The following is a 142,319-nucleotide window of genomic DNA, read 5'->3' as shown; positions in this document are numbered from 1 at the left end:
ATAAACTATTTTTTTAAAGTGCTTTAAAATAGATAAACCAAAGAACTTATATGCATATAAAATGGAAAAATATCCTCAGGTGAGAATTAAAAAAAAAAAAAAAGATACAGTTTTTTAAAAAGTTACATTCCCAAATAATACTTCATTAACAACCAAGGGCAAAAAACTCAAGCTACAGTGACTAAAAAAAGGTTAAAGTATATCCAGTGTGACTCCAGGTCGGTCTTAAGGTGTCTGGTGGGTATGTGACATGGACATCTCTTGACAAAGACAGAAAATGATGGAGGAGTTCACTGATTAGTAGGAACCACAAAGATTTTCTTTTTCCTTTTTCTACAATGTGCATTTATACATTGTTATTATAATGAGAGGGGGAAAATAACTCCATTAACATAAAGACTTCAATCTGTTTTAGAGAAACCAAAGCTCCAGGAATGAAGTCAGGTATTCTGATCCGACTTCCCACCCCACACAACCCTGGTGGTAAGACTGTTTGGGATGAAGAGTCAAACATCTTCATCTGTTTTTCCACAAGCTGATCAGCTACTAAATGGTCGGCTTTCTACAGATAAATATGCTCAGATAAAATCTGGTTTTCCCAGTAAAATCTCTTTATTCCCCTGGTGAATAAGCCTGTTAAGTGTCTCTCTGCCAGATACAGCAAATACCTGGCTCACTGTATCAATTCAAGGCACCTCTGGTCAAGACTAATCTGTATAAACATTCCAATGGCCACTGGAATAGGGCAGCCACTGCAGAGTTTGGATATCCAGAAGATCAAGTCTGCAGTTGAAAAACAAATGTACCTCCAAAACTGCCATTCTTCACCTAACAGACTAGCATTTGGCTTGCTGGGGTATTATGAAGATTACATGGAAATCTTTTGCACTCTGCAAACTAGAAAGAGCTCTGTGGAAGTGAGCCAAGATCTTCAGAAGTATGACCACTTCTGAGATCACAAGGCCACCCTGAGAACAAGCCAGGACCTAAAAAGAATGGGGCCAACAGGGAAAAGGAAGAGAGCACAAGAAGGGTGAGGAGTGGGACTGCCCAGATTCAAGGGAAAGGGGTACAATTCCACCTCTCAGTGGGAAGAGTGGCATAGAATTTGTGGCCATTTATAATCTAGATGCCCAGGGCTGTGGGTCAGAGAGGGCCAAGTTGCTAAGGACTGACAAAAGTCTGTGTGTGCTTTGACCAATGGAGTACAATGAAGTGTTGCTGTGCAAGTTTTCAAGCCCAGGCCTTAAGAGACTGGCACCTTCCCACTTCCTATTTCTTGAACTACCTAATCATGGAACCCAGCTACTGTGCTTTGAGGAAATCCAAGCAGCTCATGGAAAGGAACCAAGAACACTGACCAACAACCCCAGCTAAGCTCCCTGTCAATAGGCAGCACCAACTTGCCAGCCATGCATGAGCCATCATGGAAGTGAATCCTTCAGCCCCAGATGAGCTCTGAATTCCTGGCTACAAAATTGTGAGCAAAACAAATTGGTTGTTTTAAACCACTAAATTTTGGTGGTTTAAACACACCAATAGGTAGCCAGAACACTGTGTGTATGTAGAAGTCTAAACGCAATACAGATATAAAAACTACCATAACAGCCCGGCCAGTGAGGCTCAGTAATTGAGCATCGACCCATGCACCAAGAGGTCAGGGCTCATGCCCAGGTTGTGGGCCTGAACCCCAGTGTGGGGCATGCAGGAGGTGGCTAATCGATGTTCTCTCTCATCGATGTTTGCCCTGGCCGGTTTGGCTCGACGGTTAGAGCGTCGGCCTGCAGTCCAGAGACCCAGGTTCAGTTCCTGCTAAGGGCACGTACCTTGGTTGCACTTTGTCCCCAGCCCTGATTAGGCCGTGCGGGTACCGCTTGATGTGTCCCTTTCACGTCAATGTCTCTCTCCCTCCCACTCTACCTTCAAAGTATAGATCTTAAAATATTTTTAGTTCATTTTCAAGCCAAACATCTAAGGAAAGAATGCTATGGGTCAGGGGTCAGCAAACTATGGCCATGAGTCAAATCTAGCCTGCCGCCACCTATTTATGTATGGCCCATAACTAAAAATGGTTTTCTGCATTTTCAGGTGATTGAAAAAAATCAAAACAAGAATAGTATTTCTTGAGATATGAAAATTATATAAAATTCAAATTTCAGTTTCTATGTCCATAAATAAAGTTTTATTGGAACACAGCCATTCCCACTCATTTACAGATTGTCTATGGTTTACTTTAAAAAAAAATTTTTTTATTAATTGATTTTAGAAAGAGGGAAAGGGAGAAGGAGAAAGAGATAGAAACATCAATGAGAGAGAATATCAACTGGCCACCTCCTGCATGTCCCCCACTGGGGACTGGGCCCACAACCTGGGCATGTGCCCTGACCAGGAAACAAACCGGTGACCTCTTGGTGCATGGGTCAACACTCAACAACTGAGCCACACCGGCCGGGCTATGGTTACTTTTGCACCACAGTGGCAGAGTTGAGGAGTTGTAACAGTAATCAAATGGCCTGGGAATCCTAATATACTATCTGTCCCTTTAAAAAAAGCGTGCTGACCTCTGTTCTTAGAGATGTTCATAGTTTGAGAGGTATACCCTATGCACCCACAGGGCTACCATGCAAACTCACTCAGGATTTAGGGGAAATTATAAGGTCCCACAACCCCAAACGTTTGGTGCTTCTTCACACAGAAGATTCCTGTTTCACCTGATTTCCATCCTGGGTCTGCCAAGATACTCTTCCTATTACATGGGCCTCAGATCACTTAGTTCTCTGAATTGCTTCCCCAAAAGGATATGGAGCAAGGCTGAATTCTGGGTACTAATTTTGGTTCTTAAGTGACCAAATACATTAGTAAACAAAGAACACTAAATTAGAGCAGAACTCCTATATTACTTATACCTTATTTTTATTAATTTATTTTATGATTTTTTATTGATTTCGGAGAGGAGGAGGGAGAGAAATCGATGAGAAACATCGATCTGCTGCCTCCTGCATGCCCTGTATGGGGATTGAGCTTACAACCCACGCATGTGCCCTGACAGGGAATCAAACCAACAACCTTCTGGTGCATGGGTCACGTGGGACGATGCTCAACCAACTAAGCCACACCAGCCAGGCTGACACCTTATTTTTTAAAAACTGGTTTAAAGCTTTTAAAAGTTCTGTATTTCTTGGGTTTAATCCCATGGTTAATGAAAGACCTTTTCCTATACACAGGCCTTTTTCCATTAAATCCCTAACTTGATGACCAAGGGATCTTCAAGAGTACATATGTAAAGGCTTTTTAATGGTGACACCCTCAAAATGGCAGTAAGAATAAAGGTTTAGGATGCTATTCTGAGATATATGGGAACTCTCTTATGAACATCAATGGCCGTCTGCCTCTTAAGAAACACTTAGTAGGTTCTGGAAAAACTGCGCTCAGAAATGCTACAGCATAAAATTGAAAAACTAAAATGGAAGATGATTAATTCTTTCTTATTTTATCCAGTCTCACCTTGATGACTTCTCCATTGGAAGCAATTAAATCTGTTGGAATGGTCACTCGAAATGAGCGCCCGACGACAGCTGTGCCATCAGGAATGCCAACCACTGTGGGAACAGCCTCTGGGAGGTCTGAGAGCACCGAGTGCATGGACGCCTCAAGCTGGTTCTCCCAGTCCCTGATGGCCTCCGAAGGTTCACTCGGCCAGTGAGACTGAGTCACGGCCATGCAGAGCAGGAGAAGAAAGGTCCTCCCCCAGAGGGGGAGCAGCAGTGAAAGGCCCACAGACATCCTCATCCAGGATTGAGTCTGCTCAAACTGATAGTCTCACAATGAAAGGAAGTAAGCGACGTGTCCCCGAGCTGGGTCCTCACCCTCTGCACACCTGCTCCATCTCAGAGTGCTCAGAGCCTGAAAAATAAGAAGAATGGTCTCAGACTTCAGCAATCCCCACGATGTCAAAGTTGTACAGAGACGGTTACTACCCCATAAGTGTTCCTGCCAAAAATATCTATCCTGAGCTGGATCAAGTCTCATCCTGTGCCGTCTAGTATAGAGCCACCAGCTGCATGTGGCTACTAAGCACTGGGAATGGGGCTGGTCCAGTAAGTGTAAAGCACACATTAAATTTTAAAAACTTTGTATAAAAGAGGAATGTACAATATCACATTATCTTTTTATCCTCGCCCGAGGACACTTTTGCATTTACCTTTAGATAGAGTGGGAGGAAGAGAGGGAGAAAAAGAGACAGAGAGAAACATCGATTTGGAAGAGACACATCGACTGGTCACCACCCACATGACCCCAACCGGGGCCAGGGACAAAGTGCAACTGAGGTACATGCCCTTAGTGGGAACCGCACGGGCTGACGCTCTAACCGCTGAGCCAAACCGGCCAGGGCTCACATTAATAGTTTTTAAATATTCATTATATATTGAAATAATATTTTGGACATAAATATATTAAGTTATAAATATTAATGGTAAATAACAAAATGTATTAAATTAAATATATTATTAAAATCTATTCTACCTTATTTTTATTCATTTTTATGTGACATATATGGCTCACATTATATTTCTGTTGGGCAGTGCTGCTCTAGACCTAACTTCCACTTTATAGGAAACGCAGGCATCATGAAGACACAATCAGACAAATCTAGAACATGGGACCTTCTACAAGATAACTGGCTTGGTTTGTCCAAATGCTGACAACCCTAAACACCAGGGGTCTTCTACATTAAAAGACTGCAACCAGGTGCAGCATATGCACCTTGACTAGATCCTGGATTTACTTAAAAAAAAAAAAAAAAAAAGTCTAGCCCAAAGGGTAACTGGGGAAATTTTGCTTGTGGGCTGGAGATAAAATTTACTGTTAATTTTCCTGGGTGAGATGATGGTGGTGTGTCTCTGTAAGAGATTGTTCTAAATTTTAAAGTACTTAGGGATAAAATATCAAAAAATCTCTGCAAATCACTGTGAAATGATCCAATGGAAAAAAGTGTGTGTGTGTGTGTGTGTGTGTGTGTGTGTGTGTGTGTGTGTGAATGTGTACAGAGATAAAGCAATGTAGCAAATATAACAATTATTAAGTCTTTAAAAAATACTTTTAAAAAGACTAAAAAAAACAAGTATTTGCACAGAAACGCTCAGCAAATGCCCACTCCTCACACTCCAAGCACTAATCACAGGACTCATTCATTAAACATATATTTGCTAACTCAGTGCCAGTGAAAAATACTTATTTGGCCTCTCTTGTCCCCGACACCCAACAGCAGGACTAGAACCCTGCACATTGTTCCCTTTCCCCGACACCGGCTTCAGGTAGCTCATGACACCTACTCTAAGGCTGGCAGCCACAGATTCACTGTGGAACTTGCTGGGTGCCCACAGATGCCCACAGCCATTAGGAACGATTTCCCTTTCTAGAAAAAGATTAAGCCCTACCCTAATTCAAGTTATCAAGGGCCATGTGATATATTTTTTGACCTGGGTAATATAAAGTAAATAAAATTGCTAAAGAAAACAAGGCCACTGAAATGGGCAATAAGTATACTCTAAAGTCAATGCGAATACAAGCCAACTGCAGTAGGATTTTTTTTTTTTTGCTATGGAATTTGCTATTCTGGTTCTTATTTTGTTTTTGAGCTAAAATTCATGAGACAAAACTAAACCCCAAGAAAGTAAATCAATTCTGGAGGTTGGGCATCCTGTCATACCAAACAAAGACTTATCCTAAAGCTACTGTATTTAAGGCAGGGTCTCATGGAAAGAGTAGCCAGTTGACTGTAGAACCAGAGGGAGAGCCCAAAACCAGCTTTTGCAAAGGAACTGTTCAAAGGCACTGGACCAAGTCGGCTCCTCCCTCACTTTTCCAACACAAACAAGATAAATCCCAGGTGGATTAGATACACAAATGTAAAAAGCAGAATTTGAAAAAAAATTTAGAATATAGTTGAATGTCAGGATAAGGAAGAATTTCATTTTAAAAGACATTTAAAAAAATGAAAGAAAGAGACAACAAGACTTCCACTTCCAGGAAAATGGAATAGATTTATTATTCCCTGGTTTCTCACTAAATACAATGAAAACTCCTAGACATTATACGTAAAATAAACATGAGACTTTTAAAAAGTCAAGAGAAGAAGGCAGACCAGTTTGGGACCCCAAAACTCAGGAAAGATAGTGGTGAATTCCCTGGGTTTTCTTTTTGACTCATATATCCCAGAACTGGAGCTGAAAAAGCTGGTAACCCAGAAATGTTAACGGATGAGACAAAAAAGATTCCAACAAAAGTCTGCTCTCTTTAGCAAAAGGAGCAGGAAGGGGGTAGCCTAGAAAGACAGAAAACATTTAGACAATAACAGCTCTATTTTAGCTAAACACCACAGAAAAAGAACTGGGGCCTCTGTCCCACCCACATCAGCAAAGGCCAAGTGGGAAACCTAGACTTCCACCCTCATGCGGCTGTAACAAGGCACCCTAATATCCCCACTGAGTTAGAGAAGCCAAGCAGGGAGCTGGGACTTCCATCCCCACTGGCCATAATGATGCACTGCCCTCCTCCTCCTCCAGCCCCCCAGTGTCAATGGAAACCACATGGGAACCTAGATTTCTAGGCCCACCCAAGCAGTAACAATGAGCCTAGACTCTCCCTTTCCCCAGTAGGATGGTATCAGAGGAGGGTTAGTGGAGAGGAGACTTAGAACTTTTACCATTGCTCAGTGGTAGCGAGGCCTAGAGAACTAATATTTCCACTCCTGCCCAGCAGTAACAAGGACTTCACCCTCTTCAGGTGATAAGGAAGGCTGAGTGGGGAATCTGGACTTCTACCTCCACTTCCCAATAATCAGGCAGCACCTCCTCTACCCTTCCCCTGCCAGAGAAGTATCAGAAAAAGCCAGCCAAAACAGAATCTGGAGTTTCAGAACAAAATACAAAATTGTCCAGATTTCAATTTTAAAAAATCACTCATCACACCAAGAACCAAGAAGATCACAAGATGAATGAAAAAAAAAAAAAAAAAGCAATCAAGGGATGACAAAACCAAGATGACAAAGATAGATAGAAAGTAAGAGGATGGAGCCCTGGCCAGTTTGGCTCAGCAGTTAGAGCGTTGGCCTGTGGTCCAGAGAGACCCGGGTTTGGTTCCCGCTAAGGGCATGTACCTCGGTTGCAGTTTGTCCCCGGCCCTGGTTGGGTCGTGTGGGTGGCAGCCACTCGATGTGTCCCTTTCACGTCGATGTTTCTCTCTCTCTCTCCCCCTCCCACTCTATCTGAACAAAATATCAAAAAATGTCCTCAGGTGAGGATAAAAAAAAAAAGCAAGAGGATGGAAAAATATTATACAAATATTAATTAAAGAAAAGAGTGGCTATATTTTTTTATCCTCACCTGAGGACATTTTTCCATTTTTTGTTCAGATAGAGTGCAAGGGAGAGAGAGGAAGAGAGAGAGAGAAACACTGATGTGAAAGGGACATATCAAGTGGCTGCCACCCGCACGACCAACCAGGGCCGGGGACAAACCGCAACCAAGGTACACGCCCTTAGCGGGAACCAAACCCGGGTCTCTCTGGACCACAGGCTAACGCTCAAACCGCTGAGCCAAACCCGCCAGGGCAAGAGTGGCTATATTAATATAAGATAAAGTAGACTTCAGAGCAAAGAAAATTATTAGAGACAGAGGAAGGACATCATATAACAAAAGGGTCAATCCATCAAGAAGGATAATCCTAAATGTATATGAACCAAACAACAGAGCTATAAAACATGAAAGCAAAAACTGATAGAACTGAAAGAAAAATGTTTAAATTCATAATTCTAATTGGAAACTTCAATATCATTCTCTCGACAACTGACAGAACTAGAAAGAAAACCAGCAAGGATACAAAAGAACTAAAAACTACCATAGATCAACATCTACCAGACCTTTACAGAACACTCTATCTGACAATAGAACACACATTAATTTCAAATGTTCATGGAACATATACCCAGATAGACCATATTTAGAGTCATTAAATAAACCTCGATAATTTCAAGGAACTGAATTAGTACATAATGTGTTCTCCAACCACAATGAAATTAAATCAGAAATCACTAACTAAAGGAAAACCGGAAACTCTCCAAACACTTGAAAACTATACAATATACTTCTAAATAATCCCTGAATCAGAGAAGAAGTCTCAAGAAAAATAAAAAATTACACTGACCTGAATAGAGATAAAAATACATTTGTAGAACACAACTAAAGCAGTGCTTAGAGGTGAATTTATAGCACTGAATCCACTAGAAAAAAAAAGGAAAAGTCTCAAATCAATCATCTATGCTCCCACCTCAAGAATCTCAAAAAAAAAAAAAAAAAAAAAAAGCCCTGGCTGGTGTGGCTCAGTTGGCTGGAATGTTGTCCTGTGCATGCAAGGGTCCTGGGTTCCATCCCTGGTCAGGGCATGTACAGGACGCAACCAATTGATGTTTTTCTCTCACATCAACATCTCTCTCTCTCTCTCTCTCTCTCTCCTCTCCCTCTTTTTTAAGAGAGTGAGGAGAGAGAAAAACATGGAGAACAGAAAATATCAATGAGAGAGATAACATCAATTGGCTGCCTCCTGCACATCCCCTACTGGGGATCTAGCACTAAACCGGGGCATGTGCCCTGATCAGGAATCAAACGGGCGACCTCTCAGTGCATGGGACAACACTCAACCAACTGACCCATATTGGTCAGGGCTCTAAAATTAATTTTTTATTTTTAATTAAAATTTTTTTAAAAAGCAAAATAAATCCCAGAAGGAAGGAAATCATAAAGAGCTGAAATCAAGGCAATTGGAAACAAAAACAATACAGAAAAATAAATAAAATTTTTTAAAAAAACTGTTTCTTTGAAAAGACTAATAAAACTGACAAATCTCTAGTAAAACTGACAGAGAAGACACAAATTACCAATATCAGGAATAAAACGGGATATCCTTACAGATCCTGTAGACATCAAAAAGATAATAAGAAAACACTTCAAATAACTCAGATACATTTAACAAATCAAATGAAACAGACCAATTCCTTGAAAAATACAAACTACCACAGTTCACCTACTATGATACAGATAATTTCTACTAAGAAAACTGAATTTGTAATTTAAAAACTCCCACAAAAAGAGATCTCCAGGCCTAGATGGCTTCACTAGTAAGTTCTACCAAAAGTTTTTAAAAAATCAATTCTGTATTATCTTTTCCAGAAAGTATGAGGGAACACTTTCCTGTTCATTTTATGCAGCTGTTGTTATTACCATGATACCAAAAATCAGACAAAGACAATTCCAAAAAACGAAAGAAAAAAAAAAAAAAACCAGATCATTTTGGACAAAACATTATCAAATAAGATTTAGCAATATATAAAAAGAATTATACACCATAAACAAATAGTACTTATTATAGGGATACAAGACCAGTTCAATATTTGAAAATCAATCAATGTAATCCCCCATATTATTAGACTACAAAACAAAAATCACACAATCATATCAATTGATGCAGAAAAAGTACCTGACAAAATTCAGCACCCCTTCATGATAAACACTCTCAGAAAAACCGGAACAGAAGAGAACTTTCTCAACTTGATATAGAACATTTACAAAAACATACAGACTGAATACTTTATCCTTAAGATCAGTAACAAAGCAAGGATATTATCTGCTCTCGCCACCCTTATTTGACATAATGCTAGAAGTTCTAGACAGTGAAATAAGAAAAGGAAACAAAAAGCATATAGATTGAAAAGAAAAAAATAAAACTGTCATTACTTGCAGATGACATAATTTATATATAAAATCCCAAAGAATCTACAAAACAAATTCCCAGAACTAATAAGTGAGTTTAGCAAGGTCACAGGATACAAAAATCAATTTTATTTCTATATGCTAGAAATGAACATGTGGACAACAAGTTTAAAATATAATACCATTTAAATCACTCACATAATGAAATATCTAGAGGCAGCTATAACAACACATGCACTGTACAGGATTTGTATGCTGAAAACTATACAACACTGGTGAAAGATATCAAAGATCTAAACAGAGAGACATGTTGCATTCATAGATTGGAAGGTTCAGCATAGTAAAGATGTCAACTCTCCCCAAATTGGCATACAGGTTTGTAATAGGTTAAATAATGACAGCCCCAAAATATCATCAGGTCCTAATCCCTGAAATCTATAAAGGTGACTTTACAAGAAAAGGGTCTTTAAAGATGTGATCAGATCTGGCCGGTTTGGCTCAGCAGTTAGAGCGTCGGCCTGCGGTTCAGAGAGACCCGGGTTTGGTTCCCGCTAAGGGCATGTACCTTGGTTGCAGTTTGTCCCCAGCCCTGCTTGGGTCATGTGGGTGGCAACCACTTGATGTGTTCCTTTCACGTCGATGTTTCTCTCTCTTCTCTCCCTCCCACTCTATCTGAACAAAAAATGTCCTTGGGTGAGGATTAAAAAAAAAAGAATCTTGAAGTCGGGAAATTATCTGGGTAAAACTTATATTCAATCACAATTGTCATTATGAGAGAAGGGGAGATTAGCCCTGGCCGGTTTGGCTCAGCGGTGGTCCAGAGAGAGAGGGGGAGATTACATACACATAGATGGAGAAGGGGATGTGAAGGCTGAGGCAGAGACTACAGTGACGGGACCACAAGCCAAAGAATGCCAGCAGCCATCAGAAGCTAAAAGAGACAAGTAATAGATTCCTCCTCAGAGCCTACAGAGGGAACATAGCCTTTGCCAACACCTTGATTTCAGATTTCTGGTCTCTAAAACTGAGATAATATAAATGTCTGTATTATTCTAAGCCACTATGGTTGTGGTATTTTTTACAACTGCCCTAGAAAATGAATTCAAGGTTTCATACAATTCCTATCAAAATCCTTGTGAGAATTTTTGTAGAAATAGACACGACTATCCTACAATTTATATGGAAGGCAAAGGAACTAAAATAACTGTGATGAGAAAAGCAATTATTTTGAGTTGCTGCCAAAGCATTTTACAGTATGATAACCCTGCTCACACACATTTAGTAGGAGCTAAAGTTTAGGATTCCCACCATAAGTTCCCACTCTGCTTTTCAAGGCATCTTTTAAAAGAACCACTTAGGCCCTGGCCAGTTTGGCTCAGTGGTTAGAGTGTAGGCCCATGGACCAAAGAGTCTCAGGTTCGATCCTGGTCAAGGGCACATACCTCAGTTGCGGTTTGGTCCGGCCCTGGTTGCAGTTGTGCGGGAGGCAACCAATCAATGTGTCTCTCTCAAGTTGATGTTTCTCTTTCTCCCTCCCTCCCACTCTATCTAAAGAGAAATGAATAAATATCCTCAGGTAAGGATTAAAAATAAATAAAATAACCACTTAGAGTTGAACCCACATTAGTGACCTCCAACCCAACCACCTTAGAGTAATAGGTGGTTGCTACCCTGCTGTCTATCTCCTGCTCACTGGTGACCTGAAACAGAAAACTGCCCTCCCAGCTTACTCCCACACCTCCCTGCACCCTAACCCTGTTTCTGGGATCTGTAAGTAATTAATTTTGTGACTCTATTTCCTTTGTGTGGGTATATTAAAACTGTACCTTCAATCAAAACAACCCTGTGGTTTTGCAATTCCCCAAAGTGGGAGCTGGTATGCTGAGGGAGCAACCCACTGACCCCATGTGGGTAGCTTGTAGCCCCTCATTCAGCAGGTCATAATCTGCACACATTTTTTTTCAATTGCAGTTTATATTCAATATTATTTTGTTTTAGTTTCAGGTATACAGCACAGTGGTTAGACAATCATATACTTTACAAAGTGATCCCACCCAATATTTCAAGTACCCACCTGGTACCATACATAATTATAGCAGGATGGGGCAAAAGTATGTTTACAGTTTTGAGTACAGAAAACAGAATTTATTCTTCTTCTTTTTTTTTATCCTCACCCGAGGACATTTTTCCATTTTTTGTTCAGATAGAGCGGGAGGGAGAGAGAGAGAGAGAGAAACATCGATGTGAAGGGACACATCGAGTGGCCGCCACCCGCATGACCAACCAGGGCCGGGGACAAACTGCAACCGAGGTACATGCCCTTAGCGGGAACCGAACCCGGGTCTCTCTGTACCACAGGCCGACGCTCCAACCGCTGAGCCAAACCGGCCAGGGCCAGAATTTATTCTTGCATTATCCATACAAACAGTAAACCTACTTTTGCCCCACCCCGTATTATTGACTGTATTCCCTATTGCTGTACTTTATATCCCCACGACTTTGGAATATAAGGAAGCAAAAAACACCCAATCAGAACAGGACAGGAAAATGAAGATAGTGTAAGGAGCCTCTGGGACAACTTCAAGTGTGCCAACATTCACATCTTGGGGGTGCCAGAAGGAGAAAAGAGAGAAAACCTATTTGAAATCAAAACCCTATTTGAAACAATAATGGCAGAAAACTTCCCTAACTTGGTGAAGGAAACAGACATACAAGTTCAGGAAGCACAGAGAGTCCCAAACAAGATGAACCCCAAGAGGTCCACACCACAACACATCATTATCAAAATGCAAAAGTTTCAAGACAAAGAGAGAATCTTTTTTATTTTTATTTTTTTAATCCTCACCCGAGGATATTTTTCCATTTTTTGTACAGATAGAGTGGGAGGGAGAGAGAGAGAGAAACATTGACGTGAAGGGACACATTGAGTGGCTGCCACCTGCACGACCAACCAGGGCCGGGGACAAAGTGCAACTGAAGTACGTGCCCTTAGCGGGATCCGAACCCGGGTCTCTCCGGACCGCAGGCCGACGCTCTAACCGCTGAACCAAACCGGCCAGAGCCAAAGAGAGAATCTTAAAAGCAACAAGAGAAAAGCAGTTAGTTACTTACAAGAGAGTTCCCATAAGACTGTCAGCTGATTTCTCAAAAGAAACTACAGGCCAGAAGGGAGTGGCAAGAAATATTCAGAGTGATGAAAAGCAAGAACCTACAACCAAGATTACTCTATCCTGCAAAGCTGTCATTTAGAATCGATGGCCATATAAAGAATTTCCCAGACAAGAAAAAGCTAAAGAGTTCATCACCACCAAACCATTATTATATGAAATGTTGAAGGGTCTTCTTGAAGAAAAAGATAAAATATATGAACACACAAAATGGCAATGGATACATTTCTATCGACAATTGAGAGAAATAGAAACATGGATGTGAGAGAGATACATCAATTGGCTGCCTCCTGCATGCCCCCTACTGAAGATCAAGCCCACAACCCGGGCATGTGCCCTGACCAAGAATCGAACCAGGACCTCTAAGTCCATGGGATAACACTCAATCCACTGAGCCACATCAGCCAGGCACATTTAAAAAAAAAATTTTTTTCCTTATTAATTTTAGAGAGAGAGGAAGAGAAGGACAGAATATCAATGAGAGAGAACATTGATTGGCTGCCTTCTGCAGGCCCTCCACTGAGGATCAGGCCCACAACCTGGGCATATGCCCTGACCGGGAATCGAACTGGCGATCTCGTGGTACATGGGTCAATGCTCAACCACTGAGCCACACTGGCTGGGCGGCCAGGCACATTTTAATTGGATTTTGTGTTTTTGGTATTGAGTTATACGAGTTCCTTATAAATTCTGAATATTAACCACTTATCACATGTATGAATTAATTTGTAAATTTTAATTTTAATATATCACCTCTGGCTTCTCAACACAATAGCCAAAATCAATTTTGAAAAAGAAGAATAAAGAGGAATCACTCTACCTTATAACAAGACTTAGGTACAGTAATCAAGACAGTATTGGCGGGATAAACACAATAAAACAAAATAGAAAAACCAGATATAGTCCTATACAAGAATACCCAACTGATTTTTGGCAAAGGTACAAAAGCAATTCAATGGGTAGGACGGGGGTGGGTAGCATTTTAAAAATGGTACAACCCAGATGTCCTTTAATGGAAGAACAGTTGAACAAACTGTGTACATCCATACCATGGGATGCTAACTACTGAAACACTCAATAACTTAAATGAATTTCAAGGGAATTACGCTCAATGAAAAGTGTTAATCCCAAAAGTTTGCATTCTATACTATGATTTAATTTCTATAACATTATCTTTTTTTTAATTTTTTGTTTATAAGTTTTTTTCTTTATTGATTTTAGAGAGAGGGAGGGAGATAGAAACATCGATGGGAGAGAAACAATGATTGGATGCCTCTTGCATGCCCCCACTGGGGATCGGGCCCACAACCTGGGCATGTGCCCTGACTGGGAATCGAACCAGCAACCTCTCGGTGCATGGGTCAACGCTCAACCACTGAGCCACACCAGCTGGGCAATTTTTATAACATTCTTAAAGTGACAAAATTATAGAAATAGAGAACAAATTAGTCGTTGCCAGGGGTTAAAGAGGGGGTGGTCAGGGCAAAAGGGAAGTAGGTGAAGCTCTAACAGGGTGATGTGAGGGATCCTCATGGTGATGAAAATGTTCTGTATTTTGCCCTGGCTGGTTTGGCTCAGTAGCCCACAGACTAAAGAGTCACAGGTTCGATTCTGGTCAAGGGTATGTGCCTTGGCTGCAGTTCGGTCCCTGGCCCTGGTCGGGGTTGTGCCGGGGCGGCCAGTCGATGTGCCTCTCCGGCATTGATGTTTCCCCCCCCGACACACACACACCACTCTACCTGATGATAAATGGAGAAATATATCCTCGGGTGAGGATTAAAAAAATTAAAAAAGAAAGAAAATGTTCTGTATTTTGACTGTATCAATGTCACCCTGGTTGTGATACTATACTCTATAGTGTTTTTTGTTGTTTTAATTAATTACTTTATTTAGTTATTTTTGGTTACAAATGTCCCTCCTTTTCCCCCCATTGACACCGTCCTCCCAGCTCCTGTCCGCCCCCACACCTTCACCATATTGTTTTCTGTGTCCACTGGTTATGCATATACACATATCAGTTCTTTGGTTTATCCCTCCCACCCCCTCCTGAGGTTTGTCAATCTGTTCCTTACTTCCATGTCTCTGGGTCTATTTTGTTCATTATATTCCACAAATAAGTGAAATTGTGTGATATTTGTCTTTCTCTGATTGGCTTATTTTGCTTAGCATAATACTCTCCTGGTCTCTCCAGGTTGTCTCAAAGGGTAAGGGATCTTTCTTCCTTACAGCTGCGTAGTATTCCATTGTGTAAATGTACCACAGCTTTTCTGTTTGTTTGTTTTTTGTACCACAGCTTTTTTTATCCATTCATCTACTGATAAACACTTGCACTGTTTCCAGATCTTACCTATTGTAAATAGTGCTGCTATGAACATAGGGGTGCATATAATCTTTCTGATTGCTGTTTCAGGCTTCTTAGGGTATATTCCTAGAAGTGGAATCACTGGGTCAAATGGCAGTTTCATTTTTAATTTTTGGAAGAAACTCCGTATTATTTTCTATAGTGGCTACACTAGTCTGCATTCCCACCAGCAGTGTACTAAGAGTCCCCTTTTCTCCACATCTTCGCTGGCACTTTTTGTTTGATGATTTGATGGCAGCCATTCTGACAGGTGTGAGGTGATACCTCATAGTTTTAATTTGCATCTTCTGATGATGAGTGACGTTGAACATTTTTTCATAAGCCTCTTGGCCATTTGTATGTCCTGTTTGAAGAGGTGTCTATTCAGGTCCTCTGTCCATTTTTAATTGGATTGTCTTCCTTTTGTTGAGTTGTGTAAGTACTCTATATATTTTGGAAATTAACCCCTTAGCAGATGTATCATTGGCAATTATGTTCTCCCACACAGTGGATTCCCTTTTCATTTTGATGCTGTTTTATTTTGCTGTGCATAAGTTTTTTAGTTTGATGTAGTGCTATTTATTAATTATTTTTCCTTTGTTTCTCTTGCCATAGGTAACGTATCAGTGAAAATATGTACTATAGTTGTGTTGTTTTTGTTTTTATCCTCATCCGAGGATATTTTTGCATTTATCTTCAGAAAGAACGGGGGGGGGGGCATTGACATGAGAGAGACACATCAACTGGTTGCCACCCACACAACCCCAACCAGCGCTATGACAAACTGCAACCGAGGTATGTGCCCTCAGTGAGAACTGAACCTGGGTCTCTCTGGTCCGCAGGCTGACGCTCTAACCGCTGAGCCAAACTGGCTAGGGCTGTACTATAGTTTTTATAAGATGTTACCATGGGGGCAAACTGGGTAAAGGCTACACAAGATCTCTCTGTATTATTTTTAACAACTGCAAATGAGTCCACAATTATGTCAAATATTTTTTCTAAATCCTAAAAAAGATAAATTTGAATTAAAACTTTCAATATCGGGACTTTAAGGGACACCACAGAGAAAGTAAAAAGGACCAACCATAGCCTGGGACAGAGCTTTTTCAGTGCATATAATGGCTTAGGCTTTTCTTCTGTTTTCTGTTTCTTTTTGTATCTCCCAGTTTCTTAACTGTCTGTGCTTTTTTACCCCTTTTATAGTTTATTTTATTGTATAATTTTTAAATTTTTCTGGGTCTTCTATTTTATGCTATCTTAAATTGTAACTTTAGAGTTTTCTTTACTGTTGCATAGTGTTTCCTTTAATGGCCTTTTCCTTTCTCATACTTTATTGTTTTTGGGTTTTTTTTATCCTCACCGGGGACATTTTTTCATTTTTTGTTCAGCTAGAGTGGGAGGGAGAGCAAGGAAGAGAGAGAACGAGAAAAACATTGACGTGAAAGGGACACATCGAGTGGTTGCCACCCACACAATCCAACCAGGGCTGGGGACAAACTGCATCTGAGGTACGTGCCCTTAGCAGGAACCAACCCCGGGTCTTTCTGGACCGCAGGCCGACGCTCTAACCGCTGAGCCAAACCGGCCAGGGCTCCTTTCTCATACTTTAAACTCGCATTTAGAAAATGGCTCAGCCCAACCAACACCCCACAAGACTGGTTGGAAGGGTGGTAAACTGTGGAAGGGCAGGGACACATCTGTTGCAATCACTGATGTATGACAGTGCCAGACACACACCTAATGAATGCATGGGGAGGATACAGGACTTTTTTTAAGCTTCTTCCTATGTCTTTACTTCTTTAGTTTATTACTTTTCTACTTATTAGATCCAGTTAGTCTTTTACTTTTTTTTCCATTTTGTGTTTTTAATATTTTATCACTACCACCACTGCATCCTCAGCGAGCATGGCTGCTGCTCCTCCCTCCTCTTGGTCTTTTATTTTAACTGATTCTCCATTTTAAAATTCTCAGCTCATTTGAAAACAGCAACGGCATAAGACACACCCTGTCACCAAAACATAAGCTCAGCCTGCTATCTGCAGACACATGACGACACAGGGTATCTGTTTCATGACTAAGTGCTCTGCATTTAGCAAGCGGGCAATGTCCCGGGCACAACTCCAACTGCTATGTGTTGGTTTTCCATGCTCTGGGGAGAAAAGATCTTTATGCGACTTGGCAAAAAGCAGCCTTGTGTCTTTCTGATGTTGGCTTTCTATAAGCAAGGGTCATGTCTCTCTGTACTAGGAACTTGGCAGGCTGTACCCAAATACCCATATTAGGACGTTCCTCAGGAAGGGTTTTATACATGCTCATACACTTGGTCATTCAGAGAAGGAGGCACTGCAGAGATCCTCCTGCTCATTTTTCAGGGACCAAGGCCCAAAGAGAGATAACACTTAAACGTGGTCACAAAGAACCCGTGGGCAGAACATGGTGGGAGAAGGAGCTGAGGAACCAGAGAAAGACTATGGCCAGTATCAACCAGTCTTGCCCTGGACGGTTTGGCTCAGCGGTTAGAGCGCTGGCCTGCGGTCCGGAAAGACCGGGATCGGTTCCCACTAAGGGCAGTACCTCAGCTGCAGTTTGTCCCCGGCCCTGGTTGGTCGTGCAGGTGGCAGCCACTCGATGTGTTCCTTTCACATCGATGTTTCTCTCTCTCTTTCTTCCACTCTCTCCCTCCCACTCTACCTGAACAAAAAATGGAAAAAATGTCCTCGGGTGAGGATTAAAAAAAAAAAAAAGAAAAGAATCAACCAGTCTTTCTAACACAACCACTCATTTTTATCACTACATATGCATACTTACATTGTACCCTCTGCAACACAAGGAAGTGCTCAGGGTAGTGCAAGAATATGTCTCAGCCCTGGCTGGTTTGGCTCAGCGGTTAGAGCACTGGCCCGCGAACCAGAGAGTCCCGGGTTCGGTTTCCACTAAGGGCACATACTTTGGTTGCAGTTTGTCCCCGGCCCTGGTTAGGGTCGTGTGGGTGGTAACCACTCTATGTGTCTCTCTCACATCGATGTTTCTCTTTCTCTTCCCCCCTCTCTCCCTTCCACTCTATCTGAAGATAAATGCAAAAGTATCCTCGGGTGAGGATAAAAAAAATAAAAATTAAAAAAAAAAAAAAGAATATGTCTCAACTGAACTCACCACTATCTGGCTGATAGAGCTGCTGATGCTCTCCTACTGAGAAATGGGTGGTGAGAATGAGTAACTCATTTCTCTGTGCCAGTACCCAGCGAAGTGTCCACCACTAAGTCTGAGCTCAGCACTGCCCCAGATTCCAGTGAAATCCAACTCTATGAAGAGGGACCTTCCCAGAGCCTTGGTGAAGCCCCTGTCTCTCTATACATGTGCTCAATAGCCATGGCATAAGGTGTGAAAATGGGCACACATGCTAGGAAACAATTGCATCCCTTAGTCCCCGACAGACCACCCAAGGGGATAGAGAAACCTTAAAAGTGTTAGAGCTTGCAAAGCCTGGACACATCACAGCCGTTTGGGTCACTGCTGTCCTAGAGCAGACACTCAGGCTGCCCTTCTCCCTCTTCTCTTGGTAAAAACACTGCACTCCTGCCCCAAGAGCTATCAGCACCAGGAATGAGAGCCCACAGTTAACCTAGATATCCATCCCACCCCTCCCTGGGCCAGGCGTATATTCAGCACCTCACAGCACCAATGAGGCAGCACCCCCATAGAAAGATGGCCTGGGGTAGAGGAAGAATAGCTGAGCACCTCCTCCATGAGGCTTCTGGGGGACTTTTCAATGATGAAAGAACAGTATAGGTTCTGGGAGAAGCCCAGGGAGCCCAGACCCTGAGGCTCACTTCAGGGAAGTACCCTTGCCCAGAGAGAGGAACCAGAGCTAGTTGGGGGTGGAGCCAGCAATCCCTTGCATCTTCCAATGGCCACGCCCATGCTTCCTTTCTCCAGCACTGGGGACTCTCCAGTGATGGGCAAAAGTAAAAATATAACATTTGTCCTGGAGGCAAGTGTATTTATTTATTTATTTTTTTAATTTATTTATTTATTTTTTATTTTTTTTATCCTCACCCGAGGACATTTTTCGATATTTTGTTCAGATAGAATGAGAGGGAGAGAGAGAGAGAGAAACATCGACGTGAGAGCGACACATCGAGTGGTGAGGCAAGTGTATTTAATGTTTACTAGATCAGTCAGCAAGGACACAACTAGAGGATCAAAAGCTTTATACATTGACAGATGAGGACCCCAGGCATCCGAGGCAGACAGAGTTCAGCAGGACAGCATCCTTCTGTCACCAATACTAATCCCTCGCTATATGTGACTGGAGCATGTGCCTTGTATGAGGAGGGGCTGGATATATGCCCATGAGGCACAGTCCTTGTGACCCTACTCTGTCCAGACAGCCTTCAGTCCCTGGGGACTAGGAGAGTCCTCCGGCATCCCAGCCCCAGGAGAGAAGCAGCTCTGTTGTGGTCAGAGTGCCTCCCCAGAGCTAATGGGTACCCATGCACGAAGAAGGCTCAGTCCATTCATGCTTTTCCACACAACAAATTCAAGAACAAATGCATATGAGGCACCAACTCAATTCACAGTAAACATTGTTTCCTCATATGCAGAAAATCCACAGAGAATGAAACTTAAAGATAAAACCCTACAAGAATAACTCCCTACTAGTTTTTACTTTCTAAAAATGAAGGAAAAGTGAGATTCAACCCATTATTAACCACACAAAATGAGGCCGAGACAGCCACCTGCCATTCCCAGGAACCTCCACTCTTCAACGTGAAGCTGTTATCTAAAAATAGTACTTAAACTGTCAAACTGCTACCATTCACATAGTAATTAAAACATTTAAGGAAAATGGGATTTCCTTTTTAAAACCAAACTAAAATAATAAAATTCCACGTCCCTGTTTTAAATGGTTTTGGAAAAGTCCAAGGTAAAAACTTAACTGAAACAACCACTTGCGGTTCCATTGAGCAAAAAGGCTTTTGTCCAGACACTCATAAATTAAATGTTAAATGTCAGCCTAACATTAAGATAAAAACCTGGAGGGTTAACCATGTAAAACTGTTCAACTGGATGGCCAACAGGATGGACTCAACACAATGGAAAACAATAGTGTGAAATCATTATGTGTTTGGGATCCAAAAACTAAAAAGACAGGCAGATTCCTCTGCTTTGAGTTAAAGGCAGGCCTTTTATTGGTGACTTGGTAAGTCATTGGTGAAGATTTAAAGTGTCATTCTAAAGTTGTTCGCAGCTCAGGAGGGAGGAGAGGTTTCCCTGACATGAGGCAAGTTCCTGCCTGGCCTGTTTGCTGTGGGAATATCACCAGAGGTGTGGTGGCAGCCCCTTGAAGACACCATCAGGGAGCTGAGCAACCTATCAAAGGAGTCCAGGGTCATATAGATAACAAGAGATTCAAACGTCAAAATATGTGTGAGGAAAGAACTACCACCTCTGAGAAGCAAGCACTATACTGGAAAGCTACTTTGAACATTTCCTCACTTGGGAAATTCTTGCAAATTCTCACTTGTCACAGATACCAAAAGCAGAGGTCCAGGAAGGGCAGTGGTTTCTGCTGATGGTGGTTTGGTTTTCTTCAACAAAGGAAGGAAGGAAGCAAAGGTTTAATATCTGGGTACAAATTTACTCAGGTGCAACATGTTCAAGAGCAGCGGTTCTCAACCTGTTGGTCACGACCCCTTTGGGGGTCGAACGACCCTTTCACAGGGGTCACCTAAGACCATCGTCTTAGGAACCGAGACACGGCTCCTCTCTCCGTCTCCAGAAGGGTCCACCCACATGCAGAAACGCCCACATACAACATGAGGAACTGTGTTAAAGGGTCGCGGCATTAGGAAGGTTGAGAACCACTGTCCTAGAGGAAGGGAAGAAAGACAAGGCTCAAAACCCACGGCTGAATGACCATTTTCCACTGGACCGGAGGTTTTAACCTGAGTAGATTTTTAACGTCTTATGTGATAAAGCTGACTGAAAAATAGTTCCTTCTACACTTCACTGAACTCCATACAATGCTGTTAAACATTACTCCTACTGTACTGCACAGTTAAAATTAGTGAAGATGGGCCCTGGCCGGTTTGCTCAGCGGTTGCGGTCCAGAGAGACCCGGGTTCGGTTCCCGCTAAGGGCATGTACCTCGGTTGCAGTTTGTCCCCAGCTCTGGTTGGGTTGTGCAGGTGGCAGCCACTCGATGTGTCCCTTTCACATCAATGTTTCTCTCTCTCTCTCTCTCCCCCACTCTATCTGAACAAAAAATGGAAAAAAAAATGTCGTCGGGTAAGGATAAAAAAAAACAAAACTAGTGAAGATGGTAACTTTTATCACAATTTTAAAATTTTTTACAGTTAAGATAGTAAATTTTACATTACATTTTATCAAAAACAACATTACTTAGAGTCACACCAGTTAGAAAAACACCTGTAAGGCTTAGGTCCAGTCTTTTAATCATTGATGTCCAGGTAGGGCACTGAGGAGAGAAAAGGTCAAACTGAGACCAAAGACAAGGCCCAGGTCTAACTGTCCATTTGGCCACAGTAGCTGGCCTGAGAGGAGGGATGAAGGTGGAGGAAGGAATATGTGTAAGAGGTGGGCAGCCAGACTCAGCAGAATCCAAGTGAGAATGAATTACCACATCTGTGTACCCATGTGGCATCCAAGAACCCAATTAAAGCAAATTACAATTATCTCAAGGCAGCCCATAATAATTAACACTTCAGTGCATATTTATCAACACCCTAACCGGTACTAGGTGGGAAGCTTCATCTGTGATGCATGCAGTCATCCCAAATTTCATACAAAAATATTCAGTTAAGATTTCCATACATGACTAAATCATAAAATACAAGAGGTCATAAACTAAGCAATTATGTATTATAAACAGGCATTTTCCAAGTAGGTGCTTACAGAAAACTAAAAGTTGCCTTCTGCCCAGCCAGTGTGGCTCAATGGTTGAGCATCGACCCATGCACCAAGAGGTCATCGGTTCGATTCCTGGTCAGGGCACATGCTAGGCTGTGTGCCCGGTCCCTAGTGGAGGAGGTGGCTAATCAATGTTCTCTCTCATCAATGTTTCTATCTCTCTTTCCTTCTCCCTTCCTCTCTCTCTGTAATATCAATAAAGAAAAAATATATATATTTAAATAAATAAATAAAAGTTGCCTTCTGACTCCTCAAACTTCCCTGGCTATCCAGCCACCTCCCCGTGAGGGCAGAGTGGTTGATGTCTGTCCTGGTCAAGGCCAGATGCCAGGGGAGGGGAAAAAAGAGAGGGTAAGGGAGAGGACAGAAGGGGAGGGGACAGGGCCCACGCAGGGGTCTCAGACACTATCTGCTCTGCTGCTCTCTCCCCCCATAGATGCCTAGCACCAAGCAGGCACTCATTAACCATTAGAATACAGGGAAAGGGTTTCCACTAAATCCAATAAATGATTCACCAAGCACAAAAGCAATAATCACCTGATTTCACACTTTGAAATTAAAAGCTAAGCCCGATAGGTGTGACTCAGTGGTTGAGCATTGACCCATGCACCAAGAGGTTGCTGGTTCGATTCCAGGTCAGGGCACATGTCCAGATTGTGGGTCCGATCCCCAGTGAGGGGCATGAGGAGGCGGTTGATCAATGTTCTCTCTCATCAGTGCTTCTATCTCTCTCTCCCTCTCCCTTCCTCTCTCTATAAAATCAATAAAGAAAAAAAATTTTTTAAAGAAATTAAAAGCTAAGCTTTCTGATATATTTTCCATTATACTACAAAAGATTAAAAATAAGTGCTGTATGCCTCAGCCAGCGTGGCTCAATTGGTTGAGCGTTGTCCCGTGCACCAAAAGGTTACCATCTAGATTCCAGGTCAGGACACATGCGGGCTTGATCCCCAGGAGGCGTGCAGGAGGCAGTCGATTAATGTTTCACTATCTCCCTCTCCCTTCCTCTCTCTCTAAGAATCAATAAAAATATTTAAAAAGAGAAATAGCCCTGACCAGTTCGGCTCAGCGAATAGAGCGCTGGCCCCCGTGGACCAAAGAGTCGAGGGTTCGACTCCGGTCAAGGGCACGTACCTTGGTTGTAGTTAGGTCTCCGGCCCTGGCTGGGGTCATGTGGGAGGCAACCAGTTGATGTGTGTCTCTCTCACATCGATGTTTGTTTCTCTCTCCCTCTCCCCCCCTTCTTCCCTCCCTCCCACTCTATCTGAAGATAAATGGAAATATCCTCTGGTGAGGATTTTAAAAATGAAAAAGAAAAGTATTGTTACTCAACAAAAATATGTTAATCTGACTTCAATAAATTAAGTTTAGAAAAAGCGTGCTGACTGCTGGCCTTCCTGACCTAACTGGCTAATCAGACTCCAAAATAGGGGAGATGAAATGTCAGAGTGGCCCCAGCCACACCTGCTCCCTACTCAGGTCCCCCCTTAATGCAGCCCTTGGCCCACCCATGAGTCTCACAATATAGGCCTCAGGAGCCAAACAGGGGTACCTGGCCCCTGGTGACTGTGTTCTTGTAGCTTTACTGTAAAGTGCCATTGTAGTGAGTGTTTCTCTAGGCAAATATTTCAACTGTCAGTATTTAAAGTTGTGCCCAGATTTTGGCCACATTCTTGTTTGAGGTCACATTCTTCAGGTTCAACCATCAAGAACATTTCAACCATGCTAGAAATTTACAGATCAACAAACCTTGATTTAAAATGGACAAGAGAGCTCAAACAGTGTGGCTCAGTGGTTGAGCGTTGACCCATGTACCAGGAGGTCACCGGTTCGATTTCTGGTCAGGGCACAGGCCCAGGTTGTGGGCCAAATCCCCAGTGGGGATCAAGGCAACCAACTGATGTGTCTCTCTCACATGGATGCTTTTCTCTCTCTCCCTCTCTCCCTTCCACTCTATCTAAAAATAAATCAATGGAAAAGTATCTTCAAGTGAGGATTAACAAAATAAAACACACAAAAAAAGAATAGACCAAATCAAGAGTCAAGAACCTCCACTTTGCACTTGTCTCACATGGAGATAAAGGTGGCACTGTGAGGGATTTAAGGCAATGCAGTTCTCCTAACAAACTGGTCCCTCACAGCCAGGGGATAGCCACTGCCCGACCTCTCAGAACGTCCTGGGTCAGTCAGAGGAAAAGAACAGGAAGGCAGAGAAATCCAGGCAAAAAAGATAATACAAGTAAACTAGATAGAGCTGTGATTCAATCTTTTTAGGCTAAGCTGCCCTGTAGAACTTGACTGATAAAACAGGATTTGCGCCCGGTGTGGCTCAGTGGATTGAGCGTCATCCCATTGACTACCCAGGTTTCGGGCTTGGTCCCCAGTGGGGAGCATGCAGGAGGCAGTCAATTGGTGTTTCTCTTTCACATCAATGTTTCTATCTCTCTCCCTTCCTCTCTAAAAAAAAATCAATAACAACATACTTTAAAAAAAACAACAGGATTTTGTCTGTCTCTACACTTGAACCTCCACCTAGTTATCCCTTGATGAGATTTCTGTACAGGGAAGTGGGAGATGCAGAGGCAGTCAATCAGGGCTGGGGAGAGTGCCCCCCCACATCCTTACCAAGTTGTTCAGTCTATGACAATAAGACAGGCTGGGCTTGAAACATTTCCTACCTCGTTGAAAAATGGTCACAAAAGCAATAGTCCTCACTCTCTGTAGATCCCACTGTCGGATCCCCTTCCTAGATCTGGCTGCCTGTTACAATCCAAGTAGGTGTCCCACCCATCAACCTGCCTCAGAACTGGAGAGGGAGCAAAGAGGGAGCCATGGGCTCCTTGGAAGTGCTTCTCATCCCAAGGGAGGAAGAGCCTTCCAGTCCTCTGCCAGCCTAAGACCATTACAAGATATATTCAGCAAATGATTAGAGAAAAATGCAGACTTTTTCAGGACAAAGAACTAAAAATACAGCCAATTCACCAGTTGCCAGTAGCATTTATCTAGAGAGCTGGAGGTTTTTGTTTTTCTTAATCAAGCTCTCTTTAAAAACTCACAATCCACAGACACCTCAGCGTCACTCAAACTCTACTTGCAGAAGAGCTAAGAAGCAGGAAGTCACACAGCACAATCTTGATAGCAGAGTTTCCACCTCTCACACCACAAGGTTTAGTGCAGCTGCAAACTTGAGCAGCAGCTTCTGAGACGGTGGGCTCTGGAAACAATTCTAAGCTAATTTTAGAAGGTGAACTGAAAGTTTGCAAATCTATTTTTCAAAATACTTGCAATGCATCCAGAGATCTCAGCTATCTTCTGCTTTTACAGACTAACTAGTAAATATTAAATCTGACACTGACCATGGGACCAAGGAAGTAACAAGGCCTCAACAGGCATCTGAGACTCAGCAAGCACCTCACACAGGACTGGTATGCACCTCTCTGGTCCTGGGTACTTCCCCAAGGCTCATGTTCTGCTGGGTGACTCCGCAGCACCAATTAATTACAGCGCCTGGGCACCAAGGGTTAGTATGTGGCTCTTGTTATGGGCCTGGACACATCAGGCTTTAAAGAAGTCATTTCCAAAACATTCTGAAGGAGAATAAACATGTTCTAATTTCATCTACCCTTCAACAGGAAAGCAGTGGTCCTGACCAACAGAATCTCAGTTGTGACTGTCTTCTGGGTATGAGACAGGCAAGAGGTCATCGACTATCAGAGATCCCAGCACTCCAGAGACCAGAGCGACAGCAGCTGCAACAGAACAATGCAGGTTTTTGGCCAACAGGATTTTTTTTAATTCTTGATTTTTTTTTTGGGGGGGGGGGGTATTTATTTTCGGATAGAGCGGGAGGGAGAGAGGAGGGAAGAGAGAGAAACATCAATGTGAGAGAGACACATTGACTGGTTGCCACCCACACGGCCCCAACTGGGGCTGGGGAAAAACTACAACCAAGGTACGTGCCCTTAGCGGGAACCGAACCCGGGACTCTCTGGTCCGCGGGCCGATGCTCTAACTGCTGAGCTAAACTGGCCAGGGCTAATTCTTGATTTTTTTAAAAGAAATGTTTAAAAACCTATTTTACAAATCTAATCTGTTCTCAGAAACCTTGTTTTCTAGGCAAATATGGAATAAAGTAACACCAGCTACAACAGTGATCAGCAGCATGAACACATATAACTTGGGCAAATAGCAAATTAAATGATACTTGCTGTTTGTTTTGTTCTTTGGAAGAAAGACACTGGATATATATCACAGGAACACCTACTATTTGTTTCTGCAATATTTGCTTTTTTCTTTCCTCAGGGTCAGAGCAACTGCAGCAGTCTCTGGCTCCACTATGATTCTGTGGTATGAGCCCAAGCATTTGTCATTGGCCTCCAGGTGGTGCCTAAGCTTGTCTTCTCATCAGTGAAATGGGGTCCAGGCTGTCACTGATCTCACAGGTCCACTGTCCAGATGAACTGATGGTGACACATCCACCATTCAGCCCAATGCCTGCACCAACTAAGTGTTCTCTAGAGACTGCCTCTTTCAATGACTATGGTACCCTGCACTCAGCTGCCATATGAGGAATATCATGTTTCAGATGCTGCAATGCCTTAAAACTGGCACGTGACCCTGGATCACAGCAACCCTGCTGAACTGCTAATTTCTCTTATAACATGAAAAAACTGAGGTCCACACCAACTAAGAGGCAGGGCCAGGACTTGAAGCTGGTTCAACAGATTAATTTGCCCCAGCCACAACTGCCATCACATGGCTTTTGTGTGCCAGACAGCTCATAACAGCTACCCATAGATTAGGTTCACCCTCACTACCTCATAAGCACTTGATAAGTGGAGTTTTTTCTAACTACCTCTCACCCTCCAGTCCCCAGCCCCCTAAATGCTGCCCAAGTTGACCCTCCATTAGTTGATTAGCCCATTAGCCCTCCATTATACCTTTCCTTCTTTTTTTTTTATCCTCACCCAAGGACATTTTTTCCATTTTTTGTTCAGGTAAAGTGCGAGGGAGAGAAAAGAAGAGAGAGAGAAACATCAACGTGAAAGGGACACACCGAGTGGCCGCCACTCGCACGACCAACCAGGGCCGGGGGACAAACTGCAACCGAGGTACGTGCCCTTAGTGGAAACCGAACCCGGGTCTCTCTGGACCGCAGGCCAAGGTTCTAATAGCTAAGCCAAACCAGCCAGGGCATACCTTTCCTTTTTCATTAAAGTCTCAGAATAGTGAGAGCAGGGGCCAGATCTGATTTGTTCACAGTCTAATGATGGCACAGGGAGGACACAGGTTAGACTCATGTCTTCTATGACACTGCACCCACCTGGGGAGAAACTATGTCAAAGACCACTTGAAACACCAGGGCACATCTGCTCTATCGCCTCGAGGAACACTGCACCATTACTACAAAGCTCTGAAAACGGAGTCAGGGCACTGCCTCACGGAGCTGGGCATCACGCAGGTCACAGCCCAGAGCAAGGGGCCCTGGCATTGTATATCCTTCCACTTTAGAAATCAGCTCAATGGTTCTGATAATTTCCCTACCAATTAAAAAGAAATAAATTCTTTTTGAGCAAGCAGCCTTTTATTTTGTTGCTAAAGTCCATCTTACTCTGCTAAATCATGCGCCACTTGTTTCACTTATAACAAAAGTCAAGAACTGGACACTCATGAAAATCCTTTATTCAACTGCAACATGATTAAGTAACTGAATACAAAATTGTATTTATTTGAAAAAACTTTCAATAAATAAATATATGTGTCACGCATCCATATCTTGGTTTCTAAGTGCCACTTCAATTAAAAGAAATCAAGGCTCCTGTAAAAAGGGCTGATGCCAGGCTGGAGCAAGGTGCCTGCAATGTCTTGTCACACCAAAGTCAGGAAGTACTTAATGATGGGGACATGTCAAAAGAACACAGGAACCAGCTTGAAGGGGCTCACACTGGCCACATCCGAAACAATCTGGGCATCAAAATGAATAGTGACAAGAATGAGCTGTATCACACTGAGTAAGTTATCGATATGAACTAATATAAATAAACCAATGAATAAATAGAGGAATGAGGAAATTTGTCTTAAAGATGACAACTAATGCAGAAGTAATGACTGTCTGAGAAGCATCACTGGATGCTGAAAGGGTCAAAGTTTGAAGACCAGGACATTTACATAGCCTCAAAGTGTCCCCCCATACAAACAAAGGGAAAAACAGCAACCATACAGTAGAGAAAACTGCCAGGCACCCCTTAACCAGAGCTGAGCATCAGGACAAACCAGTATGTCATGCCTAACTCATATGGGGTTATCAAAGATGCTACTGGCAAGTGAGAAATCTGAATATGGACCATAGGTCAGATACTATACCAATATTAAATTTCCTCATATTGTTAGAGGGATGTACCATAGTTATGTAAGAGAATGTCCTTATTCTTAGGAAATACACAAGTATTTAGCAATAAAGGGACATAATATTTGCCAATTATTCATAAATGGTTCAGGGGGGAAATGTGCAGATAGAAAAGAGAATGACAAAGCAAGTTAGGCAAAATGTAATAAATGGTGACTAAAAGTAAAAAGTATTTAGGAGTTCCTTTTATCATTCTTGCAACTATTCTGTAAGTTTGAAGTTGTATCAAAATTTTAAAGTTACAAAAATACTTCACCTCTCAGGACCTCAGTTCTTCCCTACCAAAGCAGATATATCCATCAACAGTTGTAAAACAAAGTCAGCAGGTGAGCTCTGTAAACCGTGACAGCCTATGGAACCCTGATCCACCCTATCACTTACCTCACACCCCAGCACTTCATCCACTATCATTCTAGGTTCCAAGCACTAAACCTCCAGACTGCATGATTCAAAACACACGGCCCACCAAGACCCCAAGCCTTCAGGTTTAAAAGGGGAAATGAGGGTAATTTAAAAACATTTTCCTCCAGAAACACCACAAATACAAAATACACAAAAAAGGACTTTGTTTTTATTTATTATTATTTAAATATGTTTTTATTGATCTTTAGACAGAGAGTAAAGGAGAGGGAGAAAGAGAGAGAAACATCGATTGGTTTCCTCCTGCATGCCCCTCACTGGGAATCTAGCCTGAAACCTAGGCACGTGCCCTGACAGGGAATTGAACGAGCAACCTCTTGGTGCATGGGTCAACGGCTCAACCACTGAGCCACACCAGCCAGGCAAGGACTTTGTTTTTAAAAACGACCTCGGTTATAATGAAAGAAATGTCAAACACTGGAGCCTGAAATTACTACATTGGGCTATGTTTGCTTAAGATTAAAAATAGTTCCATCTTCCCTTCCCAGAAACCTTCCCTCTCAGAGGAAAAAAATAGCACCACGTTCAGAGTTCCCAGAGCTAAATGCAGATTTGGGCAGACTGAAGCCAGGGTTTCCCATTATCAGATTCATGGCCACCATTCAGAAGAAACAAAGGAAGCCTCACAATGATGCCATCCTTACCTTACCCACCCAAAGATATGAGTAACTTTTTTCTTACTTTCTCGAAAATTGAGTTACTGTCAAACCCCTTCATTAATCACAGGAGATGGAAGAGGAAGGAAGGTGAGACAGGCTGAAACAGCAGGAGGTAGCAGTTCATCCCTCTCTACTGCTTGATTAATGGGCTGGTGGGCAGCAGTGTCATAAATTCAAACTGGGAGTAATGGTATGTCACAGGAGGGTAAGAATATGGGAGGGTGAGCATCCAGACAACTCATGAATCAAAACACGGTGCTACGTTGTTCTACTCAAACTCAACTACCTCAGAGGAAAATTGCTATGGAGAATTTATAGACTAATTATTCCAAATAATAAGGTATCTGTGGGGCTCTCTGTTCCTGCTGTTGATTCCCTGAACCAGCCTTCTGGCCCCATCCTAGAACAACTCCAGGCTCAGGGCAGTGGGAAAACAGATAACGATGCTAAGCACAAGGGTGACAGGAGAAGGAAGCTAGAAAGTATTTGGGGGCTCCCAAATCTAATCTTCATACTGTAGTTTCACTGTTCTGCAAAAAACTTTAACCTTTCATAAATAATATTTACAAAGCCAAGTTTGATGCCCATTGTCCTTCAACTGAGAGGCAGAGTCTGGAAGGAATGCTGGACCCAGCTGTCTTGGAGGTGGCACCCTCGATTCTCAGGAGGACTAGGGAAAAAATTATCTATCACAGGCTAGAGTAATCATGGGCATAAGCACAGAAATACTGACCAATCCACTCTCATCTTTCTCTCAAGTCAGCCTAAATTGTACACATGAACAATTACCCAACAGAAAGTGGTGGCCACAACAGTGATTGACATTCCAAAGTCCTAAGATGACCTTCCCAAATCTATACCATGCTGGTTCCTGCTTCAAAGGCTGACCGGAAAAACCAGGTGACCTAGGCAACTGCACCAAGATAAGGAGTAACCTGAACTGGGAGCCATACCCACCATGAGGACCATGATACAAATCCCTAGAGAAGATTACTAGGACCTGAGAGAAAGAGCATGAAGCCCTTTAGTAGATGTTGTGGTTACATTATCTTCTAGAGATACACACTAAACTGATGGATGAAATGAGAGAATGTTTGTGATATGCTTCAAGATAATATGGGGTGGGGCAGTGGTTGGGAGTGTGAATAGGGCAGGAGTGGCCACTGGTTGATAGGTGTTGGGGCTGGTAATAGGTATACAAGATTCATTATAGTGGTTGAGTGTACTTGAAATTCTCCAAAATAAAAAGTTCAGAAATAAAATACAATAGGGATATAAACAAATTCCCAGTAATTAAAACATCAACTATATCCAGCTATTTACTCTTAGGTCTATACCCCAAAAATATGGACAAGAATGTTCATATCAGTATTAGTCATAATGATCAAAAACTGGAACAACTCAAATGTCCACCAAGAGGAAAAGCAGTAAACTGTGGCATATTTATATGTGAACAGAAAAGAACAAACTGCTGTACAGAATCACCCAGATGTCAGAGACCTAACAGTAAGCAAAAAAATAGAAGCACATGAGAATAAACAATATATAAGTAAAGGTATGTCAATCTGTACACTTATGACTTACATATTTTGTTACATGTAAATTATGGTACAATTTTTTTAAAGTGATGTCACCCCGAGTGGGGTGTGCAGTGGCTAGAGCATCATCCCATGCACCCAAGAATCTCGGGTTCAATTCCCGGTCAGGGCACATACCCAGGTTGCAGGTTCGATCCCCAGTCTGAATATGTATGGGAAGCAACTGATCGATATTTATTTTTCACGTTGATGTTTCTCTCTCTCTCTAGACTCAATGGAAAAAACATATCCTCAGGTGAGAATTTAAAAAAAAAATAGCAATGTCAAAAAAATCAAATACTACTAGTTACCAAGAAATTCAGTGAAACATCTTTACCTATAAAAGAGTAGATTTTTCAAAGCCTAAAGAATGAGAAAACTCAGCTCTGGCCTGGGATAATTTCGGTCAGGACTGGCTACCTACCTGCTCCCTGCCAACACCTGAGGAAAAAGCAGGGTACTCCCTCTAAGGACTTTTCCAGCTGGTTGATCTCAAACACCAAAGAACACCAGAAAAATGGCTTTCACTCCTGCTTCACTACCTAGGCAACAGCCATGGTTGTGGTTCTGACCTCCCCAAATTCTGAGGAATTCAGGTTTTCAGGTGTCTCATACAGGAAAGTCAGTGTTCCCCTCACCACCATGCCTGCTGCTGGCCTGCTGCCACCCACCCCTACAGGCAGCCTCTGAACAGGGCCTAGCAGCCTCTCCAGCCCTTCCTCCAGCACGCCCCACGCCTCCCTGACTCTGGAATGCCTTGCATTCTCCTCCTCAAAGGACTGCCCTCAGAAAACATGGATTCAAAATAAGACAAAAACCCCTGGTCTACTTCCTTAGACCTAAGCAACTTTGGTGAACATAAAAGAGCCAAAAATCTGAATTTACTTGACTTTGAAATTATTTAAGTATAAAATAAATAAAATTTTAAATGTGTAAAATAACAGCACAACAAAAAACAGCACAGGTACATGGTACAGCACATGACACCTCTTCTCAGGGGCAATTCCCACCTGAAGGGCAATGGGCTCAGTATAATACAAAGGGCTAGGCCATGCAGGAGGCAGCCAATCAGTGTTTCTCTCTCATTGTTGTTTCTGTTTATCTTTCCCTCTCCTTTCCTCTCCCTCTAAAAATCAATAAAATAAATAAATAAAAACAAAAGGCTAGGCCAGCCATGAGCACAGCCCTTTACCCTCAGATCCTCACAGCAACACTGGATCAGGCAGCGGCTCTGTCTCTGAGGTGAGCAGTCACCCTCATATCAGACATAGACTTGGGCTGCCCATCAAATTCTGGGGTAAACTGGGGTGGGCATGCACACAAGAAAGCTCTGACAAGCTGACGGTTCCTGACCTGGAGCCTGAGCCTACTCTCACACTGAAGCAACACTCTGGCCCTCCACATACCCACATCTTCAGCCACCTGTCACCAGCAGGCAGCAGCAATGGTAGCTGACACACCTCCCTATTCTGAAAGGCAAAGTCTCTGTACCCAGAGCAGTGAGGCTATGACCACAGCCTACAGAGCCTTCCACTCTTCACGTAACCCACATGGCCTGATGGCACAGATATGGGGAAAGACTAGATTCTGGCTAAGCCTTACCCATTTCTCCATGTCCTTATTACTAGAGCTGTGCCCTAAATGGAGAAGCAGGAAACTCCTCTAAAACAGCTTTCAAACACAGAGAAAATTTGTTAAACGCAACACCCACAGGATAGAGTTTGAGGCAACCATTTAAGTCATCAGGACCAACACCTTCATTTCATAGATGGGTAAACCAGGCTTCCACAGTCCCCCAAATAATGAGCAATCAAGCAGGATGAGAAACTCTTCTAAGCCTCAATCAACCTTTCTCCTAATAGAACAGCTAGTTGACTTGGCCCCACAGTAGCCTCTAGTCCCCACTCCTCACTACCCCCAAATATAACCCCTTGCCTCCTATCTCCTCCAGCTGATTTAGGGATTAACAGAGCAAACCCAGCAAATTTCCTCCGCTCAGTGAGTTCTTCTTCCGGCCTTCCCCTTTACAAGGTTCACCCTCAGAAAATCTGCACCCAAATGTCAGCTTGGCTTTGAAAACAATCTAGAACTGCCTGTTAGCTCTCCTAGGTCCTCTCCCTGATTCATCACATCACCCTCTAAGATAGGCCTAGCCCCCCCCCACCACCACCCCTTCTGATGAATTAGAGGCACAGTGACTGCCTGTGGTCACTTGCCAGGGAGTGGGTGTCAGTTGACAGTCCCCTCCATAGTCCATAAGCTAGCCTATCTCAGAAGGCTGCTTAATAATCAGCATTTAATCTTAAACACTTCCTAGGACAAATTCCTTTTTTCTAACTTTTCCAATTATAAACATAGATTCATTAGGTAAACTAATACATGTAAAGCACTTAAGACAAGGACTTGACACAGACACTTTAAAATACATACACAAACACAAAAATCGTAATCCAGCCACCTCTAATCTCTTATATGTAATGTATCTTTGCTTCAGACAACGTACATGAGCAGACTAGCTAAGAAGCGTGGACATCACTATGTATATCACTGTGTGTCCTGTTTTCTCTACCCCAGATCCAAATCTGAAATTAAACTGCCATGGTCAATAATCTCCCACAATGACAAGGAGTCTGGAGTGGCTGTAATAGAAATGGACTTGCTTTCACAGTGGGGTTTCTTCTGTTCTACTGTTCAGTGGCCTCCTCCAGACTTCCTGGCTGGGAGCAGCCCTATGGGCTCTGCTTCCCCTCTTTCCTATCAGAGGATTTGGAGTGAGCATTTAGAGCTTTATTTTAAGCTTCCCTCTGGTGGTTACATGTCATTTTCTTATCTAATAACAGCCAACAGCTCAGAGACCAAATGCCTTTCACTATCTGGAAATCACCTGAAGCTTTCTCCCCTGGGAACCCAGAGGCAGCTCCCCCTCAAAAGAGAATTAAAAAATGGAGTGTCTTCTTCATCACCTGGAGGCTGGAAAGCAATTTCTGTCTTTACGACAATTACTCTCTGCTTAGAATTTGGGCACTGGTGCCTATACCCTCATCTTCCTCACACCCCGGAGCTCTGTGTTCAATATGGCCCTCAAGGAATCAAGGGAGCTCCAAACTGTTCATGTTTCCAGGGAGGATGCTGACTTTACACGGTAAAGTTCAGACATTCCATATGAAGTTCACTCTATTAACAAAACAAAACAAAAAGCTTAAAATTCCTGCTCTAAAGAGTTCCAACCCTACAGCTCAGCTGAATTACAGGTTCCAGGAACAGACTACGCTACTGCCCAACATTTAACCAGGAACACTCTCTCTCCAGGTCTCATTTTTAATGCTGAAAAGTCAAAGTTACTATAAGTTACCCAGTCAGGAAATCGTATGAGGTATGTACTGCTGTTAGTAACTCAAACAGAAATAAACATTTTACAAAAAAAGAAAACAAAGCACATCTAGTCAGTCAACTTACACGGCAACCTTGCCAGTGGGTCTATGCTCCTCCTACTTCACTGGTGAGGTTCAAGTAAACAAACCTGGGCACACCAAAGAAACCTAAACCTAAACAATGTTTTCTAGTTCACAGAGACCTTCATCCTAAACTAGTTTAGTCCGCTCTGGCTGGTTTGGCCCAGCGGTTAGAGCGTCGGCCTGAGGACCAATGAGTCACAGGTTCAATTCCAGTCAAGGGCATGTACTGCAGTTGCAGTTCATCCCCAGCCCTGGTTGGGGTAGTGTGGGAGGTAGCCACTCGATGTGTCTCTCTCACATAGAGGTTTCTCTCTCTCTCCCTCCCACTCTGAAAATAAAGATGGAAAAATATCAAGTGAGGATTATAAAAATAAAATAAAATAAACTAGTTTAGTCCTTTTCTCATCTTGACAGAGGCCAGTGCCTCCAAGAACCACTTACCCCAGTAAGACACCATAGCACTCAAAGCTCCACAGGTGAGCAAGCAGTCAAGCTAGAGCTGATTTCTGGGAGGTACCAATGGGCCCATGTCTAGGTCTGTGGTTTTTTTAAAATAAAATACTTGGTACACATAAAATAATTTATCATATACACATACACACACACACACACACACACACACACACACACACACACATTTTTTAAATCCTCACCCGAGGAGAGTTTTCTATTTATCTCCAGATAGAGTGGGCAAGAGGGAGAGAGAGGGAGAGAGAAACAGCGACGTGAGAGGGACACATTAACTGGTTGCCTCCCGCATGACCCCAACCAGTGCCGGGAACAAACCACAACCGAAGTACATACCCTTGACCGGAATCAAACCCATGACTTATCAGTCCAAGGGCCAATGCTCTAACCACTGAGCAAAACCAGCCAGGGCCATATAAGTAATTATAAAGCACAATAAAAATACCCCTGAACCTGTCACTCAACCTAAGGGATACACCCAGCCTTTATTACATAGCATGCTCTTAGATTACAGCAGGAAGAAAAGGATAGCTGTAATAATAACAAGTAGCAGTCATGGAGAGGTGTGGGCACATTACTAAGGCAGCTTTGAGAAAGAGAGTCTGTCCCAAATTTACTGAGGCAGAGACCAAGGACTTTACTTAAGGCCGGTAAGGGTCCCAGGGGGCTCAGTACTTTGATAGTACTTCCCTCCTCAGACCCAAATTTCTACTGTTGAGAGTATTCGGTGCTTCTATTGTCCAACCTCATCACCCTTGGGCCAAAAATCTTGCCAGTCTTGCAAAAGAGCAAGGGTCCTCGGTGGGAAGACCTCACTTCTTGGGAAGCCATGACCAAAATACCAAAGCAGGCACCATCTGAAAGGAAGAGTTCTTCTTTAGAAACTCAACAGCATCTCTTACCAAGTGCTGACATTTGCAGTGTGAGCTCAGCATGGCACTATATGTATTCCTTTATTTGATGAAAACAAAATGCCACTCCCAATCCTAAAACAGAGGGGAAAGAAGTATCACTCTGCTCAGGAAGAAGAATAAAATAGTCTACACTTTTTTTCCATGTAATAAAAGAAGATAAAAGGTAGGAGGAAGGCAAACATCGAGGGTGGAGCCAGTGCCAGCTGTTCCTTTCACAAGACACTTCCACAAAAGACAAAGAAATCGTACATAACGAAGCATCATGGAAAGAATGGAATTTTTTTTACCTAGAAGATCACAATTCCAGGACAATTCCAAAGTCTGCCTATATGGGTCTTAGAAGAGCACATGTCTCAGCAGCCACCCATGCAATCACAGAGACCTCATATAGAAAAAGCCCTCACCAGCTCCAGGAGGGTCTAACCTGGCCCTCTCTATTCCCTTACCACCATCAGCAGACTAATCCCTCTTCACAGAACCTGCTAAACACAACAGCTGATCTCACATCTGGCTCCCTGTCTGAAGCCAACACCCCTGAAAAAGCAGCAGCTCGTGGTCTCTATATGTCCACACGGCAAAACCATATGTACCTCACACATTTTTCCCTGGGACACACTGGCCTGAGGTCAGAAGAACCACCTAATTGGTAAAGCAGTTTGATTATCAGGGAAGAGCACCCATATCCAGAACAAACCTGATTTTTAAAAAGCTGAATCCCTCTGGCATTTCACATTTTCAATGAGTTCTATAGTTGATTAAGGCCCAAATAATTCTTTCCCATCTTTATTGAGATATAGTTGAAAGCCAAAATGTTTTAAAAACAAGAATTTAAAGTTCAATTTCACACACGCGCGCGCGCGCGCATAACCCTATGCTTCCCAATGGATTCAGAACATAAGAAAAGCTTGGAGGGAGTACCCAGCCTCCTGTGACCAAGCACTCCTTAGCCATCCTTGATGGCAGCAGGCCTGCCTCTCCAAATATGGACTCAGATCTGCTGCAAAGGTGAGCTCAGGCCCACAAAGTGGTCCACAAGAATACTTATCAATACATGACAAAATCAGGGGCAACCAAAGCATGAGCCATCCCTCAGAACACTCCCGAACAGCAGGGCAGCATGTGAGGAAGTGACTACATTGGATTCGCAGCACCCAGTAACCACAGCCGACAGAGAGGCCATAGCAGGCCTGACACTAAAGCAGAGGGCTGTGCCACAATGGGCCCCATTCTCCCTGGAAGCTCATGGCAGGAGGAGAGAGGGGAGGCCAAGACATTCCTTCACCCCCTCACACAGAGGGAAAGGGCACAGGCAGCCTGGAGAATCAGAGGCCTGCATAAGCAGCAGCATAAGCAGCCATTTTCCTTTCCAACTGCGTGAATCCAAAAGGGACCCCTCCGGCCCTGGCAGTTTGACTCAGCAGTGAAAACTTCGGCCTGTGGACCGAAGGGTCTCGGGTTCAATTCCAGTCAAGTGCATGTGCCTGGGCTGCAGGTTTCCTCAGCCCTGACTGGGGCTGTGTGGAAGACAACCAATCGATGTGTCTCTCTCAACATCGATGTTTTTCTCTCTTCCCCTCCCTCCCTTCCACTCTATGTAAAAAAAAGTGAATGGAAAAATATCCTCCGGTGAGGATTAACAAAAAAAATAAAATAAAAAGGGACTCTTCCTAAAAAAAAAAAAAAAAAAAAAACCCAAATGGAGACCTGCCATCTGATTAAATCAGGTGGATTAAATGGCCTGCACAGGAGTCTCTTTGGTCAGTAATGCCCAACCAGAAGGAAAAAAAACCTCAGGACTTTGAGAGGATGGGGACACCATAGGTCCCTTCAGCTCAGGGCTGGCACTGTAAGCAGAACAACGAACTTTTCCTGCTAAGAATTTTTTTTCCCGGAGCCAAGGAATCCAGTCACTTTTTAAACTACTTATAAAACTGGAAAAAGCACATCTTCAGACTGGTAAACACAGTGTTCTAAGTCTACTGTTGACCTTTATGACAAAATATTGTGATCTTTTCCAGGTAAGCAGAAGCAAACAGCTGGTAGCAGAAATCCAGAGAAGGAAAGAACAAGACAGGACTCCTACTGTTATCTATTTGTGACTTTAATGAATTCTATTTTTAGATCTTTAATAAAGAGCTTCTCTTCTAGTCTCCTCCTACCAAATTTCTCTACTCAGGCAATTCAATCTTGGCAACACTGTTCAAAAGTCTAAAAATATAAGACACTTATTGCCCTGGCTGGTGTAGCTCAGCTGCTTGAGCATCGTTCCGAGTACTAAAGGATCAGCAGTTAGATTCCGGGTCAGGGCACATACCAGGGTTTTGAGTTCGATACCTGGTCAGGGTGTGTGCAGGAGGCAAATGATTCTCTCTCTCCTTTCCTCTCTCTCTAAAAGTCAATAAAAACATAAAAATATAAGACACTTATTGAGACATGCTTAACAAACAGGTAGGGCAAAATTCTCTACACTTCCTCATTTTCCACAAGAATCCACTTCTGCTCAACGACTACTCATAAGGCAGGTCTCCAGTATTAAAAAATGCAGTAAGCAAGGCTCTCTGAGGTCAGGGCAGATCCAATGCAAAGACAACCTACCAGCTAAGCAATATACACAGGCATTTACAGTGATGAGAGATGCATATTTTATGGAAGAATTCCATAGTAAAACAAGGGCCCAGAAAATGGATCATGTCCCAGGTTCCGAATAATAGCCAAATAAAAAGGAAATGCTATTTGGAATTCCATTATTGACTATATCATTTTTCTTGGGAAAAAATGGCTAGAGATCAACCCAGCCCTAGAGAACAAGTGAACTAATTAAGAGAAGAGTTTATCTCAACTAAGACAGGACTGATTCACTTCTGCCACAGACAGCCTTGGGAAGCTTAAGTAATCCCATATCAACCCCTAGAATGCCTGGGGGAAATGCTCTCAGCACAGTGCGAGTTAAAATAGAAATGATCACAACCTTGTAAAAACAAACACCTTTCAATTCCACTAATCTGTTTCAACACATATATACCAACTATTTAGAAAGGACTCTGTAAGAGGTGCTTCTTGTTTGTAGATTCCCATATTCCATATACAAAAACTCAACACCCACAGAAATGAAGAGCAAATGCCAAAACTGGGGACCGAGCTGGGCACTGGACACTATTTCCCTGAAAATGATACATCCTTCCAAGTGCTTTACTCATCCTCATCCTTGAGTTCCCTTCCCCTCAACTGGCACATTTGCCTATACCTAGGGTATCCAAGGGCTGTGACTGCCTCAGGTAGAATGAATCTGTAGGCACAAACACCCCCAATGGCAGAGAACATCAAGTCTGGGCTTCTATGCGGCTATAAAAATTGCACACCCATGCAAGCTGCACAAAAGGAACTAGAAAAACGTACACAGTGCTTAAAAATAAAAATCAATACAAACCTGCCTTGCTTGACATTACAGGCATGCTCCTATAAAACTAAGTAACATCTTGCTTTTTTAAAAGCTTTGTATTTAGCCCTGGCTGGTTTCGCTCAGCGGTTGGAGTATCAGCCTGCGGTCCAGAGAGACCGGGGTTCGGTTCCTGCTAAGGGCATGTACCTGAGTTGCAGTTTGTCCCCAGCCCTGGTTGGGTTGTGCAGGTGGCAACCACTCGATGTGTCCCTTTCAGGACGATGTTTCTCTCTCTCTCTATCTCTCTCCCCCTCCCACTCTATCTGAACAAAAACAAACAAAACAAAGCAAAATGTCCTCGGGTGAGAATAAAAGCTTTGTATTTAACATTATAATGGGGGAAAAAAGATTCTAAAATAACTTTATGTACAAAGATGTTAATTGTAGCATTACCTATTATAACCAAAGTTAGAAACAACTTATCCATCTAAAAACAGGGGACAGGTTAACCATAGAAATGTTATATTTAGCCCAGCCAGTGTGGCTCAGTGGTTGAGCATCAACCCATGCACCAAGAGGTTGCTGGTTCAATTCCCGGTCAGGGCACATGCCCAGGTTGTGAGCCAAATCCCCAGTGGGGGACATGCAGGAGGCGGCCAATCGATGTTTTCTCTCATCGATGTTTCTATCTCTCTCCCTCTCCCTTCCTTTCTCTCTAAAATCAATAAAAGAAAAATAATAAAATAAAAAAGAAATGTTATATTTATAGGGAAATGTTCATGCTATAATGCTAGGAGGGGAAAAGTAGAATAAAAATTAAATCTATACTCTAACCTAAACTTAAGTTCTGCCCAAGGTCCATCTCTAGAGGACACCTAGGAATCAGGGAATAACGAATATTCCTAGGGCAGAGAACAGAGGACTGAGGGAATGTCCGGAATCAAGATTTCTTTCCCTTGTATAATCCTCTGAACTTTTTCAGTTTGTACCATGTGCTGGCATTTCCTATTTAAAGAATAAAATTAGCCCTGGCCAGTTTGGCTCAGCGGTTAGAGCGTCGGCCTGCGGTCCAGAGACCCAGGTTCAGTTCCCGCTAAGGGCATGTACCTCGGTTGCAGTTTGTCCCCGGCCCTGGTTGGGTCGTGCAGGTGGCAGCCACTCGATGTGTCCCTTTCATGTTGATGTTTCTCTCTCTCTCTCTTCCTCTTTCTCCTTCCCGCTCTATCTGAATAAAAAATGAAAAAATGTCCTCAGGTGAGGATAAAAAAAGGAATAAAATTGGAGGAACAAGGGATTTTTCCTTTTCTTTCTACTTATCTTTCACATTTCTTATTTTAAATATATATGTTATTTGATACAGCTTTTTCTCTGCTATAGTTTTCAAATTCCGTGGTTGTGCTCAGCCGGTGTGGCTCAGTGGTTGAGCACTGTCCCATACACCAAGAGATCGCTGGTTAGTTGATTCCTGGTCAGGGCACATGCCCAAGTTTCAGGCTCCATCCCCAGTAGGGGGCGTGCAGGAGGCAGCCAATGGATGTTTCTCTCACATCCATGTTTCTATCTTTCTCCCTTCTTCTCTCTCTAAAAAAGAAATCAATAAAAACATATTTTAAAAAAAATTCCGTGGTTAATCATTTTGCCAAGCATGTGTTTATTATCCATCATTACTCTTCTGCAGAATCTCTTTGCAAGTACCTTACTTCACTTTCTAGTGCTAGGCTGCTTTACAAGCCTTTCTTCCTGGAGAGCAGAGGCCCTGCAGGAAAAGAAGGAACCAACACTGGTGAATGCCCACAACCAAAGTAGAATTACACCACAATGATCAACTCTAAAGAAGCAGGGAATGCCACTCAGTCTCCTGCCCATACCACCAATTAATTAGTCACTCTTCTTTGACAAAGAAAATGAATGTTTTCTATAGTCAATCCAGGGCCAAAAGTTATAAACAGTTTAAAAATATATATAATTAACTCCAGTACCTAAAAGCTAGACAGCAGTATTTAAAAAAACAATTAGCTCAAGAAGTTATAAATGTAAAGCAAAACCTCAAGGCTATTAAATGCATACATGATGTGTAGGATAAAAACATTCAGTCATAAAAGTTATTTTATTATTTTTTTGTTAATCCTCACCTAAGGATATTTTTCCATTGGTTTTTATTTTTTTTGTTTTATTTTTTTGTTTTTTTAGGTAGAGTGGAAGGGAGAGAGAGGAACAGAGAGAGAAACATCGATGTGAAAGGGACACATCGAGTGGCTGCCACCCGCACGACCGACCAGGGCCGGGGACAAACTGCAACCGAGGTACGTGCCCTTAGCGGGAACCAAACCCGGGTCTCTCAGGACCGCAGGCCGACGCTCTAACCGCTGAGCCAAACCGGCCAGGGCTCCATTGGTTTTTATATAGAGTGGAAGGGAGAGAGGGAAAGAGAGAGAAACTTCAATGTGAGAGAGACACATCAATTGGTTGCCTCCCACACAACCCTGACCAGGGCCAGGGATACAACCTGAAACCCAGGTACATGCCCTTGACAGGGAATCAAACCCACAACCCTTCAGTGTGCGGGTCAGTGCTCTAACTGCTGAGTCAAACAGGCCAGGACAAAAGTGATTTTTTTATATTCAGCTTATTAGTCCCACGAGAATTCTGCTTTTAAAATAGAAATAAATATGAATTAAGTCAACATACTGCTAAAGTTTCATTCAGATTTACTTCAGTCCTACAGAGAACAGTTTCACCAACTCCGACACCTTCAGTTTATGATATTGTACCACTGCATCCCATCCATCTTTCCACCCTGGACCGAGAGCAAGACTAAGAAAATGCTTAGCTATCAAACCTAAGAAACAGGAAAATAAGAACCCCTATTCATTAAGACTAAATTAAGCCCTCTGGCCAGTGTAATTTTGTAAACTACTCTAAAATCCTATTTATAGAAATTGCTATCTGAGCAGTATTACTAATGATCAGAGAGAAAAGGGACGGTCAAAAGGCAAGGAAGGTTATGTGACTTGCAGGAAAACTGCTTTAAATTAATACTGAAAGGGGTACGTGCTCCCTCTTGAGAGCACAACCATGCTTTTCCCTTTCCCCTCCTTCCCCACAGGCACGCATCTCCTAAACTCTAAGGCAGTGATCCTCAACCTTCCTAATGCCGCGACACTTTAATACAGCTCCTCAAGTTGTATGTGGCCATATCTGTATGTGGGCAGACCCGCCTGGAGACGGATAGAGGAGCGGTGTCTCAGTTCCTAAGACCATCCGAAATACATGTTTTCCAATGGTCTTAGGTGACCCCCGTGAAAGGGTCATTCGACTCCCAAAGGGGTCGCGACCCACAGGTTGAGAATGGCTGCTTTGAGGGATACCCCCCCCCCAGGAGACCTGCAACCAGAGAAGCAAAGGGCAGCAGCAGCTCATCTGGGCTAACCCCCTGAACCTGTCCCCAAGGCCCCTTTTCTCTAACTCTCCAGTGAGCTGACAGCAACGCCACCTTGGCTCACTTCTTTTCCATAACTTTCTAGAGAGCCAAAGCAGCCCTGCCTTGTCTCTTTCCTGTTGCTTCTTCTATCCTAAGCCCTTCCTTGTTTCACTGTCCCCAGCTTTAAGAAATGTACTCTTTTGCCCTGGCCAGTTTGGCTCAGCGGTTAGAGCGTCAGCCTGCAGTCCATAGAGACCCAGGTTCAGTTCCCACTAAGGGCATGTACCTCGGCTGCAGTCTGTCCCCGGCCCTGTTGGTCATGCAGGTGGCAGCCACTCAATGTGTCCCTTTCATGTCGCTGTTTCTCTCTCTCTCTCTCCCTCTCCCTCTCCCTCTCCCTCTCTCTCTCCCTCCCACTCTGTCCTTGAGTGAGGATGAAAAAAAAGAAATGTACTCTCAGGGGAAAAAAAAAATTAATACCCAAAAGCATGAACACATAAAGGTCTACTGGGAAACGACCAGATTACAGATTAATCACTTAGATATTCAAAACCTCCATCACCTTACTCCAGGCCTGGAGTGTCAACACCAGGAAAGCAGAGAAAGATGGGGGCTTCAGAAGCAAAAGCACAATAACACTAGTAAAGGCACAGAAAACACTCTTGAACATGGAAGAGGAAGAAAACTTACTCCAGCCTGGCCTAGTAGTAGCCAAGTTGGTTACAGTATTGTCCTGATACACCAAGGTTGTGGGTTCAATGACTGATCAGAGGACATACAAGAATCAACCAATGAATGCATAAATAAGTGGAACAACAAATCAATGTTTCTCTCTCTCCCTTCCTTTCTCTCTCTAAAATCAATAAATAAATGTTTTTAAAAAGAAATAAAAACTTACTCCAGAAATGGAGGAAGAAATTCTTGACCAACACACAGGACAAATTGAAGAACATAATGCCTGAATCTATTCTCACTTTGAGACCCATTAAGGTTCAATAATGGCTCTCTAGCCCTGGCCATTTTGGCTCAGCAGTTAGGGCATTGGCCTGCAGTCCAGAGAGACCCGGGTTCGGTTCCAGCTAAGGGCATGTACCTCGGTTGCAGTTTGTCCCAGGCCCTGGTTGGTCGTGCGGGTGGCAGCCACTCAATGTGTCCCTTTAATTCGATTTTTCTCTCTCCCTCCCTCCCTCCCACTCTATCTGAACAAAAAAAAATGGAAAAATAATGTCCTCGGGTGAGGAAAAAAATAAATAAAATAACGACTCTCTATAGTCCCAAGATGTTCATACCAGTATTTCTTACTTGATACTCTGGATGCCTCCAAGCAGTCACACTGTGCAGTGGCTCAAATTTATTTATTTTATCCTCACCCAAGGACATTTTTCGATATTTTGTTCAGATAGAGTGGGAGGGAGAGAGAGAGAGAGAAACATCGACGTGAAAGGGACACATCGAGTGGCTGCCACCCGCACAACCCAACCAGAGCCGGGGACAAACTGCAACCGAGGTATGCGCCCTTAGCGGGAACCGAACCCGGGTCTCTCCGGGTCGCAGGCCGACACTCTAACCGCTGAGCCAAACTGGCCAGGGCCACTGGCTGAAATTTAAACAGCATACCTGGGAACCTGGATATTGAACAGATATCTCATCACTGACTTTTTATATAGGTTAGGGAAAAAAATCATCCACAAAATGGGTCTATCACAACTTGCCACTCCACTAGACTAGTTGTGAGCCTCTTACCAAGAAGGTTATGACCAAAGTAAATCCAACTCCAAAAAGCAAGTGCAGCCTGGCCGGTGTAGTTCAGTAGTTGAGCATCGACCCACGCACCAAGAGGTTGCCAGGTTAGTTCCCGGTCAGGCACATGCCCAGGTTGTGGGCCCAATTCCTAGTGGGGGGCATGCAGGAGGCAGCTAATTGATGTTCTCTCTCATCAATGTTTCTCTCTCTCTCTCATTCTCTCCCCTTTACTCTCTCTAAAAATCAATAAAGAAAAAAATAAAAAAAATAAAAAAAAATAAACAGCCAGTGCAGGTAAAAGGGCTCTGACTTCACAACACCATGGGCCACCCTTAGTTTGCCCTGCATAGGTCAAGTCTTCTAGCCAATGGCAATTTTTTCAATGAATCCAGCATAAAGCCACATTACCAGTGCTATGATTCCGAGTTTACCAAACTGCAGACATTTTAAAACACAATGGTCCCCTACCCCACCAAGTGGGTCAACAAATCATGCATTCCCCTTCAGAAGTTCACCCCTTCCTTAACATTACTCTCTGCCACCCCAGTCTATCTCCTTCAACTGCACCCTGGTGATGCTCAAAACTGATACTCCTGACTTCTCACCCCTTCATATCAGGGACACAGGCACTATCCCAATCAGAACTTCTAGGGGCTCACCACTGGCCCAGCTCAGCCTTCAGGTCAACCTTTTACCCTCTTTTCCCCAGGAGACACTTCCTGTGGCTCCCAGCCTGTCCACTCCTTAGTCCTGAGACATGGCCTGTTCTTTTCCTCCTACACTCTGTTCTGCTCACCCAAGGACATCCCTTCATCTTGCCTGCCTGCCACAAAGACTCAAGCCTTCCCCACTTTCTGCAGTCTAGGGAGCTCTCTTTATTATGAGTCTCAAGTCCTCAGCAATGCTTGGCTAATACAGCCTTACATCTTCATCTTTTCACTGTCACCTCCTGCCCCTTCCACACAATGGTAGACCACTGATGACATCAGCACCATTCAGGTCCCTAAAGTCTGCTGAACTGCCTCATCCTAAACCTTCTTTCTCTCCGCTCCCCTACAGACCACTGTCTTTGTTCAGGTCAACTGTCTCCCCACTGGAGTACAGCAGTAACCAACTTGCCTCTAGTCCAGGCTCCACACTGAGGGTTCACTTCTTAAAACCAAGAGCTGATCCCACCAGAGCTATTCTCCAAGACCTTCAAGGTTCTCTGTTCTGCCCTGGCTGGGTAGCTCAGCTGGTTAGAGCATCATCCCTATATGCCAAGGTTGTGTGGGTTTGATGCCCAGTCAGGATACATAACTACAATCATTCAATGAATGCATAAATAAGTGGAACAAATCAATGTTTCTCTCTCTCCCTTCCTCTTTCTTTCTAAAATCAATAAATTATTTTTTGCTTGGCTGGTTTGGCTCAGCAGTAGAGCATCAGCCCGCAGACCAATGAGTCCCGGTTCAATTCCAGTCAAGGGAATGTACCTGGGTTGTGGTTCATCCCCAGCCCTGATCAGGGTCAGGCAGAAGGCAACCAGTCAATGTGTCTCTCTCACATCCATGTTTCTCTCTCTCTCTACCTGAAGATAAATTTAAAAAAAAAAAAAAAAAAAAAAAAAAAGCTCAGGTGAGGATTAAATAAATAAAGTATTTTTTTAAAAAAGGTTCTCTGCTCCTACATAACTACAAACTCTTCCATGTGGCATTCTGGCTCCACTCCAACCAGCCTTCCAGAACATACATTAAAAGTGCCCAGTAGTCTTGCCCTGGCCAGTTTGGCTTGGCGGTTGAGCGTTGGCCTACGGACCAGAGAGTCCTGGGTTTGGGTCCCGCTAGGGGCACGTACCACCAAAAAAAAAAATAGTGCCCAGTCTTGCCCAGCTAATGTGGCTCAGTGGTTGAGCATCAACCCATACATCAAGAGGCCGCTGGTTCGATTCCCAGTTAGAGCACATGCCCAGGTTATAAGCCCAATCCCCTGTGGGGGGACATGCAGGAGGTAGCCAATCGATGTTCTTTCTCATCAATGTCTCTAGCTCTCTCCCTCCCCTTTCCTCTCTATAATCAATAAAGAAAAAAATATATATTTTTTAAAGTGTCCAGTCTTCTCCCACCCACCCCTTGCCTCTGCTCACCTCTTTTCCTTCTAGAGTTGTGACCTTCTTGCCACCACTCCTTTACCAATCAAACCATTAACCCCTCTTGAAGGTCAAGCTCAAAAGTAGTGCTTCCCAAGAGTCTAACCTCCCCAGCCTAAAACCCCAGCTCCATGGCTTACTTCAGCATGGTGCCCAGAGCAACCAGCACAGGCCCCAAAAAGTCTCTGATAAGCCCTCATTTCTTTTTTTTTTCATTTATTTATTTATCCTCACTTGAGGACATTTTTTCATTTTTTTTATTAACTAATTTTTGTTACAGATGTTTCTCCTTTTCCCCCCACTGATTCCCCCTCCCCCTCCCTCCCTGCCCTTTCCCCAGTTTGTTGTCAATGTCCACTGTTCATGCATACATGCATATGTTTTGTGGTTTATCTCTCCCCCACCCCCACCCCCACCCCCTATTTAGGGGATTGTCAGTCTGTATCCCACGTTCATTATATTCCACAAATAAGTGAGATCATATGAAACTTGTCTTTCTCTGTTTGGCTTGTTTCACTTAGGATGATACTTGCCAGGTCCCTCCATGTAGTCTCAAAGGATAAGAGATCTTTCTTTCTTACAGCTGCATAGTACTCCATTGTGTATATGTACCACAATAAGCCCTCATTTCTAAGAATGGTCCCTTACAGCATGTTCCTAGAGTTCCATGTGGGTTCTTGACCATCTCGCCTATATCATCCTGGCATTCTGCCCACCAACAGAAACCTCGGTTTGGTGTTCACCAGAGAAGCACCCACCCAATCGAGGCCATTATCATCAGTTTGTTGCAACACAAACACAGATGAGTATAGCCAAATGTTTAACCTGAGTTCAAATCCTAACTCTGCCACGTGATGACAGTGGTATAATCTTGGGAACATTCCTTCATCTGTGACTCAGTTTCCTCAGCCAATATAAAAGATTCTCATAATTATCAGCAATGGTGCACGTTGAACAGAAACACTAGAGCCCGCCAATTGTGGCTGATGTTAAGTACATGGTATTACTGACCTAGACAGCAGGAAAAGCTGAAATACTGTGAGGTAAAGAATTGGACATGTTCTATCTGCCTCAGGATGAACACACACATCTACTCTCACAGGTCAATACACCAGTCCTGGCCAAGTTCAAGTGACAGAAAGTTTTTAATAATCAAACACCTGCCTCTCCTTTCCAAAACAACAATCGCAGTCAAAGTGGCCCCAGGGTCCCTCCAAACCCCACCATTCTCAATGTTTAACAGACACCAACAAACTTGCAGAGGTGATTAAAATTCTTGGTCATGCTTAGGCTTCTGACCCACACATTCCTGAATGCAGGCTCCTCCCCTGTCACAGCTTGGCATCCCCTCTGCTCAACCTTTTCAGTCTCTTCTCAGCTGGCTCCTCCCTCCCTTCTCATCTCTCCTCCATTGGCTGACCTTACAGCCTGACCCTCTCCCCTCCCTGCCACTACCTATGTGGCCACCAGCAACATCTTTCTAAACACAAGTTTGGACCATGCCACTTCACTGATTAAAAGCCTTCCTAGGCTCCTGCATCCTGAATGTAAAGCTTGAACTCCTCAGCACAAAATAGGCCCGGGGTTCCCAACTGTCAAGCTGGAGAACTCAGGTGCTATTTTAGGCGCTCATGTACATGTGGTTCCCTGTGTCCGACCTTACTGTCCCCCAGCTAATTCCTGCTGGCCCTGCAAGCCTCAGCTCAGGAATTCCCCCTATCCTCAGGCTCCCAAAACACCACGTGAGCACACTTAGTGGGCAGACACCTTCAATCAACAGGTTCCCTAATCCCCATAGCCCAAACTGAGTTCCTTAAGGGCAAAACTAGCCTCTTTTACATGAGTCCTCTGGACCTACCACAAAATTTGTCAGGTATTAAAGCCAACTATTTGTTAAACAAATGAATGTATATGCCAAATTAAAATTTCAGAACAGTGAAGAATTGCCCTCTGCCTTTTTCAACAGAAGCACATATCAACACAAGCTTTCATGTTCCAACCAGGTGTCTGTTGTCTATATGGTACCCCTTATAGCAGAGTCATACAGTATCCCACAGGCTTTGAAGAGGGTCACACACTATGCATCCAACTCCCTCCTCTAATGTGATTTCTGCAAGAAATGGTTCCTCAGCCTCCTTTAAGCATGCAGGCCATGGGCTCTTATTCCTTGGCTCCAAGGCAAACTAAGTTCAATTCAACTTCATATTTAATCCATAAATTTCTATGCCTCCAAGGTTGAATTTTTTTTTTAATTTTATTTCTTTATTGATTTTAGAGAGAGAAATGGAGAGGGAGAGAGACAGAAACATTGATGAAAGAGAACACTGACTGGCCACCTCCTGTATGGCCCCCACTGGGGATCTGGCCCACAACCTGGGCATGTGCCCCAACCGGAATTGAACAGGCGACCTCTTGGTACATGGGTCGACACTCAACCACTGAGCCACACCAGCCGGGCAAGGTGGAATTCCTTTTTCAATGTATTTTTGTTGGTTTTAGAGAGAGAGGAAAGCAGGGGGAGAGAGGGAGAGAGAGGAAGAAACATTGATGTGAGAGAGAAACATTGATTGGCCGTCTCCCACCTCCTGTACACACCCCCACCCGGGGTTCAAACAGAAACCTGGGCATGTGCCCCAACTGGGAATCCAACCCAGGACTCTTCCATGCATGGGAAGGAAGACATTCAACCATCTGAGCCACACTGGCCAGGGTGGTTGAATTTTTTTTTTTTAATCATTTTTTTTCTTTATTGATTTTAGAGAGAAAGGGAAAGGAAGAAAAGAAATATCGATGACAGAGAACATAGATTGGGCCCTGGCCAGTTTTGCTCAGTGGTTAGAGCATCAGCCTGTGGTCCAGAGAACATAGATTGGCCACCTCCCGCAAGCCCCCATAGGGGGATCAGGCCCACAACCTGGGCATGTGCCCTGACCAGGAATCCAACCAACGACCTCTTGGTGCATGGGTTAAACTCACCCACCAGGCATGAAATTTTTTTTTTTTAATAGAGACATTCCAAAAGTGTCAAATCTCTAAACACTAAGCATAGGACAACTTGATAACATTAGACTTCAAAACACCTGGTAGCATATCCAACTCTTTATCTAGACTTATGCCCTACAAACACCAGACTCACTGCACAGTCTCGTTCCATGCCAGCAATCATTCCTAATTGCTTATTTAGGGAAACACCAGGCAGGGCTCTTAAGTTAGAACTCTAGGCTATAAACGTGGTGTTCCAGTCTCTAGCTCCCACCAAGGCAAAACTTCATGGTCACTATTGAAACTAATTTTGAAGTCAGTTTACAAATCTAAGATCTTCTTAAATCATAGAGATTAAAATGTGCATTTTAAATTAGCAGCTGAGTTGGTATGAAATTAACTTGAAATTTATGGCAGAAGAATTTTAAGCGCAGAGACCATTTTCTCTGGGGACATTTTCCAAATACAGCCGCGGGTGAATCTGGTTTTCCAACCAAGTGAAAAGGTAGTAGGTTTCCTAAGAAGCTGTTCGGGGTGGGGGAGAGGTGACCCCCCAAGGCTCTGAGTAACTCAGGACCCAAAAGCCGCTGCGCCGTTTCCCGCCTCCTGCAGGGAAGGCTCGACGTCCCATCCTCCGGCTTCCGCCCAACTGGGCCGTGCGACCCTCTCTGGAAGCCCCAGAGGCGGCCCACAGACCGCAGACGCCCGCGGCCGACGCTCAGGCCCCGCGTTCCCGAGCGCGCGGGCCGGACTGAGGCCTTGCCCATTGCCGCGGCGCGCTGCCCGGGCCCAGCCACCGAATGCCCCGAGCCTTCGCCTGAGGGACCGAGAGCAGGGGGGCGGTTCTGCCCAGGCCGCGCCGCCGCCTCACCCGCAAGGACGTCCACGACTGTGTCCCCGCCCCAAACCAAACAGCGAGCAGCAGCAGGTGTTCCTCGGAAGGCTCGGCCGGCGACGGATATTGGGGCCCGGGTTGCCAGGCTCAGAGGCAGGGTCGGGCGGCGCACTCACCGAGCGCCGGCGGGCGGGCCGCGGCAGGTGCTCGCTCCTCCTGGCCGCAGGACGCCTCTGCCGCCGCTCCCTGGGGACTCGGCGCAAAGCCACCGCCAAGCCTGAAAAGCGCGAGCGCCGCACCGCAGCCTCCGCGCGAGCACGTACCGGGCGAAGTGAGGGCGCCGAGCGCGAGGGCGGGGCGCGCGGCCGGAGCCTAGCAACCGCCTGACACGCGAGTACCGCAGCCAATCCCGCGGCCAGCTCCGGGCGGCGCCGACCGGCAGCCCGCGCGACGCCCGCTTCTGCCTGCGTCCGCCGCCCCGCAGCGCGCCGCACCCGCGCACAGGCCCCACCCCGGTTCGCACCGCTCTGCTCATTGGTTCGCCACGCCCCCGTCCGAAAAGACACGCCCCGTATTGGAAGCCCCGCCCCTCTGCCAGCCAGGTCCGTCCTCCGGACACGCCCAGACCGAGTTGGTCTCTCCGAGCGCGCAGGACGGAGAGTGGGGGAGGGGCGCCTCGCCCCACCCCTGGCTTTTGGGCCTCTGAGACGTATCCGACCAACGCGGAGTGATAGGCTAGAGAACTGGCCCGGCCACAACTGGCCACCCATCAACTGAGTTCGGCCCTCCTGATTTCCCCCCGAAGGCAAATCAAGAGGTATTTTTCTAAGCCATGAAAACCATCAGGAAGTGTCCTCCAAACTGCCATGGATGATGGGCCTATTGCCCAGCACTTACATGGATGGGGAAACTGAGGCGAAGGCAAGAAGGGCGGGAAGCCGGCCCTTCTCCGAGGGTCTTACTTCCAGCAGGCTTGGAGGTCTGAGAAGCACCTCAGGCTTGACCCTCATCTCCTCCTCCTGCTTTGAATGCTGGAATCTGATGCCTCCTTGGGTGCCAGAAATAGCTCTGATCCCTGGTACGCAGGTCACTCCTTGTGGCCTGCATTCTTTCAGGGGTTGGGGGAGTAAGGGGCGAGGGGTTACTGCTGAGGTTTGTCTCCCTTCAGTGGGAGGGTCCTAAAAGTGCTCTTGCTCTCCCCAGGGCTTACCTACAGCCCCCTACCCCCAAAGACCCCAGACCTGACCGTAGCTGGACCTGATGGTTCTGGGGATGGGACTCATGGTAGGCCCTGCTCCCTTTCATTCCCCAAACCCTGCGCAGGATGTGTCCATTCTATTCCAGGCCCACACTCTTGTCAGCGAGCATTTTGAACACAGAACTGGATGCTGCCTGCCAGCGGTTTCTCCCTGAATCCACATAGCTCTTGGTCTCTCCTGCTTTCTCCCCCATCTTAGGAGCATCTGGGAGAAGCATATTTCAGAGAGAGCAGAAAGAAATGCCCCATCTCCCAAATACATACCCATTTGTGATTTTTTTTTTTTTTATCCTCACCCGAGGACATTTTTCCATTTTTTGTTCAGATAGAGTGGGAGGGAGGGAGCGGAAGAGAGAGAGAGAGGAGAGAGAAACATCGATGTGAAAGGGACACATCGAGTGGCTGCCACCCGCACGACCAACCACGGCTGGGGACAAATTGCAACCAAGGTACGTGCCCTTAGCAGGAACTGAACCTGGGTCTCTCTGGACCACAAGCTGATGCTCTAACCGCTGAGCCAAACTGGCCAGGGCCATTTGTGATTCTTTATACTTAACTGCACAGGCTCCAAACCCCACTCAAACAGACAAGAAAAGGAACTAAAAACCAGGAAAAGGCCCCAAAGCATCTCTCAGATATTTTTTTAACACTTTTTTTTTCTTTATCGATTTTAGATTGAGAGGAAGGGCAAGGGAAAGAGAGATAGAAACATCGATGAGAGAGAACATCAACTAGCTGCCTCTTGCATGCCCCCCACTGGGGATTTGGTCCACAACCTGGGCATGTGCCCTGACCAGGAATTGAACTGGCAATCTCTTGGTGCATGGGTTGATGCTTAACCCCTGGGCCACACCAGCTGGGCGCATCTCTCAGATATTAAAATTATAAATTAATGACCTCTAAAATTCTGGGGCTTTGAAAAGGCTAAGAATGCAGAAAGTTATTTGGGTTTCTAAACAAAATATATTCTCTCATTCACACCTTCAGTTTACAGTCTCCCCCTACCCACCAGCCCCCAAAAACATACCAGGCACAGCTTGGCAGCCCTAGATTCTGCTGGGGATTTTGGTGTCTGAATATGTGTATATACATATACATATATATGTTTTTCCAAAACAAAAGACAACATTGTGTACAGGCCTCATGAGACACCTCCCTTCTACCATCTGCACAGAAGCTAACCATCCATGGATGCCAGAGTAACTCTCCTTTTTTCTTTTTGGCACTGGTCTTGCTAGATGAAGCATCAGGACACATTCTGGCATCCAGAGCCCCAGCACCCCATGCCCAAGCACCCAAAAAGCTCTGGCCAAGGGAGAGTCTATACCTTATCTAGCTGGTACCAAAAGGTGAGAGGCCCTTCCTCATCCTGGGAGGAGTAACAACCAGAGTTTGCCTGAAGCCCTTACAGCTAAATCCTTTCAAGTCCCTGCCTCCTCAGGTTTGGGGCTCAGTTGCAGGTGCTGTGGCCCTAGGCTGGCCGTGATGCTCTCCCCATCCCATAGCCCTCCAACCTTGGCAGAACATTTCTGAGTTCTGGGCCTCATTGCTGGCTTTCTTTATTTTTTGTCCAGAGTTGGAGTTCACCCAACCTCCTGTTCCTTCAAGTTCTAGAAGTCAGGAAGGCTGACTGGCCATAGTCGGGCCAGCCTCTTGGGGCCTAACCAGCCTCCACTGGAGCCCAACCAGTCCCCATAGAGCCCATAGCAAAGTAAAGACGGAGATGGACAGCTATCTTCATGAGCCCTTTCATGGGTGCAGACTGTAAAGTCAAGGCCTTGTTACTCTGTAGTCATGAGAGCCAAAGCCTTTCCCTCCTAGGGAACTACACATCTCTTCCTAGGGCTCAGCACAATGTTTCCAGTGACTCTGGGGGCTATTCTGGAACCCCAACAGGGCCTAGGGTGCCCTAGGTCAGGCCTGGTGCTCACAGTCAGTTGGAGAGCAAAGCCAAGAGTGAGGCCCAGAGAACATCTAGGAGCAGCTGCCCAAAGTAGTATGGGCCTGGGGAGGACTGATCAAGAGACTGAGAATGGGGCTCTTCAGGACTAACAGTCACACTTCAACTCTCCTGGCCATTCAGCCTCCAGTGCTTTCTCCATTTAGACTCCCAGCCAGAGACTCCAGGAAGATTATCAGCTCAAGGTTTGTCCCCCCATTGGAGAAGGAGCCCTTGAGGCCACAGACCAATTTGCTTGGCCACTCATTGCATCCATCACCTAACAGCCTGCACATAGTACAGGCTCAGTTTCTGTTTGGGAAGGAAGAAATCGGGATGTTGCCAGCCTCACTTCCTGGTAGGCAGTCATCCCCACGGGTCCAAGTCCTGTGCAAGGCCCAAGGCAAATGTCCCAGTGTTTACTGGGGGCTGATTTAAGCCACTGCCTTGGTTCTTGCTCAGATAAAATCCAGCAGACACCTACATGGATCAGACTTTTCTTTGGTCTTAGGATTCCAAGGCTTTTTATTCTGGCATGTTTCCAAGGAATTAAGGGCCAAGAGCCAGTGCCCAGCCTCAGGCTCTTCCAGAGGGAGGAAGGCTCTTGCTGCTGATCCTCCCCCAGGCCCAATGGAGAGGCAGGGGCAGTGCTGGCTCTGGGTGAGGCTCCTGACCCAAATGCCAGGCCTGCAGGTCTGCCTGGAGCAGTAGGCTGGCAAGCAGGGCCAGCCAAATCAGAGCAAGGGAGGGGTCCCTTTGTCTGAATTTAACAGAAGGCAGATTGTCTGGCTGCTCTGGCAGAATGAAGGGGCTGATAAGTTCATCCGGGAGAAACTGCCAGTAGGCGTGTTTGTGGGTCACCACCAGCCTTCCCAGAAGCCAGTTCCTTTCTTCAAAGGGCCCTCCACTCCAGCACTTCCTCCAGACCCCTTCATACATGTCTAGCACAGTGTCTTCCTTCAGACAGGCAGCAGCTTCCACACCTGGCCCTCCAGGACAATACAGTCCTATGGGGACAGGAACCCGACAGCAAGGTTAAGTATAGGTTGAATGAAAAAAGTCACCTTTCCCCCGCCAGTATGGTTCAGTGGTTGAGCATCAACCCATGCACCAAGAGGTCACCAGTTCAATTCCTAGTCAGGACACATGCCCAGGTTGTGGGCCAAATCCCCAGCGGGGGGCATGCAGGAAGTGACCAATCGATGTTCTCTCTCATCTATGTTTCTATTTTTCTCTCCTTCTCCCTTTCTCTCTCTCTAAAACTAAATAAAGAAAAAAAAAATTTTTTAATCACCTCTCCCCCTGGGTAGACACACATGTCCACCCCCCCACCCTCTACTACTACATCCACATGCTACTCCCTGGGATAAGACAATCCCCCAAGGCCGACTATAGGTGACTGTTCCCAAAACACTGTGTTTATTGGCCTTGAGCACTGGACTAAACACCAGATAAGGTCTGGTCTGACCATACAGCCAGTGAAAGCAAGTGAAGCTGAGCAGCCTGTTGATTCTCTTTAGTCACTGACCAGCTAAACTCAGAGTCTTGGGGGAAGCCACCCACACTTATCTAGGTCAGCCAGATTGACAGTCCCTTCTCTTCTCTGTCATATGTCCATGTCTGGGTCAGGGCTGGGCCACGGGTTCCTCCAGAGCAGAAACACCTCTTTCCCTCAGAGTCAGCCTGAGATCTGGGCATGTCTGTCTCATCAACCTGGACTCCCCTCAGTGGCCCCTTAGTCAAGAGACATTGACCTGTTACACAACCACTGATTCTGACTCTGTCATCATGGGTGATGGGCATACCCTTGGAACACTGGAAAGTGTTGGACCAGAGTAGACAGATAGCCTTTACTCTAGGCTGAGTGCTGACAGAGACAGGCAGGGCCTGTGGGAGCCCCACCGGAGGTCTGGGGAATCTCCAACATTTCTGGGAGGAATGAGAGGGATTCCTGGAGTCTTCTTGAGGGGAGCTGGTAAAGCCTCCCACTGTGTCTGTGTGAGGAATAAACCCCTGCTGGGGCCAAGAGCTAAGGTCACTGTGTGATCTTATATAAGCTGCTAACCTTCTCTGAGCCTCTGTTGTCCGCATCACCAAGTAACCTAATATTTGGGCTTCAGACCTGCCTGCTCACTGAGAGTGACAGATGATCACTTTATGTGACTGATTCAGCACCATCGTGAAACATCCATCATGTGTTTTCAATCCACACATATTTACTGAGTCTATTGTATGTTGAGAACACAGTGAGGGATAAAAGGAACAAGCCCTGCTTTTGTGGAGCCCAAATTCTACTGTAACAAGATAGAGAGTAAATAAATACATAAAGCCCTGGCCGGTTTGGCTCAGTGGTTAGAGTGTTGGCCCGCAGACCAGAGAGTCCCAGGTTCGGTTCCCGCTAAGGGCACGTACCTCGGTTGCAGTTTGTCCCCAGCCCCAGTTGGGGTAGTGTGGGTGGCAGCCACTCAATGTGTCTCTCTCACATTGATGTTTCTCTCTCTCTCTTCCTCCCTGTTTCCCTCCGCTCTATCTGAAGATAAATGCAAAAGTGTCCTGGGGTGAGGATAAAAAAAAATTTTTTTTTAATAAATAAATACATAAAGATGATAATAAGTCAATAAAAATGGACTAACCAGGGCCCGGGAAGGCTGGGAGGGGCCAGCGCCTGCCGTGTAGTACAGTTCATCAGGGATGTCCTGCAGGAGGTGAAGGAGGAAGCCCTAGGTTTGCTGGGGAAGGAGAGGAACAAGCCTCGGAAATGGAGGAAGAAGTGGGCAGGCAGGTCTGAGGAAACGGAGGAGGCCATGGCCTGAGCGGTGACTGGAACAGTGAACAAAGTAGAAAGAGCAACTAGTGGGAGGGCAGGCGCTGGAGCTGGACTGAACCAGGCTGGGGATTGCCAGAGTGGAGCCCAAGAATGAGGGGCAGGTTAGCTGAAGGGTGGCAGCAAGGAGGAGGGGAGTGGAGCTGGTGCCCTCAGGCCTCCAGGAAGGAATGTGGTGGGGTGAGGAATGAGGGGCAGCAGTTTGGCCCCAGCCCTGGAGCCCCTCTTCCCCCAGGTAGGTGGGGAAAGAGAGACTGAGCACAGGGCAGATACTGGGGGTCTTTGGGAGGGAGGAGCACCAGCCCCCAGGGAAGTCAAGTCAGAACAAGCCTTTCAAGAGAAATTCTCACTTTCCCTGCCTCCACCTCCCCTGGAATGTAGAGAGAGAGACAGCATCCACCCACCCCTCCTTCCAGCCCCAGAGGAGGAAGGATGGGGAGGAGATGCCCCTGTGGTGGGAGGAATGGTTCCCTTGGGTGTGGGCAGCTCCTGGTATGTGCTGCAGGTAAGGGCAGACCCTGCAGAGCCCACGGGACAGGGCCTAGCACCAACTCTCTGGGAAAGGGAGTCTAGAGTCTGGGCCAAGGTGGAGGTGCGGAGAGAGTAGAGGAGGGGAAGAGCGGGGAGTGAGAGGTAAGGAGTAGGGGGCAAGGTCTCTCCCTAAGACAGGTTCCAGGGAAGTTATCCACCCACTCCCCTGGGGCTGCTGCCAAACACAGGATTGCAGGAGGCCCTCGGGAGAGGTGGGGTGTCGCCTGGAAAGCACTTGAGGCCTCAGCCCCTCAGCCGGCTGTCCCATCCATATCTTTCTGCTCACTGCTCAGGGCCAGTGACCTTCAAAGGTCCCTCCCTGCACCTGCCACTTACCCAAAGTGGACGGAGGTCCTGGCTGGGGTCACTTGTGAATGAGCAGGAGAGGATCTGTGTCCATCAGATGGGCTCAGTAGGCTGAACCTGACAGGGACCTTAAGGACCAAGAAGGCCTAGAGTGGGAAGGACTGGGGGCTGGGCCCAGGAATGGTCTCAGGCAAGTGACCCCAGCTTGAAGCCAGAGCTCTGGGCCTCTGGGTGTGGGCAAGTCTGCCTGCAAGCCTGGTGGAGGCTCTTTGCAGAGGCACTGACACGTCTCAGGGGCCTTACAAAGAGCCATTCATGACGCGTAGAGACTTTTTTCAGAAAAGGTGAAAAGCATTTCATGTCTGCCTCTCTCATCCCATCTCTGTGCCCATAAGGGAATGTGGCAGCTGGTACAATACAAAGGTGGGGACATGAGGGTGGAAGGAAGGCTGCTTCTGAAGGGGATATCCTGGGCCTCAGAGCCAGGGCCTAGCAGCTGCTCATCCCATTGCCGGGAGGGGTGGGGGAAGCAGGAAGGAAAGCTAGCCTCAGCTGACCCCCTACCCTCCCTCTGCCTGAAACTTCCTGGTACTCACCCTGCTGCCTGGGACTCTCAGCGATTGGTTCAATATCGCTGGCAAAGCCGAGGCCCTGGTGTTGAGGTGGGCAGAGAAGTGGGAGCTCACAGGCCTCCTTGCCGCACCTACCACCACTAGGACCAACCTTGCTCCCAGTAAGCCCCCTCTGCTGCAGGAGGCAGGGCCTGCAGGTGCCTGAGGCCTACTTGCTCTTATGGGTTAATACTAATGGGCAGCCCAGAGTTGAGGTCCCAAAAGCTGGGCCCTGAAACCTTGGGCAAACCCATTTCCTTCTCTGAACCTTGTGGGCCAAAGTTTTACAAAAGGCTGTTTACTTTCCTTCCTAGGAGAAGGACCTGGGCACAGGTGCAGATAAGGAGCTGAAGGGGGTGGGAAGGGAAAAAACTAACCCAGGGACAAGGGTTGGGGAGAGTCCCTGAGGGGTCCTGAAGGATGATCTTTGGGGAAGCCACTGGAAGTGGGAGGAGAACACTGGCTCCCTCTCTAGCCACTCAGCCCCACCCCAACCTGGGCTTCCCTGAGGAATTTCTGTTGCATCTGAAAGTCAGGCTGGCTGGTGCTTTCGCCACCGCTGCCGCCGCGCCCCCCCCCCCCCCCATCCCTACTGGCTTTGGACCTCAATTCCCAGGGCCCAACAGCCAGGGAGCTTCCTCACCTGTTGCTGCCTGGCTCCCTCCCTCTGGGCTGGCAGCTGTTCCCAGACAGCTGGATCTGAGTGGGACACCACCCCAGGCTGAACTGCCATGACCTCCTCCTCCCCTGCCTTGATGGCCCTGCAGGCCCACCCACAGCCCTGCGTTTCAGATGTCCCTGTCCTCAAGTCCTGGAGACCCACCACAGTTGTGGGCCGCCTGGACCCTTGCAAGGAGCAACAGCTGCCATTGCTCCCACGCTCCTCAAGGGCCAAGGTTTCCTCGCCTCCTGTCAACTCAAGGGTGGGGGCAGGCACCTCACCCTACACATCCCCTTTTCTTCTTGGGCCTTGGTCTTCAGATGTAGCCTTCAGGGAGGAGAAGGCTGTGGGGGCTCCGTCCTCTGCTGACCCAGGCCTTATGGGGCAGAAGCCAGAGTTCAGATCCAGACCCAAATCTACCTGTGATCCTGCCCTGCTTATTGCTCTGCCAGACTTCCTGCTGCTGGAGGGCAAGACTCTTCACTTCCTGCTCACCTGCCAGGCTTGGCCCCCTCCCTCCACTTTGCCCCACCCCCACCTTTCTGTCTTCCACTTCTACCCACAGCCTCTCTCAGTACCTACCCACACCTCCTTACCCCATTTTTTCATGGCCCCTGCCACATGGAGACTCTAAGTTCTCACAAATATGCCAGGCATCTGCCAGCTCCCCTCAAGTCTTCCCACTTTCGACATTCTACCCACAGCATTCTTTTTCCACTTGGACAACCTCATTCCTGTCTCAGTTTCCAGCCTGGGCATGTGTCCCTGCTCTGGATCCCTGCTTAGATCACCATGTTATTATGTTAGATTTTTGTTGTTGTTGTTGTTGTTCACCCTCACCTGAGGATATTTTTCCATTGATTTTTAGATAGAATGGAGGGAGGAAGGGAGAGAGAGAGAGAGAGAGAGAGAGAGAGAGAGAGAGAGAGAGAGAGAGACATCGATATGACACATCAACAGGCTGCCTCCCACATGACCCTAACCGGGGCCAGATATGGAACCTGCAACCCAGGTACTTGCCCTTGACTGGGAGTCAAACCTGCGACCCTTTGGTCCACAGGCCAATGCTCCAACCACTGAGCCAAACCAGCCAAGGCAATGTTAGATTTTTTTTGGTATGTGCCCTTAGCGGGAACCGAACCCAGGACTCTCTGGTCCGCAGGCCAATGCTCCAACCGCTGAGCCAAACCGGCCAGGGCGTAATGTTAGATTTAAAGTTGATCCCTAGGACAGACTGAAAGATCTGTGTCTGTCTATTGCCTCCCTCCATCCTGAGAACCTCTAGCACCTGAGAAAGGTCCTGGCACTTACAAGGTACCCAATAAAACTGGAATGAATTAATATTTTATTGAAAATGAGGCCTTTGCCTTAGCTGGGTAGTTCAGTTAGTTGGAGCATTGTCCTAATGTGCCAAGGTTGTGGGTTCGATCCCCGGTCAGGGTACATGGAGGAACCAGCCCATGAATGCATAAATAAGTAGAAAAACAAGTCGATGCCTCTCTTTCTCTCTTCTCTCTAATTAATTTTTTAAAAAATAAAATGAGGCCCTGGCCGGTTTGGCTTAGCGGTTAGAGCATCGGCCTGCGGTCCGGAGAGACCCGGGTTCGGTTCCCGCTAAGGGCATGTACCTCGGTTGCAGTTGTCCCCGGCCGTGGTTGGTCGTGCGGGTGGCAGCCACTCGATGTGTCCCTTTCACGTCGATGTTTCTCTCTCTCTCTCTCTCTCTCTTCCTCTCTCTCCCTCTCACTCTATCTGTGCAAAAAAATGGAAAAATGTCCTCGGGTGAGGATTAAAAATAATAATAATAATAAATAAATAAATAAAATGAGGCCTTGGCCGGTTTGGCTCAGTGGTTAGAGTGTTGGCCCGTGGACCAGAGAGTCCCGGGTTCAGTTCCCGCTAAGGGCACGTACCTCAGTTGCAGTTTGTCCCTGGCCCCGATTGGGGTTGTGTGGGTGGCAACCAGTTGGTGTGTCCCTCTCATGTCATTGTTTCTCTCTTTCTTCCCTCCTCTCTCTTTCTTGCTCATCTGATGATAAATGCAAAATGTCCTCGGGTGAGGATAAAAATTAAAAAAAAAAATTGAAAGGAAAATGAGGCCTTCTGGAACCTTAAGTCTGTGCTAGAGACATGTAGCCTTCTTTTTTTTTTTTTTTTTTTATCCTCACCTGAGGATATTTTTCCATTTTTTGTACAGATAGAATGGGAGGGAGAGAGAGTGAGAAACATCGACGTGAAGGGACACATCGAGTGGCTGCCACCCGCACGACCAACCAGGGCCAGGGACAAACTGCAACCGAAGCACATGCCCTTAGCGGGAACCGAACCCAGGTCTCTCCAGACCGCAGGCCGACGCTCTAACCGCTGAGCCAAACTGGCCAGGGCAAGACATGTAGCCTTCTGAAGAGACCTCCTAGAGAATCCAATTGGCACTTTGGAGCCTGATCCCAGTAAGCCAACATACCTTCAGGGACTTCCAGCCACCTGCAGAATAAATTTAAGCCCCACCCTATACCACCCTGGGTAATAGGAACCTGCCCAAAACAGGTCAAAACCCACCAGTCTCATCACTTCCCCTCAACTTTCTGCAGAGTATCACCTGTGTGGTCCCCTCTTCATCCACCTACTCAAGTCCTGTCTATCGTACTCAAGAACAACCCCCACAAGCCTTCCAAGCGTCAGACTCCTCATTGTCTCTAGGAGACCTCAAGTTCCTTGATGGCAGAGATTGCCCTTGATAACAACCGCTACTATCATTGAGTTCTGTCCTGCACCCTGCTCCCCGGACACACAGAATTTCAGTGTGCCTCCCAATAACTGTCTGTGGCAGTTACTGTTATTGGCTCATGTTACAGATGAGGAAACTGCAGCCCAAGGGTTAAGTCACTTATCAGAGGTCACACAGCCAGTAGTGACTAAGCTGTAGATCTGTGTTCATCTTCATAGCTTCACTGTACCTGGCCCAGAGCAAAGAACTCCACTGATGCTTGCTGAGTGAATAAATTGCATCAACATTTCAACTACCAGGACCCATCCGCCCCTGGAGCCTGGGACACAGAGGCTTGGGACTCATGAGAGGGGCTTCTGGACTTGGGAGAAACAGGGCTATGTCTGTCTCCCTCTCCACTTGTGCACCCTGGCTTTACCTTCCTGGGGTCTTGACATTGTTGAGTTGTGGAAATAAGGAGCAGAGAGGGAGGGAAGAGGCTGCAGGCTAATCTCAGTGAAGAAGAAAAGGCAGAGGCCTCCAGATCAGCTAGCCTCTTTCAAAGAGCAGCAAAAACGCCTGGGACCAGTGGTTGGACAGAGGTATTCTCAGGTTGATCTGATTATAGGGTCTTCTGTAGTTCTGGCATTTAATCTAAGTCCACATCAGTACTTAAATGTAAACAGGTAAGGAACTGGGTAGCGAGCCAGGAAGTAGCCCAATCAAATCACAAAGCCCTTTACTGAGCACCTATTCTGTTCCCAGACATGTAAGTCCAAAAGCAGAGAAACAGAAGTCACAGCCAGGACAACTGAGAAGCATGTGTTTCAGTTCTTCAGTAGGGAAAGCTCACACAGGAAATAAGGAGGTGTGTGGGAGTCAGGCAGCTGGCCTGGGCTGAGGTCATGTGGAGGAGGGGTCACTGCAGCTAGGTCTTTGGAGAGGAGAACTGCTGTTTCCTGCTGCCTTGGTGAATTCCCAGGAGAGGTTCAGCAGTAGCGGAGCCTGCCCAGGCCTGGCCAGATAGACTAGAATGGGGCAGAGGTGACTGCCTGAGCAGGATCTTATCAGACAACCTAGGCTTTGCTGGAACTTGCTAGCTCCGAGCAGAATGGTCTGGAGTGGGGGCCAATCAGGGGGAGCTCAGAAAAGAAGGTAAGGGAACTGAGGAGATAGCCAGCTGCTGATCCTGCATTGCCCAACACTAGAGTCATCTCGTTCCAGATTCCTTTCATAATAGGATAAAATGTACCAACAGTGAGGCCCAGAGTGGGGCCTGGTGGAGCCCAGTGACTTCAGCGGCAAGAAGTGGGTCCCAGGAAAGCCAGGGAAGCACAAGCATTCCTTGGCTTCCTGTCCCCAGCAGCTGCAGGAAACTGCTCCAAGCTCCCAGCTATGCCCAGCAGCCCCCAAGGAGAAATTCTTGTTTCCTGCCACCCTCCCCACCTCCATTAGACACACAGTGTCCTGGATAAGGCAGCTGAGTATTCCGTTGCAGGCACCAGGGAGATGGTAGGTGGGACTATCAGCCAATATTTAGGAAGGCAGTGTAGGGCCTGTCTGGAAACCAAACCTGAGGAGGGGGTACCACAGATTTCATTGCCTGTGGCAGGGTCTCCAGCCTTTCTACCTCCATAATCCAAAAAAATTAATTGATACCTCCCCAGATCAACACTCCTACACACAGAACCTTGCCTATAACTTACAAGGGTCCCTGAACGTCCCACAGTGCTTCAGGCACTCCAGGCTAGAAGCCCCTGCCCTGTGGTTAAGATTGGAGAAATTCTAGTCTGAGTCTGCCCCAACTGGCTGTGAGTCTCGGCCACAGCTCCTGGCCATCTTGACTCATGGGGCCCACCCGTTCTGCCACCTCCTTGGAATTACTTCAAATTATCCTACTGGGGACAGTCTAAAAGAAAGGGCAGCTTCAAGCCTTTAACAAAGTGAACTGGCTGAATCCTTGAAAGGGTATGTTGGATGTGTTTCTCGACCTTTTGTTCCAGAGCTTACCACTACTAGCCATAATATGTAAACTGATTTGTCTTATCTCCTCCACTAGAATGAAAATTCTTTGAGGGCAGGGACTGGTTCACTGCTATATGCCCATGTGAAAAAAATATTCAGTAAATATTTGTTAAATATAAAAATTCATAAAGTTGAGCCCTGGCCGGTTTGGCTCAGCGGTTAGAGCGTCGGCCTGCGGTCCTGAGAGACCCGGGTTCGGTTCCCGCTAAGGGCGCGTACCTCGGTTGCAGTTTGTCCCCGGCCCTTGTCGGTCGTGCGGGTGGCAGCCACTCGATGTGTTCCTTTCACATCGATGTTTCTCTCTCTCTCTCTGTTCCTCTCTCTCCCTCCCACTCTACCTGAACAAAAAATGGAAAAGTGTCCTCGGGTGAGGATAAAAAAAAAAAAAAAAAAAAAAAAAAATTCATAAAGTTGAGACCAGATTCTATATACAATGTGATATCCTTCTGCCAGAGTTGAACCTCGGTATGATCACTCATCAGCTGTATGGTCTTGGGCAGGTTATTGAACCTTTTCACTCAGCTTTTCTTACCTGTGATATGAGAATGATTGCGACTGATTTCTACCTGGAAGGGAAATGGGTTGAGTGAAGAATACAATGTAAAGAGAACAGTGAGTACCTGACACATAAAAAATGCTTAACAGGTGTTAGTGGTTAATCATTATTGTTACTATTATTATCCTGCTTTTTTCATTCAACATTGTTAGTAGCTTTCCCCACCTGAATCAGAAACCTGATTGCTATTGGAGACCCACTATGCCATTGGACCAATGTGCCATTCACTCAGTATAAGTTTATCTATATTAGCAAGAGCAGCGTGTGTGTGTGTGTGTGTGTGTGTGTGTGTGTGTGTGTGAAAGAGAGAGAGAAAGCAAGGAGAAAGAGAGAGTTGGAGGAGATTGACTTTCATTAGGTTCCAGAGGCCTAGACCCAATAGAATTTAAGAAGGTCTGGGCAAAGGGCTGGCTTGAAAGAGACTCTTCCAGAATCCAGATGGTAACCATGCGAAAGGGAGCCTGGCATGGTCTCCTTGTTTTAGATTTTTTTCTTTTTCTTTTTTTTATCCTCACCCGAGGACATTTTTGCATTTATCTGCAGATAGAGCAAGAGGAAGAGAGAGAGAGAGAGAGAGAGAAACATCACCTGAGAGACACATTGAGTGGTTGCCACCCATACGACCCCAACCAGGGCCAGGGACAAACTGCAACTGAGGTACATACCCCTAGTGGGAACCGAACCCTGGAATCTCTGGTCTGCGGGCCAATGCTCTAACCGCTGAGCCAAACCAGCCAGGGCTCTTTTTTCTTTTTTTTAAATCCTCACCTGAGGATATTTTTCTCTTTATCTTCAGATAGAGTGGGAGGGAGGGAAAGAGAGGAAGAGAGAGAAACGTTGATGTGAAAGGGACAATTCGACTGGTTGCCTCCTGCACAATCCTGACTAGGGCTGGGGGGAACCACAGTGGAGGTACATGCCCTTGACCGGAATTGAACCCAAGACTCATTGGTCTACAGGCCGATGCTCTAACCACTGAACAACACCAGCCAGGGCTAGATTTTTTAAAATTGATTTTAGTGACTGGCTGGTGTGGCTCAGTGGGTGAGCGTCAACCCATGCACCAAGAGGTCGCCCGTTTGATTCCCGTTCAGGGCCCATGCCCAGGTTGTGGGCCTGATCACCAGTTGGGGGCATGCAGGAGGCGGCCAGTTGATGTTCTCTCTCATCAATGGTTTTATCTCTTTCCCTCTCCCTTCTCTCTCTTAAAAAAAAAAAAATAATAATAATAATAATAATAATCAGCGCTGGCCGGTTAGGCTCAGCAGTTAGAGCACCAGCCAGCGGACCAGAGAGTCACAGGTTTGGTTCCCACTAAGGGCATGTACCTCAGTTGCAGTTTGTCCCCGGCCGGGTTGGGCTGTGTGAGTGGCAACCACTCGATGTGTCTCTCTCACGGTCGATGTTTTTCTCTCTCTCTCTGTTCTTCCTTTCCTCCCTCCTATTCTAGCTGGAAAAAAAAAATCAATAAAAAAAAATGATTTTAGCCCTGGCCAGTTTTGCTCAATGGTTAGAGCTTCAGCCTGCGGTCCACAGAGACCCGGGTTCGATTCCCGCTAAGGGCATGTACCTCCACTGCGGTTCGCCCCAGCCCTAGTCAGGATTGTGCAGGAGGTAACCAGTCGAATTGTCCCTCTCACACCAACGTTTCTCTCTCTTCCTCTCCTTCCCGTTCTATCTGAATAAAAAATGGAAAAATGTCCTCAGGTGAGGATTAAAAAAAAAAGATTTTAGAGGGAAGAAGGGAGAGAGAGAAACATCAATGTGATAGAGACATCAACCAGTTACCTCCTGTACATGCCCCAACCAGGGATTGACCCTGCAACCTAGGTATGTGCCCTGACCAGGAATCTAACCCTCGACCTTCTAGTGCCTGGGATGACAATCCAACCAACTGAGCCACACTGGCCAGGACTTGTTTTTTATTATTGATGAGATTTTTTTTTTTTTATCCTCACCCGAGAACATTTTTCCATTTTTTTGTTCAGACAGAGTGGAAGGGAGAGAGAGGAAGAGAGAGAGAAACATCGACGTGAAAGGTACACATCCAGTGACTGCCACCCACACGACCCAATCAGGGCCGCGGACAAACTGCAACTGATGTCCCTGCCCTTAGCGGGAATCAAACCTGGGTCTCTCTGGACCACAGGCTGACTCTAACCGCTGAGCCAAACCGGCCAGGGCTTGATGGGATTTTTTATACAGTCATTGCCTTGGTACTACCAGGAGATAAGGTCTGGGAAAGACCTTTGGCAAGTTGAAGGTCCAAGAGTCAGATAAGGAATATTATTCCAGGCATCCAGAGCCCATCTTCCTCCTTGCCAGTCCCACCAGTCTTTGAGTCCTGGAGCCTATTCTTATGAGTGGGTAACTCTCTGCTTCCCAGCAGGTGGCGCTACTGTCCTGACGATGCTGAAGGTTGCCAGCTAGGAAACTTGTTCTCAAAGAGCTGGAACCTGAACCAGTCCCTGGCAGGGATAGGATAGTGCAGTAAGTGCAAAGCTCTTTTGTTCATTCACGAATTCAACAAACACTAAACACCTACTATCTGCCAGGAACTGTTCCAGGTGCTGGGGATTTAGCCACAATAAGACAGACCAAATCCTGCTTTTACAGGATTTATATTTTAAAGTCATGCTGTCAAATATGGTAGCCACTAGGCGCACATGACTATTGAGCACTTGAAATGTAGTTATTCTGAATTGAGAAGTGCCGTAAGAATAAAATACACTACTGATGTTAAAGATTTGGTTAAAAATAATTTAAAATATCTAATTAATTTTATGTTGAAATGATCATATTTGGGGTTAAATAAAATATCTTATTAAAAAGAATTAAACCTTTTACCCTTTGAGATGACATGGAGGGAACTGGAAAGTATTATGCTAAGCTAAATAAGCCAGTCAGAGAAAGACAAGTACCATATGATCTCATTTATTTATGGAATATAATGAACAAAATAAGCTGACGATCAAAATAGATCCAGAGACATGGAAGTAGGGAACAGATTGACAAACCTCAGAGGGAAGTGGGGGGTGGGGTGGGAAGAGATAAACCGAAGAACTTATATGAATATGTGCACAACCAATGGACCCAGATAATAGTGTGTGGAAGACAGGAAGGGGGTGGGAGCAGGGAGGAGGGAGTCAATGGGGAAAAAAATGGGGCATCTGTAATACTTTCAACAATAAAGATTTTTAAAAAAGAATTAAGCCCTGGCTGGTTTGGCTCAGCGGTTAGAGCGTCGGCCTGCGGTCCAGAGAGACCCGGGTTCGGTTCCCGCTAAGGGCACGTACCTTGGTTGCAGATTGTCCCCAGCCCTGGTTGGGTTGTGTGGGTGGCAACCACTCAATGTGTCTCTCTCACATTGATGTTTCTCTCTCTCCCTCCCTCCCACTCTATCTGAACAAAAAATGGAAAAATGTCCTCGGGTGAGGATAAAAAAAAAAAATATATATATATATATATGAAAGGAAAAATCAATTAAAGCATTGTTAAAAGAAAGAAAGAAAGAATTAAACCTATTTATTTGTCTTTTATTTTTTTAACATGACCACTAAGAATTTAAAAATTTCATGTGGGACTCACATTTGTTGCTTGCATTATATTTCTACTGGACAGGATTGTAGAGGGTGAATCAGACAACATATAAATGTGCAATGTGATGTCAGGTGGGGAGATACTGGGGCTGAGAAGTGACGGGTGGAAATAAACCTGTGAGCATGGGGACAACATGGAGGCCAGTATGGCCAGAGCAGGGGAATAAGGCATGTAGGAGATGAATTAGGAAAGGACAGTCAGAGGTGCAGTTAAAAAGATTGTTGCATAAAAATAAAAAAATAAAAAGCCCAGCCAATGTGGCTCAGTGGTTGAGCATTGACCCATGGACCAAGAGGTCACTGGTTCGATTTCTGGTCAGGGCACATGCCCAGGTTGTGGGCTCGATCCCCAATAGGCCAGGCTCTCCTGTTGTTTCTTCTATGCCCTTCTTTGTTTTACTGTCCTAAGTGTGTTTTTGCTGCAGCCAACAAGTTCTTGCTTGCTTTGCTGCACTTTATCTCTTTTTTTTCCACTTTATCTTTTGATTGAAATTTTTCCTTTAAGACAAGAACTGCCCTGGCCGGTTTGGCTCGGCGGTTAGAGCCTGCGGTCCAGAGAGACCCGGGTATGGTTCCCGCTAAGGGCATGTACCCCGGTTGCAGTTTGTCCCTGGCCCTGGTTGGGTCGTGCGGGTGGCAGCCACTAGATGTGTCTCTTTCACGTCCATGTTTCTCTCTCTCCCTCCCACTCTATCTGAACAAAAAATGGAAAAAATGTCCTCAGGTGAGGATAAAAAAGAAGACAAGAACCGAGGTCTTGCTGGTAACATATTTACCACAGTTAGTTTATCTGTTTATCTATTGCACATTTGGATTCCTTCCCATTTTTGGCTATTATGAACAAAGTCCTTGGGTGGACATATGCTTCCATTATTTTTTGGGCAAATACTTAGAAGTGCAATGGCTGGACCATCTTGTAGGTGTAAATTTATAAATATGCAGATATAAATTTTTAAAGAAACGCCAAACTATTTTTCAAAGTGGCCAAAAATTATCAATAAATGAGGATTCCAGACACTCTACATCCTTGCCAATGTTTAAAGTGAGCCTGTTTTTTGTTGTTGTTGTTGTTTTTTAAGTGGCTGTGGGGGAGTTCTGATTTGTCTTTTCCTGATAATCACGCGAAGCATCTCCTCAAAGGCTTATTGGCTATTTATCTTTTGTAAATTTTCTGTTCAAATTCTTTGCCCATTAAAAAAAGAGGAGGGGTAACATATATTTCTTTTTGCAATTAATGTCAGCTAGGCACTTATGATCATTCGTGCTCATGGCTTTACAATTTAACTGACGGCGCCCCCTGCACTGAAGCCGTAACTAAGAGGCGTGGGGCACCGGGAGGGCTCAGAACGGCTTAGCTACAGAACCGTTGGGCCGTTATTTGTTTTGTTTTAGAGTGGGAGAGAAAGAGACAAACAGACACAGAGATAAAAACATTGATGTGAGAGAGACACATCGATTGGTCGCCTCCCGCACGACCCGTCCAGGGCCAGAGACGGAACCGCACCGGAGGTACATGCCCTCGACTGGGATCGAAGACGCCACTCTTTGGTCCGCGGGTCAACGATCTAACCGGGGGGCCAAACCGGCAGGGCCGCTGGGCCATTTTCTACGCAGGGTCCCGGGTGATTCCCGAGGGCTGGAGCAGTGCTTGGCCGACGGAGCACTTCCGCAGGCACTTCCGACTCCCGGCCCGCCCTGAGCAGCGGTGATTGGCGGGCTGGCCGAGCGCGAGTCCTCTCGGGAGTCGTAGTTCTTGGGGCTGGGCTGGGGACGCCGGGAAGCACCAGCGGTCCGAGGCTAGGATCGGCGGTTGTGCTTGCTCTCCACCGCTGGCATCATGTCCCGCGTGTCGGTGCCCTGCCATGTGAAAGGCACCGTGGCGCTGCAAATGGGCGATGTGCGGACCTCCCAAGGCCGGCCTGGCGTGCTGGTCATCGATGTTACCTTCCCCAGCATCGCACCCTTCGAGGTGAGCAAGCCCTGTAGGCGCGACCCGGGCTCCTGGGCGGGGCTGACCTGGGAACCCAGGCATGACTCAGGCATTGAATATTTTACACAAAGCCGAGGTGCTGGCCGCGCCCTTGAGAATCAGTTAACCATTTATTTATTCCTTTAGTTAGCACATATTTACTAGAAGGTTCTGTTGTTGGCATCACCTCTCCTCCATGTACAGGACAGCGCTGGCAGGAAAGTGCCAAGATAGTAGGCTAGGTGTTGAACCAAATATAGGTGAGGTCATTTTGTCCTGGGGATCATTAGACAGTGAGTTACCCCAAAACCTGCCTGCTGCCCATTCCTATAGTCTCTGCTGGAGGTCAGGTTCAACCATCCTTCATCAGAATCTTCCCAATGGCTCCAGTGGTTCAGTCTCCAGTTGCACTTCCACATCAGTTGGCAGAGTGACTGGACACTGCAGGACTTAAAATAGAAGATCAAGTCTGTTTTCTGATGGCCTGGCATTCAGGGCCACTTTGTGTCTATGCCTTGCCTACCTCTCAACCCCATGCACTCTGTCCAATAGAGTGCGGTTCTCCTGGAAGCTGTTCCTTAAGTATGAGCTGGGAAATCCTGATTCAGTAGGTCTGGGGTGGAGCTGGTACACCTATATACATATTTTTTTTAACTTTCTTGGGTGATTCTGATGAATGTCCAGTGATCAGAACTGCTATAACCAGACTATGCTCTTTTTTACATTTTCTACCTTTCTTGGTTCACTTAGTGAATTCTTCCTCCTTCAGACCTCATCTGTACATTTTCTGCCTCCTCCAGAGTTAGGGCTCTGAACTCTGGCAGCATCTTGGGCATGTGGCAAGATCTGCAATTGTTGTTTATATGACCTGTTTATTTAGACTATGAGCTCCTTTAGAAAAGTGAAATTGTCTTTGAGCCCCAAAGGATGCTTATTAAATTGGTAGAAGAGGACATTCCTAAGGGGAGGAGGACATGGTGCCTTTGAGCCTCTCAGGCCCTGGGTCTGGTTTGTCATGGTGGTTTGTATGTGCTCTAGTTGCAGGAGATTACATTTAAGAATTACTATACAGCCTTTCTGAGTATCCGTGTTCGCCAGCACACCTCAATGCACACACAAGCCAAGTGGGTGACCTGTCTGCGGGACTACTGCCTGATGCCTGACCCACACAGTGAGGAGGGAGCCCAGGCGTATGTATCGCTGTTCAAGCACCAGGTCAGCTGGGACTGAGCACGGCCAGGGCAGCCCAGATGAGGGCTCACAGGGGGCCTGAGAATTGGGCCAGGATATCAGGAGGGATGAGGGGGGCAAGGCTATCCTGGGCTGTGGCTTTTTTGGAAATGCCTTGGAGGGACTACTGTTCTTTCCTTCCCAAAGGCCTGGGGAGGCAGCAGCTTGGCTCATTGCTCATTGGGAGGCTCCTGGGCAGTGAGCTGGGGCCTCGCTGGGTCCTTGAATGTGTATGTCAGATGCTGTGTGACATGGCTAGAGTACTGGAGCTGCGCCTGATTCTGCGACAGCCATCGCCACTGTGGCTGTCTTTCACAGTAGAGGAGCTGCAGATCTACCAGCAGGGACCAAAGGTAAGTGACTAGCTCAGAGCTGTTGGCCAGCCCTTTCCCCAGGAAGCTCCTAGCTATGGCTGGCAGAGCAGGGGGTGGGAGTAGGTGTGGATAGGTAAAGATGACACTCAGGAGAAGGCCTTCATGGAAGTTGACGAGGTGGGAATGTTGGAAGCTCATTATGAGAGGTAAGGCTATGTCTCCATATCCCCTGACCTTTGGGGCCATCCATCTCTTTCAGAGCTGGAGCCTTCAGGTGCTGGGAGGTACTTCTATTCTCTGTGTTTCTGGGCCTCCTTCTGCATAGCAGAAGAGCTTTGGTCGTCTGATTGCCCTTTGGGCCTATGTGGACCCCTGAATAGGGTTTCACAGTATTCAAGGTCCCAGGGTCCTTCTCTCTGCTCCCAGGACCTTGGAAACAGGTCTCAGGACTCTCCCCCTCTTCCTCCCTCAGGGCAATATGTCTTTGCTTTGCAGAGTCCCTCCATGACCTTTCCTAAGTGGCTCTCCCACCCAGTGCCTTGTGAGCAGCCTGCTCCCCTCCTTGAGGTAAGCTCTCACCCTGGGTAAGAACCATGTGTGAATAGCTCTCATGTCCAGGTGGGCCCCTATCTACAGGAATCTGGGCTGAACCTAGGGCCCTTGGTTCATTCTGTGCTATCTTCCTCCTGGGTGTTCCATGGGAGTTGAGGTATCTCTGTGTGGGGCTGGGCCACCTACTGCACATCAGGCCCCAACCTCATATTTCACGTCATCTGGGAATGTTACTGGTCTCAGCTGGAGGGCCCCATAGCCCAACTTGGCCTCTCTCAAGCTCTAAGGGCACTATTGGGGAGAGACTCATGGCCACTGACCCCTCCTTCTGGAGCAGGGTCTCCCAGACCCCAGCAGGGTATCTTCTGAGGTGCAGCAGATGTGGGCGCTGACGGAGATGATCCGGGCCAGTCACACCTCCACAAGGATCGGCCGCTTTGATGTGAGTGATCGCTTCCCTCTGCTTGGCTCCCATTGCTCTGAATGGGTCAGATCTGATGGTCTTTTGTGTTGCAGGTGGATGGCTGTTATGACCTGAACTTGCTCTCCTACACTTGAGCCCTGGCTCTTAACCAAGACATTGACCTTCTGTGCCCACCCAGGCCTGGTTTGGGCCATCAGAGCCCGAAGTGCTTTCCCTGTGCATTCCGATTGTTGCCTGCATGCCCACTGTGTCTGGGCCACATTCACAGAGTCAAGATTCTTCGGGGCTCACTGTGCTGCTTCAGCACGAGCACCTGGTGTGGGGTGGGGTACACTGTGCTCACCTGATTGCAACCCCAAACTTTTTCCTACCCTAAAAACACCCCAGTTCGACTTACTAAGAATCCCTGCGTGCCCTGTGCCCCTCCTGCCTACATACATACACCTGTCTTCTGCCTGCTCCCTCACCTGAGTGCAGTGTATTGGGGTGACCTACTAGAACCTGCTCTATCTAGCCTTGGAAGGCGGCTGCAACCATGGCATTCTTTTTTTTTTTTTTTTTTTAAGAGAATGTTTTAGTTTTTTTGAGTCAAACTGACCGCACGCCAGGAAGCAAGATCTCAAATGCTCTACCCGGGCACTCTTAGTTTGGAAGCTTGAGAGAAACAGGAGCCCCATTTCTTCCTTCTGCGCCCCCTAGTGGTCTTTCCCTGTGTGTCATGCCCACAAAAGGAAATTTCCTGTCTCAATTCCTGCTGCCTGCCTAGGGAGTAAAGCTGGTGATGTGGGCTATAGGAGTCCCTTGGTTTGAGTTGGCACTTGGATGTGTGTGTCCCCTACCTAGCCTAGGCAGGAGACTGGCAAGGCCAGGACCTGAGAATGAGTCCTAGGACCTGTCTGCCATCAAACACAGCCCAAAGTACATCCTTGTCCCTTCTCCCAGCTGCCTCCTTCCAAAAGTCATGCTCAATGTGATGAGGGATCATGGTGGGAGGTGGGCCTAAGTGAGGGTTCTCGTTGAGGCTAAGGCCCTCTACAATCCCAGGACAGCCACTGAATAAGGCAGGCTGCTCTTCCTAATGAGAAAACTCCTGCTTCTCTCATTTCCCCCCCGGCTTTGCCTCTGGCAGCTCTATGAGGCAATACTGCAAGTGTTGGACCTGGAAAATTAGATATTTGTATGGCTCAACAACTTTCTGGGGGAAGATCAGCCACCTTTTGGTGGCCACCTCTTTCACCTGTCAGAGTTCTTGCAGATGGTACCTTTCCCTGCAGGGTCATTTACCTAGCTCCATTCAGCTTTTGCTAAGAGGGTAATGACCGAAGTTCTTTGCTCAGGGAGTATTGGCCCTGTGTGTGTGTGTGTGTGTGGTGATCCCTGTGGTGGCAGAACTGTGCTTCATTCACAGCTGTGTTCCCAGCACCTAGCACAGGGCCTAGTGTGCAGCAAGATGAATAAATAGTTGTGGAATGCATGACTGCTGGCTGCCTGTGTCTGCCCAGTTGGAGATCTGGAGACCCTCACATGTGACCAGGCTCCTGCGGTGCTCAGCCTGCCAGGCCGGCAGCCTCTGGCTCCCCTTCCTGTGTCCTCTCCATTTTTCCCCCTCTCATTTGACCTTACTCTCCTGATGATCTGATTTTGCGATTCAAGCCTCTCAGCCCTTTGCCTGAACTTTGACTCTTGGAGGCAGGGCAGTGAGCAGGGGGAGGTCTAGCCCCTGGCTCTGATTCTAAGCAGCATAACTGGCTAGGACCTTCCCACCTGCAAGTGGAAGCGCCTGGGGCTGTTTTCCTGCTGCAGGAACTCACTGCACTCTGTGAGCTAAAGCCCCGCCTGCCTGCCCTCGGGGCTGCCCGCCCCTCTTCTGATCCCCTTTGTGGGAGAGAGACTTGTCCGACCAGGGCCCAGACTACATCTCCCAGCGTGCCTGACAGAGTGGTGGCCTCTGTGCGTCGGCTGTACCGGTCGGAGGCCACAATGCAGCGGGCAGTGAGCGTGGTAGCCCGTCTGGGCTTGCGTGGGCAGGTGCTCCCCTCGGTCCTGGGCCGTCCGCTCAGTGGTGCACAGGTGGGCTAGAGGGTGCTGGGGCATGGTGCTAATCTTGGAGGGTGGGGGATGGAGGGGGTTGGGGACTGGGGCCCTGGAGGTTCTGAGTCCGGCCGCCCGCAGGACGTGCTCCGCAGGACACCACTCTATGACTTCCACCTGGCCCATGGCGGGAAGATGGTAGCCTTCGCAGGCTGGAGTCTGCCTGTGCAGTACCGAGACAGCCACGTTGACTCACACCTACACACACGCCAGCACTGCTCGCTCTTTGATGTGTCCCACATGCTACAGGTGAGCCGGGGAGCATTCCTGCCTCCAGGGCTTCCTCCCTGTCCACAGTGGTACCACTCTCAGCTTTTGTTTACTGGGAGCTGGATTCCAAGGGCCGCCCTCTCAGAAGAGTTGGAGGTGTCACAGACTATGGCCCGCAGGAAAGGAACTTCCAGGGTCTCCTGATCAGCTCCTCTAATCTCTCCAGTCTACTCTCATTTAGTGGTATACCTTAATGTCCTGGGTTTTCCAGGGCTGGCACCCATTTTTATCCACTGTCCTGAGTATTGGTTTGGAAAGGGGGTATTTCAGGAAGGTGCTGGGTCCCTTCAAATTCCCTAACCTTCTCCCCATGGCACCCCCTCCTATATTGGCAGATGTGGGGGTATCAGAAGGTGGGGACTACAGAACCAAAAGCTGGTGACTTCAGCTGGGTTGGACAGTGCTATGGATGGCAGGGAGGACACTTCCTTGACCAGTGGGCTTCCAGATTGGAGCTATTGCAGTGTCCTGAGGCTTTTGATCTTTTTCTCAGACCAAGATATATGGTTGTGACCGGGTGAAGCTGATGGAGAGTCTAGTGGTTGGAGATATTGCAGAGCTAAGGCCAAACCAGGTGGGCCCCTCTTATTTCTGCTCAATGGTTGTTAGTCATGAGCCAACAAATGAGTCTCTACTTTGGCTTGGGGCCACACTGATGGATCAGACACAGCTTTGTAGTCTTGGAACATAGAATCCCTGAGTCATGTCCAGACACCCAACCATCTGCAGGGATGGGCCATCCTCACCACATCAGGCTGGGAGGCCAGAAACTCAGGTTCATGTCCTGTTCTGTGACCTTCCATGCTGCCCAACCCCTCGCAATTCAAAGTGTGGTCCCTAAACCAGCAGCCTCATCATCACCTAGGAGCTTGTTAGGAATATACTCTCAGGCCCTCTTCCAGACCTTCTGAATCAGAACCTGCGTTTGAACAAATCCCCAGGTGATTCACATGCCCTCTCAGCCTTAGGCTCTTCCTCCATCTAGTGGGGCAGCCGTGGCCGCCCTCACAGTATTTTGGAGCATTGCTGCTGTGGAGCTCTTAGGATCAAGATGGACTTTGAAGCTTTCTATCCTGGGGTTTGGAGCATGGACTGAGTTGTCCCAGGTTTGGGTGGGATAAAGCAGCAAGTCCTAGGTATCATGGATTAAGTACGAGATGGGGCTCTCAGGTCTGAGTGGGGAGGGGTGCAGTGGCCCTACCAATTCAGAAAGGTCCCCCAAGGCGGGGATGGGATGAAAATGTTCTCAGTGCATGAGGATCAAATACCCTGAGCTTGGGCAGGGGTCTGGGGTGACCCAGCCTTGCTCCTTGCACTCCCAGCCCTATGCATGAGGGTTCTTGGGTTTGGGTGTGTCTGACTCACATTTGACATTGACCTTCTGGACATGGATGCAAAATTGCTCCATTTTGGTGCTAGGGGACACTGTCGCTGTTTACCAATGAAGTTGGGGGCATCTTAGATGACTTGATTGTGACCAACACCTCTGAGGGGCACCTGTATGTGGTGTCCAATGCTGGCTGCTGGGACAAGGACTTGGCTCTCATGCAGGTACAGCCCCCCTCTGTATTCTAGGTACCCTATCTTCCTTACTCACAGAGCAGCATCCTTGCTGTTTAGGGCAAACCTGGCAGGGACAAGGGGCTCAGACAACAGCTCTTTTAGTGAATGAACAGCATGCCAGAGTAGGCCCTCCCTGGAGCATGCCAGGTTTCACTAGGGGAGGTGAGGAGGTGGAGAGGTGAAGCTGACTCTGGCCCCTAGGTGAGCATCCTCTGGTGAGGGTGGAGGGCTGGAGCCTGGTGTTAGAGCTGGCAGACCTGGGCTTGGGTCATCCCTACCACTTACACGACCTTGTAAGATGAGAACCAGCCTATTCTGCTGAGTTTTGTAGCACCTGGAAATGGTCCTAGAAGCCGATGTGGTGTTTCTGTCTTCCCATTTAGGACAAGGTCAGGGAGCTTCAGAACATGGGCAGTGATGTAGGCCTGGAGGTGGTGGATAATGCCCTGCTAGCCCTGCAAGGTGAGCTGCTAGGATGGGGTTGGGGTTGGAGCTGACCTTTGCCTTCCTGGCTTCTTTAACTACTTAGCAGAGGCCGTAGCAGGAAGAAGGTGTGGATGGTGTGAGATTTGTTTGCCATATTCTAAGCTGGGCTTCTAAGCTGCCATATTGCTCCACTGGCCCCAAGGCTCCATGGGCTATGGGGCAAGAGCATCTTCTTCCACATGCAGTGGAGCACTTGCTCAGGGCTTCTTCTGGTCCCTGAGTAAGGGCTGCAGTCCGGCTTTGAGGGGTGCTGGGCCTGGACACTTGGTCACTGGCTCCCTGGGCCCAGGTCCCACTGCGGCCCAGGTGCTACAGCTCGGCGTGGCAGATGACCTGAAGAAGCTGCCCTTCATGACCAGTGCTGTGATGGAGGTGTTTGGCGTGCCCAGCTGCCGCGTGACCCGCTGTGGCTACACAGGAGAGGATGGTGTCGAGGTGTGTCAAGGACTGGGGCAAGGCAGTAGTGCAGGGCAAGGACTCGGGTCAGCAGCCCACCTACTCCCTGTCCCATGCAGATCTCAGTGCCAGTAGCGGGGGCAGTCCACCTGGCAACAGCTCTGCTGGAAAACCCAGAGGTGAAGCTGGCAGGGCTGGCGGCCCGAGACAGCCTGCGTCTGGAGGCAGGCCTCTGCCTGTATGGGAATGACATCGATGAACACACCACACCTGTGGAAGGCAGCCTCAGTTGGACTTTGGGTGAGTTAGGCTCGAACTTGCGGATGGGATCCCGAAGGCTAGAGTGGCCCTTAATGAGACCAGCCAGCCAGTGACTCAGCCTCCCTGAGTCTCCATTACCTGAAGGTGCCACTGTGGCTTTACCCATTAGATGGTGAGGACCCTCAGCAGGCTGAGGGGCAGCACAGCCTCTAAGACCAGGGGGCAAGTAGATGGGTGGCTGACTGACTACATGGCAGGGGAGGAATAGGGCCTATGGAAGTCTAGGCGAAGGGGCCTTGATGCTGACGGATGTCACTTGAGGCCCTCGTGGCTAGGACCTCCTGTGGCCAGGGGTGCTTTGGACTGTGGCTTAAGTCTGGTATGTCACGCTCCAGGGAAGCGCCGCAGAGCTGCCATGGACTTTCCTGGAGCAGCAGTCATCGCTCCCCAGCTGCAGGGCAAGGTGCAGCGGAGGCGTGTGGGCTTAATGTGTGAGGGGGCTCCTATGCGGGCACACAGCCCCATCCTGAGTATGGAGGGCACTGTGATTGGTAGGTGGATCAGGGAGGTTGGAGAGCTCTTGTCCCTTCCCCAGGAGAGTGGGGGCACTCGCTTGTCAGGGTGGTGCTGACACATGGTCTTTGCCCGGACAGGTACTGTGACCAGTGGCTGTCCCTCGCCCTGCCTGAAGAAGAATGTGGCAATGGGCTATGTGCCCTCTGAGTATAGTCAGCCAGGTACCCCGCTACTGGTAGAAGTTCGGCGGAAGCAGCAGATGGCTGTGGTCAGCAAGATGCCCTTTGTGCCCACAAACTATTATACCCTCAAGTGAGGATAGCTTGGGGCTGGGCCCTCCGCTGGAGGGCATTCTGCAAGGGGTTTTTCAGGAAGCTGAGGCAGAACACATTGGGGGTAGGCGGCTAGGGTGCAGGCTGGTTCTGGCTGTCCGGTTGAGAGTGGGGACACACTACCTATACCCCCTCATCCTGTGCCACTTCAATTTCAAGACCAATTTCTCAGTGACAGACCAGCTAGCTCACCCAATGTCTTATTTCAGCCCATGCTCCCACAGGCCCCTCTTGCCTGCCGGAGGCTGAGAATCATCAGTCCTGGCATTTCCACTCTGCCAGGTGCGGGCTGTGCCTCGAAGGCGCACCTTTAGGAGGATAAAGCCTGCCAGACCTACCTCACCACGGTTTCTCACTACCGTGGGCAGTGCCAGCCGCCTCCTCCAGTTTACTTTCCATGAATGCAAACTTCTGCCTCTCCCTGGGCAGGAATGATTCCTGACTCTCAGAGCCTTGGCCCAGTAGGGCTGCTGTGTCTGTGTAAACTTGGGTATGGTTGAGGGGGCATGGATTTAATCTTCCACATTCCCAAGTTGGTCCAGCCTGCTGCCCAATAGCAAACCGTACCACGCTCACCACCTGTTTTGAGGCCCAAGGCTGTTGTAGGGCAGGCTGGGCCTCCTGGAGTTGCCTTACCCAGGGTTGACCTTCACCCCTGGGCCCATTACTGGCCTCTACTGACTCCTGAAAAAACATTAAACGAGTTTTCTTCCTTCTTGCTTGCCAGAGTCTAACTTCATTGTCCTTTGCCCACAGGGTTCCTAGGGTGCCAGCCCAATGCTTGCCTTCCTGGCCTCTCACACAGGTTTATAGTGGGTTCCCTTAGAGAAGGGCAGGTGTACAGGAACTAACAGGATAAGTGCCCGTGTTGGGCACCCAGCATTGCTCCATTAGGGAGCTGGCATCAACCCCCAACTTCTCAAGTCATTAAATTCTGAGTGCTGAGGGGTAATCGCCTTGGGGCATTCTTTCTCCAGTTTCCCCTGTGCGTGCACACCCTTGTCCTGTCTGAATAACCACACAACTGATACACTTCCATGTTTAATAAGCCACATCCTCAGTTGAGCCTGGGGTGGAATGTGAGACCCTATGTGGTGGTTGTCAGTGGGTAAATCATCATCCTGCCAGCCAGAAGGCAGCTCTGCAGTAAGTACCTGTGCAAGAACTCAGTGTAGTCCTACTTCTGGTGCACCTGCGTGCAAAGATCTAGGCAAAGGCTGCCAGATAGAAATGTGACATCTAACAGAGGGAGCAGGCAGAAGTACAGGGAAGGAGACAGGTCTAGGACCACACTAACTTTAGGAGCGGGTGTTTGCCACCCATACCTTTGGAAGTTCTCCTGGCTTATTTTGGACGGGGCTGGCCTGCCTAGCCTGTGGCTCTGCCCTCTTAAGTTGTTGGGAGCTGAGATGGTGATAGTGGGGAGGAGCTGAACATGTGGGCTCTCATCACGAAGCTCCTGTGGTTCCAGGTCAAGATGGGAAGTGTTGAGGCTGTAGGGCAGGGTAGGGCTGTTCTGCACTGACTGCTTAGAATCCTATGGGCACTTAAGTGGTGGGGGTGGGAAGTCACCCTGGGGCTCAGTCTGTTTCAGGTACCCAGCTTCCCTTCAAGAAGGATTGAGAAGAATATGAGTACTATACTTAGGTAAGATAGTTTCCATAGCTTGGCTCACACCTGGAGAGCTCTGGATGGGACAGGAAGGTGGGTGTTTGGTGCCTCCATGTCTGGATATTGCCAGCTGCCCCCTGCCTTATACATGAATGGCCAGCTAAGTAACCATAGAGTATAAGACTATGTCCAGGGCAAGATACCTGGCTCCCTGACAACACAGCAAAACCAAATTCAGTAAACCTAGGGCTTAGGGGAAAACAGACTTTCCCTACAAATCCCAGAGCTAGTCAACCTCAGGCGTGCTCTCAGAGGGACAGATCTCTAGGGGTCACATCCCAGGGGGATGGGAAGAGTGACAGGAAAAAGCCAAGAGGAAATGGACTGCTGGGCTTCCTAACCCAGAGGATTCTCCTAAACTGACCCCCGAGAGGAGGAGAATGCCTTCTCTAAGGCACCCAGATCAGGGTAGAGGCAAACTTGACTGGCTCAATGCTTGGGGCTGCTTGAGGAAATGCCAAGGGCAGTGGAGGCCCAACTCCACAAGCACTGGGGTACTCCCTACTCCCCAACCCTGATGCCCCTTGCAGTCATCCCTGGGGTCTGGGCAGCAGTAGAACCCAGTGTGGGAGCTGGCAGATGTCCCTGGAGACCCCTCTGCTGCCTTCCCTTATTCTCTGTGGGTTTTGAGAGGTTCATTTGCTGCTGTTTCCCTAAAAGTGATGGAGAGAAGAAAGAGGGGTTATTCTGCAGGCAGCACAACAGTCCCTGAGATTAGCTTTCTCTAGTTCCTTCTAGGGGCTGAGTGGAGCTCAGTAAGGCCACACTACAATCTAAAACTTTGCTGAGTTCCCACAGCCCACACCAGGCCCACCACCTTTCTCCTACAGACTCATTCTTCCTTGTGGTCCCTTCCTTCTGGTGGTACTACCATCCTTCCCCATTTGCCCAAGATAAAAAAAAACCAGGGCAGTGGTAGGTCTCCTAATTGGCATCTTGCACTCTCTAATTGGATCCCTCTACGTACTTGCCACAAGGCAGGCAGATAAAAAGGCACATTAGATTAGGCCATGGCCTAATTGTGGCTGAGTCCTTCAATAGCTACCAAAAGCGTAGGCTTTGCAGGTTCCTCCATACCTTCATATTTGAGCTCCAACATCACAGCCTTGTCTATTCCTCCAATATATCACCCTTGTTCTTGCCTCTGGGCCTGTTCTACCCATTCTCTTTACCTGTACACTTTAGCACCCGCCTGGCCTTTGCCCTCAGCTTAAGTGTCTCTATTGAGAGAATCCTCTGACCACCCTCATCCCTGCACTGCTGCCCTCCCTTGTCAAATCTCTGGCTCCCTCTATAAGCAGGGCCTGGGTTGTCCTTGTTCTCTGGTCCCTGCCATGTGGTAGGAGCTCAGAGATTAGCTGAAATAATGCCCTGATTAATGAGTTCATGTTTTACAGATGAGTAAGGCTGACCCTGATGAGGCCAGTCAGTGCACTAAGGACAGAGGCTCCCGCCTTTCCAACTGAGGGGCTTACAGAGGAGTGGAATCCAAGCGACTTGCCATTTCATCTCTGAAATTGTGAATAACACGGTCCACTCCACAGATTGCTGTGAGTCACTTGAAACCTGAGCTCTACTTGAAGATCCTGGAGCTTCCTGCAAAGGCTAAGCTGGAGGACTCCTGCCCTGAGAACTCCCCTCCTCAGTCCCCAGCACAGGAAGTGTCCCTCTGCCTGCCTAGCACGGGGTTGAGATGGTAACAGATGTACTCACCAAGAAGGGAAATGCGTGGAGCCATCAGGTGTGGATCCGTTCTGGCCGCCCAGACCTGGGGGCAGGAACACATCCAGAGCTGCAGCAGGCTAGGTTTGCGATCTGAGCAGGCATTAGCCCAGGTCAGGTTAGAGGCTAGTGGTATTTGGTGGATAGTCTGGTGGGGGACCTAAGGGCCTGGTGGTATTGTCTTATGAGGGTTCAAAATAAGAGTTCTAACGTGATGGGTGGACTAGCGGCGTTTGCATGAAATGCTATGTTGGCATGGGTCAGAATACAGCGTTAAGTTGTGAAACAGTTCTTAGGGGACCAACGGTAGTCTAAGGTGGTTCTGGGCAGCCCAACGGTCCGGTCCGGTGGGTGTGAGGGCGGTCAGTCCTCGGAGGTTGGTGGGGAGCCTCACCTGGGCGATGATACAGCCCGGTCACCGTGCTCCCGTAGAACCCCCACGCCAGCTGGATGCCCAGGAGACTTAACACCAACCACAGCAACAGCAGCTTGAAGAGGGTCACACGCATGTCCTGCGCCTCCCACTCCCGCAGGAACTCGCTGCCCAGGGCGCCCAGAGCACCCAGCACCGTGGCCGGGAGAACTTGCAAGGACTGCCCAGACCAAGACTCCGCCATGACTGATCCGGGCCCCACCCGGAGGGCTGTCACCGTAGCCCCCACTGCGCAGGCGTCTAGTCTTCCGGGAACCAAGCCCGTTAGGGCGCACGCGTAAACCTAGGCAAAAAGAGCCTAACTCGCCTGCGCGAAGAGTTGGCAGTTTGGGAGGAGTATTAAAACCGCGCACGCGCACTAGCCCCACCCTGCTTACTTAAAGGATGACTGATTCGAGGAGTACAAAATAGCAACCAGGTCTTTTATAGCCCCGGAGTTCCCGTGATGCCTCACGCGGCTACAATTATTGGTTAAGTGCCTTGCCTTTAGGGCGTGGACGCACCGCTGAGCAATCGTGGCTGAGCTGTGAGTGTGCGCGCGTGCGCGGGGCCGCGACTGAGGCCAGCTCGAGTCCGCTGGGCATACGGGGGCGCGCACGTCGCTCCCCGCCCTCCCGCCGCCGCCCGCCCTCGCTCGCTCGCGCTCCCCGCCCGCTGCCCGCCGCCCTCCGTCGGTTCTCTCGTTAGTCCGCCGCCTCCTCCTCAGCCACCCGCTCTAGTCTCCGAGCTTGCGACTCGCGGACGGCCGTCCTCGGCGCAGAGAGGCCGGAGTCGGAGCCGTCGCCTGAGGTGAGTGAGAGGGTTTCCTCCAAGCGCGCCCCGGGCCCGCCCGCCCGGCACTCTTCCGGCCGGCCGCCTGCCCGCCCGCCGCCCCGCCGCGGCCGCGCCCCACCTGCTGCTCTAGGCTGGCCGCCCCTGGACCCTGACCCTGACTCCGGGCCTGGGCCCCTTTCCCCGAAGCGGCGGCCCCGCCCGCGCAGTCCCCGGAAGCGCGCCCCGCGGCCTCCCGCGCCCCTTCCCCCGCCCGGCCAGGCCTGCTGGAGCCCCAGCCGCCCGCCCGCGGTCCCCGGTGCTTCCTCTCCCTCGGCCCGGCAGGGCGGGGGCTCCGAGCCGGGCGGTGCAGCCGGCCGCTACGAAGCGCGCGTGGCTGTCGGAGTTGAAATGGGAAAGAAACTCTTTACAACTCCATTTTGGCTTTTACATTTAATGTGAAACATGAATCACAGATTTACACTGGGTGAAGTCCAGTTGTGTCTGGGGTAGATTTTTTCTTAATTCAGTGTTTTTAGAGCTTGTGTAAGTAAAAGATAGTATTGAAATCTTAGGGGTTAGGATTCTTAAGTATTGCAAAGAAGGATATTGTCCGTTAAAAAATATTTTTTATGATTTACATAAACTATGCTTCGTCAAAATATTAATTTGCAATTTTGCTTAGTCTAAGTTACTACCTTGATTAGCAATCACCTAAACATTTGTCCTTAGTTACCAATTGGACCTAGTTACCGGTCGTCTTCATTATAGCACTATTTGCACTCAAATTGATTTGGTCAAAGTCATGTTGAGTAGTTTATGGTAGAAAATTGGCATCCTTTTAATCTCAGAGTTGGTTCCACTTGTGTTTTTTTTAATGGTCCTGATTAAAAAAATTTTTTTTACTTAATGATTTTGAGAGAGGTAGAGATACTGATTTGTTGTTTTACTTATCTATGCATTCATTAGTTGTTGGTGTACATATGGTCCCTTACTAGGGATCAGACCTGCAACCTTGGCTACCAGGATGACACTCTAACCAACCGGGGTACCCAGCCAGGGCCTGATTTAAAATTTTAACCTCTGTTGGTGACTTGTTTGATTCTTTGTGTGTTTAAGATAGTCTTTTGAAGTATCTTGCACGTGTGTAGTCTCATTATATTCCTCCTGCAAGATCTGAATGGGAAAAAAATTACATTAAAAAAAATTCTTCAATGTTGTATGTGGTGAGAAATTTTCAACCACTTAGTGCTACACACCCAAATGTGTAATGTGTATGTACACTTGCATGATTGTCACTTTTGACACGGCTAAATTGGTAGAGATACTGTTTTGAGTATTTGGCACAAGTGTCACTGTTTAGACTGGAATGTGCAAGACTAGCTCTTAATTGTAAAGGATCACTTAATGAAGGGTCTTTTTGAGAAAGCTTGAGAGTAGTCCATCTGCTTTTGTAGAGTGCTGGTGGCTTTTGGGGACATAAAATATATTAGATGGAACTTGCTTTGTGTCAAAGTGTAATCCTAGATTTAGAGCCTCTGTTCTCATAAAAATCTGCAGTCCAAGAAAGAAGAGAGTAGGAATGCGACTTTTTCATAGATCCTGAATTTTGGACCTGAAGGGAATCTTCGGGAATTTTACTCCAACTCCATTTGCACATGAGGAAATTAAGTTTCAGAGACGTAAAGTAAATTTCTCAAGTCATGTCTAGTCAGGTGCAGGCCACAACTATTTTCTCTGTAAGGGATTCTCCATGTACTACCAAACAGCTTGTGTAGAATCAGCTAAAATTCAGGATTTAACAACTTATTCCAGTTTTATTCTCCTTTTATGTATTGCTGATTTTATATATATTGGGAAAATCTAAAAAATTCATTTTTCTAACAAAGTTTAGTTCTTTAGCTAAAACACTCTCCTCTCTGTAACTGAGTTGTCCTGTAGCAGTTGATGGAAATAAATGAATAGACAAGGCCCATGCCTAGTACTAGCTTTATGTTTTGGGTCTGTTGAGGGGCCACCTTCTTCCACAGTGAGTCCCAGAATCCCCTGCTCCAAATCTAACATTATTATGAGGTCAGGCTAAGATGTTATCAGGCAACTTGTGCTCTTTTGAATACTGCTTTTAGGTAGGTCGGGGAGAAACTACATATATCATGTAGATAGTTACTTGTGTGTATAGTAGTGGTTTTGTTGGAGTATTTTTATGGTCCTGATTCCTTTTTTGTCAGTTAACTTTTTTGTCAGTTAACTTTTAAAAGTTTATCCTGGTCATGTGGGGGTGTAAGTTATTAGGAGAGTGAAAACAGGTAGATCTTCAGGTGTTTCCTGTCTATGGGGTGGAGTCCAAGCCATGACAGGAGGAGGAAGTGGGTTGCTACTTTGGGTCTTACTTGTCCTAGAACTGTGAGGTTTATGTTAAATTCTGTCAAAAGAAAGGCTGGTATTTCAACTTTTAAGAGAACTAACTTGGTCTTACTGGGCATCTATAGCCAGCACCTTTGGTTTAATTGTATTATGGCTACTAGTGATAATGATAAATGGTACATAATTGCTGGATTTTAGTCACATATACGTAGTTTTAAAAGGTCCCTAAGTATTTTGTCTTTCCTTACCACTTAGTTTATTCCTTTATGCACATAGCCAGTGGAACTCAGTTTGCCTGTACCTACACATTAATGTAACTAAATCTTAAATTTGTATTGATGTATCTTACTATATTCTCTGCTCTTTGGGGACATGCTCACTGTTAAGTATTTGTGAGATTAATACATTAACATTTCCAAAACAGTTTAAAGTTAGTAAATACTATAAAATTCCTATTTCAGGTGACTCTTTTATATTTATTCATTTATTTATTTATTTTTCAATCCTCACCTGAGGACATTTTTGCATTTATCTTCAGATATAGTGGGAGAGAGAGAAAGACAGACATTTTTGCATTTATCTTCAGATATAGTGGGAGAGAGAGAAAGACAGAAAGACACATAGACATGAGAGAGACACATCAAGTGGCTACCACCCACATGACCCCAATCGGGCCCGGGACAAACTGCAACTGAGGTACTGCCCTTAGTGGGAACCGAACCTGGGACTCTCTGGTCCGCAGCTGACGCTCTAACCGCTGAGCCAAACCAGTCAGGGCTCAGGTGACTCATTTATAATCTGTGGGACTGCAGTAATAAGTGAAGGCCTTGTATACTCATCATTATAATAGTCATGTGACTGAAAAATCAGATAGGCATTGAAGCTGCTCATTCTGGGTGTTAGTCTGCATTTATAGGTTCTTCATCCAGGTGATTCTGAGTACTTTTTTTTTTAATCCTCACTTGAGGACACTTTTTCACTTTTTACCCAGATTGGGAGAGAGAGAGAGAAACATGGACGTGAAAGAGACACATTGAGTGGCCACCTCCTGCAAGACCCAACCAGGGCCGGGGACAAACTACAAGCGAGGTACGTGCCCTTGGGAACTGAACCCAGGTCTCTCTGTACTGCAGGCCCATGCTCTAACCGCTGAGCGACACCAGCCAGGGCCTGAGTACTTTTTTTTTTTAAATCCTCACCTGAGGATATTTTTCCATTTATCTTCAGATGGGGGGGTGGGCATCCACGTGAGAGAGACATCGATTGGTTGCCTCCCACACTACCCTGACCAGGGCCAGGGCCTGACCCTCAACCAAGGTACATGCCTTTAACCAGAATCCAACCTGTGACTCTTTGGTCTGCGGGTGAACACTCTAACCACTGAGCCAAACTGGTCAGTGCCTGAATACGTTTTTATAGCTAGCAATCATCAAAATATGAGATGCACTCTGTTAAATTGTAGCCACTTTGTAGTTTATAATGAATTAAGCTTGATTTTTTTTTTTTTAATCCTCACCCGAGGACATTCTTTCGTTTTTTGTTCAGATAGAGTGGGAGGGAGGGAGGGAGGGAGAGAGACAGACAGACAGACAGACAGCGATGTGAAAGGGACACATTGAGTGGTTGCCACCTGCACGACCCAACCAGGGCCGGGGACAAACTGCAACTGAGGTACATGCCCTTAGCGGGAACCAAACCCGGATCTCTCTGGACCGCAGGCTGACGCTCCAACCACTGAGCCAAACCAGCCAGGATGAGCTTGATTTTTTTTCTTTATTGAATTTAGAGAGAGAGGAAGGGGGAGAGAGAGATAGAAACATGGATGAGAGAGAACATCGATTGGCTGCTTCCTGCATGTTCCCCACTGGGGATTGGGCCCATAATGTGGGCATGTGCCCTGACCGGGAATCGAACTGGCGACCTCTTGGTACATGGGTTGATGCTCAACCAGTGAGACACACCGGCTGGGCTTGATTTGTTTTATTAAGAGGGTGGGTAAATATGTTTAAGCATATTTATCATACTGTCTAATACTCAAGTGAAGGGAAAGAGGAGAAGGTAAGCAGTCAGTGAAATAGGTTTGGAGTAGAGTGAAGAGAACAGTGGGAGATAAAATGAAATTGAAGAGGTAGGCAGGGACCAGATCATGTAAGGCCTTTAGGACATGGGAAGTTCTTCATGTTTGTTCTGAGATGAGTAATTAGATTTTTTTCTTTTAGCACGGGGATGTTATGATCTGATGTTAAATAAGTGGCTAGAATTGTTCATCGAAAGTATGGGTAGATCTGACTTTAATCTAATACTGTTCATTTCTGACAAAAATACCAGAAGGGTTTCCTAATATTTATTTCCTTAACCTTTTTCTGAAACCATTGGTTTTTCTGACAGTTGCCTTTTGACCTGTAATTTTTCTGTAATGCTTGTAGTAAAAAGGAAATATAGTTTGATAAAGCAAGTCATTAAAGTGTTCATGGTAGTCTAGGTAGTAGGGATACAGGTGTTCACTGTAAAATTTTTTTAACTATGCTGTGTTTGAAAATTTTTATAATAAAAATGTTGGAAAATTAATTTACAAAGGATTTATCTGCTTTTGATATTTGCTTTTAAAAAGGCAACATGAATTTATAACGTCCAGAAAATAAGGTTGATTGTGTACATTATGTTAAGTGAAAGAGGCCAAGACTTGTATAAATGTGATAAGTTTTAATGGTATGTCAATTAAAAATTAAATTTTGCACTTGATATCTTTTATGTTTTTTTTTTATAGTGCCTTTCATCTGAGAAGTTCAAGGCATTTTATAGAACTTCTGTCACACAGGCGGAGGGTCTTGCAGCACAGTTATAAGGTATGTAAATAGAAGCCTCTTCTTTCATTCCCCTGTCCCCATGGAATAGAGATTATTATTATATATAGTATATTAATGTAAGCTCTAGGAAAATGTGGGTGTGTCACTATTAATGATTTTGTTCTCCACCAATCTTGAGATCTTTATCTTTTTCCATACGTTCCTCTTTGGTCTTATTTTTCTTTTAAAATCTTTTTCTTTATTGATTTGAGGGAGAGGGAGAGGGAGAAAGATAGAAACATCAGTGAGAAAGAACATCGATTAGCCGCCTCCTGCATGCCCCCCCCCGGCCCCCCCCGGATTTGGCCGACAACCTAGGCATGTGCCCTGACTTGAAATCGAAGTGGCAACCTCTTGGTGCATGGGTCGATGCTCAACCAGTGAGTTGCACTGGCTGGACTGGTCTTATTTTTCTACCTCTCCTTAAGATAATCCTCTAACTTCCTTTTTCTCTTCTATTCTAAAAAATATTTCTTCCTTAGATGAAGATATTTTTCCTGACTTCTTAATCTTTAAGGAGATGGACTCACCATATTACACACATACTTCTCTTACTTGTGGACCATTCCTCTCATTCTTCTGTTTTTCATGTTTAAGTTTTCATTTTCTGGATTGTGTAGTTTGGTCATCTTACAGTTTATCCACAGCTTGTGCTGTGGGTGTATCTAATTATCAATAGAAAGTGAACCAACTAGAGAATGAGAAACAGGACAATCATCCTTACCCAGCAATGATCCTGGCTTGAGAGGGAACAATGTTAACAGCAGGTGTAACAGCCCATCCAGCAGCTATTCCAAATATCTTAAACTGATTACAAATAAGGGAAATAGTATTTTAATTTAATGGACACCATGATAATGTTCTGGTCTGGTACCATTTCAACTACCTTTTATTTTCCTTGGGTTCAAGGGCACTCTAAGTGGAAAGATGATTTGTTAAGGTCATTCTCATTTAGTGAGATGGGCTACATGACAGTGAAAGCATTTGATGGTAGTAATTTTGGTTGGCTTTGAACTCCTCTTTGGTATGTGAGGAATGACCAAACTAGCTATGCTTTTTTTCATTATTCAGTCATTTAACAAGTAGTTTCTACTTAATAGCTACTTTATACCAGGCATTATTCCTGGGACACAGAAGAAAACAAAGAAGGTCCATGCCTTCAAGGAGTGTTTGTTTGTTTGTTTAGCTGACAAATGTCTTTATTCCTAAAAACATGAACATTTGGTATGGAACTGAAAAGTCTTTTAGTTTTGAATTATGCCATCTACTTTTTTTTTTTTTTTTAACCCTCACCTGAGGACACTTTTCCTTTTTTTTGTTTGTATAGAGTGGGAGGGAGAAAGAGGAAAAGAGAGAAACATCGATGTGAAAAGGACACATTGAGTGGCTGCCACCCACATAACCAACCAGGACCGGGGACAAACTGCAACCGAGGCACGCACCCTTAGCGGACACTGAACCCCCCGGGTCTCTCTGGACACAGGTTGACGCTCCAACCACCAAGCCAAACCAGCCAGGGCTACTTTTTTTTTAAATCCTCACCTGAAATTGGCCAGTATGGCTCATTGGTTGAGCCGACCCATGCACCAAGAGGTCACCGGTTCGATTCCTGGTCAGGGCACATGCCCAGGTTGTGGGCCAAATCCCCAGTGAGGGGCATGCAGGAGGCAGCCAATCAATGTTATCTCTCATCAATGTTTCTATCTCTCTCCTTCTCCCTTCCTCTCTAAAATCAATAAAGAAAGGAAAAAAAATTTTTTTTTTAAATAATCTCACCTGAGGATATTTTTTTAAAAAATTTAAGTTAGGTAGAGAGAGACACACACACATTGCCTCCTGCATGGCAACAACTGGGGCCAGGATCAGACCTGCAACCCAGGTATGTGCCCTTGCCCAGGAATCTACCCATGACCCTTTGGTCTGAGGGCCAATGCCCTAACTGCTGAGCCAAACCAAACTGACCAGGGTATTCTCTCTGTTTTTTTTAAATTTAATTTTACTTTTTTCTATACTTTTTATTTTTATTTACTTTTTTTTCTACTTTTCTCAGTATCACTGACAAGAAAAGGGAAAGCACATGAGATGTTAATAATCACAAAAGCATTAATAACCCTGCTTATGGAGGGTTTTCCCCACATTAAGACAAGAACAATAAATGTTTATCGGTCATTTCATTTTTATTTAAAAACTTTTTAAAAATTTAATTATGATTGGAATACAATATTAATATTATATTCGTTTCAGGTGTACAATATAATGATTTGGCATTTGTATACCTTACAGTGTGCTCATTAAGTCTAGTAAACTTATCACAACATTATTGATGATATTCCCCTTCACCTTTTTCACCCTTCCTACCATCCCCTTCCCCTCTGGTAACCACCAGTTTGGTCTGCTTCTATGAGTCTCGGGTTCGATTCTGGTCAAGGGCACGTACCTCAGTTGCATTTGGTCCCTGGCCCTGGTCAGGTCATGCAGGAGGCAACCCAATCGATGTGTCCCTCTCAGGTCGATGTTTTTTTTCTCACTCCCTCTCCTTCCCTCCCACTCTATTTGAAGATAAATAGAAAAATATTTAGGTGAGGATTAAAAATATATATAGGACCAGGCAATGTGGCTCAGTGGATTGAGTGTTGTCCCATGGATTGAGAGGTCCTGGTTCAATTCCCAGTCCGGGCACATTCTGGGGTTGCAGGCTTGATCCCCAGTAGGGGGTGTATAGGAGGCAGCTGATCAGTGTTTCTCTCTCATGTCTATGTTTCTATCTCACTGTCCTTTCCCCTCTCTCAAAAAATCAGTTAAAATTAAAAATAGAATTACTATGTGATTCAATAATTCCACTTCTGGGTATATATCCCAAAGAACTGAAAGCAGAACACAGATATCTCTTCCTCCCTCCTGCTCTGTCTGAAAATAAATGAAAAATATCCTTGGGTGAGGATTAAAAAACAAAACAAAACATATTCTTCCTATCCTAGAGCTCAGTCCTCCTTTCACAGTAGTGCTTCCTTGGAGCTTTAAGAATATTTTGAGAGTCCTGGCCAGTTTGGCTCAGCGGTTGAAGCATCAGCCCGCGGACCAGAGAGTCCCAGGTTCAGTTCCCACTAAGGGCATGTACCTTGGTTGCAGTTTGTCCCCGGCCCCGGTTGGGGTTGTGTGGGTGGCAATCAGTCGATGTGTTTCTCTCTCTCTCTCTCTCCCTCCCACTCTATCTGAACAAATAAATGGGAAAAAAAAATTTTTTTTTTAGAGCATAGGGTTTGATAAAGCACTTATATCAAACAATGCAAAAGGGGTAGAGCATGAAAAGTAAGTCTTTGTCACAGTTCAGTGTCCAAAGGTTCTCGCTTCAGAGAAAACGTGACTGTGTCTCGTGTATCCTAGAGATACAGTGTCTATATGTTTGTATTACATAGTTTTCCTTTTTTAGGTATAGACTTGCACACCATACTATTATGGATCTTATTCTTTTCCCTTAACAAGATTTTGGTGATTATTTGGCAAGCCATTTCAAACTTTTAAAGTATGGAAAATAGTTTAGCAGTTCCTTAGTTGCTAAACATAGAATTACCATATGATCCAGCAATTCTATTCCTAGATATATACCCAAAAGAATGGAAAACAGGTATTGACAAACATTTGTACATAAATGTTCATAACAGTACTATTCATAGCCAAAAGGTGGAAACAATCCAGATGCCCATCAACAGGTGGAATATTATTCAGCCATTTAAAAAATGAAGCACTGATACATGCTACAACATGGATGAACCTTGAAAGCATCATGCTAAGTAAAAGAAACCAGACACAAAAGACTACATAGTATACGATTTCATGTATGTGAAGTATCTATAATAGGTAAATCCATAAAGACAGAAAGCAAATTGGTGCTTGCCAGGTGCTGGGGGGAGTGGGAGCTGACTGCTTAGCAACTCTTTTCAACCTGTGGGTGGTGACCCCTTTAGGGATCGAACAACTCTTTCACAGGCATCGCCTAAGACATAACAGTAGCAAAATTACAGTTATGAAGTAGTAACAAAAATAATTTTATGGTTGGGGGTCACCTCAACATGAGGAACTGTATTAAAGGGTCACAGCATTAGGAAGGTTGAGAACCACTGGCTTAATGGATGTGGATTTTCTTTTGTGCTGATGAAAATGTTTTGAAACTACTAGGTAGTGTTGGTGGTTGCACAACATCGCTAATGTGCTAAATATTACTGAAATTGTATATTGTAAAAAGGTTAACTTCAGCCTGGCTGGTGAGGCTCAGTGGTTGAATGTTGACCCATGCACCAAGAGGTCGCCAGTTTGATTCCCAATTAGGGCACATGCCCAGGTTGTGGGCCCGATCCCCAGTGGAGGGCATGTAGGAGGCAGCCAGTTGATGTTCTCTCTCATCAATGTTTCTATTTCTCTCTTCCTCTCTCTAGATTCTAGAGTTTAGAATCAATAAAGAAAACAATTTTTTTTTTTAATGTATAGGCCCTTCCTGGCCAGTGTGTCCCAGTGGTTGAGCGTTGTCCCATGCATCAAGAGATTGCCAGTTCGATTCCAGGTTGGGTCACATGCCCAAGTTGTAGGCCAGATCCCCGGTCGGGCCATGCAGGAGGTGGCAGTCAATCAATGTTTCTCTTGCTCCCTCTACTTTCCTCTCTCTCTAAAATCAACAAAGGGGGGAAAATGTACAGGACCCACCCTGAAGAGTTTCAATCTTCTAATTGTGGAGCCTTGAGAGGAATAGTGATGTTTGTGCCAGATTGCATGGTGCCTGGCTGTGCATTATCATTGCTGAAACACTCCAACAGGTCATTAGATACCTTGGTGGGGCTACCTCTTAGTTCATTCTTCTCTCGTTGTGGGCAGTGTAGCAGAGAATTAGGCTGCACAAAGTTACATTCTGATTCTGTGCATCCATTTAAATGGTTGACTGTGGAATATTGACATTTTGAGATGGCTGATATGATGCCCAGAAGGTATGTTCCCTCAGGAGTGTTTCTTACCCTTCCCCCTCCCAAAGAATTTAAGTCTGGGTGAGTCTCACTTGACATTGGAAGCTTTGTCACTCTCCTCTTGCTTGCATTTGTGTGCCTCAGGCACACCACTCACTCTCCAAGGGCCCTTGAACTGGCATCAACCCCTGACAAATGCTTGATCAAGATAGCCAAATAATACAGTACCAGGCTCAAGCTCATTATGAACACATGGTAGTTTGGGCCCCTTTGCTAGAGGTTTCCTATGTAGTCCATAAATAAAATAAATGACTTTATGTTTTCAGTTTAATTTCCCACTGTTTAATAGTGTTTCCTGTGTGGCAGGAACAGTCCTGGGTGTGGGTGAACTTGGAGTTGATAGGACAGGTTTCTGCCCATAGCACTGAAACAGTATAAATACAGGGATTTTCTTCCTCTACTTAGTGAAGAGTATGTTTCCTATTTATTTAAGATGTATACTTTAACAAAGGGCAAAAAGCCAAGGAATTAAGGGTGTTGGAAAAGGGTATGTTTATGAAAGGGGTTACATTTCCTTTCGACCAAGTTTATTGAACAAAAATTTTAAGACTGGAGAAAAGACTGCATTTTGACCTTTTTTTGTCAGTTTTATAGTCCTGATAGCTTTACTTTAGGAGGATGTATTTATTATAGGGCAACTCTTATGGGATTCATGTGTATTTAGGAAAAGGAAGTGTGGCTCTTGTAGAAAAATTGAGATCTTAAACTACTGAAATAATATCATTATGTTCTTGATAACTAAAGCTTCTTTAAGCTTTAAAACTTGTTTTGTTTATATAGTGAATGTCTTCTTTTTTTTTTTCTGTCTGGGTTTTAAGCTTCCCTGTGCAATAATTGAGGTCTTTCCTCCTAAAGGATTTTTGAGGTCCATCTTTGGAGTCTGTTGTCCCACATTAGGACTGTGGCCTGGCCTGAATGACACTTTTCTCCCTCCCCATTTTATATTTCTGAGCCCAGTTTATAGGATTTTTTGTCTCCTACATTCTTTTCAAAGGTTGCACCTCTTCTCACCCAAGCATGTATTTTTCTAAATTACTATGAAGTGATCTACTGGCCAGTTAGAAATAAACAGTTGTCTAAAATAATAGCAAATGAGTTTAGAGCAGGGTTCTGTGTTTTAACACTTCTTGTTACAGATTATTGTAACTTCTGATTCTTGAACTATTAAAGTGTCCTAGGAGGTAGACTTACTACTAGTGTACTCAGCTGATCTTGTAACTGTTTTCCTTCTATCTGTTATTAAATTTGTATTTATTTTTTTTAAATCCTCACCTGAGGATATGTTTCCATTTATTTTCAGGTAGATTGGGAGGGAAGGGGAGAGAGAGAGAAACATTAATGTGAAAGAGACACATTGATTGATTGCCTCCTGCACGACCCTGACCAGGGCCAGGGACCGAACTACAATCGAACTACATGCCCTTGACCGAAATTGAACCCATGACTCTTTGGTCTGTGGTCCAGCGCTTAACTGCTGAGCCAAACCGGCCAGGGCTATTAGATTTTTCAATTGATTTTTAGAGGAAACATCCATGTGAGAGTGAAACATCCATTGGTTGCCTCTGGATATCGAACAGGCACCCCTTCTGTGCACCGGACATCACCCAAGCCACACAAAACAGGGCTGTTTTCTTTTTAAAATGTGTGTGCAGCACATTGGTTATATAAAGTTTTTTGGTTCCTGGAAATTTATTTTTTTAAATTTGTGTTTCTTGGACAGATATGATTACACAAATGGAGTTTGGCAGGAAGAACTTTGGAGGAGTGTGATGAGTGGGGAAGAGAGAAATGTTAGGTGCTGGGGGAGTTCCTAAGGGGCCTAATCTAAGTTGGCAGCTTAGGGAAGGCCTTAGAAAAAGAATTGGCCAGTGGTTAGAGCGTCGACCTGCAGTCCTGAGAGACCTGGGTTCAGTTACCGCTAAGGGCACGTACCTCGGTTGCAGTTTGTCCCCGGCCCTGGTCGGTTGTGCGGGGTAGCAGCCACTCGATGTGTTCCTTTCACATCGATGTTTCTCTCTCTCTCTTTCTCTCTGTTCCTCTCTCTCCCTCCCACTCTACCTGAACAAAAAAATGGGAAAATGTCCTCGAGTGAGGATAAAAAAAAGGAAAAGAGAAAGAGTAACTTAGCCTTAAGTATGAGGTTTTATTTAGTGGGTGAGGGAAGGGTAGACCAGGGCGCATTCAGGTCAGAGGAAAGAAGGAAGTAATCATGGCTTAATAACCTGAGTTATAGAATATTATTTTATTGTTTTGGCTGAGGGTGGTTGTATGCTTTGGGTTTTATAATTTCATGTCAGTGTCTTGTGATTTAGTTATTTTCTTACCTGCAATATGACATTTTGTATCCAGATTTCATCCAAAATATTTTTTGCACTTCTTATATCGACAGTACTACCTCCCACAGAAACTAACATTGACAAAACCTAGGGTTGGGTGGAAATTTTTATGTACACTAGGATCATTCTTATTAATGAAATTCATAGGACTTTTATGTGTCTTAGGATTTCCTTGTTTCCCTGGCTGGTTTGGCTCAGCAGTTAGAGTGTTGGCCTGCGGACTGGGCAGTGCTGGGTTTGATTCCTGCTAAGGGCATGTACCTCAGTTGCAGTTCATCTCTGGCCCTGGTTGGGGTTGTGTGGGTGGCAACCAATCAATGTCTCTCTCACTTCGATGTTTCTCTCTCTTCCCTCTCTCTCTCCGAAGATAAATGCAAAAAGAAAAAATATATCCTCGGGTGAGGATACATAAAGTTTTTTTTTCCTCGTTTAGTTTCCAAAAGACTAAACAACTTTTACTTCTGTAATAGTCATCTGTACAATAATGGTTTATAACAACTTATTTGGAGAGAGAAATAAACAAAATTTTCAACTGGATTACATAATTGAGGTTTATGGATGTCAACAGGATAAGTCTTATGAACTCAGTTCCTAATCTGTGTGTCCGCTGTGTTTAAAGTAATAAATGCTGGAAAAAAAGTAAAAGTTAAGTCATGTCTAAAGCTATGCTATAGTAAATATTTTTATTTCATGGATGATTGAGAAATGATGGAAAGCTTGTGGTACTCAACACTGTTTCTTTTGTATAATTAGTTCCTTTGAAGAATTATGAAGTAAAATTATAACTATCTCAAGTATGCTGAATTAGTCATTTTTAAAGCTGTGATTATTTTATCTGTATGGAAATTTATTCATTGTCTTTCCAAAATACTGTAAAGATCTTGATCCAGCAGAAGCAGCATAGTTATTGTCAAATTATTTTTACTTCTGTTTTTGACTGCGGAACTGTTTTGTGTTTGCTGATAATGAATGTTTGGCTAATAAATGTCTGTATAATGCATTCATTATAACCTGTTAGCACTATTTCAAACATCTTTGGTGACTCCTTATCTGCCAAAAATAAGCTAAAAATAGTGCATAGAAGCAGATTTATGGTGTGTCTAAGAAACTAAGTATTGCAAAACATGTAGTTCCTAAGTAAGTTATGAAAGTTATTCAGCTAAAAAAGAAAAAGAACGCCCTAAAAATGAAAAATAATTCAGCTAATTTAGGTTATGGAATTCAAACTATTGTCAGTCCTGCAGTTTAAGCACACTATACAACCCCTAACTCACCTAATTTAAAGACTATTTTGTTTTAATTTTCCAAGAGAAACAATAGGAAGGGTCTCAGTCCACTTCTCTGAGATAACAGCATGGTTATGAGTCATGGAAAAATCAGACTTGAGGGCATTGGAAAACGTGCTTTAAAAGTACCGAGAGAGCCCAACCGGTGTGGCTCAGTGGTTGAGCTTCGACCCATGCACCAAAAGGTCACCGGTTCGATTCCCAGTCAGGGCACATGCCCAGGTTGTGGGCCAAAAACCCCAGTGGGGGGCGTGCAGGCGGCGGCCAGTCGATGTTCTTTCTCATTGATGTTTCTGTCTCTCTTTTGCTCTCCTTTCCTCTCTCTCTAAAATCAATAAAGGAAAAAAAGTACCAAGAGGGTTGTATGTTTATAAAACAAATTGGCAATGGATTAAGGCTTTTTATAACTGCCATTCAGAAAGTTCTGAAAATCACAAACTCATTTGATGTCAAAACCTTAACTGATGAGGTTGTTTAGTGTTTATCCTACTTAGTGTAAATATTCACTTATTTCACTGAAGAACTGTTAACCTATTGGGTGTGTTAGAGAACATTTGGCATTTGCACTATATTACTTTTCGGCATTTAGAAACTCTTGACCCCAAGAATTGTGGGCCTGTGGTTCTGGGCAGTGAAAGGTAAGATTAAGAATATTAAGAGAGTGTGTGTGTGTTTGTGTATACACATACATATATACACACACACACACACACACATACATACGTGTGTGTGTGTATATATAATTAACAAGAAAGAAGAGGGTGGGATGTGGTATGCATAGGACATTTACTTTGGAAAAATAATCAGTTGCTAGACTGGTAAAGTTTTATTTTAGGAAAAACAACATTCTTTTAAGATCAAGCCATATTATAAACTGGTTTTCAAATTCTGAACAGTTGAAATTTGAAAGGAGAGAGTTGCTGTTTGTCCAAATAATAATAATAAACTATTTTTTAAAATCCTCACCCAAGGATATTTTTCTATTTATCTTCAGATAGAGGCCGGGGGGGGGGGGAGGGGGGAAACATCGACATGAGAGGGACACCTGCTGGTTGCCTCCTGTACAACCCTGACCAGGGCCAGGACCAAACCGCAACCTAGGTACGTACCCTTGACTGGAATCGAACCCACGACTCTTTGGTCCGCGGGCCGACACTCTTAATCGCTGATCCAAACTGGCCTGGGTGACAAACATTTATGGAACACTGACCTATTTTCAGTTTATGTAAGCTGTTTTGTGTAATATTTTAATCTATACTCTTTTTGTGTAATATCTTATTTAATCTTTATACCAACCCTCTCCAGAAGGTTCCATCTTCCACCTGAACAGATAAGAACTGGTTGTAAAGGGGCACAAAACTAGGAAGTGATAGAGCCCAGATAACTCTGTTAGGGTAGCTCCTTAACCACTACTGTAAACAACTTTCTTCTACTCTATTGCCACCAATACTGAAATTTCTTTTTTTTTTTTTTTTTTATCATCCTCACCCGAGGACATCTTTCGATATTTTGTTCAGATAGAGTGAGAGGGAGAGAGAGAGAGAGAAGCATCGACGTGAAAGCGACACATCGAGTGGCTGCCACCCACACGACCCAACCAGGGCTGGGGACAAACTGCAACCAAGGTACATGCCCTTAGCGGGAACCGAACCCAGGTCTCTCCGGACCGCAGGCTGACGCTCTAACCGCTGAGCCAAACCGGCCAGGGCAATAACTGAAATTTCTAGTAGAACATTTTACTTGGACTAGTCGACCTGAGACCTATTCATGTACTGAATATTTATAATTTTATTGTGTAGTCCATATGGTAGATGCTGAATGCTAATGAGGCGTACCCAGAATGGGACTCAGATTTTGAAAACCAAATGTAATATTTGGTCAAGTAATGGTGGTGGTAGTGTTTTGGGTGGGGAGGGGCGGTGGATAAGAACCACCTGGAACTCTGAGAACTTGTGTCAGTCAGCTGGTCCCTTTCAGAATTTGTGGATGGGACAGGGATTGTAGTGCAAGGGATTACATCTTCCTCCAACCACAGTGAATAATCATGATTATTCACAAGGTAAGATAACAGTGATGCACGATTTTTAGGCTTTTTCTCTTCTGCTTGGGAACACTTACTACAGCACAAGAGAGAAATGCCATTAGGCTTTTAAAAACTTTTGGCCTCACCCAGCCGTTGTGGTTCAGTAGATTGAGCCTTGTCCCATGGGCTGAGAGGTCCTGGTTTGATTCCTGGTCAGAGCACATGCCTGAATTTTGAGCTCGATCCCCTGTTGGGAGCGTGCAGGAGGCAGCCTGTCAATGCTTCTCTCTCACATGGATGTGTCTTTCTCCCTTTTTCTTTCTCTCTGAAAAAAAACAACAACAAACACACACTTAAAATTCACCTGGAAAAAAAACTTTTGGCCTTAAAAGTTACTAGCTAGATTGGGAAAAGTTTCATTTTAGGAAAACTAGTATATTCAGGTAACCTTGAATCTTCTGATTTATGGGAAAAATTTATTATTTTCAATCTTCAATACTTTAGCTGTTAGTAACGTTATTTTTTTAATGTTTTTAGTGATTTTTATGGAGAGATAGAAACATCAATCAGCTGCCACTTGCATGCCCCCCACTGGGGATCAAGCCCGTAACCCAGGCATGTACCCTGACCAGGAATCAAACCGATGACCTCTGGTGCATGGTTCGACACTCAGCCATTAAGCCACACTGGCCAGGCTATAACAAATTCTTTTTGATCCCCATAATGAATCTCTCTCTCTCTTTTTTTTTTTTGGTACACACCCCTAGCGACCCAGGGTCCGTAGGCCGACACCCCAAACGCTGAGCCAAACCGGCCAGGGCTAAATCTCTTCATCATGGTTGAAAATTGCTGCTCTCTAAAATACTGCAGGAGTGCTAGTCTTTTCTTCAGGCATTTGCCATATAAAAGGTGATAACGTAGGCCTTCAGTCTTCCCCATCCCCCTTTTAGTACATATATGAATATAGGGACTAAGGAGTTTTATATACAATGGTTTGTTATTTGTAAATCTTGTTTGAAAAGAAGTAACTTCCTACTTGATGACTGAGACTAAGGCCAATCCAGAAAAGAAGGGAAGTAATTTAGAGGAAGTAAATTTGAAGGCTAATGTCTAATCTTAGTAACTTGAGCTTTTGAAAGTTTCCTTTCAAAAGGTTAAAAAATTGACTCTTTCTTATACCAACACATTTTTATCCATTAACTTAGGAAGGCCAGGTTTCTTTTCTTTAATTCCATAAATGAACACATACTTCTGTTCATGGCTATTTTTGACCCTGCAAGGCATTGTAGGGAATATAGAAATGAAGATATAGCTATTTTATTGGAGCTATGGATAATAGTACCCAGCACTTAAACATTAGCTGTTATGTACTAGAAATTATTTATTCTAAATGCTATCCTGTGTTAATCATTTAATAATTACCTGTACCTCCCATCCGGTGTGACTCACTGACCCATGCACCAAGAGGTTGCCAATTCGAATCCTGGGCAGGGCACATGCCCTGTTGTGGGCCAAAAACCCCAGAGGGGAGCATGTAGGAGGTGGCCAATCAGTGTTCTCTGTCATTAATATTTCTATCTCTCTCTCCCTCTCTAATATCAATAAAGAAAAAAAACTACCTGTACCCTTTGAGGGGAGGAACCATTTTTTCCTCATTGGTATAGGTGACTGTATTGGTGCAGAGGTACAAAGTGGTTAAGTTACTTACCCAGAGATTCACAGCTGCTTTGAACCCTAGCACCTGGCTCCAGAGCCTTTTCTCTAAAAGTGTGGAACAGTAGCCCGGTCGATGTTGCTCAGTGGATTGAGCTTTTTCCCATGGACTGAGAGGTACCAGTTTGATTCCCAGTTAAGTTTCATGCTCAATCCCCGGTAGGAGGTGTGCAGGAGAGCCAGCTGACCGGTGTTTCTGTTTCTCTCTAAAAAATCAATAAAAACATATTTTAAAAAATAAAGTTCAAACAGTATCAAATGATGTAAGTCTATATAGTTAAGTCTACCAGTTTTGCTCAGTGGTTAGAGCGTTGGCCCGCAGACCAATGAGTCGCGGGTTTGATTCCAGTCAAGGGCACTTACGTGGGTTTTGATTATTAGTCCCTGGCCCTGGTTGGGGCGTACGGGAGGCAACCACTTGATGTGTCCCTTTCACTTCAGTGTCTGTCTCTCTCTCTCCCCCTCCCTACCATCCACTCTTTTTTTTAAATCTTTACCCAAGGACATTTTTCTGTTTTTTGTTCAGATAGAGGGGGAGGGGGAGAGAGAAAGAGAGAAACATCGACGTGAAAGGGACACATCGAGTGGTTGCCACCCGCACAACCCAACCAGGGCCGGGGACAAACTACAACCGAGGTACGTGCCCTTAGCAGGAACCAAACCCGGGTCTGTCTGGACCACAGACCGATGCTCTAACCGCTGAGCCAAACCGGCCAGGGCCACCCACTCTATCTGAACAAAATGTTCTCGAGTGAGGATTAAAAAAAAAAAGAGTTCAGGAAAGAAGGAAAATTTGTACTAGAGTAGCCAGGGATGCTTCCCTAGAGAAGGTGTAACTCGTAGCCTTAAAGGAAATAAAGTGGTATGTATGAGTGGGGAGGAATTAACCCTTGGCAGTGTTAAATTGTGTTGAGCCTTGGCCAGATAGCTCAGTCGGTTAGAGCATCACACCCCCAACCCCCTGTATACCAAGGTCGTGGGGTTGATTTCTGGTCAGGGCACATAGAAAATCAATGAATGCATAAATAAGTGGGACAACAAAACTTTCTCTTTCCTTCTCTCTTCTCCCTCCCCATCTCTCTCCCCTCCCTCCCCTGTTCCTCCCTCTCCCCCTTCTCTTAAAATCAACTAATTTAAAAAATTGTACTTGAACATAGATAGTGTTGTTTTATCTCCTTGTAGGGAACGGCGGGGTGGGCAGTGTTGTTTGGGGAAGTTGTGTCGGGGAGAGAGGTGCGGTATACTTATGTATCTTCCAGGAGGTCAGATGCCAAGATGGATCTTTGCATATGTACTGCTTTGTTTCGTTCTTTTCTTTATCTAATATATAGATCTTTCCAAGTCAGTACATTTTACATTTATTATATTAATCTTTTTTGAAAACATAATATATCCATTTGGTAGATTCATACAGTGGAATAGGATATGTGGTCTGTGGAGGCAATCACGGTTAAGAGTTTTGTATGTAACCCAGCCAGTGTGGCTCAGTGGTTGAGCATTGACCTATGCGCTAAGAGGTAGCTGGTTCAATTCCCAGTCAGGGCACATGCCCAGGTTGTGGGCCACATCCCCATTATAGGGCATGCAGGAGGAGGCCAATCGATGTTCTCTCTCATCGATGTTTCTATCTCTCTCCCTCTCCATTCCTCTCTCTCGAATATCAATAAAGAAAATAAGTTAAAACAAAAAAAGAGTTGCCCTGGCTGGTTTGGTTTAGCAATTAGACCGTCGGCCTGCAGACCAATGAGTCGCGGGTTTGATTCGGGTCAAGGGCGTGTACCTCGGTTGCTATTTGTCTCTGGCCGGTTCATGTGGTAACCAGTCGATGTGGATCTATCACATTGATGTTTCTGTCTGTCTCTCCCTCCCTCCCACTCTATCTGAAAATAAGTACAAAAATATCCTCAGGTGGGGAATTAAAAAGAGTTTCCTGTGTATTTTTTGAGAGAGTGTGTGCATATAGCAGTGTTCATTGTTCTTTGGTGAATATTAATTGTGCATGTATAATATATGTCTGTACATCTAACTAAAACACAACAGTATGACTGTATATACTCAGCATCCTTTTTTATTTAATAATTTATCTTGGAGATCATTAACAGATTTATTTTCATTATTATTTTTTTTATCCTCACCCGAGGACATTTTTCCATTTTTGTTCAGAGTGGGAGGGAAAGAGAGGAACAGAGAGAGAGAGAAAGGGACATCGACGTGAAAGGGACACACCGAGTGGCCGCCACCCGCACAACCAACCAGGGCCGGGGACAAACTGCAACCGAGGCATGCCCTCCCAGTGGGACCTGAACCCAGGTCTCTCGGGACCGCAAGCCGACACTCTAACCGCTGAGCCAAACTGGCCAGGGCTAACAGATATATTTTTATTTATTTATTTATTTTTTATCATCCTCACCGAGGACATTTTTCCATTTTTTTGTTCAGGCAGAGCGGGAGGGAGAGAGAGGAACAGAGAGAGAGAGAGAGAAACATCGATGTGAAAGGGACACATCGAGTGGTTGCCAACCACACAACCAATCAGGGCCGGGGACAAACTGCAACCGAGGTACATGCCCTTAGCAGGAACCGAACCCGGGTCTCTCTGGACCGCAGGTTGACTCTCTAACCGCTGAGCCAAACCGGCCAGGGCAACAGATATATTTTTAATGGTTGCATAATATGCCATTGTATGGATGTATTCATAAGGTATTTAACCAGTCCTCAAAGGGATATCTAGGTTGTTTCTAGTCTTTTGCTTTACATTACATTGTTGAAGTTTTCATTTTTTAAAAATTCATTTATTGATTTCAGAGAGAGGAAGGGAAAAAGAGAAGCATTGATTTATTGTCCTGACTGGGGATTGATTGAATCCCACAGCTGTAGTGTATCAGGTTGATGCTCTAACCAATTGAGCTACCCGGCCGTGAAAGTGTTCATTCTTTGTTAATCCTCATCTGAGGATACTTTTTCCATTGATTTTTAGAGAGAATGGAAGGGAGGGAACAAAGGGGGGAAGAGAGAGAGAGAGAAATATCAATGTGAGAAAGACACATCAATTAGATGCCTCTTGCACACGCCCCAACTGGGGTCATGGATTGAACCTGCAACCCAGGTACATGCCCTTGACCAGGAATTGAACCTGTGTCCTTTGGTGTGCTGGCTGACACTCTAGCCACTGAACCACACCGGCCAGGGCAAAGTGTTCATTCTTGGCCATAAATGTGTGAATATATTTGTAGGATAAATTCTTGTAAGTGGAATTTTTGGTTTAAATGGTATATGCAGTTTAAATTCTAATAGATGTTGCCAATGGCCCAAAGAAGTTGTTCCCTTCAGTAATAATGGTGTGTGCTCTTTTTATGACTTTATTCCTTTAATTCTCAGGCACTGAAATTCTTCAACCCCATTGAGACTTAAAATCCATTGATCTTAATACCCTTTACCCCTCATCTTTTTCAGTTCCCATTTCCTTCTTTACTTAGAGTTCATAGTTCATCACTGTAATCACCCCCCTTATGTATATTCTCAACCCTCTTCTTTCTCATTTCATCTTAATGTAGTAAAACTTCAACCCTGGTTAAATCTAACTCTTCACTTATTCTGTGCCTGTAACTGAATGTAATTGGAGAAGGAAAAAATATGTTGACTGGTCTCACTTTGAACTCATGACCCCTAACCTCAAAGGTGGACTGAAGCACTGCCCAGCAGTTCCCTATGATTCCTTAGTTGATTCTCCTATTTTTAGGACAATATAGCACCATCTCCTTTAGCTCAAATCTCTTTATTTCCCTTCCCCAGCCTCAATGTCAACTGGTGATGTTTGCTTTTACGTAATTGAGAAAATGAAAGCATTTAAAAGAGTCTGCCGCCCTGGCCGGTTTTGCTCGGCGGTTACAGTGTTGGCCCTCGGGCCAGAGAGTCCCAGGTTCAGTTCCCGCTAGGGGCGCATACCTTGTTTGCAGTTTGTCCCCATCCCGGTTGGGGTTGTGTGAGTGGCAGCCAGCCGATGTCTCTCTCTCGCATCAATGTTTCTCTTTCTCTCTTCCCACCCTTCCCCCCCCCCTATTTTAAGATAAATACAAAAATGTCCTTGGTGAGGATTAAAAAAAAAAGAGCCTGCCATTGCCTAGCTGGTGTGGCTCAGTGGATTGAGTGTCATCCCATGGACTGAGAGGTCCTGGTTCAATTCCCAGACGGAGCAAATGCTGCCCAGGTTGCACACTTGATCCCTAGTAGGGGATGTGCAGAAGGCAGCTGATAGATGTTTCTATCTCTCTCTCCCTAAAAAAAAATCAATAAAAGCATATTTAAAAAAAAAAAGGTCTGCCACTACATCTACTCACTCACCTGCACTTGGCTATATGGCCCGCTTCATCCTCTCTTACTGTGGAGCAGTCCCTTAGGAGTCCATAGTCCATACCCAGGATCAGCCCCTCCACTTGCATACTAGATCCTATTTCTCTCTAATCTCCTCAGAAAGCTGTTTTAGCAGTTCTTTCCTCTCCTCCATCAATGCTGCATATAATCTATTGGCCAGATCTTAATGACGACCCTACCTAGCTGCAACAGAGGTGGGGGAAATGTAGTCTTTTTGTTTGTTTATTTTAATTTTTTTTTTTAATCCTCACCTGAGGACATTTTTCCATATTTTGTTCAGATAGAGTGGGAGGGGGAGAGAGAGAGACATGACATGAAAGGGACACATCGAGTGGTTGCCACCCACACGACCCAACCAGGGCTGGGGACAAACTACAACCGAGGTACGTGCCCTTAGCGGGAACCGAACCCCAGTCTCTCTGGACCACAGGCCAACACTCTAACCGCTGAGCCAAACCGGCCAGGGCTGTTTGTTTATTTTAATATTTTAAAAATTGATTTTAGAGAGAGAGGGAGGGAGAGAGATAGAAACATCCATTACCTGCCTCCTGCACCTGTACTGGGTTTTTATTTTTTATTTTATTTTTTTATTAATCCTCATTTTTGCACATCTCTTCAGATAGAGTGGGAGGGAGAAAGGGAGGGGAAGAGAGAGAAACATCGACTGGTTGTCACCCACATGATCCCAACAGGGGCCAGGGACGAACTGCAACAAAGGTACGTGCCTTTAGCGGGAACTGAACCCAGGTGTCTCTGGTCCACCGGCCGATGCTCTAACCACTGCTCAGCAGTGCTCTACTGGGGTTCGAGCCTGTAACCTGGGCATGTGTCCTGACTGGGAATCAACTGGTGACCTCTTGATGCATTGGACAACACTCAATCCACTGAGCCACATAGGCTGGGCTCTTATTTTTCTTCTTTAATTAAAAAAAAACTTTTGCTGTAGATAGAGAACAAATTGGTGATCACCAGATGGGAGAGGGAGGTGTGGGGGATGGGTGAAAGGGATTAAAAAGTACAGGCAGCCAATTATAAAAGTACAGCTTAGGGAATATAGTTAATAATACAGTATATATATATATTTTTTACAATGTCAAAATGTTTATTGCCTATGTTTTTTTCAAGAGTTTTTTAGTTTTGGGTCTTACCTTTAAGTCTTTAATCCATTTTGAGTTTGTCCACTTCCTTTTTTTTTTGTGCATGTGTCTGTTCAGTTTTCCCAACACAGTTTATTGAAGAGACTATCTTTACCCTATTGTATATTCTTGCCTCCTTTGTCATACACTAATTCACCATATAAATGTGGCTTTACTTCTGGGCTCTCTATTCTGTTCCTTTTTTTTTTTTTTTTTTTTTTTTAATATTGTTGAATGTAAAATGTATTACAAATGTTCCATATTTTTCTCTCATTGACCCCCTCCTCCCCACTCCCGCCCCCCCTCCCGCCTTTTCCCACACTATTGTCTGTGTCCATTGGTTATGCATATAAGTTCTTTGGCTTATTTCTTCCCACCCCCCCAACCCCTTTCCCTTTGTGGTTTGTCAGTCTAGCAATGAATTTGTACTTCTTAATCTCTTCACCTTTTTCACCCATTCCTCCAACCCCCCTCCCATCTGGCCACTAACAAAATGTTCTCTGTATCTATGAGAATGTTTCTGTTCTACCTGTTCATTTTGTTTGTAGATTCCATTGTTGATATGTATTCATTGCCATTTTGTTTGTTCATATATTTTATTTTTTTCTTCAAAAAGACCCTTCATCATTTCATATAATAACGGTTTGGTGGTGATGAACTCCTTTAACTTTTTCCTGTCTGGGAAAGTCTTTATATGGCCATCGATTCTAAATGACAGCTTTGCAGGATAGAGTAATCTTGGTTGTAGGTTCTTGCTTTTCATCACTCTGAATATTTCTTGCCACTCCCTTCTGGCCTGCAAAGTTTCTTTTGAGAAATCAGCTGACAGCCTTATGGGAACTCCCTTGTAGGTAACTAGCTGCCTTTCTCTTGCTGCTTTTAAGATTCTCTCTTTGTCTTGAACCTTTTGCATTTAGATGATGATGTGTCTTGGTGTGGGCCTCTTGGGGTTCATCTTCTTTGGGTCTCTCTGTGCTTCCTGGACTTCACCAAGTTAGGAAAGTTTTCTGCCATTATTGTTTCAAACAGGTTTTCGATTTCTTGTTCTCGCTCTTCTCCTTCTGGCACCCCCAAGATGCGAATGTTGGCACGCTTGAAGCTGTCCCAGAGGCTCCTTACACTATCCTCATTTTTTTGGATGCTTTTTTCTTTTTACTGTTCTGATTGGGTGTTTTTTTTGCTTCCTTATATTGCAAATCAATGGTTTGCTTCTTGGATTTACGTACTCTAGTATTGAATCTGTGTAAATTATTCTTTATTTCAGTTAATGCATCCATCATTTCTGACTGGTCCTTTTTGATTTTCTTGAGGCCCTCACTAAGTTCATTGAGCATCTTTATAAGCAGTATTTTGAACTCAGCATCTGTTAGGTTGCTTATCTCCATTTCGCTTAGTTCTCTCCTTGGGGTTTTGTTCTGTTCTTTCATTTGGGATCTGTTTCTTTGTCTCCTCATTTTGGCTGCCTCCCTGTGTTTGTTTCTGTGTATTACTTAACAAGAGATATGGGGCTAGCTGAGACCAGATGCTGCGCGTTTGAAAGAATTTAGGAAAAACCTGAAGCAGGATCCAAGACCTGCCAATCCTATGGTTAAGCAAGTGGCAACAGCTTGGGTGGGCCTGAAAGTTGGGTGGGGTGGGGCGGGACGGGGTCTCAGAGAGTCACCAGGGCGGGGCTACCAGTGTGAGCCAGGTTGCTGGAGTCCCAGTTATGGCGGCTGTCTGCCACCCCAGGGAAGGGCTCACCAAGGGAACAAAGGCCTCTGACAGCACGTTTGTCCCAGAGAAAGCCCCCTCTCCAGCCCTCACACCAGTGCCAAACAGCTCAGTTCTTCTCTGTATGTCTCTGGTGCCCCTCGAGCTGCCTCCCCTCCAAGCTTAGAAGGAGAGAGTCCGATAAGTTCGTGTGCGGGCCCTTTAAGGAGCTGCCTGGGGCTCCAGCCGCTTCAGCTTCTCTGAGCCTCAGTTCCTGCTGGTTTTTCCAGCCAGAAGTTATGGGGACTTCTTTTCCTGGCACTGGAACCCTGAGCGGGGCACCTGGTGTGGTACGGGGACCCCTCAGTCCTCAGGGAGGATCTTCCCTGCCGAGGTGTTGTCCTGATTTTTATCCGCCACACGTGGGTGTGGGACCAGCCTGTCTCACCACCGGCCCTCGAGCCTCCGCCCCTCCTACCAGTCTAGATGTGGCTGCTGCTTTAATTCTGTAGTTGTAGGACTTCCATTCAGCTTGATTTCAAGCGGTTTTGAATGATGGTGGTTCTGTAGTTGAGTTGTAACTTTGATGTGGTTGTGGGAGGACGCGATACCGCATTTACCTACGCCGCCATCTTGACCGGAAGTCGGGAATATAGTTAATAATATTGTAATAATTATGTCTGATGGGTACTAGACCTATTGGGGTGATGACTTTGTAAGTTATATAAATGTCCAATCACTACCTTGTACACCTGAAATTAATATAATATTTATATCAACTGTATTTGTAAAATAAATTTAAAAAAAAATCTTTTTGCTGGTAACAGTTTTACTGAGATGTAACTTAGGTACCATATAATTCATTCATTTTTAAGTGTTTAACTCAGTGTGTTACAGTACTATATATTCAGAGATTTGCAGCCAATTTTAGAACACTTATCGCCCCCAAAAGAAACTCCTGTTACTATACTCTTCAGCTGTCATCCCCTAATCTCTCCAAGGCCACCCCAGCCTTAGGCAATCACTAATGTTATTTATTTATTATTTTTCTTCATTTCTTTAAATGGAACTATGTACTATGTGGTCTACCTCAGTGCCCCTGTCGTCTCAGTTCACCTCAGTTTATTCTCCCCATGGCCGACTAAAAGGGTTTTTTCCTGTGTTGCTGGAAATCTGATTGCTAGGTTTATTCCCCTTTTGCTAGTCATGTAATATGTATACTGCCTTGAAACGCTGTCTTCCTTTCTCTCAGTGCTGGTTCTCATTATAGCTCTGTGACTATATCTCTTGAAATATCTCTGGCTCCTTCATGCCCGCATGTTGCTAGCAGTCTCTTTGGCTAGATCACTGCCTCTCCCTATTCCATGCACTTGAGGGCTATGGTGATTTTATCTATAACAATTTACCAGAGCACTAATCTTTTTCAGCTGGTTGGGGGGAAATATGTGCAGGGTTAGGAAAAAGCCTCTTAAATTGTACTCATTCCATCTCACCCTTCTGTTAGGCTTCTCTCTCACCCTGGGCACTCTCATACCCTCACCATGGTCTTCTCATCCCTGTCCAGTTCACCTCCCAGCCATTTCACACTACTGCCAAGGCTTTCTTCGTAAATCTCAGGTCTGATTATGCCATTTCATTGGCTTTCCTTTGCTTACAGAATAGAATACAGGTTGCTATGTGTGACATTCTAAATACTTCAGTCTAACCATCACTTAATCTTTTTAGCCTCACTGCCAATACTCTCCTCTCTGTATTCTTGTATTTAAGGTTATTTCCTTAGGCTGTTCCTTCACATTTGAAAGTATTCCTGAGTTACCATCATTCTATTAAACTCCTCCTGGGAGACTTGTCCCCATTCTTCAAGGTGTCCAAATCAGGTGTTACCTTCTCTGAAGTTCTCTGGCAGAATTACTTGCTTTGGTCTGTATTCATACCAAAGAGGATAAACTTCTGTTCTGGTACTTAATTACATTGTGTTGTTTTCTCTAAGAGTCTTCCAGATAAGGCTGCTCTCTAGCAACTAGAACAGGGAATGGCCTGGACAGTGTGGCTCAGTGGTCGAGTGTCAACCCATGCACCAAGAGGTCGCCGCTGGTTTGATTCCCGGTCAGGGCACATGTACAGGTTGTGGGCCAAATCCCCCAGTAAGGGGCATGTAGGAGGCAGCCAATCGATGTTCTCTCTCATCGATGTTTCTATCTCTCTCCCTCTCCATTCCCCCCCCTCTCAAATCAATAAAGAAAAATATATATAAAAAATGAGAAAAATTAGAACATGGAATGGCCCATAGAAATCTCTTGGTTTGCGTTACATTGATTCTAAAGGAACTAGAATTGAGACAAAGCCACTGGACTTGGCATGGAGATAATCACCATTGTACTGAAGTAGTGGGTAGAAGATTGATTGACTGGGGAGGAAGCATGAGGGATAGATCGGAGTTCCTGCCAGAATTTTTCTTTAAATAACCTTATATTCGCTGTAAATATTTTTTAGAAAAATCTTGAACATGCAACTATGGATGTGTTTTCTTTGGCAGATCCTTATAGCATTAAAAAACCCAGAACATTGAATAATAATACTGTGTCTGCCAAATACCTATGGGAGAATTATTTACAATAACCCTGTTCAGTAGACTTTCTGTGATGTACATTTTCTGTATCTGAATTGTCCAATATGATAGTAATGTGTAGCTGTTGAGTATTAAAATGTGGCCGCTATGACTAAGGAGAGCTGAATCTTAACATTTGAATTAATTAAAAAATTAAATAGTCACGCCTGGCTGGTGTGGCTCAGTGGTTGAAGTCCACCCATGCACTAAGGGAGCACTAGTTCGATTCCCAGTCAGAGCACATGCCCAGGTTGTGGGCCAAATCCCCAGTGGGGGGTGCGCAAGAGGTGGCCAATCAATGTTCTCTCTTACCGGTATTTCTATCTTTCCCTCTCTCTAAAAATCAATAAAGAAAAAAAATTAAATAGTCACATATGACTGACTATTGGCTACTGGGTTGGGTAGTGAAACTGATAGCACCAGCTTTGGGAGTGAATGCAGCCCCTACTTCTCTCTCGAATTTTGCTTCAAGCAATGACTCTGCTTCCCTGAATATATCTTTTCACTATTTTATAATTCCACTTTATAACTATCATTGAAATCTTTGGCTTTTTTTCTGCTTATGAATAATTTAGATATAAGGGAAGTCTTCAGGGTCTTGAGAGCTTCACAAGTACTTCTATTGAAAGGTAGATTGAAGTTAAATTATATTTCTGTATGTAGCAGCCAAGGTTAATTACACAGTGGCTTTTATTCCTTCATTCAGCAAACAGGTGTGAAGAGCCTATTGATGTATAGTTTAATGGTATTAAATACATTCACATTGTGCAACCAACATCACCCCATCTATCCTAACTCTTTTCATCTTGCAAGTCTAAAGTTCTTAAAAAAAAATTTTTTTAATTTTAGAGAGGAAGGGAGAGGGAGAGAGAGATAGAAACATTGATTGGTCACTTCCTGCATGCCCCCACTGGGGATTGGGCCCACAACCTGGGCTTGTGCCCTGACCAGGAATTGAACCGGTGACCTCTTGGTGCATGGGTCAACCCTCAACCACTAAGCCACCCCAGCCGGGCACAAGTCTAAAATTCTATACCCATTAAACTAACTCTATTTTCCCCAATCCTTGGCAACCACCATTCTACTTTCTGTATGGTTTTGACTACTATAAGTACCTCATATAAGTGGAATCGTATGATACTTGTCTTTCTTTAACTGCCTTATTTCAGTTAGTATTATTATGTCTTCAAGGTTCATCCATGTTATATAGTATATTGCTGAATTTTCTTCTTTTTTATTTTTTTTCGTTACTGATTCTAGAGAGAGAGGAATGAAGAGAGAGAGAGAGATACACACAGATATCGATGAGAGAGAACATCGAGTGGCTGCCTCCTGCATACCCCTCACCGGGGATCTGGCCCATAACCGAGCATGTGCCCTGACCGGGAATCAAAGTGGTGATCTCTTGGTGCATGGGGTGATGCTCAACCACTGAGCCACACCGGCTGGGCTGAATTTCCTTCTTTTTATTTTTTATTTTTTTTATCCTCACCCGAGGACATTTTTGATATTTTGCTCAGATAGAGTGGGAGGGAGAGAGAGAGGGAGAAACATTGATGCTAAAGGGACACATCGAGTGGTCGCCACCCACACGACCCAATCAGGGCCGGGGACAAACTGCAGCCAAGGTACATGCCCTTAGCGAGAACCGAACCCGGGTCTCTGCAGACCGCAGGCCAATGCTCCAACCACTAAGCCAAACCGGCCGGCTGAATTTCCTTCCTTTTAAAGGCTGGATATTTCATTATGTGGCCCTGGCTGGTGTGGCTCAATTTTTTTAGGTATTGTCCCATGCACCCAAAGGTTGTTGGTTCAATTCTGGGTGAGAGCACCCGCAGCAGTTGCCATTGCTGGTTCAATTGGCTTGATCCCTGGTGGGGGGGGGGGGGGGCATGCAGGAGGTGACTATTCAATGTTTCCCTTTTGCATTGGTGTTTCTCTCCCTCTCCCTTGCTCACTGTCTAAAAAATTAGTTTACAAATCTTTTTTTTTTTTTAATCCTCATTCGAGGATATATTTTCCCTTGACTTTTAGAGAGAGTAGAAGAGAGGGACGGGGGGAGAGAGAGAGACACATCGATTGATTGGTTGCCTCCCACATTCATCCTGACTGGGGCCGGGGATTCAACCTGCAACCCCAATACATGCCCTTGACCAGGAATCGACCCTTGAGACCCTTTGGTGTGCAGGTTGACGCTCTTAATCTCTATGCCATGCCAACCAGGGCATTTGTCTTTAATTTTTTCATTAGTGGCCCTGGCTGGTTTGGCTCAGCGGTTAGAACATCAGCCTGCGGACCAGAGTGTCCCGGCTTCAGTTTCCGCTAGGGGCACGTACCTCAGTTGCAGTTTGTCCCTGTCCCAGTTGGGGTCATGAGGGTGACCCCTTGATGTGTCTCTCACATCAATGTTTTTCTCTCTCTCTCTTCCCCCCTTCTCTCTCTCCTGCTCTATCTGAAAATAAATGCAAAAATGTCCTTGGGTGAGGATTTAAAAAATAATATAATTTTTTCATCTGTGTTTTGTAGTTCAGTATTTAAGTCTTTGGCCTCCTTGGTTAAATTTAAATTTAGTTCTAAGTATTTTATTTTACTTATTTTTTGAGATGGTTTAAATAGACTTTTTTTCTTTTTGAGTTATTGCAAGTGTATGGAATTATACATGATTTTTTTTTAAATCCTCATGTGAAGATATATATATATATATAAAATATGTTTCTTATTGATTTCAGAGAGGAAGGGAGAGAGAGATGGAAACATTGATGAGAAAAACATTGGTTGCCTCCTGCATGCCCCCTACCAGAGATCGAGCCCAAAACTCGGGCATGTGCCCTGATGAGGGATTGAACTTACAACCTCCTGGTGCATGGGACAACATTCATTTAGCTGAGCCGCACAGGCTGGGCGAGGATATGCTTTTTTTATTGATTTTGGAGGGGGTGGGGAGGGAAACATTGATTGGTCACCCCAATGGGGGCTCAAACCCGGAACCTAGATATGTGCCCTGACCAGGAATTGAACCCACAACCCTTCGGGGCACGAGATGACACTCTAACAGAGCCACACTGGCCAGGGCTTATACCTGGTTTATATGTGTTGGTTTTGCATTCTGAGACTCTTATAGATTCTTAAGGGTTTTATATTCTCATTGACAAGGCACAATGGTTATACCTCCACATCCCTGACAACATTTTTAATTTTTTGTTTTATTTTTTAATAATAGCCATCTTAAGTCCTAGCTGGTGTGGCTCAGTTGGTGGGAGTGTTGTAAGGGTTGTGGGTTCTATTCCCAGTGAGGGGACATAACCTATGTTTCGGGTTAGATCCCCGGTTGGGGCATATATGGGAGACAGCCCATCGATTTTTTTTTTTTTTTTTTTTAAAGGCAAACCATTTATTTTATTTTATTTTTTATTTTTTATTTTTTTATCCTTACCCGAGGATATTTTTCCATTTTTTGTACAGATAGAGTGGGAGGGAGAGAGAGGAAGGGAGAGAGAGAGAGAAACATCGACGTGAAGAGACACATCGAGTGGCTGCCACCCGCACGACCAACCAGGGCCGGGGACAAACTGCAACCGAAATACGTGCCCTTAGCGGGAACCGAACCCGGGTCTCTCCAGACCGCAGGTCGACGCTCTAACCACTGAGCCAAACTGGCCAGGGCCCATCGATGTTTTTTAAAAAAAAATTATAAGCCCCACTGGGTTGCTCAGTTGGTTCGATCCGTTGTCTCATACACCAGAAGATGGCAGGTGGTTTAATCCCCAGTTGGGACACGTGAGGAAGGCAGCAGTCAATGTTTCTCATGTTCATGTTTCTCTCCTCTCTCTAAAATCAGTGAATGTATCAGGCAAGGATTAAAAAAAATAATGACAAGAGTAATAGCCATCGTAATGGGTTTCTTCTTTTCTAATGTATACATTTACAGCTATCAATTTCCCTCACTGCTTTTGCTAGCCATGTCCCATACATTTTGGTATGTTATATTTTCATTCGTCTCAAGGTATTTCTTAAATTTCTCTTTTGATTTCTTCTTTAACTCATTGGTTGCTTGAGTCTGTTGTTTAATTTCCACATATTTGTGAACCTTCCATTTTCATTCTGTTACTGATTTTTAGTTTCATTCTTTTGTGATCAGAAAATATTTTTTTGTGCCCTAGCCGGGTTTTCTCAGTGGTTAGAGTGTAGGCCTGAGGACCAAAGAAGGGTCTTGAGTTTGGTTCCCAGTCAAGAGCATGTACCTGGGTTGGAGGTTTGATCCCTGTCCCCTCCCTGTCAGGGTGCTTGCGGGAGGTAGCCAATCAATGTATCTCTCTCACATCAATGTTTCTCAGTCTCTCTTCCCCTCCTTCCCTCCCTCCCTCTCTTCTACTTTCTCTTTTTTTAAAAATCAATGGAAAAAATACCCTCTTTTTAAACATATTGATACTTGCTTTGTGGCCTAGCATGTAGACTCCTAATTCATGTGTACTTGAGAAGAATGTATATTCTGTGGTAGGAATGGAGTGTCTATTAGATCACATTGGCTTATAGTGCTTTATATGTCCTCTACTTCCTTACTGGTTTTCTGTCTGGTTGTTCTATCCATTAGTGAAAGTGGGGTATCAAAGTCTCCAGCTGCATTGTAAAATTATCTCTTTCTTCTTTCAATTCTGTTGATTATTGTTTCATATATTTTGGGGTTCTGTGTTAGGTGTATATGCTTATAATGTATCTTCTTCCAGTGTTGAACTTTTCATCAATATATAGTGTACTTTTTGTCTCTTGTAATCTTTTTTAAAGTCTTAATTTGTCTGACAACATAGCTCTTCAGCTGTTGACTGATGATTATTTCTGCCTGTTAGGAATATTGCTATGACAAATCTTGCACATGTGTTTGGTATACTTTTTATTAAATATTTCTGTGGGTTTATACCCAAGAATATGTGCTTTAGTACACACTACTAAACAATTTTAAAAAGTAGTTGTAGCCCGGCCAGTGTGGATCAGTGGTTGAGCATTGACCCATACACCAAGAGGTTGCCAGTTCAATTCCTGGTCAGGGCACATGCCCAGGTTATGGGCCTGATCCCCAGTGGGGGGCATGCAGGAGGCAGCTGATCGATGTTCTGTTTCATTGGTGTCTCTGTCTCTCTCCCTCTCCCTTCCTCTTTCTCTAAAATCAATAAAAAGGAGAAAAAAAAATTTGAAGTAGTTGTATACTCCCACCAGGAGTAAATGCATGTTTCAGTTGCTTCCCACCCAAAAGCACTTTTTACATTTTAGCCAAGCTGGTGGGTATGTAGCAATAACTTATTGTGGCTTTAATTTGCATGTCCCTAGTGACTAAGAATTTTAAACACCTTTACCTGTGTTTATTGGCCATTTTAGAAAGCTGCTTTTGTGAGAAAGGATTATTATGTACTTTGGACTAAGAAATTCAGTCATACTGTAGAAATACGATACCTGTGAAACATACTAAGATGTAGATTGGGATTTCATAGTAGACAGAAGCTAGAATAGGTCAGAGTATCACTAAGAAGCAAATAAAAAGATTTCAGAGAAATTATCTCTGGCTACCTGGTGGGAAGGTGGGTGAGTGCTGCATTTTGCCTCTATAGTAAAGCTACACATACACTAAATAAAGAGTTCCCAAAAGTTTAGCATGCATCAGAATCACTTGGAGGATTTGTTTAAACGCAGATTAATGGACCCACTCCCAGAAGTTCTGATTCAGTAGTTATGTGGTGGGGGTTGATAGTTTGCATTTCGGTCAAGTTCTCAGATGATGCTCATACCACTTGTCTGGGGATCACTTTGAGAACCACTGACTAGAAAACAGATTCTTTTTTGGGGGGGGAGGTACGTGCCCCTAGCAGAAACCAAGACCAAGTCCGGGACTCTGGTCCACAGTTCGACGCTCCAACCGCTGAGTGCTGAGCCAAACCGGCCAGGGCAGGAAACAGATTCTTTTTTTTTTTTATCCTCACCCAAGGACATTTTTTTTTATATATATATATATTTTTTTTTTTTTGTTCAGGTAGAGTGGGAGGGAGGGAGGGAGAGAGAGAGAGAGACATCTATGTGAAAGGGACACATCGAGTGGTCGCCACCCACACAACCCAACCAGGGCCAGGGACAAACTGCAACCGAGGTATGTGCCCTTAGTGGGAACCGAACCCGGGTCCCTCCAGACCACAGGCCGATGCTCTAACCGCTGAGCCAAACCAGCCAGGGCAGGAAACAGATTCTTAATAAAACAGTCTAGTGGAACGGTCATGGTTAGATAGTTGCCTTAATAGGATTATTTTGTTGCTCGAAAACTGATGCTTAAAGGAATGAAAATACAGGACATTGAATCTCTTAAAAAAAAATTTTTTTTTTCTTTATTGATTTTAGAGAGAGAGGAAGGGACAGGGAGAGATGGAAACATTGATGAGAGAGAACATCGATTGGCCACCTCCTGCATGCCCCCCCACTGGGAATTGGGCCCACAACCTGGGCATGGGTTGACTTTCAACCACGGAGCCACACTGGCCAGGTTCTCCCTCTCTCTTTTTTTTTAATCCTCATTTGAGGATTCGTATGAATCCCAACTAGGAATTGAACCAGCAACCTTTCAGTGTACAGGATGATGCTCCAACCATCTGAGCCACCCAGCCAGGGCTTAATCAATCAGTGATTTACAATATTTGTGTTTGGTCCAGTAAACAGTTAATTTTTAATTTCCAATCCAGTTTAATCTAGGAAGACTTTAGGATATTGTATAACTGAACTCTACACTAAGTGTACAGCTTCAGTAAACAGTTCCAAAAGCCTTCCGAAAGCTATTCAGGCAAATGTTAATCAACAACATGGTCACACAAACACAAGGAAATCACCAAGGACTGTTTTGTGAAATGGAGAGAATTGAATTCTAATTTGTGGTTGTGGTTTGGCTACTCCCACACTGTGCAACTAGGATAAGGAAGGCAGGCAGGCAGGAGAATAAATAGGCTGCAGTGTCACTACAGGAAATCATTAGACTTGTAAAAAGTAGTGTGAAAAGGGCTGGCTACCACTTATCCTCAACCCTTTGCTTGAGATTATCTCCTGGTGAGAGTAAATAGATTTAAGATACACTAGACCTAAGAGTTGATGATTTCACAGCAAACAGACTTGATATCTGGCACTCTCTTCCTCTGATACGTAAATGACACTCTAAAAAGAATGTGTGCCAAAATATAAAAGTCTAGAAAACAAACTGGGAAAAGTATGACATATAAGAGGTTGTTTTTGTTTTTTATCCTCACCTGATGATATTTTTCCATTGATTTTTAGATAGAGTGGGAGAGGAGGGAGGGAGAGAGAGAGAGACATCTATGTGAGAGAGACGTGTCAATTGATTGCCTCCTGAACAACCCAAACTGGGGCTGGGGATCTAAAGTGCAGCCCAGGTACATGCTATTGACCAGGAATCAAACCTGAGACCCTTGGGCCCAAGGACCAACACTCTAACCACTGAGTCAGACCGACCAGGGCAAAATATAAGTTTTCAAAATGACAAGAGTTTTGATCAATTACATCAGAAAACTCAATTAGTTAAGGAGAAATAATTCAAAATAATCAATCACTCTAAGTTACATAGTCATTAATTGATCTTTCACAGTGTCATTCAGGTTTGCCTGGGTAGGCAAAGGAGAAGAGGGCACTAAAAGCTGCAGGGAGGCAGGCAAGGCAGTGGAATAGAAATACAGATTCTGGAACAGATTGCTTATTATTAGTTCAGTGTCTAATTCTGCCTCTTACTGGCTAGCTGTATGATCTTGGACAAGCTACACCCCCCCCCCCCCTTATTGATTTTACAGAGAGAGGAAGGGAGAGGGAGATGAAAACATCGATGAGAGAGAACATCGATTGGCTGCTTTCTGCATGCCCCCCCACTGGGGATTTGGCCCACAACCTGGGCATGTGCCCTACCTGGGAATTGAACCAACGACCTCTGTTACATGGGTTCACGCTCAGCCACTGAGCCACACTGACTGAGCAACCTACCCTTTCTATGCTTCAGTTTCCTTATCTGTAAAATGAGACTGTTAGGCTTTTTTGGGCAGTTGTGAGGATTCAGTGTTAATGTAAAGTAAAAAGTTTGTAACAGCATTATTTATATATGCTATTTTGGGCATTTTTTTTTTTTTTCTGTTATTTTCTACAATGAGGGGGTAGACAAGCCTTCTCTACCTTTAACTAAATGCCCATGGTCTAGATATAAGAGAAGAGAAAAAGGAAGTTGGGTAGGGGTTGCAAAAAACGAAAATAAATGGAAAGACATCTGTATTCATGGATTGGAAGACTTATAATTATAAAGTTGGCAGTACTCCTCAATTTGACCTGTAGATTCAATGCAATCCTTATAAAAATTCCAGCCGACTTCTATGCAGAAATTGACAAGCTGCTCCTAAAATTTGTAAGAAACTCCCAGGGAGTTGCTTTAGCAACTACAAGTATGTAATGCAGTATGATTAACCATAATCACTATGCTGTACATTAAATCCCCTGAATTGTATACTTTAAATGGGCAAATTGTGTTGTATATGAATTATATTCAAATAAAGCTCTTTTTTAAAGAAAGATTGTGGCCCTGGCTGGTTTGGCTCTGTGGTTGGAGCGTCGGCCTGCGGTACAGAGAGACCTGGGTTCGGAGTTCGGTTTCCGCTAAGGGCATGTACCTCGGTTGCAGTTTGTCCCTGGCTCTGGTTGGTCGTGCGGGTGGCAGCCACTCGATGTGTCCCTTCACGTCGATGTTTCTCTCTCTCTCTCTCTTCCTCTCTCTCCCTCCCGCTCTATCTGAACAAAAAATGGAAAAATATCCTCGGGTGAGGATAAAAAATAATAATAATAAAATGAAAGAAAGAAAGATTGTGTGTGTATACACTTCGGTAGAATAGCTTCTTACCTTTTTACATATTGCTCCCCCACCCCATGTGACCAGTTAGATGTGCGACATGGGTATCAGTGGGTATAGGGTTTCCATGACAAGTTTGTTGAGTAGACTTGGCCTAATTTGTCTATTTACTGGCAGAAATTTAGACTAATGGAGTTTGAGTATGATTGATTTGTAGGCCTCTTTGGCAATGAGTAAATCCTTTGTTTATCCCAGTCTCATTTGCATTTCAGCAACCTCTCTAAAAGCAGATGAGAACTGTGCCTTATGCCAGAATAGTTTTCAGCTTGAAAATTAATGTATTTTAATAACGTACTGACCTTCCCCTCAGTAAAGTCTAGTAACTCTGAGTTTCTTTCCCCGTTGGTGAAATGGGAATGAGTGATAATTATACCTGCCTCTGGAAGTTCAGGATCTAATCAGTTCCAGTCAAATATATAGGAAGTTCATTGTGATATACCAGTCATGTGTCGTGGGAAGTGCTTCATCATCATTGCCAGCACAGGAAGTCACCCTGAAAAGGCATTGCTTTGAGTGCTTATGACCATGACAACCAGGGTTTGCAAATCTCTCTCTCTCTCTCTCTCTCTCTCTCTCTCTCTCTCTCTCTCTCTCACACACACACACACACAGAGGCATTCTTACCCTCTGTCCTCACTGCTGTTCAGGGGAGGATGTTTATGTCCAGATAGCCCTATTTCCTCTTGTGGAAGGATGGTGGCAATTTCTAGAAGAGTGAGCTCTTGCCATTTGTTCTCAGCACTGTGCTTTTTGGCAGCAGGGCCAGGCCTGTCCTCTCCTGAGTTCCAATTAAGAGGATCTTTGATAAGTTTAGAGGCTTTGGACAAATAAAACAAAGTTCCTGCTTGTTAATAAAAACCTTTAAATAACAGTTAACAGTTTTTTGTTGTGTTTATGCTTTAACCACCAGATCATTGGATCCCAGCCACAGACATGGCATTGTTGAGTTCACCCTATTGCTGTAGTTGAAAGCATCAAGTATTCTAGACACAGAGTTAGAAGGACATACTGACTTTTTTTTGGTGTGGTTACCAATAACTTTGAGAATGAGAGTATACTGGGAGGACTGTGGACTTTCATGTTACCTGTAGAATAGTAAATGTCTGTTCAAGGCAAGTCAGGCTCCACATCCCAAATTTGGGTCACCTTCTTCATTTCTCATTGTTGTGGTTCATTTTGAGAGGTTGCACAGCCACTAATGCTGCATATGTTCCCTTCCAGAGAATTTTTCTAACCTCATGAATCAAAGGGCAAGGCTGGGCCTCACATACTTGGTACACCATTCCCCTATGAACACTAAGAGCAGGCATCTTTGCTGTGATGCTACCTGGCTTTCCATCAGTATTTTACAGAGATGTTTTCAACTCTGAAAGATCAGCTGCAACATAGAGGCTTTTGAAAAACAGATAGCAAGTGCTATATATGGTATATCAGATCCAAAGTAGGGAACCTAGAATTTTGAGAATCTAAAAACATCCCTAGTAAATCAGGCAAAAGTACTTCAGGCTGATATAATTTGGTAGTCTGTTTTTCAAAGGAATGTCATTGAAATTCTCTATTGAGTATATAGCACATTTACAGGTCCAAATAGTATTTCACACTGAAGTCTTTCTCTTTGTGCTTGGCCCATGGTAGTTTGGAATTTCAGTTTCTGATTCTTTACTCCTCCCCCTTTTTTAAAGAGAGAATCTCTCTTTTTTAAAATATGTTTTTATTGATTTTAGAGAGGGGGTGGGAGAGAGAAAGAGAAAGAAACATTGATGTGAGAGAAGCATCAATCAGCTGTCTCCTGCATGCCTACTACCGGGGAACAAGCCTGCAGCTCGGCATGTGCCCTGACTAGGGATCCGCCAGCAACCTCTCGGTGCATAGGACAATGCCCAACAAACTGAGCCACACCGACCAGTGCTTTTTACTGAGTGCCTTCTATGATTTCAGATCACATAAGAGATACTTACTGAGATCCCTACACCCTCTAGAGGGGTACTGTATTAGAGGGGTAAGGTGTGGGCTCTTGTGTCTGTTGAGTACTAAGTATGGAATTCTATGAGACACTGCATGTCACCCCTCAGTTCCTTTTCTTGGGCACCATTTCTGTTTGCAAATGGGTGGAAAATATATTGAAATATTGGTTGGCTTTTTTTGTTTACAGTAGTTGCTTAATGTAGTTCACTGAAGTTTGGTCCACAGGTGTAGAACACATTGTTTTTTGAGATTTGGTGAAAGACTGGTCTTGTAATAGCAGAGAACACAACAGAGTAGGTATTTTCTGTACCCTGCCAGCACCTTAAGAGATGTTGTTTTGACTTGAGAGGATGCCACAGTAGTTATACTAAAAGTTTTGAACTTAGGAAAATAATTAAGAATTTTAAAAAGAAGCCCTGACTGGTTTGGCTCAGCAGTTAAAGAGCGTCGGCGTGCGGTCCAGAGAGGCCCGGGTTCGGTTCCCGCTAAGGGCACGTACCTCGGTTGCAGTTTGTCCCCGGTCCTGGTTGGGTTGTGCAGGAGGCAGCCACTTGATGTGTCCCTTTCGTGTTGATGTTTCTCTCTCTCTCTTCCTCCCTCTCCCTCCCACTCTATCTGAACAAAAAAATGGAAAAGTGTCTTTGGATGAGGATTTTTAAAAATGAATTTTAAAAAGAAATATGCAGCCTAGCTGGTGTGGCTCAGTGAATTGAGCATCCTCCCGTGGACTGAGAGGTCCCAGTTCAGTTCCTGGTCAGGGCACATGCCCGGGCTCAATCCCCAGTGGGGGGCGTGCCGGAGGCAGCTGGTCGATGTTTCTCTCTCACATCGATGTTTCTATCCTTCTCCCTTCTTTTGTCTCTTGAAAAATCAATAAAAACATACACACACACATTTATCCTCACCCGAGGACATTTTTTTTTGCATTTCTTTTCAGATAGAGTGGGAGGGAGAGAGAAACATTGACGTGAGAGAGACATATCGAGTGGCTGCCACCCACACAATCCCAACCGGGGCTGGGGACAAACTACAACTGAGGTACGTGCCCTTAGCGGGAACCCAACCCGGGACTCTGGTCCACAGGCCGACACACTAACCACTGAGCCAAACTGGGCAGGGCAATAAAAACATTTTTTTAATAACTGCAATCATTTGTATACTGTTGCAGGTGACAGATATGTTTCATAACTGACTATTAACTGGAAAAATAAACTTCTATTGAAAGCTCTGAAGAGTTATTTCTGAGTCTTAATTGAGCCTAGAAAAGAACACATCTGGCAGAGACTGCAAAGAGAGCTCAGTGTGATTTCCTTTCTCAAGCTGACAAGCCACTTACTTGGAACGATACTATAGCAAAAGATTTTCCTTGGGTCATTTTGGGGGAAAAAATAGCAAATTTTATTTTCTAATGATTGTACTTTACACTTCTTGTTAACAACTCGTTGTATTGCCATACTCCCAGCATCCCAGAAATCATTTGTAATTCTAGGCTTTCATTTTAATTTTGTTCTATAATCACTTATAATTTCTGTTTTGTCATCAAAAGAGGCTGAATGGTTTTACACATTTCTTGGGCCAAATGTTTCCCAAGGAAAATTTTCTAGAGCCTTTTTGTTTGCTCCTTGGCATTTTCATTTTGTGTGTCTTTAACCACATTCGATTGAGAGATTATTTCTTGAGAATTGAGTGCCTTCTAGGAAGAATACTCTTCAAAATTGGCAACCTTTTCTTGAACAAGGGAATTCCTGATGAATTATTTTGTTTGCATTCCTTAAGGTTCTGATGGTTTGGCTTTGGGCTCAAACCAATACAAGCTAGGCGTGAGGAGATATATAAAGTATATAAAATCTTGTCCAGCCCGTGTGGCTCAGTGGTTGAGTGTCGACCCGTGCATCAAGAGGTCGCCAGTTTGATTCCTGGTCAGAACACATGCCCAGGTTCCAGACCCTATCCCCAATGGGGGACATGCAGGAGGCGGCTATTGATATTTCAGTCTCTCTCTCCCTCTCAATTCCTCTCTCTCTCTAAAGTCAGTAAAGGGGAAAAAAATCTTGACCGGAATTTAAGAGCATGAGAAAAAATAAAAAATGACTTATGAATCCTGTCAAAATGCTGGCAGTCAAACTGAACAAAGAAGAAGGACTTTTTAAAGAGGTAAATTCATTTGTGTCTGTGCCTTGGAATATTTCATGGGAGACAAAAAATGAGGTAGTCTAAACTCATGGATACAGAGACCAGACTGACAGCTATCGGGGGGGTTGGATGAGCTGGGTGAAGGGATTAAGCAAGGGGAAAAAAATAAAGACTCATGGACACAGACAACAGTATGGTGATTGCCAGAGAGAAGTGGGGAGGGGAGTTTGGGGAGGTAGGAGAGAGGGTTGGGGGGAGTAGGAGAGGGTAAAGGGGATAAGTGGTGATGGAGGGAGACTCGAACTGGGGTAGTAAATACATAATACGATATACAGATGATGCATTGTAGAATTGTATGTCTGAAACCTATATAATTAGCCAATGTCATCCCAATAAATTCAATTTAAAAATTTAAGTGGGGTAATCTATTTTCTTTATCATTAAAACTTTTTTGTTTGTTGTATTTTTGGTTTTACTCAATACTTACTACATGTCACTAAAGTACTGAACTGGCCCTGACTGGTGTGGCTCAGTTGCTTGGAGCATTATCACATACTCCAAAAAGTGAGGGGTTTGATTCTTGGTCAGTGCACATTCCCAGGTTTTGGGTTCGATCCCTAGTCAGGGCACATGCTGGAGACAACCAATTGATATTTCTCTTTATTGATTTTTTGTTGTTGTTGTTCAGGTAGAGTGGGAGGGAGAGAGAGGAACAGAGAGAGAGAGAGAAACATCGATGTGAAAGGAACACATTAAGTGGCTGCCACCCGCACAACCGACCAGGGCCGGGGACAAACTGCAACCGAAGTACGCACCCTTAGCGGGAACCGAACCCGGGTCTCTCAGGACCGCAGGCAGACACTCTAACCGCTGAACCAAATCGGCCAGGGCCAATTGATATTTCTCACATTGTTGTTTCTCTCTCTCTGAAATCAATTTTAAAAATAAATAAAGTACTAAACTGTATAAGGTTACAAAGAAATTTAAGATATGTTCTTTGCTCTGTGGTGATTTGCAATTTGGTTGGAAGACAAAACACAGATGAGACAAGTGCAGGACCTTAGGCAGGTCCTGGACCCATTAGGACTCCAAGGCAAAAACGGAGAAGAAGGAAAGGATATAGGAACTGAATGGGTGTCCAGAGTGCTGAGCTATAGTTTAAATGGCTAGTCTCAGTATGATACTGTTTTTATTGCATGTCCTATTGTTTAAAGAATTATAATGAGCACATTTTCCCTTATGTATATGCTTATTATTCTTTCATTATTAGTAATGTTATCAATCCACTGCTTTTTTTCAAAATTTAAAAACCAGTACATCATATTGTGTGTTTGGTTAAAGCTTCAAAATATCTGTATATACACTTTGGCACATATGCAACTGAAGTATGCCACACTGCTGAGAACTCACAAATGAGTGATGGCAGCACTGTCAGCACTTCCCATCATGGGACCTGCTGCTTGTGATTTTATGTATGTTAAATTTTAACGTTAATTTCTTATGTTTTCTAGACAAAAAAAAAAAAAAAAGAGTTTCTAATATTTTCTTCATGTACCCCAATGGATTGTCTCATCCACTGCAGTTTGGAAACATTCCCTCAGTGTGGTTCTTGGCAATGAGTGTGCATTGATAAGGATTAGTTTGACTGTAGGTAATAGAAAATACCACCTTAAACAAGACAGTTCTTTATTTTTTATTCACATAAAAGTGTGGAAATAGATGGTCTGGGGCTGAAATGGCTCCCAAAATCATCTGGGATTTGGGATCCTCCTACCTTTTATTCTTCTAGCTCCAGAATATAGCACTCATTTTCACATTCTAACATGGCTGTTCAAAAAGCAGCCCTGACTCCAGGTTTAAGCAGGAGGAAGGAGGAAGGGGATGAAGAAGGACATCTAACTTCACATTAAGGAACACTTTGTGGAAGTCCCAAAACATCTGATTACATTTCATGGGCTAGGACTTTGTACATACCATATCTAGGTGTAAAGGGAAGCTAAGAAATGTAGTCTTTAGCTGAGCAACAGAGTGCACAGCTAAAAATTGGAGTGCTATTCTAAGAGGGAATGGTGGGAATTGGGGTGATTATTACTCTCCGTTAGATGGAGGGAGCCTGCATATCTTTGGGGGCGGGTTTAAAGTGTACAATTTAGTGGTGTATAATATATTCATAGAGTTGTATGCTGTTTCACAGTTTTGGAAAATTTTCATTATCCCAAAAAAGAAACCCCACAATTTTTTTATTTTATTTTATTTTATTTTTTAATTTATCCTCACCTGAGGACATTTTTTGCACAGATAGAGTGGGAGGGAGAGAGAGGAAGAGAGAGAGAGAGAGAGAAACATCGATGTGAAAGGGACACATCGAGTGGCTGCCACCCGCACGACCAACCAGGGCCGGGGACAAACTGCAACCGAGGTACATGCCCTTAGCGGAAACCGAACCTGGGTCTCTCCGGACCGCAGGCCGATGCTCTAACCGCTGAGCCAAACCGGCCAGGGCAGAAACCCCACAATTTTTTTAGAAGTCATGCCCTATTTTTCTCTCCCATCTGCTTTCCCTAGGCAACTACCAATTGACTACTCTCTTTCTCTGCCTTTGCCTGGTCTGGACATTTCATTAAATAGAAGCACATTATAAGTAGTTCTTTGTGACTAGCTTCTTTCACATATGTAAAGTTTTCAGGGTTTATCCATGTTGATAAATGTAGCATTTATCATTACTTCCCCCCCTTTGTTACCAAATAAAATATTTTATTTTTTTTTATTTTTTAATCCTCACCTGAGGATATTTTTCTATATCTCTTCAGATAGAGTAGGAGGGAGAGAGAGAGAAACATTGATGTGAGCGAGACATATTGACTGGTTTGCCTTCTGCATGACCCCGACCAGGGCCAGGGACGAACTGCAATAGAGTTATGTGCTCTTGACTAAACTCAAACTCATGACCCTTTGGTTCGTGGGCCGACACGCTAACCGCTGAGCAAAATTGGCCAGGGCAACCAAATAATATATTTTTTAAATATATTTTTATACCTTTTTTTTTTTTTTTTTTAATCTTCACCTGAGGACATTTTTCCATTTTTTGTTTAGATAGAGTGGGAGGGAGGGAGGGAGGGAGGGAGGGAGAGAGAGAGAGAGAGAGAGAGAGAGAGAGAGATATCGACGTGAAAGGGGCACATCGAGTGGTTGGCACGCGCACGACTCAACCAGGGCCGGGGACAAACATGCCCTCAGTGGGAACTGAACCCAGGTCTCTCTGGACCATAGGCTGACGCTCTAACCGCTGAGCCAAACCGGCCAGGGCTTGTTTGTTTCTTAATCCTTGCCAGATGATACTTTTCTTTCCATTTATCTTCAGATAGGGTGGGAGTGAGAGAGAGAAACACCCATACATCGATTGGCTGCCTCCTGCACACACACCCCCTACTAGGGACCAAGCCGGCAACCTGGGCATGTGCCCTGACTGGGAATTGAACCAAGACTTCTCAGTCCATGGGGCGATGCTCAATCCACTGAGCCACACAGCTGGGTGCCAAATGTTTTGTATGGATATATCACATTTTCTTTATCCATTCATTAGTTATTAGGTGTTTGGATTGTTTTCACTTTTTTACTGTGATGGATAATGAATGCTGCTATGAACATTTGTGTGGATATGTTTTTATTTCTCTTGGATAAATATCTATGAATAGCTTGGCCTGTGTGGCTCAGTTGTTGAGCATCAACTAGTGCACCAAGAAAGAGGTTGCTGGTTTGATTCCTGGTCAGGGCACATGCCCAGGTTGTGAACCAAATTCCCGGGGGAGGGGCATGTAGGAGGTGGCCAATCGATGTTTTCTTTCATTGATGTTTCTCTCGCTCTCCCTCTCCCTTCTTCTCTCTCTCAAATAAATTTTTTAAAGAAAGGAAAAAAATGGTTAAAATGGTCAATTAAAAAACAAATACCGCCCTACCTCGATTGCAGTTTGTCCCTGCCCCTGGTTGGGTCGTGCAGGTAGCAACCACTCAATGTGTCCCTTTCACGTCGATGTTTCTCTTTCTCTCTCTCTCTCTTTCTCTCCCCCTCTCGCCCTCTCCCCCTCCCTCTCTCTCTCCCTCTCCCCTCTCTCCCTCCCACTCTACCTGAACCAAAAAAAAAAGAGAAGGACCCTAATGTTCAGCTAGTGTGGCTCAGTGGTTGAGCATCGACCCATGCACCAAGAGGTTGCTGGTTTGATTCCTGGTCAGGGCACATGCCCAGGTTGTGGGCCTGATCCCTAGTGGGGGTCATGTAGGAGGTGGCCAATCAGTGTTCTCATCAATCTGTCTGTCTTTCTCTCTCCCCCCATTTCCTTTCTTCAAAATCAATAAAGGAAAAAAAAAGAGAGAGTCCCTGAAAAAAAAAGTGCCCAGCCGCTGTGGCTCAGTAGATTGAGTGTCACCCCATGGACTGAGAGGTCCCCAGTGAAGGGGCGTTCGATATTTTTCTCACATCACTGTTTCTAGTTCTCCCTTCCTCTCTAAAAAATCAATAAAAGTCCAGCTGCTGTGGCTCAGTGGTTGAGCGTCGACCCATGCACCAAGAGGTCGCTGGTTCGATTCCTGGTCAGGGCACATGCCCAGGTTGTGGGCCTGATCCCCTGTGGGGCATGCAGGAGGTGGCCAATCGATGTTCTGTCTCATCGATATTTCTCTCTCTCTCTCCCTTTCACCTCTTCTCTGTAAAATCAGTAAAGGGGGAAAAATCAATAAAAACATCATTTTAATAAAATTAAAAATCAGCCCTGGCCAGTTTGGCTCAGTGGTTGAGCGTCAGCCTGCGGACCAGAGAGTCCCGCGTTCGGTTCCCACCAGGGGCACATACCATCAAAAATAAATAAATGTTTAAAAAAAAAAATTAAAGATCAATAAAAAGAGAGACCCTGAACCAGATCACCACCTAAGCTGCTTATTTGTTGTTGACTTGTATGAGTTTTTAAAAATATATTCTAGATTCAAGCCCCTTATCAGATATGTTACCTGTAAACATATGCTTCTATTCTGCAGTTTGTCTTCTCATTTTCTTTTTTCTTTTTCCTATTGGTTTTTAGGGAGAGAGGTAGGGAGAGGGAGAAAGAGATAGAAAGAAGAAACATTGATGAAAGACATCTATTGGCTGCCCCCTGCATGTCCCCCACTGAGGATTTGGCTCACAACCTAGGCATTTGCCCTGACCGGGAATCAAAATCTCTTGATACATGGGTCTACGCTCAATCACTGAGCCACGCCGGCCAGACTAATTTTCTTTCTTTCTTTTTTTTTTTATCCTCACCCGAGGACATTTTCCCATTTTTTTTGTTCAGGTAGAGTGGGAGGGAGAGAGAGGAATAGAGAGAGAGAGAGAAACATCGATGTGAAAGGAACACATCGAGTGGCTGCCACCTGCACGACCGACCAGGGCCGGGGACAAACTGCAACCGAGGACAAACTGCAACCGAGGTACATGCCCTTAGCAGACACCGAACCCGGGTCTCTCAGGACTGCAGGCCAACGCTCTTACCGCTGAGCCAAACCGGCCAGGGCTGGACTAATTTTCTTGATGGTATCTGTTGAAGCACAAGTTTTTAAAATTTTATTGTCCAATTTATCTTTTTTTTTCTTTTGGTTGCTGGTGATAAGTATATCTGTGAATATATTATTCACAGTAGCTGAAAGGTGGAAGCAACCTATGTGTCTATCAAGCGATGAAGAATAAACAAGATGTGGTGTATATGTATACAATGGAATTTTCTTATATATTGTATACAATGGAATGTTCTTCATTCTTTTTTTTTTTTTTTTTTTAATCCTCATCCGAGGACATTTTTCCATTTTTTGTACAGACAGAGTAGGAGGGAGAGAGAGGAAGAGAGAGAGAGGGAAACATCAATGTGAAAGGGACACATCGAGTGGCTGCCACCCACACGACCAACCAGGGCCGGGGACAAACTGCAACCGAGGTATGCGCCCTTAGCGGGAACCGAACCGGGGTCTCTCCGGACCGCAGGCGGATGCTCTAACCGCTGAGCCAAACCGGCCAGGGCTTGAGTTAATTTTTATATATGATGTGAGATAGGGTTCTAACTTCATTCTTTTGCCTGAGTTAGTTATCTCAGCACTATTTGTTGAAAGAATTATTTTCTCTATTAGATTGTCTTGGTATACTTGTTGAAAATCACTTGACCTTAAATATGAGGGCTTATTTCTGGACTCAGTTCTATCCCACTGATCTATAGGTCTATCTTTATGACAATGAAATACTGTCTTGATTACTGTAGCTTGTGTAGTAAGTTTGTTTTGTTTTGTTGTGTGTGTGTGTGTGTGTGTGTGTGTGTGTGTGTGTGTGTGTGTGTGTGGTGAAGTCAGGAAGTGTGAGTCCTGCAACTTCGTTCTTTAATATTGTCTTTCAGTTCATAAGCTTTAATATTTTTCAATTTAGATCATCTTTAATTTGTCTCAACCATGTTTTTTGTAGTTTTCAGAGTAAGTTTTGTTATTTTGATAAATTTATTTTTTTATGCTATGGTAAATAAAATTGTTTTCCTAATTTTATTTTCAATTTATTCATTGCTGAGGTATAGAAATACAATTGATTTTAGTATGTTCATCTTGTATTTCACAACCTTGCTGAATTTGTTATTAGTTCTGATACATTTTTAGTGGATTCCATAGGAATTTCTATATATATCAGATCTTATTGTCAGTGAGTTGTGATTGTTCAACTTCTTCCTTTCCAATGTGTATGTCTTTTATTTCATTTTCTTGCCTAATTGCCTCCAGTATCATATTGGATAGAAGTGGCTAGAGTGGACATCTTTGTCTTGTTCCTGATCTTGGGGAAAAGATTTCAGTTTTTTTTTACCATTAAATATAATGTTAGTTACAGGTTTTTGGTATGACCTTTTGGAGCCATCTGCAGAGATGTACTAGCACTTTGTATTTGATATGCTAATAGAGGCTTATGTCCCATGGTTGGAAAAGTGTGTCACAGCCTGAAGCGATTATGGCTTCTTGTGCAACCTCAGTAACACTTTGTTTTATGTTTCAGCAATGGCTGCCATCCGGAAGAAATTGGTGATTGTTGGTGATGGAGCCTGTGGCAAGACTTGCTTGCTCATTGTTTTTAGCAAGGACCAGTTCCCAGAGGTGTATGTACCTACAGTGTTTGAGAACTATGTTGCAGATATTGAAGTGGATGGAAAGCAGGTGAGTACTCTTCCCATAACAACTGATACTAATTTTGCATCTTAGGCTATTCATGTAGTCTGTAGAGAATTAGGCCTTGATGTCTCTTCTGGGCACAATATAACAATAACAAAAATGTTAGAATGAGAACTCTGTTCTCATCCTGCTATCTTAGACCAACTTTGTTCATTTTTAACTGCTAGCATATACATTTTGTCCATATTCATATGTATTTCATATGGGGAAACCTTAGTATATATGCTTTTTTACAGCTTTAAGGGTTGAAATATGAGGTTACTAGGTTGAGAGTTCCTTCTTGATTATGCCTCTCAAAGAGTTATAGCGATCTATACCATCAGGAGTGTGACATTTAGACAACAAACATCCTCACATTTAATTTTTATTTTTTTTTTATTTTTTAATTCTTACCCAAGGATACTTTTCCATTTATCTCAGATAGAGTGGGAGGGAGGGAGAGAAGGAGAGAAACAATGATGTGAGAGTGACACATCGACTGGTTGCCTCTCTCATGACCCCAACCAGGGCTAGGGACGAACCGCAACTGAGGTACATTTCCTTGACTGGAATCAAACTCGAGACTCTTTTGTCCGTGGGCTGACATTGTAACTGCTGAGCCAAACCGGCCAGGGCTCGCCTTTAATTTCTAAAATATTTTTTGTCTTTAACATAAACAGGCTGCCACAGTTGATTCAATTATGTCTTACTGGCAGGGAGGACAGTGTTTCCCTATGTCTGTCATGAAAGCCTACTGGCAAGACTAGGGTAGAGCTCTTCTAGAATTTGAGAGAGAGAGAGAGAGAGAGAGAGAGAGAGAGAGAGAGAGAGAGAGAGCTCATATATACATATATATTTATGTCGAAATAATGTCTTACCCAACATTCTTTACATCTTTTGAAGAGGAATGAAATTACCAGTACAAATGGGTCAGCTGAAAAGAAAATTAGAACAAGGGGCTCTTCTCCCACACACTCAGTCCTCTCGGGTATTCAGTCACATGTCTGCGCTGCTAGCACCTAATAAATTGGCTATCATAATTCCATCTCCTTTGTATCTTCTCATTTTCCAGCTTAACCTACTATTACTTTCTGTCCAATGTTACTTAGCCCCACTGTGTGGCACCATATGTAGAAAGAACTTTAGGCCCCTGCTCTGAATTTTAGGGTCCCTCATAGGGTGTCCTGATAGTTCTGAGAGCATGAGTAAGCCACCTGACCCTTGAGCCACCATCATTTTACAGGTGATATCAGGGTTCTAGAAGTAACAAAGCATTTGGAAGCACCAAAGCATTTTACCAATTGGGTTGAACTCAAAACCTTCTACAGTTTGTAGTCATTTTACAGGTGATATCAGGGTTCTAGAAGTAACAGAAAGCATTTAGAAGCACCAAAGCATTTTACAAATTGGGTTGAACTCAAAACCTTCTATAGTTTGTAGTCATTTTACAGGTGATATCAGGGTTCTAGAAGTAACAAAGCATTTGGAAGCACCAAAGCATTTTAAAAATTGGGTTGAACTCAAAACCTTCTACAGTTTGTAGTCCATCTTATCCAATTACAGTGTGGATCACAGTGATTGCTCTCATGCCTTTAGGAAATAGAAAGCACCTTTCTGGCCAAGAATAGATGGGAAAAAACAAACAAGTAAATTTCAGCCTGGCAGAACTTTTGGTCCTATCCTGCAGGTGGTCCATTAGTGCAGAGTGTTGCCAGTTCAACCTTAGTTGTTTCTCTGCATGAATGCTTGGATACAAGTGTTTCTATGGGCCTGGAAGACTGGTTTTGTATAGACACATGACCCAGTTGTAACAAACGGGGTGGAAATGTGCTGAGATCTTTGTATCTGCTTTCATATAACAGCCTTCCACACATACACAGAAAGAACCAGTGGCTTTAGGGAAGCAGAATCCAGGGTGGTTTCTCAAATGTCTGGTGGATGTATATTGCTGGTTTTATCTTGTCATTCCCTCCAGAGAGAGCAGCTTTCAGTTGCTGTGTGTCTGTGACCATCAGGTGGGAACATTTTTTTTGCCTATGGCAGTACGTATATTTTGGAGCCAGTAATGGCTCTTCTGTCCTCTTGAAAACACTATCTGTACCTGAAGGTCTTGGAACAAGGATCTTTCTTACCCATAAGAAATTTAGAGACCTTGACTTAAAACCTAGAGTAATGGTCTATGGATATTTTTCTTGCACTGCCAATTTTGAATATATCTGACCCTTACAAAATAGGAGAGTTCCCTTAGCAGGGAAAGGAAACCCTGAAGTAAAGATGCTTGATCTGAAAGAGGGTATCACAGCCCAGCTACCTACCTCAGAGCAACTCGGTAGCCCCCACAGTGAGAGAGGGCATTGACTGGGAATGTTCGTGTAAAAGTATGCACTAACAGAGCCTTGGGAAACTCCAGGATGGTAGGTGATCATGGTCCCAGGAATAGGCCTACCAAAAATGGGAAGGCCCTTTCTGACATGAGACAGGGCTTTGGAAGCACCAACACCCTGGAACCACTTATCAAGAGACCATTATGTCTGACTGAATACCCAGGAGAGTTGGAGGAGCCAAGGGAGTGGGATTGGGGAAGAAAGTGAATAAGCTGTGCTATCCTGAATTCAGATCAATTGTGAGGATTGGGGATCAATATCTCCTAGATCAACACCAAGCTAATGGTGTGTTCATGATAGAAGTGCAAGGGATCTTGTGGAAGTTGCAGGTGATGTGTCCTGGGGCAAAGGTTGAGGGTGGAAAAGACAATTAGCCATCAACTTTAAAGAAGGAATGGTATTTAGAAATTGAAATAAGGGTTGTGAAGTTACTAGGAGAAAATGGGTATATTCTAAGCATTAGAGGGACAGTTCAGTTCCTTGTGCCCTGAAGGACTTCCGCACAGAGCATGTTAAAAATCCACTCTGGCTCTGGCCGGTTTTTCTCAGCGGTTAGAGCATCGGCCCATGGACCAGAGAGTCCTGGGTTCGGTTCCCACTAAGGGCATGAACCTTGGTTGTGGTTTTTCCCCTGCCCTGGTTAAGGTTGTGCGGGTGGCAATCAGTCGATGTGTCGATGTTTCTTTCTCTCTTCTTCCCTCTCTCCCTCCTACTGTATCTGAAGATAAATGCAAAAATGTCCTCAGGTGAGGATTTAAAAAAAATCCACTCTGGCCCTGGCCAGTTTGGCTTAGCAATTGGAGCGTGCCCATCCATGGACCAAGGAGTTGCAGGTTTGATTCTGGTCAAGGGCACGTACCTCAGTTGCAGTTTGTCCCCGGCCCTTGTTGGGGTCATGCGGGAGGCAACCAGTTGATGTGGCTCTCTCACATCAATGTTTCTCTCTCTCTTCCTCCTACTCTATCTGAACAACAACCAAAATAAAAAATAAAAAATTTGTGTAAATATTTAAAAAAAAAAAATCCACTCTGGTGAAAAGGTGTCACAGGACTGGCTACAGTACAGTGCTGGACAGTTTGGAAGGGAACTGTGTTCAGAGCCCAGACGTGAAAGGAGTGTCCTCCTACCTTATGTGATGCTTTCATTCTGACAATTTTTTTGAGCAGTAAAGGCAGAGCCAGAGGCCTTTCCTGTCCACTAAGACCTAACACCCAGCATGGTGTCTTTTTTCACCCACCAACTCAAACACATTCTTGTCTCCATGTTTCTACATTGGAGCAGAATGATAAGACAAAATAGGGAAATGGTTGAGTGAGACTATAAATTACAGTCTGGCTTTTCCCTATCTTCCCTTGTACACCTGGTAAAATGTTGTTTAGTTTTATTTTTCTTCTTGTTCATTCACTGAATGTTATTTATTCCATTCTCATATCTTTTTATAAAATTGTAATTTTGAGGAATTTAACCTGAAACTATTTTATTTTTAATTAAAAAAATTTTTTTTGTTAATCCTCACCCAAGGATATTTTTTTTATTGATTTTTAGGCTGAGTGGAAGGGAGGGAGAGGGAGAGAAAGAAATATCTATGTGAGAGAGAGACATCGATTTAGTTGCCTCCCGCTCGAACCTGGGGCTGGGGATCTAACCTACATCCCTTCAGTCCATGGGCCAACACTCTGACTGCTGAACCAAACCGGCCAGGACAACCTAAAATCATTTAAAAATACCTTTCACCTTGTAATGAAACTGGAACACTCTTTTTTTTTTTTTATACTTTTGGGCAGTCTGCTATTTGAATTCACTATGGTAAACATCCCCTTTTGAAAGTGTATAGTGGCCCTGGCTGGGTGGTCAGTTGGTTAGAGTGGCATCCTGATACACCAAGATTGAAGGTTCAATCCCCAGTCAGGCACATATAAGAATCTCAACCGATAACTGCATAAATAAGTGGAACAACAAATCGGTGTCTTTCTCTCTCTCTCTCTCCCTACCCCCCCCCCCCCCCCCGCCCTTTCTCTTTCTCTCTGGGGAAAAAAAGTTAATAAAGAACATGAAAGTGTATAGTGAAATTAACCTTATACTCTTTTCTGTCACAGGTAGAATTGGCTTTGTGGGACACAGCTGGGCAGGAAGATTATGATCGCTTGAGGCCCCTCTCCTATCCGGACACTGATGTTATACTGATGTGTTTCTCCATTGACAGCCCTGATAGTTTAGGTGAGTAGCCCTACAGCCTGATGTTTGTCACTACTTGTGTTCCTGGCTGATAGCTAGTTTCTCAGGTCCTTTCTGGGCATCAAGCAGACATGAGCATCAGAGAAGGAATCATGAGTGGTCAAAGTCCTAGAGTTATGGGACTATGGAGCCTAGGCCCTGGGTCCTTTTCAGCCTGGGTCTCCCATGGCTGCCGTGTGTCCACTTGATAAAGTAGGTGGGTTCCAAATAGAACTATCTTTTGGACTATGGTTTGGGGAAGGCTGTTTTGGGTGCCTACACCTCTTTTTAGTACTGCTGTTTTCCCAGTAGTGTTTTTAAAGTCCTATTTTAGCCCTTTTCTAAAGTGTCTTAGCTAATAAATACTTGAACCTGACAATTTCATTAGCTCAGTTGGCCACATGTTTCAGAAGCCACCTTCATAAAAAGGCTGAATAATACTGACCTCATATTCTACAAAACAAGGCACTAAGGTCTTTTTTTTTTATTCCCCCCTTTATTGATGTTTAGAGAGAGGAAGGGAAAGGGAGAGAGAGATAGAAACATCAGTGAGAGAGAACATTGACTGGCCGACCCCTGCATGCCCCCCACTGGGGATCAGGCCCACAACCTGGGCATGTGCCCTGACTGGGAATCGAACCAGCAACCTCTTAGTGCATGGGTCGACGCTCAACCACTGAGCCACACCAGCCAGGCGGTGCTAAGGTCTTAAAGTCAGAGAGTGAGCAGTTTACTTGTAAATACAGCCTCAAATTAAAATCAGTACCTTTTAAATGATCATCATACTATGTACTTTGTATGCATTGACTCAAAATAACCCATTGTAAGATAGGTGTTACTGTTATCCTCATTTTATAAAAATCATCCCGGCACTGAGGTACCCAAGGTGAGGGTGTTCGAGGTTGAACCCAGCCTGCTCATCCACCATGACATACATACAATCATACTAAATTAGTACAGTATTGGCAAGAGCCGCAGCTGGTTATCAGTCATTTTCAGAACTCTTCAGCCATTTGAAATACCAGTAACCCACAGGGTGGGGGTCATGCTGAGGGTCTTTAAGAGAACATGTGGTGTGTCAGGATGGCCGAGTGGTCTAAGGTGCCAGACTCAAGCACTGCTTCCTTCCTGAGAACATGTGGACTTTGGGCCAGCTGTAGCCCCAGAATGGGGATGTGGTCAGAATCACCTGCCAGCAGTAACAGTGATGGCCCATGGGAAGCCTCCCTCCTTGGGGCAGGTGGCACCATTGTGGAGTCACCGTGTGTACTGGATCCTTTGCTGCTCCAGGGTCTTTCCCTGGGCCCCACCTCCACAGGAGGTGCTCCAAGGTAGGACTGAGAAAAGCTGGTGATTCTGTACTTAAGGGAAAGGGGTTGGATTTTGCCTTTTCCTGTAGTTTCAGTAGTGAGATTCCATTAAATGTCCAGCATAATTCTGAAGTACTTTCTTTGCAATTTAATTAGGGCTCTTGGAGATTCTTCAAGGTAGAATTTTATATATTCCCAAATTATTTGCATTTCGCTATTTTCAGAAAACATCCCAGAAAAATGGACTCCGGAAGTCAAGCATTTCTGTCCCAATGTGCCCATCATCCTGGTTGGGAACAAGAAGGATCTTCGGAATGATGAGCACACAAGGCGGGAGCTAGCCAAGATGAAGCAGGCATGCTTTGGGGCAGGGTTTTGTCTTCTTGTAGCATTCTTACTTTTATAAAGATTTTTTTTTTTTTAAATCCTCACCCAAGGATATGTTTTCACTGATTTTAGAGAAAGAGGAAGGGAGAGGGCAAGAGAAACATTGATCATTGATTGCCTCCCTTATGCACCCCAACCGGGGATCAAACCTGCAACCTGGGTGTATGCCCTGACTGGGAATCAAACCCACCTCCTTTGGTGTACAGGACTATGCTCCAACCAACTAAGCTACACCGGCCAGGGTTTGTAGCATTCTTGAACCTGAGGACACAAACTTGGAGGTTCAGGGAGCCCATCAGAAACCCTCACAAGCCAAGCTATTTCTTAGAGTCCCAGAAGCCTCTCTGTCCATCTGGCCCTAATTGATTGGGCTCTAGTCATATGAGACAGAACCTCTCATGTAAGGTAGTGCTATGCTTCCAAGGATTGCCTGCTCGAGAAGGGACCATTACAGCAGTAGTCAATGCTCCAAATGCAGGAATTTCATCCAGCTCTTCATTTCCCTCTTCAGTTATTACCTTGATATGTGCAAGGCCAAAAATAAATTGGTGGCAACTGAAGGATTAGGAAATTCCAAAGACAGGGAGTCTAGGCAGAGAGCCCTGATGCTTTATAAAAGTGATGGTAGAGGTGGTATCTTGGCTTCTGAGAAGCCAGGTGGCCCAATGGTAGGGCTTCCCCATTGCAGGAGGAGAGCCTTGAGGTCTTTAGCCCAGGTTCTCCTATTTTTCTCTCTGTTTGAATGTCAGGTCAGGATCTATTTTCTTCTGTGGACATTCAGTCCTCTGTAAAGCTAACTACAGGAAGACTGAATGGCCTACCGGATCAACAGCTTGAGTAATTTTATCCTTCATTCCCTCCTTAACCCTCCAGGGCTTCTCAGACCTCTCTTCCCAGAGAAGAGCTCATTTGAGAGGGATATTATATTGGGGTGGGAGTCACTGCATATGAGTTTCATAGAACTCAAACCTGGGGATTTGGTAGCTTTTAAAAGAAGTCTTTTAGCCCTGGCCGGTTTTGCTCAGTGGTTAGAATGTTGGCCTACGGACCAGGGAGTCCCGGGTTCGATTCCGGCCAAGGCATGTACCTCGGTTGCATTTCATCCCTGGCCCTGTTTGGGGTTGTGCAGGTGGCAACCAATCAGTGTGTCTCTCTCACATTGATGGTTCCCCTCTCTCTCTCTCCCTCCCTCCCGCCCCCCCCTTCCCCTCCACTCTCCTCTCACTTTGTCTGAAGATATATGTAAAAATATCCTCTGGTGAGGATTAAAAAAAATGTCTTGCCCTGGCTGGTTTGGCTCAGCGGTTAGAGAATCGGCCTGCGGTCCCAAGAGACCCAGGTTCGGTTCCCGCTAAGGGCATGTACCTCGGTTGCAGTTTGTTCTGGCCCTGGTTGGGTCGTGCAGGTGGCAGCCACTCGATGTGTCTGTCCCTTTCACATCGATGTTTCTCTCTCTCTCTCTCTGTCTTCCTCTCTCTCCCTCCCACTCTATCTGAACAAAAAATGAAAAAATGTCCTCGGGTGAGGATTAAAAAAAAAAAAGTCTTCTAGCTGAATTTGAATACACCTACTCACTGTATCTATGTATGTAACACTGTTAACTGAAAGCACTCTTCTCTCTGCTAGGAGCCGGTAAAACCAGAAGAAGGCAGAGATATGGCAAACAGGATTGGCGCTTTTGGGTACATGGAGTGTTCAGCAAAGACCAAAGATGGAGTGAGGGAGGTTTTTGAAATGGCTACAAGAGCTGCTCTGCAAGCCAGACGCGGGAAGAAAAAATCTGGGTGCCTTGTCTTGTGAAACCCTGCTGCAAGCACAACCCTCATGCGGTTCATTTTGAAGTGCTGTTTATTAATCTTAGTGTATGATTACTGGCCTTTTTCATTTATCTATAATTTACCTAAGATTATAAATCAGAAGTCATCTTGCTACCAGTATTTAGAAGCCAACCATGATTATTAATGATGTCCAACCCACCTGACCCGCCAGGGTCTTTCTGACACTGCTCTAACAGCCCTCCTCTGCACTCCCACCTGACACACCAGGCGCTAATTCAAGGAATTTCTTAACTTCTTGCTTCTTTCTAGAAAGAGAAATGGTAACTTTTGTGAATTAGGCTGTAACTACTTCATAACTAACATATCTTGCCTGTCATCTGTCAGCTGCAAGGTACTCTGGTGAGTCACCACTTCGGAAACTTTACTCCTGAACAGATTTCATTGGCATAATTCTGGAGTGCGCATCCAGTTTTTTCAAAATGTGCTCAGCCAGAAAGGCCCAAGTTCTTGCAGCTGTGGCAAAGTTACAGTTCTGTGGTTTCATGTTAGTTACCTTATAGTTACTGTGTAATTAGTGCCACTTAATGTATGTTACCAAAAAATAAATATATCTACCCCAAACTAGATGTAGTATTTTTTGTATAATTGGATTTCCTAATACTGATATTTGTCATCCCCACAGAAAGTGTATTGGTTTTTTAAAAAAGAAAGTGTATTTGAAAATAAAGTCAGATGGAAAATTCATTTTTAAAATTCCCGCTTTGTCGGTTTCTCTAATAAAAGATGGCCATATCACTTGTTTTCGGCCCCACATGTCCCAGTACCCCCTCCCCAGAGCTGGGCTAAGTAAATAGGAATTTGGTTTCATGCCTGAGGCACTTGGACACTTCCAAAGGTGGCACAAGTTGCCTCACCTGGACTGCAGGGTCTGGCTCTAGTTCACAGTGCTCTCTCTCTCCTCACTGTATCCAGGTTCCTTCTCAGAGGAGCCACCGGTTCTCTTGGGTGGCACTCGATTTCTCTCTTCTCTCCAGCTGACTGAACTTTTTTTCTGTACCAGTTAATTTTTCCAACTACTAATAGAATAAAGGCAGTTTTCTAAACTTCCTGTATCCTGGTGTTTGTGTTCCTCTCTCCAGGGCTGGAAGTTGGGGGGCTGGGAGTGGGAGGATGGACTTGGCCTAGCCTCATCTTGGTAGGTTCCTTCAGGGTACAAAGTGCCAGCTTGCCCACTACCCCCTTCTCTGATGGACACTAACCTGGCTCTTTCCAAGAACATGGAAACAATTATTTTGTGTTACATTCAAGTTCAGAGTTGGATCGAGTGGAGGATGCAGCCTACTGAGGAGACATGAAGGCACTCCAAACAGTCCTTCTGCACAAGTTGGGAGTGTGACATTTTTCTCTTATTCCCTGTCCATTTTTGGTGTCTGATTGCCAGGACTGAGCTCCAGATGAAGTTGATTAGGAATGGAGGATGGCCTCAAACTGGCAGGGTCCACCTGGCCTTACACGCGCTTAGGCTCCACTCTATGATGAGGGGCAGTGCTACACTGGGATTGTATAGGGAGGAGGGAGACCAGAGGCCTGAATGTGGACATGCTCCAGAGAGCCCCGAATGCAGAGAAATTGGAACTGGCCTTGGGGCCTGAGCCCTGACTGTTTCTGGCATGGCCCCACCCTCCTACTTAACCTTCCTGAAACCACGGAGCCTCAGAGAGAGAACTTCCCTTGGCAGGTGCTGCCAACTGCACCATCACTGCAAGTCACAACCTGCTCAGCAGGCAGCGACAATAGAGCACCTACTGCAAGAATAGTAACATTGCACAGGCTTGGAGGCTGTGTGGCCAGGAGCAGCACCAGGTGCTGTCTCTGGCAGGGCTTTGACCCCTAACAAGAACCTTTGAGACCTTGGCCCAGGCGCCTGTTGGGGTAACTGGGCCAGCTGCAGCAGTTCTGTTGCTGCGCTGCCTGAGCCAGATCAGACTTGCCCGCCTCTCCGATGGGTCTGGGCGGTGTCCGCATCCGGCTAGGTCGCACCCTCCAGTCTTTGGTCACCAGCCAGGGAGGCCGGATGAGGCGGGACCGAGGGGGTGGAGCTGCCGGGGGAAAAAAACCTATGCCACGTGACGCTTTTGCCTGCCCGTTAAAAGGAGCCGCACCCTGGGTTTTCTGGTGTTTTGTCCCCAGCGCTCCCTTCCCTTCTCTGGAACCCAGGCCATGTGCGCCGCTCAGCTGGCGGCGGCCGCGCGGGCGGCTGCGGCCCCGCGCTCAGTGTACGCATTCTCTGCGCGCCCTCTGGCCGGCGGGGAGCCCTTGAACCTGGGCTCCCTGCAGGGTAAGGTGCTGCTCATTGAGAATGTGGCCTCGCTCTGAGGCACAACGGTCCGGGACTACACCCAGATGAACGACCTGCAGCAGCGCCTTGGACCTCGGGGCCTGGTCGTGCTCGGCTTCCCGTGTAACCAGTTTGGGCATCAGGTGCGCTGGGCGGAGCTGGATGGGGGTGGCAGTGCAGGCTGGGTCAGGAGAGTGGCCGTGGGGGGATGCTCCGCAGCTTCATGCCCTGGGTGCAGAGAGCAGCCGCAGGCCGCTTCCCTCCGGTGCTCCTCTGGGCAGGGATTCAGGCCAGCCCCTGGGTTGTGCAACAAGGGCAAAGAGCCTGCCTGGTGAGTCATCCAAAACCCCCTTGCAGTTAGACTTCCCCTCAAGGTCGCGGGTTCCAGCTGCTCTTTCCTCCCGCAGGAGAACGCCAAGAACGAAGAGATCCTGAATTCCCTCAAGTATGTCAGGCCTGGTGGCGGGTTTGAGCCCAACTTCACGCTCTTCGAGAAGTGCGAGGTGAACGGAGCACAGGCACACCCGCTCTTTGTCTTCCTGCGGGAGGCTCTGCCGGCCCCCAGTGACGACGCCACTGCGCTCATGACAGACCCCAAGTTCATCACCTGGTCTCCGGTATGCCGCAACGACGTCTCCTGGAACTTTGAGAAGTTCCTGGTGGGCCCAGACGGCGTACCTGTGCGCAGGTACAGCCGCCGCTTTCCGACCATTGACATCGAGCCCGACATCGAAGCCCTGCTGACCAAGGGGCCCAGCAGTACCTAGGGCGCTCCTCCTAGCCCTCCTGCTTGGCAGTCACAGCACTGCCCTCTGGGGGTTTTATTCATGACGGTGTTTCCTCTAAACCTGCACGGAGAAATGCCTGATGTCCAGGAAAATCCCCCCAGATGGGCCCTAGCCCTGTCCATCCCAGCCTCCCCTCCCACACCCTGGCTTTTCACAATAAACTGTCCGGTATCAGCACAACTGTGTGTTTGTCCTGTGTCATTGTCAACGGGACACCTTTCCTACTAATGACATTGTCATAAGGGCTGGGAGCTTGAGCCCCTGCCCCCCAAAGCCTGAATTTCCTATCCTTTCTCTGCAGTGTGTAGGGTTCACTCTTCACTATGTGGACAGCCTGGCTTCTGTCCCAGTGTTTCTCCCTCTCCCAGGATATTCATAGGGCCTTCCCAAAGCCCTGTTAGAAGAGAAAGTCCTTACTCCAAAGAGTCTTGGGCTGACGTCCTAACCCCAGTAGTAGGCCTGCCTCTCCTTTCTGAGTATTTGCTGGGTGTGAAATAACCATCACACAAGATAACACCATGGGCTCCTACTCACATTGAGTCTGTGGTTCTCCAAGTGTTAGGCCCACACAAGCTGATGTTACACAGTTGGAAACTCATGCAACATTACAAATTATTTTCTCACTACTTGGCTAAATCTGTGCACACTGCTACCCAGCGTTTACATCTGCTTCATGCTGTCCTTACTGGTTGCTGCCTCACGAATTCAGGGCGAGGAGAGTATACAATTGTCTCTCTAGGCATGCCTTACATGGCACTTGGCAGTTGCAAATGCATGGTCAGGCTCAGGGTAGGAACATATCTTGAAGGCCAGCTGCTGCTTCTGAGGTGTGGCTCAGGTCCAACCTCTCTATCTGTTGGTCCTGCTGTCAGTAATCTTCCCATACAGATCTGAAACCATTTCCTATCACAGTACAAGGG

General features: G+C 45.1%; 6 protein-coding genes across 9 annotated transcripts in view; 4 read left to right on the top strand and 2 right to left on the bottom strand.

Moving 5' to 3' along the window:
- The window catches only part of DAG1 (dystroglycan 1), a 68,499-nt gene extending 17,464 nt beyond the window's left edge, over positions 1–51,035 (bottom strand). The window contains exons 1-2 of one of the 2 annotated variants that reach the window (XM_036266234.1): positions 50,772–51,035; positions 3,505–3,903 (exon numbers count right to left, since the gene is read on the bottom strand). In XM_036266234.1, the coding sequence (XP_036122127.1) occupies positions 3,505–3,789 (285 nt within the window). In that variant the 5' untranslated portion in view covers positions 3,790–3,903; positions 50,772–51,035. Of the gene's footprint in view, positions 1–3,504; positions 3,904–4,764; positions 4,777–50,771 lie in introns of those variants that run through there. The other variant, XM_036266235.1, reaches the window with a different exon arrangement.
- Positions 51,036–69,369: 18,334 nt separating this feature from the next.
- NICN1 (nicolin 1) lies at positions 69,370–72,637 on the top strand. The gene is made up of 6 exons (XM_036266239.1): positions 69,370–69,581; positions 70,620–70,796; positions 71,051–71,164; positions 71,621–71,692; positions 72,015–72,119; positions 72,194–72,637. Exons 1-6 carry the CDS (start codon positions 69,450–69,452, stop codon positions 72,233–72,235), a joined length of 642 nt encoding a protein of 213 aa, XP_036122132.1. The 5' UTR covers positions 69,370–69,449; the 3' UTR covers positions 72,236–72,637.
- A 51-nt stretch (positions 72,638–72,688) lies between these two features.
- Positions 72,689–78,695, top strand: AMT (aminomethyltransferase). Of its 2 annotated transcripts, XM_036266236.1 has the most exons (9): positions 72,689–74,171; positions 74,274–74,441; positions 74,956–75,036; positions 75,882–76,013; positions 76,409–76,487; positions 76,801–76,946; positions 77,027–77,207; positions 77,564–77,719; positions 77,822–78,695. In XM_036266236.1, exons 1-9 carry the CDS (start codon positions 74,082–74,084, stop codon positions 77,998–78,000), a joined length of 1,212 nt encoding a protein of 403 aa, XP_036122129.1. In that variant the 5' UTR covers positions 72,689–74,081; the 3' UTR covers positions 78,001–78,695. The 2 variants fall into 2 exon arrangements, with proteins under 2 accessions (XP_036122129.1, XP_036122130.1); XM_036266237.1 differs by lacking the exon at positions 77,564–77,719.
- Positions 78,696–79,044: 349 nt separating this feature from the next.
- On the bottom strand, positions 79,045–82,219 carry TCTA (T cell leukemia translocation altered). The gene is made up of 3 exons (XM_036266243.1): positions 81,804–82,219; positions 81,401–81,455; positions 79,045–80,340 (listed from the first exon to the last, which is right to left on the bottom strand). Exons 1-3 carry the CDS (start codon positions 82,024–82,026, stop codon positions 80,298–80,300), a joined length of 321 nt encoding a protein of 106 aa, XP_036122136.1. The 5' UTR covers positions 82,027–82,219; the 3' UTR covers positions 79,045–80,297.
- A 257-nt stretch (positions 82,220–82,476) lies between these two features.
- RHOA (ras homolog family member A) lies at positions 82,477–139,376 on the top strand. 2 transcript variants are annotated; one of them, XM_036266241.1, is made up of 6 exons: positions 82,477–82,631; positions 87,724–87,802; positions 130,049–130,206; positions 134,681–134,801; positions 136,333–136,463; positions 138,122–139,376. In XM_036266241.1, exons 3-6 carry the CDS (start codon positions 130,051–130,053, stop codon positions 138,293–138,295), a joined length of 582 nt encoding a protein of 193 aa, XP_036122134.1. In that variant the 5' UTR covers positions 82,477–82,631; positions 87,724–87,802; positions 130,049–130,050; the 3' UTR covers positions 138,296–139,376. The 2 variants fall into 2 exon arrangements, with proteins under 2 accessions (XP_036122134.1, XP_036122135.1); XM_036266242.1 differs by lacking the exons at positions 82,477–82,631; positions 87,724–87,802 and having other exon boundaries at positions 130,047–130,206.
- Positions 139,377–140,478: 1,102 nt separating this feature from the next.
- GPX1 (glutathione peroxidase 1) lies at positions 140,479–141,576 on the top strand. Its single transcript, XM_036266240.1, has 2 exons — positions 140,479–140,754; positions 141,019–141,576. Exons 1-2 carry the CDS (start codon positions 140,494–140,496, stop codon positions 141,376–141,378), a joined length of 621 nt encoding a protein of 206 aa, XP_036122133.1. The 5' UTR covers positions 140,479–140,493; the 3' UTR covers positions 141,379–141,576.
- Positions 141,577–142,319: the final 743 nt, after the last annotated feature.

The sequence above is a fragment of the Molossus molossus genome, unplaced genomic scaffold (assembly GCF_014108415.1).
Source record: "Molossus molossus isolate mMolMol1 unplaced genomic scaffold, mMolMol1.p scaffold_m16_p_18, whole genome shotgun sequence".
In the NCBI taxonomy this organism is placed as follows: Eukaryota; Metazoa; Chordata; class Mammalia; order Chiroptera; family Molossidae; genus Molossus; species Molossus molossus.
This window is presented reverse-complemented; position numbering and strand designations above follow the sequence as displayed.

What these genes read in the sequence shown, in the direction of transcription:
- NICN1 (XM_036266239.1), top strand. Translation starts at nt 69,450, where the DNA reads ATGTCCCGCGTGTCGGTGCCCTGCCATGTGAAAGGCACCGTGGCGCTG. An exon ending in TATCGCTGTTCAAGCACCAG is followed by an intron (nt 70,797 to 71,050) that starts GTCAGCTGGGAC and finishes TGTGTATGTCAG; the next exon opens with ATGCTGTGTGACATGGCTAG. An exon ending in AGCCTGCTCCCCTCCTTGAG is followed by an intron (nt 71,693 to 72,014) that starts GTAAGCTCTCAC and finishes CTTCTGGAGCAG; the next exon opens with GGTCTCCCAGACCCCAGCAG.
- TCTA (XM_036266243.1), bottom strand. Translation starts at nt 82,026, where the DNA reads ATGGCGGAGTCTTGGTCTGGGCAGTCCTTGCAAGTTCTCCCGGCCACG. An exon ending in CGGGCTGTATCATCGCCCAG is followed by an intron (nt 81,456 to 81,803) that starts GTGAGGCTCCCC and finishes TCCTGCCCCCAG; the next exon opens with GTCTGGGCGGCCAGAACGGA. An exon ending in TCCACGCATTTCCCTTCTTG is followed by an intron (nt 80,341 to 81,400) that starts GTGAGTACATCT and finishes CATCACTTTTAG; the next exon opens with GGAAACAGCAGCAAATGAAC.
- AMT (XM_036266236.1), top strand. Translation starts at nt 74,082, where the DNA reads ATGCAGCGGGCAGTGAGCGTGGTAGCCCGTCTGGGCTTGCGTGGGCAG. An exon ending in CAGGAGAGGATGGTGTCGAG is followed by an intron (nt 76,947 to 77,026) that starts GTGTGTCAAGGA and finishes TGTCCCATGCAG; the next exon opens with ATCTCAGTGCCAGTAGCGGG. An exon ending in CAGCCTCAGTTGGACTTTGG is followed by an intron (nt 77,208 to 77,563) that starts GTGAGTTAGGCT and finishes GTCACGCTCCAG; the next exon opens with GGAAGCGCCGCAGAGCTGCC.
- RHOA (XM_036266241.1), top strand. Translation starts at nt 130,051, where the DNA reads ATGGCTGCCATCCGGAAGAAATTGGTGATTGTTGGTGATGGAGCCTGT. An exon ending in TGACAGCCCTGATAGTTTAG is followed by an intron (nt 134,802 to 136,332) that starts GTGAGTAGCCCT and finishes CGCTATTTTCAG; the next exon opens with AAAACATCCCAGAAAAATGG. An exon ending in AGCTAGCCAAGATGAAGCAG is followed by an intron (nt 136,464 to 138,121) that starts GCATGCTTTGGG and finishes TCTCTCTGCTAG; the next exon opens with GAGCCGGTAAAACCAGAAGA.